The sequence below is a fragment of the Anabrus simplex genome, chromosome 5, assembly GCF_040414725.1.
Source record: "Anabrus simplex isolate iqAnaSimp1 chromosome 5, ASM4041472v1, whole genome shotgun sequence".
In the NCBI taxonomy this organism is placed as follows: domain Eukaryota; kingdom Metazoa; phylum Arthropoda; class Insecta; order Orthoptera; family Tettigoniidae; genus Anabrus; species Anabrus simplex.
Window position 1 is genome coordinate 248,407,161 of NC_090269.1, and position 144,179 is coordinate 248,551,339.

The following is a 144,179-nucleotide window of genomic DNA, read 5'->3' on the forward strand; positions in this document are numbered from 1 at the left end:
GGAGCGATGTATATATAAATATTTAAAAATGAAAAAAGTTGTGAATTAATGAGGCACTTCCAGAAATCTCAGAAATTTGAAACTTGGTACGAGGGAAACTGATGACCCCAGGAGCCCTAGAAAAATCGGAAATTCTCAAAATTCCCTGAAGGGGGCACGCTGGGGGGGCTCAAATTTTGGACTCAGCATAAGAACACAGTCGTATAGTATATCCAAAACGATAACCTATAGGTTTCGTGGGCTTAAAAATTTTCGGGAATTTCCTCATTATTATCCCCTATCCCCCCAAATCAAGATGGCGGCACAACCACCCAGACGAGGTAGACAATTGAAATTTGGTGAAATTATAGCTTTTGGTCCCTAACCGACGGGAAAATTCCAAGATGTTCAAATTTTTCACTTTTTACCCCCAAAGATATCGAAATATGGAGGCAATTTTAATGACTGTGCAGACATTCCTTTTGAGCTATTTTTTGGCTAAACGGTAAGTCGCATCACAAAACGGATGGCACAATGTCGCTTCAATTCGGAGTGATCTACAACTTTGGTCCTGTGACATTTTTTCGTATCTCTCTCCCTTATACGTTAAATTTGGCCGTATTTCTGGATTGTTGGTAAATTTGGTGATTTTTACAAGTATATTTCATTGTTTGACACACTTATAAGAATGATAGGATCATCGCGTTAGGTGCGTACATTGGCACGATTAAGGGACATATGTGTACCAAATTTCATGATTCTAGCTTATACATAAGTAGGCAAAATGTAAAATGTTAAAAATGCACCCAAATTTCAGCCTATTCAAAATTTGAACTCAATTTACCCCCTTAATATGGGAGATACGAGGATATGGTTTAGCAACAAACATTTAGAGCGATAAATGAGGCGTCTGATGGCGCAAACCGTTTCTTAATATCATAAACCGTTTAGGAGATATGAATCTCGAAGTGGAAGTCTGCACTTTTCAACGTGCTCATGCTTATCCGTCATCTATATATATAAAAGCAAGTCGGGCTGGAGCGATGTATATATAAATATTTAAAACGAAAAAAGATGTGAATTAATGAGGCACTTCCAGAAATCTCAGAAATTTGAAACTTGGTACGAGGGAAACTGATGACCCCAGGATCCCTAGAAAAATCGGAAATTCTCAAAATTCCCTGAAGGGGGCACGCTGGGGGGGCTCAAATTTTGGGCTCAGCATAAGAACACAGTCGTATAGTATATCCAAAACGATAACCTATAGGTTTCGTGGGCTTAAAAATTTTCGGGAATTTCCTCATTTTTATCCCCTATCCCCCAAATCAAGATGGCGGCACAACCTGCCAGACGAGGTAGACAATTGAAATTTGGTGAAATTATAGCTTTTGGTCCCTAACCGACGGGAAAATTCCAAGATGTTCAAATTTTTCACTTTTTACCCCCAAAGATATCGAAATATGGAGGCAATTTTAATGACTGTGCAGACATTCCTTTTGAGCTATTTTTTGGCTAAACGGTAAGTCGTATCACAAAACGGATGGCACAATGTCGCTTCAATTCGGAGTGATCTACAACTTTGGTCCTGTGACATGTTTTCGTATCTCTCTCCCTTATACGTTAAATTTGGCCGTATTTCTGGATTGTTGGTAAATTTGGTGATTTTTACAAGTATATTTCATTGTTTGACACACTTATAAGAATGATAGGATCATCGCGTTAGGTGCGCACATTGGCACGATTAAGGGACATATGTGTACCAAATTTCATGATTCTAGCTTATACATAAGTAGGCAAAACGTAATGTAAAATGTTAAAAATGCACCCAAATTTCAGCCTATTCAAACATTGAACTCAATTTACCCCCTTAATATGGGAGATACGAGGATATGGTTTAGCAACAAGCATTTAGAGCGATAAATGAGGCGTCTGATGGCGCAAACCGTTTCTTAATATCATAAACCGTTTAGGAGATATGAATCTCGAAGTGGAAGTCTGCACTTTTCAACGTGCTCATGCTTATCCGTCATCTATATATATAAAAGCAAGTCGGGCTGGAGCGATGTATATATAAATATTTAAAAATGAAAAAAGTTGTGAATTAATGAGGCACTTCCAGAAATCTCAGAAATTTGAAACTTGGTACGAGGGAAACTGATGACCCCAGGAGCCCTAGAAAAATCGGAAATTCTCAAAATTCCCTGAAGGGGGCACGCTGGGGGGGCTCAAATTTTGGACTCAGCATAAGAACACAGTCGTATAGTATATCCAAAACGATAACCTATAGGTTTCGTGGGCTTAAAAATTTTCGGGAATTTCCTCATTATTATCCCCTATCCCCCCAAATCAAGATGGCGGCACAACCACCCAGACGAGGTAGACAATTGAAATTTGGTGAAATTATAGCTTTTGGTCCCTAACCGACGGGAAAATTCCAAGATGTTCAAAATTTTCACTTTTTACCCCCAAAGATATCGAAATATGGAGGCAATTTTAATGACCGTGCAGACATTCCTTTTGAGCTATTTTTTGGCTAAACGGTAAGTTGTATCACAAAACGGATGTCACAATGTCGCTTCAATTCGGAGTGATCTACAACTTTGGTCCTGTGACATTTTTTCGTATCTCTCTCCCTTATACGTTAAATTTGGCCGTATTTCTGGATTGTTGGTAAATTTGGTGATTTTTACAAGTATATTTCATTGTTTGACACACTTATAAGAATGATAGGATCATCGCGTTAGGTGCGTACATTGGCACGATTAAGGGACATATGTGTACCAAATTTCATGATTCTAGCTTATACATAAGTAGGCAAAACTTAATGTAAAATTTTAAAAATGCACCCAAATTTCAGCCTATTCAAAATTTGAACTCAATTTACCCCCTTAATATGGGAGATACGAGGATATGGTTTAGCAACAAATATTTAGAGCGATAAATGAGGCGTCTGATGGCGCAAACCGTTTCTTAATATCATAAACCGTTTAGGAGATATGAATCTCGAAGTGGAAGTCTGCACTTTTCAACGTGCTCATGCTTATCCGTCATCTTCTATATATATAAAAGCAAGTCGGGCTGGAGCGATGTATATATAAATATTTAAAACGAAAAAAGATGTGAATTAATGAGGCACTTCCAGAAATCTCAGAAATTTGAAACTTGGTACGAGGGAAACTGATGACCCCAGGATCCCTAGAAAAATCGGAAATTCTCAAAATTCCCTGAAGGGGGCACGCTGGGGGGCTCAAATTTTGGGCTCAGCATAAGAACATAGTCGTATAGTATATCCAAAACGATAACCTATAGGTTTCGTGGGCTTAAAAATTTTCGGGAATTTCCTCATTTTTATCCCCTATCCCCCCAAATCAAGATGGCGGCACAACCTGCCAGACGAGGTAGACAATTGAAATTTGGTGAAATTATAGCTTTTGGTCCCTAACCGACGGGAAAATTCCAAGATGTTCAAATTTTTCACTTTTTACCCCCAAAGATATCGAAATATGGAGGCAATTTTAATGACTGTGCAGACATTCCTTTTGAGCTATTTTTTGGCTAAACTGTAAGTCGTATCACAAAACGGATGGCACAATGTCGCTTCAATTCGGAGTGATCTACAACTTTGGTCCTGTGACATGTTTTCGTATCTCTCTCCCTTATACGTTAAATTTGGCCGTATTTCTGGATTGTTGGTAAATTTGGTGATTTTTACAAGTATATTTCATTGTTTGACACACTTATAAGAATGATAGGATCATCGCGTTAGGTGCGTACATTGGCACGATTAAGGGACATATGTGTACCAAATTTCATGATTCTAGCTTATACATAAGTAGGCAAAACGTAATGTAAAATGTTAAAAATAAAATAAAATAGTAACGACCGTGTGTCTGTACATTGATTATTTTGGCGAAATTTCCGTACAGTTATCCGTTTCATGTGTAATAATGACCATCTGCATCCTTTTTAGCTTAGGTGTCTGTTTGTCTGTTTGTTTGTCTGTCTGTTTGTCTGTCCTTCCATAACTTGAAAACTACTAAATAAATATTTCCACCAAACTTCATATTTAGAATCCACCTCTCCTTGGGTAGGTTTTATCGCAAATGTCGTTTCTAAATCCCTGAACTGGGTGGGGATTTTTACGAAAGCGAAACCGTGATTTTGCACTCCCTCAAAGTGTACACAACCGAACTTAATGGAAATCAACCTGCCTTAATGAAAATTAATTTCTATACCTTTTTTTTTCTCATGTGCATCATTTCGATAACAGGATTTAGTAAGGGAGATATCTTTAACGGACCGTTTTTCGGTACAAATCCCAGCGGACTTAACGCAAGAGCGGGTGCGTGTAAAGCGTACTTCTTACAACTTGAAAACTAACAAGATATTTGAACCAAATTTTATATATAGCATCTATCTGTCCAAGGGTAGGTTTCCTTGGTGTCTGTTAGTTAGTTAGTTTGTTTGTTTCTTTATTTGTTTGTTTGTTTGTTTGTTTGTTTGTTTGTTTGTTGGTCTGTTTGTCTTTCTCTAACTTGAAAGCTACTGGATATATTTCCACCAAACTTCATATTTAGAAACCACCTGTCCTTTGGGGAGGTTTTAGGGCAAATATTGTTTCTAAATCCCTGAACTAATAGGGGGTTTATACGAAACCGAAACCGTGATTTTGCACTCCCTCAAAATACACACAACCAAACTTAATGGAAATCTACCTGCCTTAATGGAAATGAATTTCTAAACCTTTTCTTCTCATGTGCATCATTTCAATCACTTACAGGAAAGGTAGTATGATCAAACTCTACACGAACATTGGCCCACCCAGTACCCATATGTGAGCCAAATGCTATGTCACATAATTATCCAAAAAGTAATGCAATGTAAGATATCCTTACACAAATTTCAACCTATTCAACGTTTCTGATTCAATCTGACCCATGAATAGATTAGATGCGAGAAAATATCATAGGGCCAGCCATTTAAATCGCTAAATACTGCGCCTTACGGCACAATCCTTTGTCGATATGACGTACCGTTTAGCAGCAGTTAATCTGTAAATGAAGGTCGGCAATATTGTAAACATTCATATACTTTCGGATGTCCATCTGTATATATTCATTGTTGTCGATTTGTAGCGATCGAGAAAGGATGTGTCTGCTATTGTAATCAGTACTCCCTACACCGACTTTGACTGCTGGCAGTAGGAATGGGGTCCTTCTCCAACTCCTGTGTAACTGGCATTAGTAAGGAGGGCCTACCATTTTAATGAATAATTCACTTTTCGATATGTCTTTCAGAAGGCAAGGGATCATGCAGTTTTGTTCGAAAGTCCCCTACTCTATTGTGTTTGGCTCTAGGCCAGGGTGCCCGCCATTATAAACAAATGTTCCAATCTAAAATTTGACTAGTATTAGGCATAGTTGCCTGCTATTTTCATGGAAACTCACTAATTCTGTGTGACTGGCAGTAAGCTGGCTAGCAGCAGTAAAAAGGGACTGTCATTATAATGATAACTGCACAACTCAATTTTGACTGGTGGTAGGGAAGTTGCCTGGTATTATAATAAAACTCCTCAACTGTAACCTGTCTGAAAGTAGGAAATGGGTCTGCCATTGTAACTAAAACTCCCCATATCGACTGTGACCGCGCAGTAGGCATTGGGGCCTGCAATTATAATGTAAACTTGCCAACTCGATTGTGAATGGCAGTAGGCAAGTGAGCCTGGCGTTATCATCACAACTCCGCGACCCTCACTTTACATTGGAAACAACGTATGTGGACCTCCCCATGCTATTTCTCGGATAAGGCTAAGAGACATGCAATTTTAAAACAGTCTCATTTGCTGCACGCACAGTATTTACGTCGATATCCATATACAATGTAGAATACCGTAGCGAAGCACGGGTACATTTGCTAGTTAGTTATATAGGTGACGTCTGAAGGACTTGATGCATCCGGATTAAATTTCACACATAATTAGGGTATGATTTGGAATAACATATAAGGTACTGACTATCACGCTGTCTTCTATGGGGGCCAATCATAAGAAGAATTCGTGATGATGATGATGATGATGATGATGATGATGATGATGATGTTTGTTGTTTAAAGGGGCTTAACATCGAAGGTAATCGGTCCCGGAAGAATTCGTGAACCAAGCCAAAGCATAGTGTACGCCTGGGACTCTTAAAGGTGAATATGCTGCCTAACCGGTTGGCCCTACTCAAACATGGAGCCCACATATGTAGAATTCAATTTCCTGCAGAGGAGTTCATGTGTATTTTTCGCCTAAGCTGGACAGTTTTCCAGGAAGTTATGATATTATGTGTTTTGGTTCATGTTTTATTTGAATAAACCAAAATAATGGGAATCTTGGTATTCCAATCAGAATAACGTGATGTTCCTAGACCGCAACCAAATCAACTTCATTATCTTCCAAGAACTTATGTAGAATTGGATCTTTGATGTCCAGTTGACACATTCGAACGCTGGGACCCAAATTTCTGTACAGATGGTTCTGAAAAGTCAACATTTCTTTGATTAACCTTAATGTTGATGTGATCAATGTCATGATATCACACGGATAGTGTGCAGACCAGGAACATCATTCACAAAACTGAAGCGCTACTTATTTTAAGAGCTTAATCACCTGGATATGATTTATTGGATGCTACATACGGCTGTGTTTATGGTGTTGCAATATGTACGGGGTAATATAGTAAATGTGAACCTTGTTTATATCAGTGCCACCATTATACTGCTAACAACTGCATTCCGAGAAGTGTTAGTATGGGATATATACCTCGTATATCTTGATGGACGGAACAATGTGAAAATCTGTTTCTTAACTCTTTGAAAATAACGATAGAAATATATCATTGATGCTACTAGATGCCTCAAGTGAACTGAAACAGTTGAATCTTTACACTTTCGGCTAGTGTTTGCTGAAGAAAATCGGAGGAAGTAACTCACTTAATCCCATAAACGAAGCTGTTACTGACGATCAAGTTGCGGCTTATATTGTCTCTACATCAACAGCCCCGCAAATACACGCTCACAAAGTAAGAAATGAATTGGAAATCCACAGCCTGTTTCCAGCCGTTCGACCGGGTCAGGAACGGAATGAATGAAGCCCCCATTTAGCGGCGAGGATAGGAATTGTGCTGCTGCCGAAGGCTGTCGCACTCCTCTGGGGTAATGATTAATCAATGACAGATGAAATGAAATGATATTGGAGAGTGTTGCTGAAATGAAATATGAGAGGGAAAACCGGAGTACCCGGAAAAACCTTTTCCTCCTCCGTTTTTGTCAAGCACAAATTTCACATGGAGTGATCGAGATTTGAACTACGGAACCCACCGGTGAGAGTTCGGCACGCTGCCGCCTGAGCCAAGGAAAGAGCACTAAATTGACCAGTATATCTGAGACGGAATATTCTCAGTCGTATAGCATTGTGGAAATTACTCCAGTCATAAAAGAAAAAATTGAAAATCATTCAGGAACCTGGATTTGATGGTATCCATTTACATTTATTATGCACACTGGGAAGTTTGTGAGAATTTGGTTAGCATATTTCTTCGTTGACTTCCTACAAATTGGCAACATTCCTCATGAAATGAAAGTGACTAAAATTATAGCTTTCTTTAAAGACATCCAAACCAAATTATAAGTAACAAAGCTTTACTTAGAATGCACTATAAGCTTTTGGAAAATGTACTATATAACAGAATCACTGACAAGATCTTCCAAAACATATTTGTTGAATACAGAGGTTTCCATCCGAATTGCAAATGGAAATAACAGGTCCTTTCATTGACAACCTTTATTGAAGCCAGTTTCCAGAAACAACAGACCGGGTGAGTTGGCCGTGCGCGTAGAGGCATGCGGCTATGAGCTTGCATCCGGGAGAGTGTGGATGCGAATCCCACTGTCGGCACCCTGAAGATGGTTTTCCGTGGTTTTTCATTTTCACACCAGGAAAATGCTGGGGCTGTAGCTTAATTAAGGCCACTGCCGCTTTCTTCCAACTCCTAGGCCTTCCTATCCCATCGTCGCCATAAGGCATACCTGTGTCAGTGCGATGTAAAGCCCCTATCATACATACAGAAACAACAGAAGATTTAAGCTGTATATCCCATCTGAGAGCCGTGTATTATTTTAATGTTATAGGTTTACATCCCACTAAATCCTTATTGACGGTTTTGGGAGACCCCGAAGTGCCGGAATTTTGTCCCGCAGGAGTTCATTTGCGTGCCAGTAAATATACCTACAGGAGGCTGACATACCTTCAAATATCACCGGACCGAGCCAGGAATGAACCTGTCAAATTGGGCTCAGAAGGCCTTCCGTCTGAACCACTCAGCTCGGCATCCTACTACAATAATTTGTAAATGTCTAGCAATATTTCTAGCGTGAGTGATTTGAAAATGGATCGAGTTTAGTAGAAACAGAGAGAAAGAAATGGGCACAGTGAGTTTAAAATATCCGTAGTTGACAGTTTTGAACCCTGGTTCTTCGAGTTAGAAGACTGAAATGAAATGTCGTATTGCTTTTAGTGCCGGGATATCCCAGGATGGGTTCGGCTCGCCAAGTGCAGGTCTTTTTTATTTGTTTCCCGTAGGCGACCTGCACGTCATGATGAGGATGAAATGATGATGAAGACAACACATACACCCAGACCCCGTGCCAGGGAAATCAACCAATGATGCTGAAAATTCCAGACCCTTCCGGAAATCGAACCCGGGACCCTCTGAACTGAAGGCCAGTACGCTGACCATTCAGCCAACCAGTCGGACAATTAAAGACTCATTTAATTTGAAGAGCAGACGACACGGTCGGTGATGGGAAGAGAATCAAGTTGTATCCAGTATTTTGACAGCATGAGATGCGCGGCGAAGCACGACTCATGTTTTAATTAACTCTATAAATAGAGTCCATGAATAACAAACTCAATTTGACCACAATATTGATGCGCTGCCAGTTTTTATTTGACTTGGCTTTCTCATAGCGAGGCAGCACGCACAGCGCGGGGGCTTCGCTTGGCTGACGCAAATTAATGGCTCTTATTAAGTTAGAGGAAACTTTCCACACAATGAGAGAATGATTGCTCTCGCATTGACCAGGAGATTTCTTTATTGATAACAAAACCGAAATCCCGGAGAGGTAATTCAACCGGAAAGTTGCTTTTGAAGTATGAACCGGCGAGGACTGAATGCGTCAGTATTGTAAGGGTTGTACACCTAGTCGAAGTTCTAACAGTTGTCTGACCTCAGAAGAATAAGGCGCACCAACCAGTTTAGTTTTGTTGTCTGTTTCCGAACAAATATTTATCAACTCCTGTAGGAAGGCGCGATATTTTTCGATATCCCCGAACTCTCGTAAGAGATGACTCAAAAGAGAATCCCCACGGGATCCAATGACTGAGTCTGGAATTGCTTCCACTTGTGCATCGAGCCATAAGACATACCTGTGTCGGTGGGACGTAAAACCCCTAGCATATTTTTTTTTTTTTTTTTGTTATTTGCTTTACGTCGCACCGACACAGATACGTCTTATGGCGATGAATGGATAGGAAAGGCCTAGGAAGTGGAAGGAAGCGGCCGTGGCCTTAATTAAGGTACAGCCCCGGCATTTGCCGGCATTACGTTTAAGTTCGGCCAGTATCCAGTAATCGGGAGATAGTGGGTTCGAGCCCCACTGTTGGCAGCCCTGAAGATGGTTTTCCGTGGTTTCCCATTTTCACACCAGGCAAATGCCGGCGCTGTACCGCTTTCCTATCCATTCGTCGCCATAAGACGTATCTGTGTCGGTGCGACGTAAAGCAAATAGCAAAATAATAATAATAATAATAATAATAATAATAATAATAATAATAATAATAATAATAATAATAATAATAATAATAAAAATTTACTTGTGCCAGGCCCATAGCTTCCACCCTTCCTGTCCGACCTCCCTAGGAAAAATTTTATTCTCCTCCTAAGCTCTTCGTGACCGTTCTCACTCTCTTTTCAGTCGACATCCTCATTCTTTGGAAGTTCGGACCTCCACCGTTTTTTCCTCTCTAACCGTACCCAACTAAAGCAGTCCTTAACATCTATCTTCCTGCAGGAATACGCACGGGGCTGAGATCAGGCATTCATGTGTCTAACAAACAGAAATATATCTATGTATATGTACTTTTCTAAGAGAACTGTTTCTTTGTTTTAGCTTTATATTCTTTAGATTCTTGTAGTCTAAAATATTAAATTGGCATAATGATATACTTTCTTACTTCTTATATAATTTATGTTTTGAATTTTATTGGATTTGGTATCTGTATTTTAATATTTTAAGTTTAATGTTTAATTTACTATTTTAATATTTTAAAAATGTATTTAGGGTGTTCATAAACCTGTAGTGTATTATATGAAGACGCTACACAAAGGGGCTTTTCAGCCTCAGTGGCATGTAACTCATCAATGAATTCAAATTCAAATTCAATTAATGCTAAGAAGGATGGTTGCCCAATTGTATTTGCTGTAAAATCAATAATCAATAGCTGCCGTTACCTCTCATAACTATCAAATTAAAGCTTACCCGTTATGTCGCTTGATATTAGTAACTTACTACACGAATTTAACATAAAGCAGTCTTTTTAGAATTACATTTCTACGCCGAATACATTTTATAAAAAGAAGAAGCCAAGAAGAATCAGAAAGAATTGTAAATTATGTATGAGCAATTCGTAAGATTTAAGAAAAACTGTATACATAAATCTACTGGTCATGTCATATTGTATTATATTTTCCAAAAAATTGCGGAATGCAGTTTTTGAATACAGTAACATACATGTAAAAATATAATAAAGTCGAATTAACGCTGATGTAATCAATGAATAGGGTTTATCCTGTACTGATATTTAGTGTTATGAATACCTCAAGAACAAAAGGAATTTGAAAAGGATCCTGAAAAGGAATACCAGACCAACTGAAGACCCAATATTACGCTGTGGATGAAACACTACACTACACACACACACTACACTACACACACACACACATGGCATAATAACTCAAAAGATTTCTTTATCTCAGCCTTGAAAGTTTTAGTTGGCATTATAACTTCATAGGGCGTGCAATATTTTGATGATGGAGAATCAAAAATTAAGCGAGGTTGTGTAGAGTATCTGAAAAACTCTCTCATCTACGTCTTCATGTTAAATCATTCCGCATTTTCTGGATATAGAGAGGGCACTACCCTCTAAGTGGTCCGCCCCACCGTTCTAGGGTAGGGAATGAAATATTTTAATAATAAACGGTGTGCCACTGCAGGGCATTATCTTGGAATGGCCAATGGACCGCTGCGGGCGAAACACAGCACATACACACAGCCTACTAACCTGAAAAATTCTATTGTTGTGATTTTTTTCTGTGGCCGTGAAAGATTTGATTGGATTATAATGTTACTATACCATAGTAATGTACACTGAGTGGCTAAAAGTCACAGCAAGGGGTGTCCAATTACAAAATGTGCCGTGTATGATCCCTGAGCGTTGCGGCTAGCTGCGGCGTGGCTGAGCAATCTGTCACAGACACCAGTGTAGTGAAGATGGCTACACGTCGCGAGTTGACCGACTTGGAACGCGGGATGATCATCGGCGCACGGCGCATGGGTCATATCATTGCGGCGGTTACACAGAATTCGGGTTCGGAGGTCAATAATGTCGAGAGTGAATCTTCAATATCGCAGAGAGAATGTTATCACCTGCGTAAATCGCTGCACGGGAAGGCCACAGGAACGGACATCACGTTGCCTCCATAGAACCATACTGGGTGCTCGACGGGCCATTGTGAGTCAGATCATCGCCCAGTTGAATGTTGCGAGTCAGGAACCCATTTCTACCAGGACTGTAAGGAGGCCACTGCACCGCATAGGCTTCACCAGCCGACGACCAACTCGTGTCCCTTTGCTGACACCTCAACACAGAGCTCAACGACGTGCGTGGGCCCGCGAACATCGGCAATGGACCATTGAACAGTGGGAGCGTGTGGTATGGTCCGATGAATATGGGCGCGTGAGAGTGTGGCGTATAGCCCCTGAAGCTATGGATCCTGCGTGTCAACAAGGTTGTGTCCAGGCGGGAGGTGGCTCAGTTCTGGTCTGGGCGGCGTTCTCCTGGTCGCAATTCGTCTCCATTGTTCGGCTCCAAGAAGCGCTGACAAGTGAACGTTATGTGGACATTGTTTCAGACCATCTACATCCCTTTCTGGCCCTAGAGTACCCTGCTGGAGATACCAAGTTTCAACAGGACAACGCACCATGTCATCAATCTGTGGTGGCACACAGGTGGTTAGAAGAGCACTTAAATAAAAGTAAGACCTTGGACTGGCCCTCCAGATCCTCCGATCTTAATCCAATAGAGCATTTACTGGATGCTTTCAATGCTGGTGTACGCTCCATGAACCCCACACCACATAATACCAATTTTATTGTGGATAGCAGTGCAAGATTTGTGGGACCAGATCCCTCCAGAACGATTTCAACTACTAGTAGAGTCGATGCCTCACCGTATTGCTGCCGTTTTGAGGGATCACGGAGGAGCACCTCGTTATTGACATCACATTCAGTGTCCTCCCAAATCTTTTGGCCACTCAGTGTATATTGAAATTAACTGCAATATCTGAATACACCATATATTGAGAATAATTAACTAACATTAATTCTGTAATGACCTGCTATTCCATATCTCTTATTAACATGTATGATAAGAGGCTATTTAATACACAGGCATTTATTATTTTATAGCAATCACTACCACATATAATTTACTTATAAAGGCCATATGCAGTTCAAAAGAAATTGATGTTATGGACTGAAATGAAGAAAACGGCTAGCACAGGACATAAAGCGTTGAGAAAGTTTAATTATTTTGTTAATACCACACTAGTGTTAAAAATAACTAGTGAAAGTAGCTGGAATGTGTAAGTATCCTGTCCTCTGAGGAGTAGACTGTATCGGAATTTAATGAAGCAGCGTGTTAGGAACTCGTATGGCGTTACCTCAGAAATGATGACATAGTAGGGGCATTAACTGATTTATGGTTTATAAAGAGCTGTTTCTATATTTATTTACCATTTTACACCAAATCATAATTACATTTTTAAATCCCTCATGCCTGCCTTATCAACCAAATGATACTGCCTAATATTCTTACTTTTACAATCTATTTATCAGATTTGTTCTTAACTACTACGAAAACAGCCTCATTATCACTTATGCCATCTATCTTTTCGGAATCTGTATAGAGCTCATCTAGTAATATCGGCACCACATCTAGTGTATTCTTTTCCCTAGTTGGTTCCACCACTTTCTGATTTAGCTATCCTTCCATATTAATTTGCTTACCATTAATTGGTCATGCTTTCCATCATGTAAATTACCGTACCAAATTTAGACCACCCGCTACACATCACGTTCCTTTTCGTGTTGTTTCTCCACGTAGCTCATTATCTCTTCATTGTACGTCAGCGTCTCCCTTTTCATGTCTATACTCCCCAAAAACATTAGGTTGCCTGTTATGTTTAGAGATGAATTCTATTTTTCTAATCCTTTTCGCAGTTTAAAATGTTTTTCTTTCACTGTTACTTTGGAATCTCTCCTGCCCCTACGATAAGCACTCCAATTCCGGGAAAAAATTTCTACATCCGTAATATCACTTCCTAGCCATGATTAAACTCCTATTGCAATATTCAGGAAACATATATTGAATTAATGTTATTCCTTTCCATACAATACTTCTACAGCTTACCACTAATAATTTTATGTCATTCTCATTTAACCTCCAGCTCCCAGTATTCTTTTCACTGCTCCTCAACCCGCCCTGCTTTCCTGAATAGGTATATACCTTTAGCACATCTGAACAAATCAGTATGATTCAAGTTAAGGCCATCTTTCAGGTCCCTATCTCCTACCTAGCCATTAGGATCTATCTACAAATCTCGATCCAAGATTCCAACCTACCGACTCCATAGTCTCATTTAAATTCCCGATCACATTCCAGTCAGTATCCGTTCAACGCAGTATCCCACTAATAACCATCTCCGCTTCCTTAAACTCCTCCCATGCTGCATTAAGCAGATTTGTTGACTGGTTTCCAAGATTAGTCTCCACATACAAGCAAACTCACAAACTTCATTCCGTTATATCTATATAGATGAATAAACACAGAGCCGACTCGTTGGCTGAATGATCAGCGTTGAGGCCTTAGGTTCAGAGGATCCTGAATTCGATTCCCGACAGGTTCGGAGGTTTTAATCGTGTTTGATTAATCCTTCTGGCTCGGAGACTGGGTGTTTGTGTTTGTTACAACACTTTCCTCTTCATATTCAGACAACACACTATACTACCAACCACCACAGAAACGAGACAATAGTGATTACATCCTTCCATATCAGGTTGGCGTCAGGAAGGGCATCCGACCGTAAAGCAGGGCCAGATCCACGTGTGCGACACAGTTCGCACCCGTGACCCCACAGGTATGGGAAAAAGCGGTAGAAGAAGAATAAGAAGAAGGATAAAATAGAGCTGGCTATTGATCACGTCTGTGGGTAGCAAGGGATACGAGAGTCTGGCCATTCTCGTCTCGACGAATTCTTTTCATGTTGTTGATATCATCAGTTTCTTTTTACTTTTAACCTACAAGGAAAATGTTTGTTAGTTGTAAAGACAGCATGTGCGTTTGCTGCGCATATTTCTTGGTTGGTGTATTAGTATGTTTGTTTACGCACAAACGGACGCCAGAATTACTCCAACAAAGAAAAAAAAATATTTCGTGGTTATTACTAGCCCTGTAAGGCGGACCATCCGACGAGGGTGGATGGCACCTGCAGTGTATGGGATGTTTAGTGTTAATGTGGTGGAAGATATTCATCCACTCTGAAGGGAATAATCTCTCCGTAGCTGCTGGCTGTCTGTAGCTACAGGCTGAGTGCATTTAATCCATCTATTCATGCATTCATCCATAAATCCATCCATACATTTATCCACAATTCAGTTATGGAATCATTAATTAATTAACTCATTCATTCATTCATTCATTCATTCATTCATTCATGAAATCGTAAGGACATAACCGAAGGAGGACGGGGTAGGACGGGCCTATCCCAAACTAATAGGGTAGAGTGTCAGAAAATGCACCAGGAAAAATGTCGAGATAGAAGAAATGGAGGGGGCACATGAGAAGCAGAATTTTCGTTTACATGTGCTATGCTGAAATATGGAATGGTGAGAAATTAGTGTCTGACAGCTGCTAGAGTAGGTGGGATCTTCCTTTTGGGCCTCAGGAGAAAGTTTTGAGCGTGTTATCCCTGGAAATGTGGATCTTTTTCTCACCAGGGGTGGATAACATGACCGGGATTGTAGTCGATTATTTCACACCATAAGGTGTTTTCTGGAATTTGCTGTAATTTGTACCGTATTTCTCTTCTACTTTCGTTTTCTGCTTTAATTTCTCGCCTCTGCCCTGCCTCTTTAGGCTTCAGTAATAACACCATATGTCCTATTATCCTTATGTGTTTATCTAGAAGTTCACCTAAGAATTCCTGCGCCTAATTTCTCCTCTGTTGCCGCTTTCTTAAATCCGTAGCTTATATCATCACAATTTAGTGAGGGACATTGCATTTTCCAATACATCCACTGGGTATTTATATATTTGTCCTATCCGGCTGTCCTCGCTATTTATCCTGTCTTTATTTACCGTATTACTTTCTTCGTTAATTTCTTCGCATGTATGCGAGTGCTAATCCCGAAAGCTGGACACTTTCCTTTGAGGAAACATTCCAAGATGTTCAAATGTGTAACTTTTTGGCCTAGAAATATATTGCAATATGCAGGAACTTTTAATGAGGGTGCATACCTTCGTTTCGGGTTAATTGTTGGCTAAACGGTAAGTCGTATCGCAAATCAGCACAAGTTTTATTTTGAGAGATCTCTACTTTGGTCCTACGCTATTTTTCTGTATCTCGATCCCTTATAAGTTAGATAGAGCTGCATTTCTCGATTATAATCAAATCACACCATCTCATTTTTCACTGGCATTAGGAAATGGGGCCTGCCTTTGTAATGAAAACTTCCATCTCGATAGTGAATGGCACTGAGCAAGTAAGCCTACCGTTTTAGTAGAAACTCCCGAACTCGTCTGTGAATGGCAATAGAAAACGTGGCCTGCCATTATCATCAAACAGCCCCAGCGTGCACCTTAGATCGGAAACAACGTATGTTGACCTCACCGTGGTGTTTCTCGGATAACACTGAAATACATGCAATTTACTCAGTGCATGTACAGTAATCCATATCCATATACAATTTGGTAGTTATTCAATACTTATAGACCGAGCTCGATAGTTGCAGTCGATTAAGTGCGGCCAGTATCCAGTAATCGGGAGATAGTGGGTTCGAACCCCGCTATCGGCAGCGGTTTTCCGTGGTTTCCCATTTTCACACCTTAATGAAGGCCACGGCCACTTCCTTCCCATTCCTAGGCCTTTCCTCTCTCATCGTCGCCAAAAGACTTATCTGTGTCGGTGCGACGTAAAGCAAATAGCAAAGAAAAATATTTATAGAGACGACCTCCGAATGAAATGAAAACCAGAAGCGTGCCCTGGTTTACGATAATTCGTACGTAACCACTTGCTATGATCCACACGACGATTATTATTATTATTATTATTATTATTATTATTATTATTATTATTATTATTATTATTATTATTATTATTATTATGTCCGGATCCATGGCTAATTGGTAATCGTGCTGGCTTTTTGTCCAAGGGATCTTGGGTTCAATTCCCGGTCCGGTCGGGCATTAGCATTAGCATTAGCAATACTTGGTTAATTCCTCTGGCTCGGCTATGCCGTCTTTAGGATTAGAATTCATCATAGGTTGGACCTCATCCTTACAGGCATGCAGGTCGTCTACAGGCGCCAATTCGAAAGACCTGCACCACTCCGCTCTGGATGCCATGGGCCATTATTTCTTTGTTATTATTATTATTGTACCGGGAGGTACACCTCAATGCCACGCATTTAAAACTAGGGCCTAAAAGAACTCCTCTATTCGCTAAACAGGGAAACTGAAACTACACCAACTTAGAAATTTACTCAGCAGATGTCACCACCTAAATATTGAGTAATTTTGTTACTGTTTAGTTTCCTGAACTGACTGAATTTCTACTGGTGTTGTTTGCTACCCATCAAGTAGTTTGGACATTCTGCAACAGATGACTCTACTAAAAACTATGATCATGCACCCTGGTGCGAGGTGTAAGAACTTATAATTCAAATAAGTTTTGTATTCATACGTTGTTTTTTTTTTTCTGATTGATGTTCATTTAATTTTGGGTTGGCAATATTTCCTTTTTATTTCCGCCAGTTTTGAATGTAGCCGACCCCTAATTTCTGTAATTAATTTTCCACCTATCACCGGCTTCTTCTTCGATTCTGTGTGTAACTTTGAGATTAACCAATAAACTCGAGAGGGTGTGGCTGGTTTATTCCTGAATGATCTCGAACTTTCCCTGAAGGTTTATGAACTGCGGCTTTCCACGTCTCTTGGCCAATTGATTGTCATCTTACTGAGTGCGTGTGTCAAAGCAGGAGGCGGGCGGCCTCTTTCATCGGTCAGCAGTTCATCTTCAAGGTAATGGCCACATATTCCATCTTTCTTGTTGTAGCTATCTCCGCAGTTTAACCCGAGGGAAAGGTCCGAATCTTTAACTAAATAACCAACTTTTCTAAAATGTAACTTTCTGCCGGCTAATGTAAAAACTTCATAAAATCTTTAAGTGTAAATCGGGCATAGAGAGTGATGTACCCTCTCGAGCTCCCCTTCATCGTGGTTTGAGGTGACTACGTTTTGTAACTGTTTTTCTTCCTTTCCGTAATGCAGTAATTTACCCTTATACTAGTCACCTCAGTAGTTTGAGAATAGCCCCTGTTTCATCGCCCTAGTGCCCTTTTGGTTTTAAGTGTTCATATCTAGGAGTGCAAGTTTTCGCTTCATTCATTCTTTTAATGTTCGGGCCATTTATTTAACCGTTGTTCTCTTTCCATGAAGGCCCAGTAGGTTGGGTATTAAGTACCCCTGTATAATCATTTTCCAATTGTAAGTTTTGCCTTGAGAGGCCAGAAATTGTAAGTTAATGTTGCCTTGAATAGGCTTGGAAAACTGAGAGTTTTTGTAACATTAATGAATGCCTCTTGAAGGCTAGATATTGTAATTTTGGGAGCAAGTGCTCTTTGATTTAGGGGATTTCTGCCCTTGTATAAATTTGTGCTCGTTTGTAAATTTGAGCTAGGAGCTCAGGAAAAGTGAAGCGAGGGCTTGAAGCCCAGGATATGTTATAACCACTAATCTGGTCTTTCCTAGACTTGTTTTATGATTGCTACATGTACCTGTAATATTGTCATGAAAAAACTGTTACGTTTGAAGTTCCGAACATACAACCTTCAGTTTAAGTTTTAAATTGAATTATTAACATTGTAGTTCACCCCAGCACCTTCTTTAACCTGTTTCTGCTCCACGTATAACCCCGGAACAATTATTATTATTATTATTATTATTATTATTATTATTATTATTATTATTATTATTATTATTATTATTATTATTATTATTATTATTATTACGGGGATACCTGTGGAGCAGAAAGAAGGTACCGGGGTAAATGGGTCTATCTACAATACCAAAGTTAATTTAAAACTTTAACAAAGGTTATATTTCTTTAGAACTTCAAACTTAACAATTATTTAAAAAAACAATATTACAGGTACAAGTAGCAATCATTAAACAAGATTGAGAAAAATCCAAGATACAGAACCTTAACACTTTGGTCTCCAAGCCCCTGGTTTTACAATTTTACGGAAGGAAGAGGAATTATTTAATGAGGGGCAGAAATCCCCTAATTCAAGAGCACTTGCTCCCTAACTCACTATATGTAACCTCCCCAGAGGCACACTTTACAGTTACAAAACTTGGAAAAGAGCTAGCAGGCTCTCAGTTTCTTCTAGCCTATTCAAGGCAATATCCGAAAATTAAAATCACTCGCCCATCAAGGCACAACTTACAAACTGAAAGGTAATGTTATACAGGGGTATCAAGTACCCAACCTACAGGGCCTTTGCGGGAAAGAACAGGTTAAGTAAATGGCCTGAAACACAAACTGAATGGATTCGTATACTTGCACTCCTAGATATGAACACTAAAACAACCTAAGGGGCTCTAGGCCGATGAAACGGGGGCTATTCCCAAATTATTGAGGTGACTCGTATATAATTTACATTACCACAATACAGAATGAAAAACTGTTATCAAACGTAGTCACCTCAAACCATGATGAAGGGGAGCTCGAGAGGGTACATCACTCTCTATTTACAGTTAAAGATTTATGAAAGTTTTACATTTGCCAGCAGAAAGTTAAATTTTTAGAAAAGATGGTTACATAGTTAACGATTCGGACCTTTCCCTTGGGTTAAACTGCGGAGTTAGCAAGAAAGAAAGATGTTATGAGACCATTACCTTGTAGATGTACTGCTGACCGATGAAAGAGGCCGCCCGCCGTCTGCTTTGACACACACACTTAGTAAGATGACGATCAATTGGCAAAGAAACGTGAAAGGCCGCAGTTTATAAACCCTCAGGGAAAGTTCGAGATCATTCGGGAATAAACCAGCCACACCCTCTCAATTTAATTGGTCAAATTCACTCTTCAGGATCGAACAAAAAGCCTGTGATAGGTAGAAAATTGATTACAGAAATTAGGGATCGGCTAGATTCAAAACTGGCGGAAATCGAAGGGAAATATTGCCAAACCAAAAATAAATGAACAACAATCAGTAAAAAAGAAAGTTAGAAATACAAAACTTTTTAAAATGATAAGTTCTTCACCCTTGCACCAGGGTGCATGATCATAGTTTTTAGTAGTGTCATCTGTAGAAGACTGTCCGAACTTCTTGATGAATGTCAAACAAAACAAGTAGAAATTCTTTCAGGTTAGGAAACTGCACAATAACAAAATTACTCGATATTTAGGTGGTGACATCTTCTGATTAAAGTTCTAAGTTGGTGTAGTTTCAGTTTCACTGATTTACCAATATAGGAGTTCGTTTAGGCGCTAGTTTTGAATGCGCGTCGTTGAGGTGTACCTCCCGGTATATTATTATTATTATTATTATTATTATTATTATTATTATTATTATTATTATTATTATTATTATTATTATTATTATTATTATTATTATTATTATTGGGGTATAATGTCGGCCTCCGGATCCCAATATCATGGTCTTCATCTGATAATTGGTGTCCATTTGATAATTATTCAGCCATACATCACCTAACCAAGTTTCTCTTGCATCTACTAGAGTAAAAATTAACGTCGAATTTAACAAAGAGGCATCCTACAAATCGTCATATCAAAATGCCTGCACACAATAGTCAGGAGCATAGAATTATTGCCCATCTTCTTATTACTGACGCAACAATAACGAGAAATCAGCAATGGCCCATTCGCGACCTTGGCTTACCAAAGCGACTGCTGCCCAGCGACATGGGTTGTAGATACTACAGCACCACACTGTCAGTATGACGACATCCTCAGCCGTATTGCTTGGCTTTCGTGACTGTGTCCACCACCTCTCGTATCCACAGTTCCTCAGTTGTTCCCATGAGGCTGAGTGAACCCATCCCAGAATTTGAATCCTTGCATTGGTCGGGAATCGAACCGGGGGCTCAAGAAAACGGGCAGACATGTCGTCCTCCCCCACCATACACTACAGGGCTGGCGATATCTATATTTGCGAAGAACATATCGTCGCTGCTCTATCAAAATCGCCAATGTAACAATGCTTTTCTTATCCATTATTTCCCTTAAGACGGCTCACGCCTCGCAGCCACATATTTATATGCAGTCCATTGCAGTAATTTTCGTTGAGTTCATTTACCAATGAGCTCGTGTAAAGGAAAATGAACCTTACTCTACCGTACGGTTGGAATGTAAGTTTGCTTGACATATTTATCCATTCCTATCTATTTATGCTTCATTTTTCTTTACACACGCCCACAGGAAAATGAACTCAACGGAAATAGTTCTGATGGACTGCATCTCAATATGTGGCTGGGAGGCGTGACCAGTCTTAAGATAAATAATGTTTAGGAAGAGCATTGTCACATTTGCGGTTTTGACACAGCAGCGACGTAATTTCTTTTCTTAACATTTTCCGTGGTATCCCATTTTCACACCAGGCAAATGCTGAGGCTGCACCTTAATTAAGGCCACGGCCGCTTCCTCTCCATTCCTAGACTTTTCCTGTCCCATCGTCGCCATAAGACCTACCATCGTTAAGCAAACAATAAATAAATAAATAAATAAATAAATAAATAAATAAATAAATAAATAAATAAATAAATAAATAAATAAATAAATAAATAAATAAATAAATAAATTCTTAACAAATATTTTCCTTACTTAAACTAGTCTGCATTTTACGTCCTCCTTCCTTTTGCTATCATTAGTTATTCTGGAAGCCAAGTATCAATATTCATATCCTATTAAGATTTCGTTTGATAATTTTATATTTCTTGCTACACCTGACTTTATTTGACTACATTCCATTATTTATTGCTAACGTTGATTTGTTTTATTTCAGTTAATATTACTTTCCCAAGGCTGTCTCCTTATCATTCCGCATTCTCTCTAGTTACTCAGCAGACTGAGACAAAGAAACAATGTTATCAAGTATATTTGATCTACTCTGTGTCAGTTGTTATTCTAATTCCAGATTTCCTTTTCCACCTGCTCGAAGGCAGGTAGAATCCTCAGCAGATTCGCAATCACTTGTCATAGGAAGCTTAGATATCACTGAAGAGGAAAATCAGCAGTTCTGTAGTTTCGCGTTCCTTTCCTCACCAAGCCAGAAGATGCTGTTACGTATCAGTCAACAAAGGTCAATGAAATGCATACACAATGAGCACTATAAGCAACAATTTTACACCATTTATCACATGGTTGGCTGCATAACGAATATAGTTGCTAGTAATATTCATACCTCAGTCACATTCACGTACTTTTAAAGTACAGGATGAGACCGAAACAGAAAAACGAACGTAACAGACTTAATCTAGCTCATACTGGGATATATTATGAAGGAAATTGCTCACAAATTACAACTCTGCTCTGTTCCTTTCCAGGTAGGCGCGGTTTCTTTTCTATATGCATGATTGTAAGGTCATGTCTACAAAATATTTTGGACACACCTTTCAAAAATACAGCAAAGTCTTACAGTTTATTAATAACGTCTTACATCACTTACTCGGCCACATTTTACTGATTGCGGTCATATCGGAGCTAGTGTCCCTGGTAACTCTCACTTCAGGTTGTTACCTCGCCACTGAAGAATATTTTCTAATTAGAAACTATGGAGCTAAATAATATCCCATCTAAATGTTAATGATTCCACTGTCTGGTGCAGAAATATGTTCTTAATTATTTTTACAACTTAATATCTCAGTGAGCTACATACATTTTAAGGGTATCACAATAGTAGTAACCTGTGATAATCACCAAGGGCCGTTAGCAATTCCGCAAGCTGTTTATGGAGTATGTTATTTTTTCTAGGTAAAACAGAAGAGTTATAACGTTAGGGAAACTCATTTAAGATTTTTCTTCCAAGGTACATATTTGTGTACATGCTAATAAACGCTCGGCTTGTAGCTTCAGGGTTGTCTAGAACATAGTTATGCTAAGCAGCTGACTTTATACTTCATAATGGACGAGGTAATACGGAATCCCTACAGAGTTATCGCCTAAGTAAACGGTAGAAGAAAGAGTCGTAATTCTTCCAATCTCACTTATGGTATCTCCGTCCACCTGCTTCGTTCTGGAGCTGCATCTGTGTAGCCTAGTGCATAAGATATTGCTCGTCACTTCTCCAGATGATGTGGATTAGGTGAAGATTTACAGCCAGAACTATTCCGTATTTCTGTGGTCGTTATTAGTGCGGTACGTTCTATTTAAATGAAATGTTTTAACCCATTAACTCTATGATACCTACTTGGGGATTACTTTTTACTACAGAAATGTTGAAGCAATCCCTAAGGCTACTTTCACTGTTTTCCAGAACTTTGTTAAGGCTCTACGTGAAGTAACTGTTCAACTGTTTGAAACATAGGCACTATTAGTTCTGCAATGCTCTATGTAGGAATAATAGAGATTTTTAAGGTTTTTTCATATCAATGTTTTTAAAAAGCTCCGAATTATATTATATAAACAATCTGTAATTTCAGGATGTTATTTGTTTTTATAGTTACAGGTTATAGGTCTATCTAATAATATTTTGATTTTTATTACCGAGTTCTTATTACTATTTAGAATGTATCCTCGTTTAGGGCTCATGGTACATTTGTAATTTGTGTTACTCTTCCCTGTTAGTAAATGCTTTAAGAAAACTGAGAATTCTTTTCAAATGCAAGGCAGATATTTGACGATAAATGGGTGAGGACGAACAGAAATACCCAACCCGAACCAGGGTAATCAGCCGTACGTAGTTAAAATATCCATCCCGGGCGAGAATCGAATCCGGGGCTCTCTGAACCGAATGCCAGTGCGCTGACCATTTAACCAAGGAGCCGAATTTCTAATATTCACTATTATATTCATATTCTCCAACTCTATAATCAACACATTTAGTTTTTGCTGTAAAAAATTATAAAATGGCAGGGAGGAATTGAGCTCGATCTAAATGCAGCAAATACTTGGGTTTTTCTGACGACTTAGTGCTAATTGCAGAATGTGCTGAAAACCTGCAATGAAATATCCTGGAGCTTGAAGAGAGATACGCTATAGCGAATATTATTTAAAATTTAGCATTTGGCAAGAAACCCAGAAGGACTGAATGTCAGATAAGGGACACAAAACTGAAATTTTTTAGTGGGTCATTTCAGAATTAAAATTTAGTAAGTTTTATCGAATTAAGGTGTAAGGTGAGCTCCTAGTTTTATTCAGTAGGGCAGAAGTTAGTTCTGGGAAGAAATTGTCTTTATACGAGTCTCTTTTCCAACCGACTTTGCTGTATGTGGGGAGATAGCTATCTGGACTCAGGATATACATATCGTTCATAATTTAGAAGTAATTGACAGGAAAGTACCGAGGTAGTTAGTCGTACTGTTAGGGTCGCGCAGCTGTGAGCTTGCATTGAGAGATACTGGGTTCAAACCCCAGTGTCGACAGTCCTGAAGATTGTTTTCCATGGTTTCCCATTTTCACATCAGGCTGTACCTTAATAAAGGCCATGGCCGCTTCCTTCCCACTCCCAGCTCTTTCCTCCCTGTGGGTGGGGGCGGTAGAATAACACCCACCATATCCCCTTCCTGTCGTAATAGGCAACTAATAGGCGCCCGAGAGGCTCTTAACTTGGGAACGTGAGTTGGCGACCACGGGGCCCTTAGCTGAGTCCTGGCAATGATTCCACTTACTTGTGCGAGGCTCCCTACTTTCATCTATGCTAACTGACCTCCCTTAGTCAACTCCTGTTCTTTTTCCGACCCAGACGGTATTATTATTATTATTATTATTATTATTATTATTATTATTATTATTATTATTATTATTATTATTATTATTATTATTATTATATGTACATGGCGTGACTCAGGCTATAAAACCTGCTATTCTGCCTAACCACGTCTTTTAATGTACACATAATTTAACATATATTACACGTAACTTATTACACACATTATAATACTAAACTTTACACATAATTATAAAAACGCATTAAAGGAAAGAGGAAAGAAACATATAAATATAACACTGAATAAAGAAAATTGTCCTAATGCGTCAACAAAACCAAATTTAGTAAAACTTAGTGACACACGGAATTAAATAACAAAACAGGAAAAGAGAATCCATGCATGAACACTCAGCTTGATCCGTCCAAGTACCGCTGTCAACACGTCTTTTTAAACATCAGTTCAGATAGGGTGTGCCTTAGGTCATTGGGCAACGAATTCCATGTTCGAATTGTACTGACTACAAACGAATTATTGTAGAGGGTGGATCTGTGATTTCGTATTTTGAGGGTTAGGTTAGCTGTAGTTCTGGTTATGAATGGTTGAGAACAACTGGAAGGAATCACTTAGATAAAAAGCTGCCTGCCTGTATATTATTTTGTGGAGTAGAAGCAACGAATGATAGGTAAGACACTGGTTTAGTTTAAGGCAATTTAGATTTGTGAATGCAAGAGTTATATGATGAAAGTTTGGGATTTTCAGTATACAGCGGTCCTAATTAGAGTATTCGAGGTCTAGGGAGTCTTTCATTTCCACACCCTTAGTGGCCCTCTTGTCTTCCTTTGGCCGATATCTTTATTTTTCGAAGTGTCGGATCCCTTTCATTTGTTTCTCTCTGGTTAGTTTTACACAGAGGATGGTTGCCTAGATGTACTTCCTCTTAAAACAATAATAACCACCAATTCCTAGCCCTTTCATATCCGATCATCACCATAATGCCTACCTGTTGAAGCGACGTAAAGAAAATAACAAAAACAAGACATGAAATAATCGAGAATGATAGCCGATAAAGAAACAAGTGGAAAAATTGGCAGGAAGGTGTTATAAATAAAATAATAAAGACAGTTTAGGAGGAGCTCGGTGGATGGAGCTCTGCACAGGGTGTTGGAGTCATGTGAGGCGAGTAGAGGAGGTTATGTTATTGGACAACGATGGACTCAGCTGTGGAAGGTAAGGAAAGAATAGGGAGACCGAGGCGACGGTTTTCAGACTTTTTAATGATTTAATGATAAGAGTTGAACTTTAGAACTAAACTAGCTATTTGCTAACAGAGGATTGTGAAGGCGCAGAGTTAATATACAAATGATTACAGACTGAACTCTGAATGACATAACAGTCTATAATGAAAAATTATTAATTTATTTATTTGACGCATGATGTGATAAATGTATATACAAATTAAGCAAATAGGCTTAACAGAATAGATACAGTAATATTACAAAATCGAAATATTAGTCAAAAACCTAAATGCAGATTAGAAATACACTGCTCTACTTTATTAGATGTGAGATGGAGATCTGCCCATGTGCGCTGGAAAGCTCAAAGTAGGAAATATTATGTTCAGCTGTAAATGCTAGCTACAGTCGCAGTTCAGTGACGTCCACCATCCCCGTGTAGCACCACAGCATCACATCTGCCTTGACAAATCTTGATTCGATTAAGTATTTTCATTTGATATCTGGGCAGGAGGAACTCAGTTAGATGACCACATGGATTTTGAACAGTTTCGTGATACAATGAGGAAGATTTTATCCAGTGGCTTTTCGATTCATCTTAGATGTTGAAATAGCTCCGATGAAGTTATACTGTTTAAGGTTGACAGAGCCAGAACTGGTCTGAAGTCTGTCGAACACTAGAAATTCTGAAAATAGGTAATGCTAGAGTTGGTGGCCTCCGTGAGAAATCCACTATCTGACAGAGAAAGGGGAAGACCACCATCATTGTATGAAGCAGGGAGCTTAGTGAAGTGGATAAATCACAGTGACCGAGAAAATAAACGACTAAGACAAAGAACAAGTTATTTTTGAAAAACGTGCTGCAGACATTGGGAGTTTAATCCCACTGATTTGTTTTTAAGAATACCATACCTTGGTGAAATTTCGTTCACAAACATAATATCATGTGTATGTACTAACTCTGTCCATGTATCTGTGTTTACATTTTACTTAAATCATTTCGATTCATAAAGGTGTGATGCTTGTAAAATATGTTTTCCTCCATATCTTTAGTAACAATTGTGATCTCCTTAGTGCTGGTGGTGGTATATTGCTTCGGACAGGTGTGTGTTAGTACGTCGAATACATACGTATCAGTGGTATGATCTAAACTTTTGAATGTCATTAACGGTTAACAGACTGAATTCTGAATGACATAACGTTTATAAAATCCTGCATTAAGCTAAAATGTTTTATATTCGTAAAAACAAAATGGTGCTTACAGAGTTTATGCCTACATGTAGCCTACCTCAGTAGAATTTGGCGATATAATTCCCGAAACACATCTGTAATGGAATCATAAAAGTGTTTTCTTTCCTCAGCAGCCATCAAGGACATTATACATTCTATGTGTTTATCCACCACATAGCCGAAAATGAAAATGATACTGTCTGGTCACTTGAAGAGAAACACCGTTAGACAATTTCGGAATCACCCACTGATTTAGTTTTACTTTCCACATTGATCTGATGCTCTTCGGTTAAGTTTTGGTTTAATTAGTATCCATAATTACAAATATAAGCCTTCGTGGCTCAGGTGGCAGCGCGCCGACTTCTCACCGCTGGGTTCCGTGGTTCAAATCCCGGTTATTCCATGTGAGATTTGTGCTGGACTAAGTGCAGGCGGTACAAATTTTTCTCCGGGTACTCCGGTCTTCCCTGTCATCTTTCATTCCAGCAACACTCTCCAAATCATTTCACTTCATCTGTCAGTCTTTAATCATTGCCGCGAAGGAGTGCGACAAGTTTCGGCAGCCGGCAAAATTCCTATTCTTGCCGCTAGATGGGGGATTCATTAATTCCATTCCTGACCGGGTCAAATGACTGGAAGCAGGCTGTGGATTTATATACATTATAATTACTAATATGTATAACCTACAGTCACACTGAGCTCGACAGCTGTAGTCGCCTGGGTGCGGCCAGTATCCAGTATTCGGGAGATAGTGAGTTCGAACCCAAGTTTCGGCAGCCCTGAAGATGGTTTTCCGTAGTTTCCCATTTAGACACCAGTCAAATGCTGGGGATGTACCTTAATGAAGGCCACGGCCGTTTTTTTCCCTTTCGTAGCCCTTTCCTTTCATTTGATATCTGGTTAGGAGGAACTCAGTTGGATAATCACATGGGTTTTGAACAGTTTCGTGTTACAATGAAGAAGATCTTATCCAGTGGCGTTTCGATTCATCTTAGATGTTGAAATAGCTCCAGTTTAACGTCTGGAGAACTGGTCTGAGGCGAGTCGCCATTAGACCTATCTGTGTCGGTGCGACGCGAACAATCTTGAAAAAAGGAATTCGTTGAAGAGAAATAAAGCTAGGTCTTCGTAGTTTTATTCTAAATTAGGAATATAAGTACATGTCTGTCTACTTTTTTTGCTAGGGGATTTACGTCGCACCGACACTGGTAGGTCTTGTGGCGACGATGGGATAGGATAGGCCTAAGAGTTGGAAGGAAGCGGCCGTGGCCAAGGTACAGCCCCAGCATTTGCCTGGTGTGAAAATGGGAAACCGCGGAAAAGCATCTTCAGGGCTGCCGAAAGTGGAATTCGAACCTACTATCTCCCGGATGGAAGCTCACAGCCGCGCGCCTCTACGAGCACGGCCAACTCGCCCGGTCATGTCTGTCTACTTGAGCGAATTAAATATTTTCAGTTTTGAATATAGGTGTTTATGAACATGTACTACATAGTACAATCTATATAGATATTTATATACATATGCACATGTTTACATAAGGGAATTAAACAAGGAATTGTCAATACAATTAAACCGTAATATAGGCCTACTTATTTACAGTGTTACAATTCTATGTTCTGGAAAGAGGAGGCATTCAGTCCTTAAGGTGCTATGTAGGCAGTCCGCTGGGTAAATTTGAACTGGTGCTGAATACCGGCAACAGCCCTTAACGTAAAATATTACTGAAACACAATTAAAGCTTCTGGAGACATAATATTTTCCTGGGGCAAAATCGGAGACATTTACTCTTCGGGGAGAGCAACAAAAATTTAGTGACCGTCCCCGGCAATCCAGGACTTCTGTTCAGCGTAGGTATTATGGAAGCTCGTGTAATGGCAGCGTCAGGCTCACCGGAAGCAAACTAGAGTTCGCCTCTTATAAAAAACAAACGGCAAAACAAGTTTTTGTAATTACAATACAAATATGGCGTTCCACGTAAATAATTCTAGTTGCTGTATCTATTACAGCCTATCATGTCTTAAAATATAGACAAACACAAACAAATATTCAGTGATTAACATGAGCCAGTTGAAATATTACGTACAACCTGGTGTGAAAATGAGGAAACCACGGAAAACCAAAGTTCATGCCATGCAGCCCCGCTCAGTCGATGAGTATATTCTTCTTCTGTATTTTTTTATTTTTCTTATTACGAAATAATAAGAAATGTGATAGGGTAACTCATACTTTTCTTTCCACTCAGAATCCATGAAGGTTCTGATTCGGCCCGTTTCAGAGTGCACACTCTTGAAACAAAAGTCTTGTGAATTACGTTATAAACTTACCGCGGCATCTTAAGAAACCTTTATGCTCTATTAGTTGTATGGAGAAAGTTTTTCGTTGTCGTTGTTATTGTTGCTTTTGTTGCTGTTTGTCGATAAATCATTGCTAATTCTGATAGTTGTGATTAGAACAGTATTTTGGAGTGTAGTGCGAGATAGAATCTGAACGTCAGAGTGAGACGGAGCCAAGGAGACTTGTGTGGCCGCAGTAAATGCGATGACAGATACCTTGCTCTATTAAAGTCCATGCATAAAACATTTTACTGCATGTAAATACAGCACAGCATATCTTACAATACTCATTAGCCCGTAATAGAGACCTAAGGGTCCGACCCAGTTGCTGAATTAACGTGATCTTCTGTTGAGTCGTGTAGGTGGGAGAAGCGACCAGAATTATTGTGTCAGCTGGTTTGCTTACTCCCTGCTGGGGAGTTACACCCTGTTGTGTATTGTGTTCATACGCAAATAGAATAAAAGTGTTGGCACTCATAGTGGGATGCATAGTCTCTGTGTATCCTCCCAAAAGTCGTGGGAAGGGGGGGAACTGACTGCCAGTCATCAAGTAAAGTCGAATACTATACATTCGCCACAAATCATCAGGTCTGTCAATATTAGTATTTTTGTAATATTGTGCCATCCTTTCGTGCTCTGAAGGTTGAACATAGTAACTGTAACCACAGAGTTCAGTCTTGAGCTATTTATTCAAGCACGGGTTAAAAATAGTATATTGTCGGTCGACCTCATTCCGTTTTTCAACAACTTTTCCCTCAAAAGTGTTATTGTCCGGGCTAAAGCTACTTGGAAAAGATACTAACAAGTTATCCCTTGTTGAACTTACCAAAGTATGGCATTTAATTTGGCCTGAATAATAGCAAAAATTGGAATGACCGGGCGAGCTGGCCGTGCGCGTAGAGGCGCGCGGCTGTGAGCTTGCATCCGGGAGATAGTAGGTTCGAATCCCACTATCGGCAGCCCTGAAGATGGTTTTCCGTGGTTTCCCATTTTCACACCAGGCAAATGCTGGGGCTGTACCTTAATTAAGGCCACGGCCGCTTCCTTCCAACTCCTAGGCCTTTCCTATCCCGTCGTCGCCATAAGACCTATCTGTGTCGGTGCGACGTAAAGCCCCTAGCAAAAAAAAAAAAAAAAAAAAAAATTGGAATGGTGGTGGTTATTATCGTCTTAAGGGGAACTAGAATTATACAGCAGTACCCTCTTAACTCCAATCGGAAAAGAAAAAAGAGCGGAGAGCTTCGATTCTTTGAAAAATGAAGAAATTGGGAAAATAAAGGCAAGAGCCCAGAAGGACGTGAAAAGAAAGGCGTCCTAGGCTTTCCACGCCCAGTAATGTCGATGTTGAAAGAGATAGTGGTAATTACTATTTTAAGAGGAAGTGAGCCAGCACAACTCCTCCCTCTCAGCACTAATGGAAGGTGGAAGAGTTCTTACCGTTTGAAGAATGAGGGTATCAGAGAAAGAAGAGGAAACGGTACAGAGGGAGTGTAGATAAAAGGCACCCTAGGTCCCACTAACATTGAAGTTAATCGTCCGGCTCCATCGCTAAATGGTTAGCCTACTGGTGTTTCGTCACAGGGGTTCCGGGTTCCATTCCCGGCAGGGTCGGGAATTTTAACCATAATTGCTTAATTCCTCTGGCACGGGGACTGGGTGTATGCGTCGTCTTCATCATCATTTCATCCTGACCACGACGCGCCGGTCACCTAAAGGAGTCAAATCTAAAGACCTGCACTTGGCGATCCGAAGACCTCCCAGACTACGTGACACTAAAAGCCATACACTATTTTATTTTTCAAGTTAATCGCTTCATAATGACATTACAAGACATTTCATCTGGAAAAGATACAAATACAAAAAAAGTGAATATATATACTTTGTGACCACGTGCATTATATACCGGGGTCAATAGCTACAGTCGCATAAGTGCGATCAGAGATAGTGGGTTCCACCCTAATGATATTCCGTGGTTTCCCATTTTCACACCAGGCAAATCCTGGGGCAGTACTTTAATTAAGGCCACGGCTGCTTCCTTCCCACTCCAAGCAACAATTTTCGTGCTGACGCTGAATTACTACCCTGGAATATGTCTTTTCAGTCTAATGACGTAGATCAAAAAGTATCTCTCTTGAATAGCTTTGTACTTTCACTCTATGACAAGCATGCGCCCCAAAAAATAATTCTCGTAAAACACCGGTCGTCAGCATGGTTCAGTAAGCATATTAGGAATTGATAAGTAAACGGGACAGATCTAGGAATAAATTTATTAAAACTAAACTTCCAGATGATTACGAGCAATTCAGGATCTTACGTAACGAGACAAAACAAGTAATTAGTAACACTAAAGTGAAGTATACGTACAACATCTTCCGTAATTGTAAGAACACCTCAGCTTCTTGGCGTGCTGCAAAATCTCTTGGTATTGGAGTCAGTCACTCTCGAAATAGCCAGATGCCTGTTACTCCATCTGAATTAAGTGAATATTACATGACATCAGTCCCTTACTCCAACTCTCCGAAAGTATCAGAGACTGCCAAACATTATAGACATCTCACTCCAAGTAACAGAGATAAATTTTATTTCATGTACGTACACCCTTCACAGGTAGAAAAAGCAGTGAGATCAATACGAACTAAAGCTAAAGGTCCAGATAATATTCAAATATCCATGATTTCTACCTGCATGGACATATTTCTTCCTGCCCTTGTGCACTTATTTAACTTCTCTCTACAGAATGGAGTTTATCCCTCAGAGTGGAACCGTGCCAATGTACGTCCTGTGCCCAAAAAGAAAATACCAACCGTCTGTAGTGATTTTAGGCCTATCAACATCCTCTGTGCACTTAGTAAGACACTAGAAAAAATTGTTCATGAGCAGATATGTGAATATTTGTCTAAATACAACATTCTAAATCCCTACCAATCTGGATTCAAGAAGGGCCATAGTACTACTGCTCTTCTCAAGGTTACAGATGATATTCGCGCGGCCACCGATAAGAGGCAGCTTACTATCTTATGTCTCTTTTGATTTCTCTAAAGCATTTGACTCTGTTAATCATGAGTTGTTTCTTGCTAAGCTGAAGTCAATTGGCTTCTCCCAGAGTGCTCTGTCGTGGTTTGAATCATATCTTTCTAATAGATTACTAAGAGTCACGTTCGTTGACGGTCGATTCTCTAACTGGGAATCAGTAAACTGTGGCGTACCACAAGGATCAGTCCTCGGTCCTTTATGTTTTTCTATTTATATTACTGACATATCTGAAGTCTTTAAAAGCAGTACCTTTCACATGTATGCGGATGACTTACAAGCTTACTTCCACTTTTGTTCCACCAACGCATCTTCTTGTATAACGCATTTTAACCATGACATCTCTCGATTGATTGAATGGAGCGCAAATCATAACCACGAATTGAATGTGGCTAAGACCCAGCTTATTTTCATAGGTTACACAAAACTCCTGAAAACTGTTGACCTCAAATTCCTCCCAGCAATAAAAATAAAAATTCTAGAGACAGATATTCATTATAGTGACACCGTTAACAATCTAGATCTAATTTTCGACAGAACCTTTTCCTGGTCTGATCATACGTCAAATGTAATCCGAAAAGTTGTGTCATCCATGCATATTTTTAAACGTAGCGTGTCATGTACACCACCTTTCATGCGAAAACTACTTGTTCAAAGTCTTATATTTCCAATAATTGACTATGGTTCAGTCGTATACAACGACTTATCTGAAACTTTGAACATAAAACTACGGAAGGTACAAAACGCATGTGTTCGTTACGTTACAAATGCCAGGCGTGATGAACACATAACACCCTGTTACATACAGCTACAATGGTTGAAACTCCATGAACGTCGGGAAATCTCAGTAGCTGCTGCTACGCAGAAAATGCTCAAACTGAAGACACCATCCTACCTTTATAATGCATTTAAACCTATGTAGTCGGTACATAACAGAGATAATAGGTTTACGAAAACCACCCTTCAAATTCCCCTTCATCGTACCACAAAATTTAACAAATCCTTTGTTTGCACTGCATCACGTATCTTTAACGTCTTTAATCTTCACCGTTTCGCAAATAACACTAACTGTACACAACTAAAGCAGTTATTAACATCTATCTTTCTGGAGGAGTACGCAAGAGGCTGAGATCAGGCATTCTTGTGTCGAACAATTCAGAAATATGTATATTTCGAAGAAAATTGTTTCTCTGCTTTAGCTTTATATTCTTTAAATCCATGTAGTCCAAAATAACAGAAGGGCTTAATGATTTAATTTCTTACTTATTATATAATGTATGTCTTAACCTTTCTGGATTTGGTATCTGTATTTTCATTTTTTTAAGTTTCATGTTTACTTTAATACTTTAATATTATAAATATGTAGTTACTATGATCATAAATCTGTATTGTATTATAAGAAGACGCTACATAAAGGGGATTTTCAGCCTCAGTGGCATGTAAATCATGATCAATAAATTCAAAATTCAAATTCAAGCCCTTTCCTGTCCCATCGTCGCCATAAGACATCTATGTGTTGGTGTGACGTAAAGCAACTTGTAAAAAAAAGTACTGAATTATAACTGACGGTGGCAACGGAATTATGGGGACCAGCTCATTTTCGAGAAAACCCGAATTTTGCAGTGGTTTGTGCTGGATAAATCAATTCTACTAATTCCTCTTCCGATATAATATTTTAATGCTGAGAGTAACAAAGTATACACCACACTCACTCAAGGAACTATGCAATACTATGTTGTATCCTTTACCTAAAGGAACCTCAAAGCAGACTTTCAGTTCACATAGAAAATATACGTTGTATTCAGAAGACAACCGGATAAAACGATGGGATTCATTAATTACATTATAATGGAAGGATATATTTGGGTTTGGTTTTCCTTGTTGATAATTGAAGCCATGTACTTTTTAGTTAAGTAAGTACGTGTCCACAACCTTGGCTGCAAATCCTATTCGTTTTTATCTCGTGAAGTCCTACATAAGGCGAACAAAGAGGTTCAAACCGGTTACATTTTTGATAATATTGGACCAGCAAATAGGAATTCACCTACAATCTCTATTCCGTAGAACATTTCAAAGAATGATCAGTTTGTCTAAGCTGTCTTTCCCTCGTCTCACAGCTGAGTAGTATATTATAAAACTCCTTCTTCAATCTGTGGTTAAACTGTCGAAAAATAGCGTCATTGTTTTGAAATGCTATCCAAGATAGTCATACAGTAATCAAGTATTCCTCTATAGCACTATTCGAGAGAATTAATTTTATTTAGGTTTGTAGCGCGAGGAGCCCACGTCTCGGCTCCATAGAGGAAAACTGCAAGTAGTGGAATGTAACAAAGTTCTGACAGGGGCTTCGAATTTTTGATCTGTACGCACTCAAGCAAGCTGTAATGAATTCTTATAATGTGACAAAACTAGTTTCAAAAGAACTTCATTAAATAAAACCTCTTCAAATACTGTACTTATGATGCCTTATATTTATCCCAATCGTCTGGGGATAGGTCTCAATTTTAAAGGGTTCAAAGGATTGTACTTGAGTGGTTACATACAGGACAAGGAGAAATGAGTGAAATTCATTAGCGAAATGATTCTGTAGCGCGTAATCAAGTTGTAGGAGTCCCGCTGCTAGAGTCTCGTTAGGGCTGAGTGTCTCCGGTTACATATGGAGTGGGTGGGGCACAAAAATTATTTTATGCTCCGAGCGAAACTACGTCATGTTTTAATTTAATTTACCTTTTTTATATATTGCACCCTGGGGGAACGCGTGTATCATCGTGGGTGAGCTGTGACGTCCCGTGGGACAGTGGACTGTAAGACTGTTCACAACGCGAACTACAGTTTCCTTTAATCCGTATTACTGTAGTAATACACATCATCGCCTCCTTTATCTTCATCTTTTGGCAGACAGATATCATTGTGGGATCTGAAACGCTGGTTTAGTTGAATGCCGTGGACGCTGTATAGGTGCGTATCAGGATTAGCATGCATAAATAAATTGAAATCGTTATGGCTTTCACCTTTCAGTTTGTAAGCCTCTGTAACCAAAGTGAATATCTCATGGATTCCCTGTCAGTGTAGCACTCATGGTTTATCAAACTAAACGTACAATAATGAATTAGAATTTCAACCTAATAATAGGTATCCTGAATTTTACCCAATATGATAATTAATAATATTATGTATTTTGCATTCAATGAACTATGTTTGAAGTTTTCGGATGGGGGCTGGAATTTTGTCCCACAGATGCTCGTTTACGTTCTGATAAGCTACAGAAATGATTCTGGGTATTTTAGCATCTTCAAATACCGCCGGACCGGATTGATTCGGGATCGAGCCCTTCCAATCTGGGCAGTGATTTTGCTGAGGTGTGTGTTTTTAAGTTTCACTACCCAGACATTTACGTAGGTGGAAAGTGGAACATACGAGGATTACTGAAACCAATCTATTACTAGGGTTGGTGGATGAATGGTAAAATATACAACTAGACATGGAATCTGTTCATTGAAGCACCGTACACTTTTAGAAATTGTGAAATATCACAGGACAGAAGTCAAATTCCATACATATGCAGTAAAATTAAATGGACTGATAAGCATAAGTTGTTGCAATCCTTGAAATGCATTACCAAAAGTATAAGGATGATACCTACTGTACCGGACGAGTTGGTCGTGCGGTTAGAGTCGCTCATCTGTGAGCTTGCATCCGGAAGATAGTGGGTTCGAACCCCACCGTCGGCAGCCCTGAAGATGGGTTTCCGTGGTTTCCCATTTTCATACCAGGCAAATTCTGGAGTTGTACCTTAATTAAGGCCATGACCACTTACTTCCCACTACTTGGCCTTTCCTGTCCCATCATCGCCAAACGACCTATCTGTGTCGGTGCGAGGTAAACCAAATAAAGGTCTGTACTTCTGGACGCGTTCATGCTTATCTGTATAAATAAAATTGTAGGGTTCCGCTGTCTGTAATTTTTTTTTTTCAATTTCTCAGATATTAATCCGTTTTAGTTCAACTCAAGACCGAATCTGTGTTTTGATTTTTCGTGTCTGTTTGTCTTTTTTTCTACCATCACGGCGAAACTCCTGGATATATCTCGACCAAAAGTCATATTTAGAGTAGGAGAAGCTCTTGAAAGGAATATGATTTAAAAATCTCTAAAGATACGGGGGTTTATAGGAAAACCAAAACAGTTTTCCTCAATTTTCTCTTATACTATTGATTTTCTGTAAAATCCGTGGACTGTATGTGAAACGTCTCTTCATTATAAATAACTTTTGTAATATTCATAATTTAGCTTACTCTTCAAATGACGGAGAAAATATCGGAAAATGGATGCAGTATAGCGTTGCATTTCTCAGTTATAATCAAATCTTTCGAACTCTACTGTGACTTGCATTACGAAAAGGGCCTGTCCTTGTAACGAAAACTTTCCATCTCCATTGTTAATGGCAGTTGCCAAGTGAGCCTGCCGTTATAGTAGAAATTCCCGAGCTCGATTGTGTTTGGCAGTAGGAAATGTGGCCTGACATTATCCTCAAAAATTCCCAATGCCTACCTTACATTGGAAACAACGTATTCCGTCCTCATAGTTTTTTTGTTTCTAGGATAGCGCTAAGAGTCATGCAATTTAATATAATCTTACTCACTGCCTTTACAGTAATTTACGGAGGATGTAGCGAAGCATGGGTACATTTGCTAGTTACATATAATTTAGTGCCTCTCTTGGCTTTAAATAGTTTTAACTTCAGTGTCCCCAACAGTAGTGTGTCTAGCTCTTGCCCGGAGAACCCGAGTACAACGCAGGGCTTGGCCAATAATTTTTATTCTATTGAAAACTGGAATGAAGTTCACGAAGCTTTGAAAGACCAACTTTGGAGCGTTCTATTATGAGAAGTAGGGGGTCCCGTCAAGAGAGCTACGTACTACGGTTGACATAGTCATCACGCTGACACGTTGATCGCATTATTTTCAGGCATTCGTTATAGCCTTTAAGAGGTTGTATGTTTCACTGGTTTACCTTCTAGTATGTACAATACTGGTAACTATTTCGACCACGATTCGTAAAATGGTGAACCAATGCTTGAAATAAGGTTGATTTCCTTCATTTTCGCGTCGAATTAGGAGTTATCATTATTTCACACAAAAGCTTAAAAAAACTTTATATCATATCTGTCATTAACATGTATCTAATACCTAAGTTTGTATTATTTGCCAATTGCCACTAATAATATGTAAAATTTATGTGTAGCATTTATATTGGAATGTTGTAACTTAAGAGAAAGTGACGGTCAGCAGACTGGCAGGTTACAAAGATCAAGACGATGGTGATGAAGATTATTACTATCATTATGATTATGTTGGCTTAATGGGCTTAACAGAAAGTTTTGAAAAAGGGCAATCCTTTTTGTTAATAACTTGTTAGTGTTGGAAATAATGACTGAACGTTAGCCGAGGGTTATAAACATTCGAGTTTTTTTTAGGAAATGGAAAATATCGGAATGCCATGGAATTGTGTATTAGGAAATGTCTTGGTATGGTTTTTGTTCGAATACGATATAGGAGATAATGGTGAGTCTGCAAGCTATATATGGATGTGTCATGAGTAGCTCGTCCTCAATCACACCAGCATATTGCCCACATGAGGTCATATTTAGGAACTTCGTCATAGTTACCTGCCAGGAATACAGTCCTGTAATCTAATCTGGCTTATCTGGAAGACCCCAAGCATATGTGTCATCCAGATTTGCTGTAGTGGGAATGAAGAATTTTATGCCTAAATATCACGTTTTAAGGTATATCATCGGAATTGGATTACCGAATCCATCACAAACGACTGAGATATATTAACATGAATTGGACTTTTCCAGCAAATGTATTTATCCGAAAGTTAATTGCCCTGGTGTACAACAGTTAATGTTATATTTTGTATGGTCACAAAGCATAGCTCTATGATTTGGTTCTATTATCTAAAGCTCGGGTAATCTTGGGTCAACGGCTTGTGTTTTGATGACTAATTTCACAAACTTACCTTTTATCTCTAAAGCTGTAAAGGCTAAATCTCCCAAAAATATGCTGTTGACATTTAAAATTAAAATAAGTAAATCCACGAAAACACCCCCGTTAGCCTCTTACTGATGACCGGCATATACTTCAGAAACCACCTTAATTAGAACAGATAGTTAAATGTCTTTATTGGCGTAGTTAATGCAATTGGGCCTCCTCGTACACTGATGATCCCTGAGTATACTCCCCTTTGTGACTCCTTGTTCACCAGTTCATTTAGCTGAACAAGTTATGCCCGAAATTTTCATGAAACTATAACAAATACCTACGTAGCAGCAGGTTTTGACCACCTGCTCCCAACGTTGTTTAGTTATGTGCCGTGTAAGACCTGTGTGACACAGTGCGTGTTTAGTGCGTTGGTTCTGAACTGCGGACTGGAACATGAACGACCAAAAGATCAATGTACAGTTTTGTTTTAAGCTTGGAAAGACACCGAAAGGAACACATGCGGTGCTAGTACGTGTTTATGAAGATCAAGCATTGTCCTTGAAGTGTGTGTACGAGTGGTTCGTCCGTTTTCGAGGAGGCCAGGAAAGTGTTTCGGACAACCCCCATAGCGGAAGACCGGCGACCGCCGTCAGTGAAGAATACATTGAGAAGGTAAGGACATTAATCACAAATGAGCGGCGAATAACTCTGTGCATGATAGCGGATTAACTTCAGATTAACCGTAAATCCGTGCGACAAATCGTTACCCAGAAGTTAGAGAAGACGAAAACGTGTTCTTGTCTAGTGCCACATCACTCGACGGACGATCAGAAGATGGCACGTTTAGAGGCTTCACAGGATTTTGTCGAAACGGCGGATGAGACACCAAATTTCTTGAACTGTATTGTCACTGAGGATGAAACCTGAAACGAAACGGCAAAGCATGGAATGGCGTTCTCCGGGATCCCCTCGTCGGAAAAAGGTCAGAGCCTATTCCCACGACTTAAACTCTCTTTGAAAGGAAAGAGATTTGACGATATTCCTGACATCCAACGAAACGTGATGAGGTTTTTGAACATCATCCCAAAGGAAGCCTTCTTGCAAAGTTTCCAGGATATGTATCGCCGAATTCAGCAGTGCATAGTTATGGGAGGGGACTATTTCGAAGGACAGTAAGGTCACTGTCGTGCATTGTTCATCTATGTTGATAGTACGGGAGTATTCACCGAACTTTATTGTCACAGGTTGTACATCCCCCAGGACAACTCCAATGTTACACTTTACTTAATTACTCATGCCTTAAGGGGACAGTCTGGAGACAATTATAATATATTTTTACCTAATGCATGGATTTTCACGAATGTGGGAATGTCACCTTAATAAAAGGAAGGATATCACGAAAATTTATTTCATGTACAATTAATAGCTTTTCCAAAAATATTTTTTGAAAATAATTTCGAAGTTTTTAATTACAGTTTTTATGAAAGTTAATTGAAATGTTAATGAAAACTTGGAATCTGGTAGATAATACTTCCTTAAAAAGCACTCTGTATTGATTGTTAATTTATATATGGAGATACAATGTACTAAAGTTTGTGGAATATTTAAGTTCTAAAATTTTGGATTTAAAGATCCCTACCACTTGAAAATTCACTGCAATAAAATTTCCATAATAATAATAATAATAATAATAATAATAATAATAATAATAATAATAATAATAATAATAATAATGTTATTCCCCACTGTCGGCAGCCTCGAAGATGTTTTTCCGTGGTTTCCCATTTTCACACCAGCCAAATGCTGGGGCTGTACCTTAATTAAGGCCACGGCCGCTTCCTTCCCACTCCCAGCTCTTCCCTGTCCCATCGTCGCCATAAGACCTATCTGTGTCAGTGCGAAGTAAAACAACTAGCAAAAAAAAAAATAGGTTATTGGCTTTACGTCCCACTAACTACTTTTTTGTTTTCGGAGGTGCCGAAGTGCCGGAATTTATTCCCGCAGGAGTTCTTTTACGAGCAAGTAAATCTACCGACATGAGGATGACGTATTTGAGCACCCTCAAATACTACCGGACTGAGCCAGGATCGAACCTGCCAAGTTGGGGTCAGAAGACCAGCGCCTCAACCGTCTGAGTCACTCAGTCCGGAATAAAAAATTCCATACACAGATTTCCTAACATAGCTGTGATAGACGTACAGTACAAATTTTGTTACATTTGGCAGACTATTACGAGAGAAAAAGGGAAATAATATGTGAAATTATAACTTTTGGTGATAAAATTAAATGAAAGTAAACGCCATGTCCATTTCTGTTTTGTGCAGGCTGGCAAACAAAGCATTATTAAGGTGAAAAATAGTTTGAATTTAACGTAATAGCTTCGTGATAGGGAGTCCTTTCAATTTCAGCCATAAACTGTTTTTCGCCAAAATGATCAAAATATCGATTTTTATCTCGAGACCGCCCCCTTAAGTTTTCCTACATCTAGGACTCGCTACATCCGTCCATTGTTGTACTTTCCTCAGTAACTCGTATTATAAACGGTTAGTCCCTTTCCTAGTCAACAGGTGTTCCAAGAGTCACCGTGCAGACACAGCAGGGCGTAGTTTATGTCACATTAATTAAATCTAAAAATGACTTGCTATACCATAAAAGAAAGCATATGGTTGTATGGGCGTACCTTTCAGTCATTAAACAGTTAGAGTGGGACGTACCCTGTAGGTATTTAGTGTGTTGTCTGAGATTTCAAGCGTCTCTCTTCACACCGGGCACTGAAATGAATCTGTATTAGAGTGGGGGCACATATAATCCATTATCACAACTGATGGTTTGAATACTATCGTAAATGTGGTCTGGGTCTTCATAACAATCAGTAAATTCTCATTTGTACTTGGTAACTGCAAGATTAAGTTCTCTATTCATCATCATTTCATCATTCTATTTAAATGAGCGAAGTTGTTAGAGGGAATAAATGTGGTTGAATTCAGGATATATTATCTTTAAGCTGGCATTCCAGTCTTCTTCTTCTTATTCTTCTTAATCTAGCTATCCTCCAGGGTTGGCTTTCCCCTCGGACTCAGCGAGGGATCCTACCTTTACCGCCTCAAGGGCAGTGTCCTGGAGCTTCAGTCTCTGGGTCGGGGGATACAACTGGTGAGGATGACCAGTACCTCGCCCAGGCGGCCTCATCTCCTACGTTGTACAGGGGCCTTGCGGGGGATGAGAAGATTGTAAGGGGCAGACAAGGAAGAGGGAAGGAAGCGGCCGTGGCCTTGAATTAGGTACCATCCCGGCATTTTCCTGGAGGAGAAGTGGGAAACCACGGAAAACCACTTCTAGGGTGGCTGAGGTGAGAAACAAACCCACCTCTACTCAGTTGACCTCCCGAGGCTGAGTGAACCCCGTTCCAGCCCTCGTACCACTTTTCAGATTTCGTGGCAGAGCCGGGAATCGAATCCGGTCCTCCGGGGGTGTCAGCTAATCACACTAAGCACTACATCACAGAGGCGGTATTCCAGTCTTCGTTGCTGTATATTGTTGATATCTGATCTCTTAATAGCTGACTCATTACTGGTAGTTAATGTAAAAAGAGGAGCACTTTAATTATCTCCTTTGTTATGTTATCAGTACAAAAGTAAAGGAGTGATGTTCAGAAAAGACTCTGGACAAGCCACCTACATAGTTATTTACCGCATATTCCCAACCGCGTCCTCCTCTGCAGTGTAGTGGCTAGTGTGATTAGCTGCCACCCCCGGAGGCCCGGGTTCGATTCCCAGCTATGCCACGAAATGTTTTGAAAAGCGGTACGAGGATTGGAACGGGGTCCACTGAGCCTCGGGAGGTCAAATTAGTAGAGGTGGGTTCGATTCCCACCTCAGCCATCCTCGAAGTGGTTTTCCGTGGTTTTCCACTTCTCCTCCAAGCGAATGCCGGGATAGTACCTAACATAAGGCCACGGCCGCTTCCTTCGCTCTTCCTTGTCTATCCCTTCCAATCTTCCCATCACCCCCGCAAGGCCCCTGTTCAGCATAGCAGGTGAGGTCGCCTGGGTGAGATACTGGTCATCCTCGCCAGTTGTATCTCCCGACCCAGAGTCTGAAGCTCCAGGACACTGCCGTAGAGGGTGGGAACCCTCACTGAGTCCGAGGGAAAAACCGACCCTGGAGGGTAAACAGATTAAGAAAAAGATATTCCCAACCTTCTTTATATGGCGGAAGAAGAACATTTTGGAGCCTTTTGTATTGGATTTAAAGAGTGAGTTGGCAGCACGGTTTGAGTCAGGTAGCTGTTAGCTTTTATTCAGAAGATGGTGGGTCCGAGCTCCACAGTCGGCAGTCCTAAAGATGGTTTTCCGTGGTTTCCTATTTTCACCAGAAGCAAATGATGGGAATGTTCCTCAGATAAAGCCACGGCGGCTTCCGTCCTAGCTATGTCCTATTATATCCCATCGTCACCAGTAGATCAGTCTGTGTCGGTGCGACGTAAAAACAATTAGCAAAAAGGAGAACTACCGGCAACATCTGAAGTGTATGTGGTACTCGTTCGTGAACATATTTTACAACGTCGGGTCCCAGTGTCTATTTAACAACTGATCCTTGGACATCTTGGTACACACAGAGCTACCAAACAGTCACGACGCTTTTTATAAATGAATGTTTCGAAGTATTAGTTCTCAGAATGCAACTGTGTCATTTAAAACATTTTCGAGGGTCAGTGTGAGAGAAGACAGCGAGATAAAGATATACTCTATTGCCATTCAGAAATATTTTACTAAAGTGCCGTTAGGGACTACAAGAGGCAACCGGTGTAGTAAATATTCCTCCCAACCTAATACTACAGTTAACGGATGCACAGAAATATGATACTAGAAAGAAACCATTTATCCCTATTTCTAGTCACCAGAGACCATTACCATGCTCATATCGTACGAATATACTTTCTTTTATCCTTCAAATAACCGACTACCTCGGCCGGGTTTGAACTCATATTCTTGAGGTCCTCAGGCTGAAACCCTATCACTTTCCTTTGGAGAGTTACTCGTAAATGTAGAGTAATATTTTATTACAAAAATTCGGGAGGGAGAGTACGGGCGCGGTTTAAAGGCTAACTTTCACCTCAAATACATGAGCCTCGAATTCCAGCGGGTCCCAGGATGAATTTTCATAATGATACTTACGTGGTATCAGGAAGAAGCTCATGCCCCTGACGTAAACCGAACGCAAAGCCAGAGTTGTACCAACTATCCGAGAATACAAACGGGAAACCGAAGAAGGAAATCTTATCACAAATACCACTCTCGTAGAAATACGAATTTTTTGGTAACAGTGGTTGCTGCTATTTCACTGAAAGCTGAAAAAAACATTCATTTATTTCTTATATTCCATTCTTTATGTAATATTATATCGAATATAAACGGTGTCTATTCTAGTCTTGGGTTGTCCTTGGAATCACAGTGCAGGTGTTAACTCACGAAAAATAGGCATCATATTTCAACAGCTGTAATACTTTTATAAATCGAAAGGCACATTAAGTTATAGCACGTAATTGGCTCATTTATATCGGTAAGAATAATTACATCTGCAGTTATATTTTTCAAACACTATTAATATTCGTAATTATAGTATAAATCAACAACAAAGTCCCACCCAGTCTTCAAGAAAAGAATTTATTTCATTTCATAATGTAGTGTTTATTTTGTCACGTCACCAATGTAATATTCTCAACTGTCCCAACTGTAATCCATTATATCACCTTTATTCAATATGCAGTTATAATATTTTACAATAAAGTATTGAGGAGGTGGGACATTTTCGTGGATAGTATCGTCTTAAAAATCTCGGTTTAATATGAGATGAAAAAATGTGTTTTCTTCAAGGGTGAAGAATGGCCACATTAGCACAACACATTGTAGGTTTAAGATCGCAAGTCATTATAGTAACTATCTAAGTGCGTCCAGTATACAGTATTGGGTTCAAACACCACTGTCGGCAGCCCTGAAGATAGTTTTCTGTAGTTTCAAAATTTCACACCAGGTAAATGCTGTGGCTGTAGCTTAATAAAGGCCGCGGCCGCTTCCTTGCCATTTTTAGCCCTTTCCTGTCTCATCATCGCCGTAAGATCTATCTGTGTCGTTGCGACGTAAAGCAACTTGTAAAAAAATTGTGATTAATATCTTGTAATTTATTGTCATTGTGTTTGTTAGCTGGTAGGTATCGCCCCTTCAGATCAGGTTGGATTGCACAGTACACACTAGCACTTTGATTTGCTATAACAAAAGTAACGAACATCTGTGCTACATCAAGTGTCCGCATGAAGAAGTCTCTACAAACCCTAAATCGCTCACCATCAACTATGAAATGCAACAGATGAGTCACTTTCCTAGTGGTTGTCTATCTGGATCATTTGTGCGTTTCCGCGATGTACCTGGCTGTTTCGTTTCTACGAGCCGACCGATGTAATTAGCTCTTTTGTTTCTGTCACCCAAAGACCAAAATTCATCAAACAGCTCTTTCCTGATCGGTTTATCCCTGCGGATTGTCTCAAAAATCCTCATCCGACAGTAAGCTCTAACCTCGTATTGTGGTTAGCACGAGAGGACGAAGTGTGACAAACAGGTTTTGTGTACACACATCAAACATAAATATCAACAAATCCGGGAAACATAAACAACGACAAACATGTAGCTAATAACCTGACGCTAGGCCAACAGTCGCTTTCATGAGTACCAGATAAGTTATCAAATTGTTCACAATTCACAGATGTCGAACGTATCTCGCCACAACTTCATCCTACATTTTGCTATGATGTTTCTAATAACAAATCGCAGCAGATTTCGCTGAGATAAGACATAAGGCTCCAGTAAAAGAAGAAGAAGAAGAAGAAGAAGAAGAATAAGAAGGTAATGGGATCCACATGGTCAAGCAGGACATAGCCGTACAAGGCTCACAATAGTGACACATAAATAAGAGCGGCATGTTCGTAGGAACTACAGTCGTAATAGTAACACTCTGTTGTAGAAAAGGAACTAACATACAGTAGGGTCACGGTAATTCCAGGTGAATAGTAACAAGACTATCTCGAATAAAGTAACACGTCTTTAATAAAGTACACGAAAAAGCCTGTGTACAAGAAATACAGCACGGTAGTTTAGAAAAAAAACATACAAATTGCCTTTAAATTGTCTTTTTTAACTTAAAAAGCGCACTAAGCTACCTACTTAAGTTAAACGTTATAGTTGCTATTTCAGTAGTGATGAATATAAAAACACGTGTTTTATTGAATTTTTAAAATGTGATAATGATGATGATGGTGATGATAATGATTGATGTTTTAAGGTCATCGGTCCTTTAAAACGTAAAGTGTCTTCTGTTTTAACTGATAGTGAATTAAAAAAACAATATAACCTGCTCGATCAAACATTGATGAACACAAACCACGTGCAGGATAGGACTGAAGAACTGCCAAACTGCGTTCAATGTCACTGTATAGCGTTTTAACAAGCACGTCTTCCGTGTGTTTGTTCAGCTTTCGCCACGTACAAGGCACTCTCGAATTTTTTTTTAATTTTTGTTGCCAACACTTTAGTTTTTCTGCTGAGATTTAGGGAATATCGAACTATCGAGACTTAAAATATTACGAGTACATCCATTCTGTACTATACTCCTAAGTCAATGCGCTGCATAAATGGCGTAACATCTGACATACCGAAGTGAAACTCGTAGCAACTGTTCAAAGTGGCCTCCCTGGGCTTCTATGTAGGCTTCACTTCTCCGAATCCATTTGCGACGTATTCGAGCCAAGACACCAGAGTTGTTCCGAATATCCCCTTCTGCTTGAAAAACGCGTTCTCGGAGGTCATTCGAAGTGGTTACTTCAGTTCGATATACGGTACTTTGTTTTTCATGTCACCCCAGACATAAATATCCACCGGATTAAGGTCTGGAGGTCTGGTGGCTCAATTGATGGGTCCACGTCGTTCTATCCACCATTGACGAAATGTCTGATCAAAATGATCATGTAGTAAGCGGCTTAGATCAGGTGAAGCACCATCGTGTAAAAACCACGTGGTTCTGCGTAGACAAATAGACGCGTCCTCTGAAAGCTCCAGTAACGTACCTTTGAGGAACTCCAGGTAAGCTACACCGATCAACCGTGTAGGTAAGGTGATTGGTGCCGCTCAGGGTAAGGTGTTGGCCTTCTGACCCCAACTTGGCAGGTTCGATCTTGGCTCAGACTGGCGCTATTTGAAGTGGCTCAAGTACGTCAGCCTCGTGCCAGTAGGTTTATTCCAGCGGGACTAAATTCTGGCACCTAGTCGGCTCCAAAATCCATAAGAAGCTGTCAGTGGAACGTAAAAGCCATTATTATTTTTAACATATTATGATTATTATCCTTATTATAACGGAAGCTCTAATTAAACGAGTCAATTAGTCACCATTTTACCTATCGGCACCTCCTGTCCCATAATAAGCCTTCTATTACAAATACCCTGCGGTACTTTTAATAATAATGTTATTCGCTTTACGTCCCACTAACTACTTTTGCGGTTTTCGGAGACGCTGAGGTGTCGGAATTTAGTCCCGCAAGAGTTCTTTTACGTGCCAGTAAATTTACTAATGCCCCATGTGGATGGGGGACGTAGACGAAGAATACATCCACGGTATTTCCTGCCTGTCGTAAGAGGCGACTAAAAGGGGCGACCAAGCGATGAAGGAACTGGAACCACATGTGATTAGTGCCGTTAAATGAGGAACACCATGGATGGGCGTTACTTGCGATTAGAACCGTTATATAAGGAACACCTTTGGTCTTGGCGTTGCCTGCGGTTAGTACCATCGTGTGCATGCCACCGAGGAGGGGGAGCGAACGCGCGGCATCATGGACTGGCGTCCGTGCGGGAGGAGCTGCCTTGTGCCACACTGAATTGCGTTGGTTCTCCTGTATTCAGAACGGATCTGCGTTACCTATGAGTAGTATCACTATATGAGGAGCACCTTGGGTCTTCATTGCGTGTGAGTAGTGCCTTTATATGATCAACACCACGGATCTGTGTTACCTGTGGGTGTTACCATAATGTGCCATACATCATGGGTCTACATTGCCTATGATTAGTAGCCCCATGTGAGCAACACCATGAGTATACGTGGCCTGTGATTATTCCACTATGTGAGGAAGACCACGGGAATTACGGCGCCCGTGATTAGTCCCACTAAGTGAAGAACACCATGAGTCCGCGTTGCTTGTGAGTAGTGCCCTTATGTGAGGAACACCATGGGTCTGTGTTACCTGTGACTTGTGCCATTGTGTGTGACATACCATTGGTCTGCATTACCAGTGATTTGTACTACCATGCGAGGAACGCAATGAGTCTACGCTACCTGTGACTATTAATACCATACGAGGAATACCAAAAGACGGCGTTACCCGTGATTAGTACCACCATGCGAGGAACACCATGAAACTAAACCCCATGGTGCAACAGCCCCAAAGGGCCATAGCCTACCACACGACCGCTGTCCAGACCGAAGTCTTTCCTACAGACTGCGACAATTACAAAAAAAAAAAAAAGAAAAAAACAGTATGTGACACGAAAGATTTTCTACCGAAAAATTAATTAACCTTAAGTATTGTTTATGAATTACGTTATAAGCTTACTTACATTTCATCCAACGAATATGTTCATACAAATCCGAATAACACGATAATTACATTTATAGAAAAAGTTGTATACGAGTACAATATAGCACTCGGCGGCAACAAGAGGATGTAAAAGAGTGGATACATAAAAAAGTACTATGTGTACTTCTATCAGAGTACCCTAGACCGGTTTTCGAGTAGAGGAAGTGGTCTGGGATATGCTTCTACCACCCATACTTGCCCAGTAGCTAGGGAAAGACACAGCAAAATGTGTTGGTCTTCGATAATAAACAGGTTCAACAAGCCCTAAACTCTGCTACTGTATTGTACTACACGAGGGCAGTATGATATAACCGGCGTTTTCTACTACGGCCGTTCAAAACAAAATAGGTCCTGAGATATTTGGCTCATATGCGGAAACTAATAAGACAAGGTAGAAAGTACATAACATATGTTCTGAGATGTATTTTTCTTTACCGACTAGCAAAATATCTGCACATATACCCCTAACACCCTGTATACCTGTATGTAAAACCCTCAATAACCGTTTTTATGGCGAAGCTTAAAAAATAACTAGCGAGCTTAAAATTTGAAACCATACTTTGTGATAAAAGGGGCTGCCTGGCCGAGGCGGTAAAGGCGTGTTTGGTTCACCCGGATGGACGTGGCTTCGAATCCCCGTCAGGAAGTCGTAAAATCTAAGAAACGAGATTTCCACTTCCGAGGTGCATATGGCCCTGAGGTTCACTCGGCCTACACCTAAAAAGTACCAGGTTAACTCCTGGGGGCAAAGGCGGCCGGGCGTAGAGCTAACCACTCTACCCCATCAAGTACCGAGATTACGGATAGTGGGAGCCTTTATCTTCCACCCCTCCAAGGGCCTTCATGGCAAAATTGTTATTCACCTCAATAATTCTGGGGCAAAAAATGATCGTTGCAGTATGCAATTTGTGTAAATAGTTTATGAGTTATCGTTGTTTAGTGAAAGCTAAGGAATTGTTTAAATATTTAAACAATGTTAAAAACTGGGAAGAACGCAGTGAGCTAACAGGCAGGGGGTTGGAAGGACCTAGGTGTAATGTCTCACACAGATAAGTACATACATCAGGAGGAAAAAAATAATATCTTATTTTATAAGGCCTGTCACCAAATATAAGAGAAGAAGTCAGGTTGGGTCGAAGGTTTAACTTGTAGTACTACATTGTTACAAAAGAACAATGACAGCTTTCATTCAATCTCATACTCTAATATGAAAGTGCCATGAAACTTTGCTTTTTTTAATGGCGTGTGGTCTCCGGAGAGGCCTGGTGCAGGTCTTTCGAGTTCATGCCTGACAGGCGACTTGCACGTCTGTGAGAAAGGGTTCCTACCTATGATGAAGTCTAATGCTGAAGATGCCAACCCCCTCCCCTCCGAATCACCAGAATTAACCATTGAGGGTTGAAATCGCCGACAAGGTCGGGATCGAACACGTGGCCTCTTGGACCGAAAACCAGCACATTAACGATTTAGCCATGGAGCTGGACGCAATGACAGTAAGATGATGTTAATATACCCTATGTCATATTTAGAGGGATTAGTCTCGGTTTCTCAATCGTTTTAGGCCCAAAAAGCCTAAAAAGTTATATTATTATTATTATTATTATTATTATTATTATTACTATTTCTAGCTCGGAAAGATCAGATGTGAGTGGGTTGATGTAAATATTTGTTAGTAAGTTCGAATACGTTGTTAACAATCACCAGTACAATTTATGAAATAATAATAATAATAATAATAATAATAATAATAATAATAATAATAATAATAATAATAATAATAATAATAATAATAATAATAATAATAATCCACTGTACCACACCATATTGGAAGTACAACCCCCAATAAGTCTTGGAAAGTGAAAATTACAAAATTTCCTGGGATAGAAGTATCATTACTGATAAAACTATTACCTGCAATAGACCGGATATAACTTTTGTAGCTAAAAACAAGAAAATCTGCATCATAATTGACATAGCATGCCTTAATACTCACAACCTATAATCAACACATACAGAGAAGATTTCCAAATACACAGATCTGGCCACAGAGATAAAAACCATGTGGAAACTCATCAATGTTATCATAATTCCAGTAGTGATTGGATGTAATGGTATTATACCAAAGACACTACACAGGTGCATTGAAGCTCTTAATCTCCACCCTCCCACTTACAGAGAATTACAAAAAGCAGCAATCCTGGCCACTTGCCATACAGTAAGAAAGTTTATTGGCATGAACCATCCACCATACACAGAGGACTAATGAAAATCGTCCACTAATAATTTTGACCATTTATGTATACTAAATATCTCATAAATATCTATCAAATTTATTTGTCAACAATGTAAGTATATACCGATATGTATGAAGCATATATACGTATGTACTAAATAGTACTTCTTCGATGTACATTGTACCGAAGAAGGTTATAAACCCAATTATAAAATTGTGTATTATATAAAATAAAATATATTAATAATAATAATAATAATAATAATAATAATAATAATAATAATAATGTCGACGGCTGCTGCTACAAAATTACAACACTACCTTGCCCTGCGCCAAAAGTTAAATGAGGTTGAATAAAGTACCGTAATCGCTATATTTTGTTGCGGGACAGCTCTTTAACCTATAGATTCTTTCTGTCTAACAAATTACTATATGCTAAGTCGACGTGTGTGACTAGAGAGGAATCATTTAAATAAGGAGAGGTGGAGGTTTGCGAAAGGATCCCACCTGTAGCTGAAAAATAAATTAGAGCATCGTGAAGCTCCCACGAACATGGAGAGATAACTACGCTACTGTGTGGGCTTGACAGTAGTCTGAAACACCCAGTGACACTTCCCAATAGTATCTGCCTAATTCAATAAGTGATCAGCTTCGATTTGACAGCGACAAATTGGAGTAATGGAAGGAGATCAGTAATCCGGTAGTGTACAGAAGCTATTGTTTCTGGGGCTACTTTGTCATGCCCAGCTGACCCTGGTGATTCAAATCACAATTCGACCCTGCAGTACCTGTCAGCTACTGATCTGATAGTTGTGTATGTGTGTGGGCGACACAAATCTATCAGCGTGTTTGGTTCACCTCTCAAGGCTGTCTTTATGGACCAGTTACCTTGTTGATCTTATTAACGTCCGACAGCCGCATAGTTGTTAAACCTTCAACTGGCGCTCTATACCTCCTTTAATATTACGGAAATGAATTTGGAACTCATTTACACTGTGAGTTATGTGGTGTTTCCTTCGTTGCAAACTATGGTAGGTTTGTGGTTATGGATTTACTTGAACTCTATTAGTGATTTGAAACAAGGAAGGTTGGGGTATTTTATATTTGAGCGGTATCCATGGATAGTGTATCTCACCGAAGGTTTTAATTTAAATGTAACTGGCAAATGTACCCTGCTTCGCTGCGGTATTCTACATTGTATACGGATATCGAACTAAATTACTGTACATGCAGAGAATACGCTTTTTAATGCAACTATAGATAAGGAATCTGCTCCACGTACAACGCATTTTGAGTTATGTCTGCTGGACTTAGCCTGCAAAACGTTCATGATAACTCCCTTATTAATCCTCGTGTCGAATAAATGCACACGAGAAAAAAAGTTTTAGAAATGGATTTCCATCAAGGTTGGTCAATTTCTATTCAGGTTGGTCTTGTAAATATTGTGGAAGAGTAAAATCACTGTTTCGGTTCCCTACAAACCCCCACTCCAGTCTAGGAATTTGAAATGGTATGGACCTTAAAACCTACCTGTGGACAGGTGGATGCTAAGTATGAAATATCTTCAGTAGTTTCCAAGTTATAAGAAATACGCTTTACACGCACCCGCTCTTGAGGTAAGTCCGGTCCGAGTCCCTCAACAGCAGGGATAACAATTCTAGGACTACCAGAACTAGGCATATTTATAAGTGTTCCACGGTGATTGAAGACTCTGTTCCAAACATTTACAATTAGTCTACCAAGGCGAAAGTCGTTTAAAACGTGTGCTTGGCTATTGCCTCTCTTCAAAACCGCAATCAGTGCTTGCCTAGGATCTAATGAATACTCTTTCATTTTCCCCATTGCAATATCTGTTTGGTTGAAAGAAAGAACTGGAAATCAGATGTAAATCATTGTTATAAGTAAACTTTCAAGTGTCAATATACTTACGGTTTCCAAGTATTTTTCCCACTTTACTGCTAGGTTAAAAACATAAACAACACTACTCTACTCAGATACAAGCAGTTCAAGTAATGAACCGGTCTCCTGTTTATTTTGCATCATAGGTATCATTCACGCAATCGATGGTCGAAAATATGAATGCCAAAATACTTATTGCCGGCACTGTAATGCAGGATTATGCAATTGATGCCGAATTGCAACTGAGGCGAGGCTGATGGCACGGCCGCCAAGCTATCACTCCCCGCCGGCCAGGCAATACTAGAGGAAGCTGGAGTGGTTTTTTTTGTTTGTTTTTTTTTTGCTAGGGGCTTTACGTCGCACCGATACAGATAGGTCTTATGGCGACGATGGGATAGGAAAAGCCTAGGAGTTGGAAGGAAGCGACCGTGGCCTTAATTAAGGTACAGCCCCAGCATTTGCCTGGTGTGAAAATGGTAAACCACAGAAAACCCTCTTCAGGGCTGCCGATAGTGGGATTCGAACCTACTATCTCCCGGATGCAAGCTCACAGCTGCGCGCCTCTTCGCGCACGGCCAACTCGCCCGGTGAAGCTGGAGTGACTGCCTAAAAAAATGTTAATGCACTTGAAAAATACTCAGTCATCTCACTAAAGGAGTTGCTGGAACTGCTTCCTTCTTTTTCGATACATTCTTGAATATTTATGTTCCACGTGAGTGAAACCACCCTTTCTCTCAGAAGAGAATAGATAGGGATCAATGTATTGTCAATTTATCAATTTCTGCGCTTCTCATCATTCATGTGTTCCCCTTTCACGAATTTTTTAACTAATCGATGAATCGTCCCACAACATAGATCTCGAACACATAAAATAATCCCCTAAAATCATGAGTGGAATCTTTACGAATCGTAAATAATCACTCGATGAGGAACAGAACGATTCAGATGATATTATTTTTATTAATTCACTTTGCAAGAGTTGTTGCTCTCACTGAAGCGCGAAACAAACTGCGGCGCGGAACAAAGGCAGAACCCGGTAGTTCCCGCTATATCACCTCTCTACCGCGCAGCTCTCCCATCCGCCGCACCGGTTCAAAGATAATTGGATGACCCTTTGTACGTATGCAGCTGTTGCTGTTTCTTGATGGATGCAGTATTTTGCATCGATCTCTTGAAAGAAGCCACAAGATAATAAATATATGTATGAATGTGTTGAGGTATGAGTGGTGCAATGTGGCCATGTTTGTTTACAATAGAATAGCAAATCACTTCTAAGTAGATGTTGTCTGGAAAGATACCCAACAGCTAACGCAGGTAATAACTTTTAAATATTCGTCGTAATGATATGCCTTCAATGGCCTCATGATGAAGTTAGTCTTTAAGAACTGTAGCACACCCTGTAGGTCCCCATCATTGTATTTCTGTCCCGGTGTTGGTGTACTGAGTCAGTGTGTAGGAGGTTATACTTTGAGACGGCGCGTCTAGAATATTTGTCGCTAAATTTAGTCGGTGAATGCACTTAACGACACCCATTATCTCGAAGCACTTTCCTAGTCTCAAGGAATAGCCGTGCGACCTACGCGTACACAATTAATAAAGCACGAGATACGTTGCCAGACATTCCTGCGTCTCTATCATAGACTCGTTGATTGTCCTGCACCTTGCCAACACATTGTTCTCCTCTCCAAATCTCTTGCGCACTCCCTTCTCCTTGCGGCTCTGCCGGCTTCTCGCTTACAGACCAATGACCAACTCATCTGATTACAACTGCTGCGGGGAGAATTTCTCCGTATCTTGATTTGATCCAGGAAGGAAACTTGTGTTCTGAGAGAAACAATTCCGAGCGCAGTTGGAAAGCTGTTTTACTTTACCTTCATATAATTTGTTATAAATTACACTACAGTTGAAATAAAACCCGGTGGCAATGTTTGCTTACAATAGAAGAGCAAATCACTTCTAAGTAGATGCTGTTTGGAAAGATGCCCTAAAGCTAACGCATATAATAGCTTTAAAATATTCACCAAGCGTAAGTAAAAATAACAGAGAATCATTGTGTGAAACTGAAAAATATGAAATTGTATTTATTTATTAATTTATTCATTTTATTTGCCTTATTTTGCTTGGTGTGCTTAAGGCTGTGAAGCCTTCTCTTACACTAAACCAATATTAACAATTACATGAAACTAATACAACTTATAGTTTTTAATACTCGTCATCACAACATCCGCTCGTTAATTGGGACACGCTGAAAGACCATGGTTTACAGGTATTTCAAGAGATTCATGACTTAGTGGACAACGGAAGCCACAGGAGGGTCGACATAATTTCCTTCAAATATAAGAAGACAGTTTACATCATCGAGCCCACTATCTGCTTTGAAAGCCATAATTCACAGCCCTCAGATGTCAACCTCGAGAAGAGGATTATTTACCTACCAACAATTCTTTACTACAGGGAGAAATACCAGCTAGTGTAAATCGACATATTGGGTTTAATGATTGAAGCGAGAGTAACAATTCCCTTTTTTGCCGCCAATTTTTAGGAGTTCATTAATAATTCTAAGAAATCATTGTTAGAATTTGTTCACCATTTACATTTCTCCAAGTATGTCTATTTCTACTTTGGCGCAAGGCAGCCTCTGCTTGAGAGGGAGTATTTCATAAGAAGGTAACAATAACCTATAAAATAATTAGCACTGTATGAGAACTTTGGAAAATAAAAATAATAACAAAACAATCTCAATCATAAATTTAACACTAATAATAGTCACGTAAGTAAGGTAAGGGTTATTCTGCCAGAAGGCAGGTCGGAACCTCCGCAGAGGTGTTCCTGAACCGGAGTTTACGTGCGGTAGGGTGGCCAGTTCCTTTTCCCTCCTCCATTCCCTTACCCCCCACCAACAGTGCGTGGCAACCCATCCAACTCCTGACCACGCCTAATGTTGCTTAACTTCGGAGATCTCACGGGATTCGGTGTTTCAACACGTCTACGGCCTTTGGCATAGACTAGTTACAACTAACCGAAAGTAAGCATTTCAACTGATTTTTGAAGTCCAAGCCCGAAGTCAGACTCCGTAACTCATCTGGTATGGATTTTTGGAGCCTTGCTACCCCCACAATGAATGAGTGGTTGTATAGTTTGGTGATATATGCAGAGATGGTCAGGATGCACTTGTTGTGAGAGCGAGTATTCAGATGACGGTTTTCTGAGAGCTTGCTAAGCGTGGGTTCTCGGTACTAAAGTGTTAAACTGTACATGAGACACTGAGCGTTAAATTACCTCCACGTTTGCAGTTTTAGCGTTGACGGTTGGTGAATTCACTAATTATGAGATAAAGTCACTTGAAATAACAAGTACTATTTATGTCACTAAACATGTGCTCAGTTCGCATTGCATCAAGTAACACAGTGACTTGTTTAACATTATTACACCAGAAACAAATACACAATTTCCACACATTTTTGCGTTCTCGTTCTGAAGTAACCAACATATTTCAGAAAGGCTCTAAGACTGATACAAATTCTACGGACATCCTTTTTCCTTCCAGCATCCTAAAGAATTTGTGGTTATTTACACGAAGAAAATAATTGAGTACCCTGTGTTAAGATAAAATGTGCACTCTAACGAACAGGATTTTTGATATCAATACATAAATGTTTTTGAGATTTCCAATATATTTTTTTCATTTTACTGATTCTAGCATTTTTATAAAAAGGCTTACATAGCAGAGAAATGGACATATAAAGACTTTCTCTGTATGTTTGAGAAAATAAGTGACGTCCATTTTTTCAAGCTTCATTTAAGTATTTCCTATGTCTGTGGTATTTTATTTTAGGTTTAGCTGCGATGTGATTTAAAACAATAAACAACGAAAAGTTACGGAAATATTGTTTTATTTAATGTTAGCTACTAGGGGTCTGATAGACATAATCAATCCAGTTCTGTTACAAAAAATATATAAGCATCGAGTTCAGGAATTACATAACTATTGTAATTGCCGTAACTAAGGTTTAGCTTGCTGAGCTACGTTCCAGGTTTTCTGTACGTGTCACTGATATACTATAGGGGACAACTCTTTTCACACCTTCAGAGTACTCTTTCGCAGGCCCGGCGTACACACACTTTACAAGGCAGTGCGTTTCAAGCACACAGATGAACTTTTTCTTCAGTTCCTCATTTCACTTCTCATTTAGTGCTGCCCTTTATTCGTAGAGTAGTATTCGTGTGCCAACATGTACTTTAAATCAATAAGACACTGGCTCATCAAGGGAATGGCGTTGCCAAAAAATATTAAGGCGATTGTGCCAACATTAGATAACACAGAACTCTATTGGACTAGATGCATCGGCACGATTCTGTGCTCACAACTCTATGTGTTTTCACCAGCACCTTAGAAATATTTTTCCAACTGTCTTAAATGAGATTGCTGACATCATTGAGCTAGAAATAACCTCATTCGTCACTGATGTGGTTATGTTGGAAAGACATAATATTGCTATGAATGAGACTGAAATAGTATCTGTAATATTATATACCCGGTCAGCAAAAGATTTCCTGATGTTAGCGTTACCAACTGTTGAAAATTCTCATACGCCTGAAAATAATTTAACTATGGTGCAGATGGAGACGACAAAACTGAAAACAAACAAAATATAATTTTTATTTTTATGAAATTTTAGTAATTTCTTGAATTATTTCACGTATGAAATAAAATTAAATATTAGTTTCCTATTTTGCTTGAATTGAAATTAATTCTTTAGAACCTAGTATGTGTTTCAGTCATTGAAGACGTAGTAAAATTTGGCTATTTCTAGTGAAATGTAGAAATTTGACACAGAAGTGATTTATAAACGAGAGAAGAAATTTACTCAAGAACATTCGCTTGGTTACTTGCTCCTGGCGAAGATACGTTACAAACTGAAAGCTATAGAATTAACGATGATCGTGCCAGGCAGCTTGGTGAATACGTTTTCCATGTTAAGAAATGGATGGGGTCTTTGTCGGAGATTTGGTAGCATTTTTCCATAGGTTCGACGGCAGCAATAGACGTAACAGAGTTGTAGCTTGTGACGCTCAGCCACCTCGCTTTTCTAAATTTTGTATAAACAGTCGGCTATTTTACGCTCACTCTCTATTCGCCTTTACTAATTATTTATCCTTGTCTCCACAGAAGGCTTGAACGTTCTTTAAGTCGTAATATTTTGATATTCCGGAGGTTATCACGAAATTAGCAAATTTTTCACAATATTCACGTATTTAATCGAAGTTTCTCACAAATATTACTGTAGATATTGGTAAGCCTCGTGTAGGTGAATTGTTCGACACCTGTGGTACGAGCCATCATGTTGCCGTTCCGGGTTATACTCATTTTACCGCACGCTACGAGCTCCAATTTACCATAAAATGGTGGGTGCAAAATTCGCTTACTATTTTATCCTCTGACCGTGAACGCTATATTATCTGACCCTTTTTAAGTTCCCCTTTTCAAATCAGTAATAGTTTTGCTACCTATAGCTTTGACATTATTGAAGTAAGTCTGGTGTATACATTTTCAGTACGCATGGACTTTTACCGAGGGACTCAGTACCAGAACGAATTGACAGACCATATTCTTCGTCAGATGTATGGAAACGAAAATGTTTAATTTTCAGTTTTGCATTTGCATGATTCAAAGGAAGTAACGTACCCAGAATCACACAATTTCTGATTCATTTCTAGTTTAACAGAAACTGTAACAACTGCATGAATGATGTCCGTGTTGTTTGTTTGTGTTTCAACCCTCAAAATTGGTATATGATTGTATGCGATTATAAGGGAATTTTGTGTGTATTGTAGGAACATTTTAAGTGTTTTTGTTGGTATCACTGGTTATTACAACGGAAAGATTTGGTTTATATTTTCATTATTCGTAGTAGTCCGCCTCTGTGGTGTAGTGGTTAGTGTGATTATCTGCCAACCCCGGAGGAGCGGGTTCGATTCCCAGCTCTGCCACAAAATTTGAAAAGGGGTACGAGGGCTGGGACGGGGTCCAGTCAACCTCGGGAGGTCAAATTAGTAGAGGTGGTTTCGATTCCCACCTCAGCCATCCTGGAAGTTGTTTTCCGTGGTTTCCCACTTCTCCTCCAGGCAAATGCCGGGATGGTACCTAACTTCAGGCCACGACCACTTCCTTTCCTCTCCCTTGCATACCGCTTCCAACCTTGCCATCCCCCGAGAGGCCCCTGTTCAGCATAGCAGGTGAGGCCGCCTGGGCGAGTTACTGGTCATTCTCCCCAGTTGTATCTCCGACCCAGAGTCTGAAGCTCCAGGACACTGCCCTTGAGGCGGTAGAGGTGGGATCTCTCGCTGAGTCCGAGGGAAAAACCAAACCTGGAGGGTAAACAGATTAAGAAGAAGAAGAAGAAGAAGAATATTATTCGTAGTATGTAACTTTTTAGAATTCAGTCGTGATGATGGAGTTCCAAGAACAAGTGATCCATGATTTGACAAACGCACTTTCCTTACATAACCTTTCAAAATGCTGTCATCATAATGTGAAAATGAAGGCTGAGAACGGGGCGATCGGCGGAAGGCAATAATGCCAAAAAGAGTGACAATGTTGGTGCAACAGCGACTATGTGGGCAGGTCTCGCAGCGAGCAAAGGAATCGCACCAGAGAAGTGTTGAGTTCCGCGATAAGGAAACTCGTAGAAGAAGCTGGAAGCTGATTAACACTGGAGAGGCGTAGAGAATGATCTGGAAGTGGAAACTTCTTCGGGCCTACGGGAAGAGCTAAGTTGGCGCTCCTAAGTCACTTTTGAGTGAGCGAGTGGCGAGTGAACACAACACGGCCACGTGTCTGTGGAAAGTGACACAGTGAAGTGAGTAGGCCTACGTCAGATGGCTGTGCGGAGACTTAGATTTCAGTACGGCTGGTTAGTAGTGATGTGAACAGTTCTGGAATGACACAGCGCTCTGGAGGCCGTGTTGGAGAACAGGGATTCGATGTGCCACCAATAGTGTGTGTGAGTGAAGAAAAAATGTATCGATTGGAGTATTCGAACGCAAATTAACTAGTAAATAACACCAGATAGGAGCCCGGTTCCATACCTATATGGTTAGCGTGCTGGACTTTGGCCGCGTGCACACCGAGCGCGCTTCGCATAGTGTGTCGCGTGTAGCGTGAAATGCTATGCATAGCGCAAGGCGTGCTTGCTGTTCACACCGAAAACTCTACGCCGTGCTCTCAGCTTAGTTTGGCGCGAGGCGTTTATGGTGGTCACAAACTAATACCGTTATCCAAGTACACTAGAAACAGTTTACTGATGGATAACAGTTACCTAAAATTTAAAATTAAAAAAATCGAAAGTGGGTTCATGAATTTAATGAAGAACGAATTACGGTACTTTCAGAGAATTCCATCGTTTGCACAGAGATGCAAGACTTTATCGCGATGACAAAAAATACCTTTGACCTTCCAAACCCTGCAACTGAAATGTGGCGTCAAGTAGCAGAGAAGTATTGGGAGAAATTCAATTTTCCGAATTATCTAGGAGCACCGTGCAGCAAACACGTGGAAATTAAATTTCCGGCTAAATCACGTTCTTTATATAATAATTATAAATAGTATTTTGCAATATTGTTACAATTAGCATACACAATTAATCATCGTAACAAAAGTGGAGTAAATGTGTGCCAAATATAATTAATAAACAGAAATATTTACTTCCAAGCCCACTACTAGCCTGCAGAGTGATATTCTTCATGTTACCACGCTCCATTGGCAAAATTATAAACCGATATGACAGAGTCTGGGAGATTCTATGCACTTTTTCACAAAGTGTCCGGCTACATGGCTAAATGGTTACCGTACTGGCCTTTGGTCACAGAGTCCCGGGTTGGATTCCCGGCAGAGTCGGGAATTGTAATCATAATTAGTAAATTTCATTGGCACGGGGCTGGGTGTGTGTGTGTATTTATAATCATTTCATCCTCATCATGATGCAGGTCATCTACGGGCGTCAGTTCAAAAGGCCTGCACCTGGCAAGCCGAACTTCTCCTCGGACACTTCCGACACTAAAATCCATACCCAATTTCATCCTGTCACAATGTTAAGCCTAGTAAAGTGTGACAGTAGAAGTAATATTACTGTATATGTTTATTGTAGGAATGCGATACAACTGTTGTAGATACTTAAGTCCACTTATTTTGCAAAACAGTTACATTTTTATAGTTTTTGTGTCTTGGGTTCCATATTTCTTCTCTTTGAAACACTGCATGAATAATTTCTTCTTCCATAGATTCAGAACCAGCTAGGTAACGCTAAGCAATTAACCAACACTGCGCGTTGTCTGGCGCTTCGCTTAGCTGTAAGGTAGGCGTTCAGCGCAGCAGAGCGCGGACGGTGTAAACACCCGGATTACGAAAAAAGCACTGGTTATGCTTAGCGTGACGCTTAGCGTTGAGCAACACGCGACACACTATGCGAAGCGCGCCCGGTGTGCACGCGGCCTTTGACTTAGGTGTTCGCAGGTTCAATCCCCGACCTGGTCGGAAATTTAAGCCTTCATTGGTTAATTCTAATGACTCGGGGGCTGGATGTGTGTATCGTATTGATCATTAGAATTAATCACAAGAAGGGCCTCATCTTAAAAGACGCGCAGATCGCCCATACGGCGAAAGACCTGCACCAGGCCTCCTCGGAGGCTACACGCCTTTATTACTGTAAATAGTAGATCAAAACTTTCAGTAGATAGTACAACACGTTACCACCCTGTGTAGTAACTGTAGGTTTAATGACCCTCATAACCCACTGCCATAGTGCAGTCTTTGGAGTGTATACACATTTCTGCATAATTATAACTTGTAGTTATGCAGGTAGAGGTAGAGAACATTTGATGGTGTGTACATGCGACAACGCAGAGTTATTAGCTTCCAGCACGTTAAAAAAATTCCGATGTACAGAATTCCGACATACCGGCGCCTCTTTCAAATCTAATGTAGTGGTGGTGATGGTGATTATTATTTTTTGTTATTTGCTTTACGTCGCGCCAACACAGATAGGTCTTATGGCGACGATGGGGCAGGAAGGGGCTAGGAGTGGGAAGGAAGCGGTTGTGGCCTTAATTAAGGTACAGCCCCAGCATTTGCCTGGTGTGAAAATGGGAAACCACGGAAAACCATCTTCAGGGCTGCCGACAGTGGGGTTCGAACCCACGATCTACCGAATACTGGCTACTGGCCGCACTTAAGCGACTGCATCTATCGAGCTCGGTGATTATTGTTTTAAGAGGAAGTACAACTAGGCAACCATCCCCTATACAACATTCATCAGAGAGAAAAAATGGAAGGGATCCGACACTTCGATATATGGAGGCATCATCCAAAAAATATAAGGGCCACGAAGGGCGTGAAAATGAAAGACTCCCTAGGATTCGGGGTAAAAAGGAACAGGAGTTGACCAAGGGATGTCGGATAGCGTAGATGAAAGTGAGGAGCCTGGCACAAGTAACTGGAAGCAAAGCTAAGACTCACCTAAAGGCCCCGTGATCGCTAATCCACGCTCCAAAATTCTGAGCCCCTGGGGCTCCTTTTACTCACCTCTTTCTAAAGGCGGGGGATACCGTGGGTGTTATTCAACCGCCTCCACTTTCAAATCTAAAGCAATTCACTCAAGCCTGTAGTATTGCATGACTTTTGAAATCGTGATTTTAGCCAAAGGACCTCCAATGTGTTCGTGGATTTCGAACAATGGGGAATGAAAACATTCATTTCGAAAGAATCACACGCTTTGGCCGAGATTCCGAACAAAGGACGCCCTAACGGGAAGCCAATAACCATGTTTCTCAGCTACCACGCCCCAAAAGCTATAGCAATTTCAGAGATATTAAACAATCTGACCGATAGCTGCAGTCGCTTAAGTGCGGCCAGTATCCAGTATTCAGGAGATAGTAGGTTCGAACCCCACTGTCGGCAGCCCTGAAAATGGTTTTCCGTGGTTTCCCATTCTCACACCAGGCAAATGCTGGGGCTGTACCTTAATTAATTAATTAAGGCCACGGCCGCTTGCTTCCAACTCCTAGCCATTTCCCGTCCCATCGTCGCCATAAGAACTATCTGTGTCGGTGCGACGTAAAGCAACTAGCAAAAAAAAAAAAAATCTGAACGAACAGTCTATCCTAAATCTGCAAATGAGAAGGCAGCTTTATGCCCTGTGTCTGTTGCACAACACTACGTATGTCTGCACCTCAGTGCCTAACATCTAGGTTTTAACAAACTTTCGGATACTCATAAATTACACATCTGCTCTCGAGCAGGAAGATTCTAATCATTTCCGCACACATCACTAAACAGTACTCCTACTTCTTCACGGTAAGCGCAACGCGGGTCTACAACTCCATACCGGATGAGTTCCGGATCCTGGAGTCGGTCTTCTCGTTCAAAATCCACTATAGAAAGATTTAGTACCTGTTTAATTGGGACTGTTACTACGGTTAAAATTATTATTACAATTATGGGTGCTTTCTTACATTACACAGTTCCCGTGAGGGTTTTACATATGTTGCTGACTGCCTAGGAAGCAGAAATTGTAAATTCTAACAGAAATAAGAAGACCTATATTAGCATTTAAGGAAAACGCCACGAACCTAACAGTTACACGCTAAGGGATACAATGGAATCTTCCCTTTGCCACACGTAGATAGAGTTCATATACAGTAGTAGGTGGTAGTTCTGCCTTGCCTTACACTGCCATAACTACGCCGTAGCAAGCCCCAGCCTTGTGCTCTGGCCTCCAGAAGTAGACCTCACTTAAAGTCCCGATCCGAAATGACAATTCAGGCTCAAACGCACGACTTGTAGGCTGGGTGGCAGATTACGGAAATGACGTAATTAAACTAATGATTGGAGGAACATGGCATCATATGGCATTAACTGTATAGGTTGATCATTACGTAATAGGCAGTAGTGGCAACTCAAAAACAGCTGAAGGTAAATCAGGTTAGAAACCTCAAAGCATGAGCATTTCCCGACTATGTTAATTACAGTTCAGTACACTAGGTGGCAGTTAGAATAAACCGTGGTGATATCTGATATCTTGTGAAGATACCAAAAGCTTAGTTCAAGCAGTCTCCGTTGATGAAGGGGGAATTCAAACTCAGGTAGAGGCCGTACAAATGTCAGAGATCTCTCCCTCCTAAGGTTTTCAATAATAAAATAAGCAGTAAACATGTGATAATTTTCTTGAGAATTCGAGAAAAATTTCAGTAATGCTTGCGCTAAAGTCCATATTCAGCCGTGGATGTGGTGTTTGGAGCCAGAGGAGATGAGTAGGCAGTAGTATCATAGTCCGGGCAGCAGTGCCCAAGGTTGACGGCAAGTGCGGCCGTCGCGGACTTTGCCCGGATTTGAAGAATCGGACCACGAACTACCGTGAGTTACCAGACTCTTGGTATAGTGGGAGAATCCTCGGACCCCCCCCCCAAGTACCCTGAGGTACCAGACTACCGATATAGTGAGAGTTGTTTTAGTTGATATGTAATAAAACAGGCCACCATACCACGTACGATTTGGCATACCGAGGCAGCGTCCCCATACACAGTTCATAGTAAGTTCCCTTGGCTCAGGAAATTGGCGGCCAGGAAGTTGGCATAGACGCAATTTCCGTGTAAGCCCAGGACGGAACTGCAAACCATAAATCGAGATGAGTCACACACGCTGTTCATGGGGAACTGAAACACAGCACCACACGACAGCAGAAATATGTTTGTCTTTCTATAAGTACGTAAATTGTTTTCTGTTATTTTACGTAAATTAACTTCCGTTTACCTAGGAAGACGAATCTTTACATCCACTGCTGAATGAATCCCACTACTTGTTCCATGTTGAATCTTTGTTAAATAAAACGTTCATATTCCATATACAGGTAATTCCCCTTTGTTAGTATTTTTAGATCTCTAGACATAGATTAACTGGACCAACATTGTCATGCACGTTGTAAATGAGGACACAGACGCTTGTAGACATTAAGACTGTGGGCAAAAGCAAGTGGTCCTAAAAGGAATGGAAATACATCATTCTACAAAACAAGGACATTTTTTCAAAATAATATCCTTGCACTTTCACAAGAGCAGATTGCTTTACTTGAGTATGTAAGAGAAGATTGTTTTAAGTTCCTGCCTGTTTAAGGAAGTCGGTATTTAATGAAAATTTCAAATTTCAACGTGATTTATTCTAAGACAAACTGACCGATTTTAACCACATTTAACCAAATTCCTAAGCAGACAAGGGTGTTGCTTACTCGACTGTTGCTGTGTTTTAGTGGAAACTGCGAGCTTTGGAGAAAGCTGACATCGAAACCGTCAACTAGTGCTCAGAAACACAGCGTATACTGCCTGAGCCACACAACCAGCTGTAAAACTGAATATTTCTCCCACGACCAGTTAAATGGCCTCACACTCAGGAATGACACTGGTTGCTCCTAAAACTCCCAGACCCATAAATATTGGCAGCAGTGCCGCCAAGAGTCAAGGGAGTGAGCACGTGCGTGAAGGAATAAGATCACAGTAATTGTTTTATTGGTCGCCTACTCCTGGGCCCACGCGCGGCGCCAATTTGCTGTCTGGCTGGCATGCAGCTGCGGCACTCTACCCACACCTGCCGCGTTCGAATCCCGACTCATCACACTCTGACCTAATGATAAATTCTACGCTATCGCTATTCAGAGACATCGCACAATGGTTGGATGGACGTATTTAGGTTCTCAAGCACCGTAATTCCCGTCACTTAACAAAATACTGATGGAATCTTTCATTCACTGAGTTAATGACAACATTCATTTCCAGATTTATTTTAAACACGGTGTACTGAGTAAATGTCTACACGGTATTCACCAAAAATAATCCTGAATGGAATAAGAAGCCGCCTCTGTGGTGTAGTGGTTAGCGTGATTAGCTGCCACCCCCGGAGGCCCGGGTTCGATTCCCGGCTCTGCCACGAAATTTGAAAAGTGGTACGAGGGCTGGAACGGGGTCCACTCAGCCTCGGGAGGTCAACTGAGTAGAGGTGGGTTCGATTCCCACCTCAGCCATCCTGGAAGTGGTTTTCCGTGGTTTCCCACTTCTCCTCCAGGCGAATGCCGGGATGGTCCCTAACTTAAGGCCACGGCCGCTTCCTTCCCTCTTCCTTGCCTATCCATTCCAATCTTCCCATCCCTCCACAAGGCCCCTGTTCAGCATAGCAGGTGAGGCCGCCTGGGCGAGGTACTGGTCATACTCCCCAGTTGTATCCCCGACCAAGAGTCTGAAGCTCCAGGACACTGCCCTTGAGGCGGTAGAGGTGGGATCCCTCGCTAAGTCCGAGGGAAAAACCGAACCTGGAGGGTAAACAGATGATGATGATGATGGAATAAGAAGGAACCGAATCTCAGTTGACCGTAAATGTTGGAGTTGGGACAACAGCACTTAAGAACAATTGTAGAGCGCAGGGAGGAGAACGTGTTTGTTTCGAAAACTATCATTTTAGCTATGGAAAATGTCCTTGGAAAGTCTCTACCCAGTACTACTCGAACTACTGCTTCTAATCTATCTTACAAAAGGGGAAGTTTCCATCACTGTTTGAAATCCCTTCACATTAAGAAGGAAAAACACAACATGACCAGAGTTACAACGTTTTGCTGCAGATGTTCCAAATATGTTTGCAAGACTCATTCCAGGAAAACTATTATCTTGAATGAACTGCTGTAATGTCCTACGACTTGTGACTTAACTGTTTCCAGTATGCAACATGCATTTCATTATTCTGTTTATTGTTCGTGAGTGCAGTCATTGTCAACCGATTACAATACTGTAAGATTACAGAAAATTTATACTAAAAGTCGATTAGAGTGTTGAAAATAATAGCGGATAAATTTTGCCCCACCTCTCTTAGATGTGCTAGTGACAGATCTTACCTCGGTAGTTCTATGGTTGACAGGTCTCGCCTCCCAGCCACACATGGATCAGAACCACTTTCGTTCTGTTCATTTTCCTAAAATGACGTGCAAAAGAAAATGATCCTTACCGTGCCGTACTGTTTGCATGTCGTATTTACGCACTCCAACAGTGTACTGTCCGACTCGTTGGCTGAATGGTCAGCGTACTGGCCTTCGGTTCAGAGGGTGCCGGGTTCGATTCCCGGCCTGGTCGGGGATTTTAACCTTAATTGGTTAATTCCAATGGCTCGGGGGTTGGGTGTGCTTGGCGTATTCAACATTAGAAATCATCCTAGGTAGGGCCCTCATCTTCACAGACGTGCAGGTCGCCTAATTGGCCATCTACTAGAAAAAGACCTGCACCAGGCCTCTCCGGAGGCCAAACGCCATTATTAACAGTGTACTGAATATAAGGTTCAGTTTTCCTTTATACCCAAGCGTACGAAAATGTTCACAACGAAAATTGTTCTGTTGGACTGCATATCCATATGGGGCCAGTCTCAAGGAAAATAGTGGATGGGAGGAGCGTTGTCATATATTGTATTGTTGTATTGTTGCTTAAGCGACATTATGTTCCATTTCAAGAAATGCAGGCTGATGTATGAAAATGAAGTGTGCAAATAGATCACCCGTGCAAGTACGGTCAACAATGGATAGTCAATATATCGTATTTGTTCATTAGACTCCAACCCCGCCTGGTGATCATGATAGCCAGTTTGAGCCCCTTAGGTGGGAAAATAATCTCCGTAAGAATGTTGGTCGGCAGGGTAGGAGAGATGTTGCGGGGTACAATTTATAATCACTTCACTCCGTGTCAAAAACCCGGGTTCAATTCCAAACCTGTCCGCAGTGTACATACGAAGTGAGGGCATATGATGCTGTTGATTGTGATTCTTCCGTCGGATTGTGATGTAAAGTCTTGAGCAGACCTTCGGTTTTCTGCTGGAGTAGACTATATGATGACACCCAGGTCATGCACGGGCTACAACCAGGAGTACCTCCACCAGGCCTCCCCGAAGGCCAAAGGACTTCATAATTATTACTAGACTATGAGTGATACAGCCAAACTTTCAATTAGTAGTAAAGGAGCGATGATACCGGCATTTCAAAGGTGATCAAACATGCAATAAGTGAAAGTTTCAAGTTCAGGACGTCATATCTCTCGCAACTCCAACTTACTGCATTCAAATGTACATTATGAAGTGTAAATTTCAGTAAGGACATGTTCCCGCCTGTCTTGAACCAATCCGGTGAAATGCAAAGAATGGTGACTTGGTAGCCTAATTAGGACGATCTGACTGCTGTAGGGCGGACCGAACTAGTTAGCTGCACGGCACGCGTCGTGTAGCTGTAAGATATTCGGGAGGTGGTTGGCTTCGATTCCTTCCCCGATTAATCCTCTTTCTAACTGGCTTACCATGATCACATCGGACAAATACAGGGCTTTAGCTTTAGGCCAAGGCCGTTACTTTCCCGATCATAGGACCTTTCCATCCCAGCATCGCCGTGTACCTATTGGTATTAGTGGGACGTGACTGTTGACTGGTATCGCCACTGGTTTCTCACGAAGACGGCTGCGGTTTGAATCCTCGCCAGCTCATGTGTGGATTTCGAAGTGTAAAGCCATGTCCCTCGTGGTTTGGTAGAACTGATGGCCATTATCACGATATGAACAGTTAAGTAAAACTACAAACTTACTTTACTTCTGAGCTCAAGTTTTTTTTGGATTCGATCTCGGCTCTGGTCACTTGTATTTGAAAGTTTGCAAGTACGCCAGTCTTACGTCGGTAGATTTATTGGTAAGTGAGAGAAATCCTGCGGGACAGAATCCTGCACCTTGATATCCCCAAAACTGAAAAAGTATTTGGTGAGACGCTAAATCTATAAGATAATTAAAAATGAAAGACGTCGAAGTGCAGATATTTTTATGTAAGCGTTGGGGAACTTGATGACATCTCTCAAACTCGGAGCACGAAATTTCATATCTACGACATAAGATGCGAACGCCTATCTAATTCTTGTATCTCTTCCTACATTTCATTAACTCGAAATCGTCCTTTTCCTTGGGTAAATAGTCAGCCTGTTGTGCAGAGATCTGGGCCGGGGAATTTAGCCACGTCTTGTTAATTCCTGTAGCTCGGAGACTGGCTATTCTTGATTGTATTTATACACGCCTTCATTTACACACACTATATCTAACACTACCACGCATCAAAGAAACATGCAGTAGTGAATTAATCCCTCCACATACATCCGGCCGTGAAAATGGACATAAATCCATTTGTAGTGTCGACCGATAATAAATGGGAAAACCTCTAACCGCTTGCGTTCTCACAAACCGTCAGTTATCATATTAAGACATATGATGGCTATTGTTTCTTCAACATTCACTCTTTTGTCAAACCGAACGAGTTGGCCTTGCGGTTAGGATCACGTAACTGTGGGGTTACATTCGGGAGGGGGTGGGTTCGAATCCCACCGCCGGCAGCTCTGAAGATGGTTTTACGTGTTTTCTTATTTTCACACCAGACTAATGCTGAGGCTGTACCTTAATTAAGGCTAAATACGCTGTCTTCCCGTTCCTAGCCCTTCACCATCCCTGCGTAGCCGAGAATCATCGATGAGTCTGACGTTAACCCACTAGCAAGAGAAAGTCTTTTATCGATCCAATGCTATTCTGTTAAGACGCTCTTCGATTTTAGATTTTGTCTCTCTTCCCTTCTCTGTCTTTATACCCATGACAGGGTGTACTAACATGCCAAGTATAGTTGGAAGGATCTTTCTATTCTCTGTGGTCTAGGGTTAACTAATTTAAAATTAATTTACGGATATTAAGTCATGATTTACTTTGTCCCTGTGTTGGTGTAAAAGAACCTTGTAGTCGTGGGACATCGAGTAGGAGTCAGTGGCATAGTCACAGCCTTCGTTGTCGACTTCTGCAACAGACTAAAGTCAGTCCATGCCGTTGTTCTCGCAACACTGACGAGATCCCACACTATAATGAGACACCATTTACTAGGTGTATGCATACGTTTTTGCCGGTTTCTGTGGTAAAGAAAACACGTAATTTTCAAAGAAAATTCATCTTTGTTTATTCATAATATTGGTTGTCGGCTTCTACACACTTCGCCCATCTTTAAGCTAAGTTGTGGATACCATGACAGAAAAACTGCTTGTATTTTGCGGCAAACCATTCACCGGGCCATTTTTCAACTTCCTCGAAATTGCTGAAGTGCTGCTCTGCTAGCGCGTTCCCCATTGTTGCGAAAAGGTGTTGGACAGATGGCACCAGGTCTGGGCAGTGCAGCGGGTACGTGCTGAATGATGTCATATTCAAGCGATTTCAAGGTGTCTTTAACTGGTTTATCTGTGCGAGACAGTGCATTGTCGGGTAAGAAAATCGCTTTGCCATGTCTTCTGGCTCGATCAATGCGTGATTTAAATTAATCATTAATCATCAAGCAAACAATGACTTTCCACAGCCTTTTCCTTTTGATTAAATAAGAAAAGCAATGCTTGCCGAAAATGTTCTCTTCAGTCACAAACGTCGACATAATCACTGAACGATACAACGCAGACGCTAGTGTTTGGTGGACTCAACTTGTGTGTGTTGGTAGGTTAATGTCAGGCGAACAAACTAACGTATGTGTCAAATTCATATGTTGCCTACTGTTCGCTGGTGCCATCTCTTAGTGAAACCGGAAAAGACTTATGCATACACCTGGTACATTCATCCTTATGTTAACATACTCAATGTTTCATAGATCACAAACTTCTTTCTTGGTGTATATACGATATTTCATTTCTTTTCTTCATAACTTGTATAGACGTGTCCGGCCGCACGGTGTAGGGGTAGCGTGCCTGCCTCTTACCCGGACGTCCAGGGATTGATTCCCGGCTAGGTCAGGCAGTTTTACCTGCATCTGAGGGCTGGTTCGAGGTCCACTCAGCCTACGTGATTACAGTTGAGGAGCTATCTGACGGTGAGATGGCGGCCCTGGTTTAGAAAGCCAAGAATAACGGTCGAGAGGATCCGCCGTGCTGACCATACGACACCTCCTAATCTGCAGGCCTACGGGAAGAGCAGCGGTCGCTTGGTAGGCCATGGCCCTTCGGGGCTGTTGCACCATGTGGTTGGAGAGGGGTGGGTAGACTGTCAATTTACACATTTCCTATGCTATTCTGGATCCTTTGGTTCGCTTGTAACATCAGTCAGACCATTGCCTTTAAGGAAATCATTAAAAACGAAGTCAACTCTATAAAACCTATGTAGGGAGCAGGAGAACTTTAATACAAAGATTTTGTTATTCGCAACTTAGCAGTGGCTGCAATAAGTTGATTAATCCTGTACCCAGCCACCTACATACCCACTTATAAACTTGGTACCGGTATTCAATTTTGTAGCAGGCTGAGTGAACTCCAGGACCATGTGCCTCTGGAAGAGGGAAAGGAGTTAAAATAGGAAGTCGAAACACTGTTGTATAAATTCTCTTGTAATTATCCTGCGAATTGCAAATGTATTTCGTACGTCACTTTGAAAACCAAACTGAATTCATAACCTATTGAGTCATTCGAAGTTACTGTGGTACATCGATGGACCTACTATTATACTAATGTTTATGTCGACAACTATTTTCTTTGGTATCGGGTTAACGGTGGTGAAGGCGATAAGAGGAGTTATAACCGGTCAACCATTCTCTGACAAACACTTTTTAATTTAATAAAATTAATATAGCATACTGCAGAGTACGAATGTCTCCGGTTATACTACACATACACTGATGAATGAGAAGAGGCAGAGGCAGAGACCTAATCCGTCGACAAACGAAATTATCACCATAAGAATAGAAAGGTCCTCGAAGGGCATGAAAATGAAATACATTTTAAGCGTCAAAAAATTAATACCGTGAGGCTGAGAAGAGAACAAATCTTAACCCAGGGAGGTAGGATACGAAAAATGACAGTGAAGAGACTGGAAGGAATGCCAGATTCGCTGTGGAGTCCGTCCTCACAGAACCACTGCATGTTACCTATTTTATCCATTTGTTACTACAAGCCTCATCCACAAGGGAATTTGCTAGGAAGCAATAGCGACAGCGTCAGAAGAGAACAAAACTTAACCCAGCGGTGTCGGGTAGGGAAACTGACAGTGAGGAGAAAGTAAGTGGAAGCAATGCCAGACTCACCGAGGTGACTTCTGCTATTGCTGACGCAAATCCAGTAGACCAGTCTCTCTACTGTTTCGTATAACCCAGGCCAGTCTCTCGTTTGTCCTCAAGAGGCAGGAAGTATCTCAGCAAGATTCAGAGGGCAATTACTTAAAAACTCACATACCACCGTAGATATAGTAGTCGAGAGACGTCACGGACTCGTCACCAGGCTGGCTATGATCCGAATCCCGACCAATGCAATTGAGATCTCTGAAATTAAAGATCCTAATTATGCATGTGGTTCGCGCTTCATGTAAAAATGGAAGTTCCGCGGCTATGATCAGTATATCACTAGCCACGTAAAATTACATACTTGTTCTACAAAAATGTTCTGTACTTCTAAATATCTAGGTCCAGCCGTTCTGTTGTTATACTGGTTACGTGTCGAGACAATAATTTCCTGCGTTCAAAGATGCGTCAACGAACTCCAGAAACCTCATTGGACACTCGAAGGTATTTAAATGCGAGAGACTCCGGTCATTCCAAGGAGGTGCAGCTCATTTCAGGTACACTTCCAATCGAGGTGCATGTACATTCCTAACCACATATTAGCCCTCCTGCCATTCTTGAATTTCTGGCAGTACCGCGAATCGCACTTGATATTCCGAGGATGACAGCTGATGGTGCTAAAGGTTACGCTACGGAGGCCGACTACCGTATGTTTTAAGAGCTATTTTGCAATTAATTTAATGTCACACCAGCTCAGAGAGATTTTTGACGCCCATGTGATAAGAAGGGGATAAGACTGGGAAGAAGTGGCTTTAATATACAGTCCCGCCATTTATCGAGTGTGAAAATGAAAACCTTTATAAATGGGGTATCTGACGACGACCATGTTCAACATTTCCGCTTAGAGAGGGATTCGATATTTGCCGAGTACTCGCGCAATCTCTGGCTATGTTTTCCCCTTTTCCTCCGTCCAAAAGGCACCTGTTTTCATAATGTACAAGGGGATCACTCTAGAAACCTCTTTTGCTTGATTGTTCTTCTGAGAGGTGCTCGGTTTCTGATGTCGTTTTTAGTTCATCCCAGTTCCTGTAAGTATTTCTTCACTTTTGTTAATAATAATAATAATAATAATAATAATAATAATAATAATAATAATAATAATAATAATAATAAATGAAATTATTATTACTGTACCAGGCGGTACACCTCCGCGCCGCTAATTCAAACTTTGCGCCAGTTGAAACTCCTCTACTGGAGGAAGCCTGAACTCTAACAACCATGTTAATTCTAAAGGTTATCAGAAGATGTCGCTATCTGTAAATTTTGAAGAGTTCTGAACTGTGTCTTTTTCGATTTATTTTTGTTTTCTCTGTAGTGAGAAGTGTGAACATTCTCTTCTAGATGGCACTACTGAAGAAATACAACGGTGCACCCTAGTGCGAAGTGAAAGAACTTTTTTTTGAAGAATTTTAGTATGCATAAGTTTGTTCTTTGTTAAATTTCTTTCAGTCATTGTTTAGGTTGGCTGTATAACCCTTCTCTTTCCGCCAGTTTTGAATTCGACCAATGAGTAATTTTTGTAATTAATTTTCCACCAACCCTAGATGTCTTCTTCAGTTTTGACTTGTAATGTTTTGGCCGTCCAATAAAATGCTTGTGGGCGGATGTTATCATTCATGAAAGGTCTCGAATGTTCCGCGAGGGTATATAAACTGCTGATTTTCGGGTCACTGCGCCACTTCAGTAACATCTATCATTGTGTAAATTATGTAGCAGGGGGCGGGAAGCGCCTCTTACGTCGGGCAGCGGTTCATCAATAAGGTAATGGCCTTTTAATAACTTCTTTTCTTGCTAGCTCAGCAGTTTAACTCTCGGGGCAGGTTCGATACCTTTTATCATGTAACTTTCCTCTAAAATGTAATAGACTCTTGGTATAAATTCTATCTCTTTAAACTACAAATTGGGATAGAGAGTGCCTAACCCTCTCGAGCTCCCTTTCATATTGGTTTTGAGGTGACTACGTTTTCTCAACCATTTTTCTTCGTTTCGTAATGTAATAAGTTTTCCTATCGTGTCACCTCTTTAGTATGGGATTAGCCCTTGCATGTGCGGCCTAGTGCCAAATAGGTTTTAAATAAAGTGTATTAGGAGTGCAAGGACGCCTCCTCTCAAGTTGGTATTTTGGAGGCCATGTAATTGTCCTGTTTCTTTATTGAGTAGGCCTCAGTAGGTTGGGTATTTTTACCCCTGTTTTCATGTGCTTGGAGGTCAGCTTGAAGGTGGAGTTTGGTGTGGCCTTTGATAGGCTTGAACTTTAAGAGCGAGTTGGTCTTTCTTAACATATTGATTTCTGTGTGCCTCGAGCAGGCTTTACTGAGTAATAGGGAGCAAGAGCTCCTGGGCATGATTGGGGTTTTCTGCCCCTTTGTCAAACCTGGTATCTGGCTAAAGTTGGGCTAATTGCACAAGAATTAGGTGTCTGGCTCTCGGAGCCCAAATCCTGTAACACTGTAATTGTACATTCTCGATTTGTTGCTAGGCTACTGAGTACCTGTTATATTTGTTATTTCTTGATCTTAAAAAGAAAATATAACCTTGTTAAATTTTAAATTAACTTTAATTTCGTATATTGAGACCTATTCATCCCAGCACCTTCTTTCACCTCTGCTAATCCACCAAACCACGGTAACAATTACTATATTATATAATATTTAATATTATATTATTATATTAGTCCGATTCGTTGTCTGATTGGTCAGCGTACTGGCCTTCGGTTCAGAGGGTCCCGAGTTCGATTCCCGGCCGGGTCGGGGATTTTAATCGCTTCTGATTATTTATTTTGGCTCGAGGACTGGGTGTTTGAGTCCGTTCCAACACTCTCCCCTTAATATTCAGACAACATGCCGCACTACCAACAACCACAAGAACAACCAATAGTGATTACATCCCTCCATATGGGGTTGGCGTCAGGAAGGGCATCGGGCCGCAAAACAGGGCCAAATCCACATGTGCGACGCACTTCGCACCCACGACCCCACAGGCGTGGGAAAAAGGGTAGGAAGAGAAGAAGAAGAAGAAGAAGAATATACCTTTTTTGCTAGTTGCTTTACGTAGCATCGACACAGATAGGTCTTATGGCAACGATCGGATAGGAAAGGGCTAGGAGTTGAAAGGAAGCGGCCGTGGATTTCATTAAGATACATCCCCAGCATTAGCCTGGTGTGAAAATGGGACACCACGGAAAATCATCTTCAGGGCTGCCGACAGTGGGATTCGAACCCACTATCTCCCGGATGCAAGCTTACAGCCGTGTGCCCCTGACCGCACGGCCAACTCGCCCGGTTGATTATATTATATTATATTATACACTGACTGACAGAGCAAATGCAACACCAAGAAGGAGTGGTTCGAAAGGGATGAAAGTTGGGGGAAAAACAGAGACGGCACGGACGAATAATTGATGTTTATTTCAAACCGATATGCAGGTCACACAATGCGCACGGCATCGACTCAGTAGGATGTAGGACCACCGCGAGCGGCGATGCACGCAGAAACACGTCGAGGTACAGAGTCAATAAGAGTGCGGATGGTGTCCTGAGGGATGGTTCTCCATTCTCTGTCAACCATTTGCCACTGTTGGTCGTCCGTACGAGGCTGGGGCAGAGTTTGCAAACGGCGTCCAATGAGATCCCACACGTGTTCGATTGGTGAGAGATCCGGAGAGTACGCTGGCCACGGAAGCATCTGTACACCTCGTAGAGCCTGTTGGGAGATGCGAGCAGTGTGTGGGCGGGCATTATCCTGCTGAAACAGAGCATTGGGCAGCCCCTGAAGGTACGGGAGTGCCACCGGCCGCAGCACATGCTGCACGTAGCGGTGGGCATTTAACGTGTCTTGAATACGCACTAGAGGTGACGTGGAATCATACGCAATAGCGCCCCAAACCATGCCGCCGCGTTGTCTAGCGGTAGGGCGCTCCACAGTTACTGCCGGATTTGACCTTTCTCCACGCCGACGCCACACTCGTCTGCGGTAACTATCACTGACAGAACAGAAGCGTGACTCATCGGAGAACACGACGTTCCGCCATTCCCACATCCAAGTCACTCTAGCCCGGCACCATGCCAGGCGTGCACGTCTATGCTGTGGAGCCAATGGTAGTCTTCTGAGCGGACGCCGGGAGTGCAGGCCTCCTTCAACCAATCGACGGGAAATTGTTCTGGTCGATATTGGAACAGCCAGGGTGTCTTGCACATGCTGAAGAATGGCGGTTGACGTGGCGTGCGGGGCTGCCACCGCTTGGCGGCGGATGCGCCGATCCTCGCGTGCTGACGTCACTCGGGCTGCGCCTGGACCCCTCGCACATGCCACATGTCCCTGCGCCAACCATCTTCGCCACAGGCGCTGCACCGTGGACACATCCCTATGGGTATCGGCTGCGATTTGACGAAGCGACCAACCTGCCCTTCTCAGCCCGATCTCCATACCCCTCGTAAAGTCGTCTGTCTGCTGGAAATGCCTCCGTTGACGGCGGCCTGGCATTCTTAGCTATACACGTGTCCTTTGGCACACGACAACACGTTCTACAATGACTGTCGGCTGAGAAATCACGGTACGAAGTGGGCCATTCGCCAACACCGTGTCCCATTTATCGTTCGCTACGTGCGCAGCACAGCGGCGCATTTCACATCATGAGCATACCTCAGTGACGTCAGTCTACCCTGCAATTGGCATAAAGTTCTGACCACTCCTTCTTGGTGTTGCATTTGCTCTGTCAGTCAGTGTATTTTTTTATTATTATTATTATTATTATTATTATTATTATTATTATTATTATTATTATTATTATTATTATTATTATTACATAATCACTACTACAAACAACACCGCCATCATCATCAGAATTTCGCTAGGAGTGGTATTATCACTGCAGGGCTTCTGAAAATCGCTCCTCTTATGTTGCATTTTCTAGATTAAACACAATGGAGTGAAAATAAAATACTAGTGTTTCAGCGATTAATATTCTTTTCTTGAACGAAGGTCAGCCCACCGTTGACCATCATCAGCAACACACTGCAGCCATGAGAGAATAGCGAGATCGTGACTGAAAACGGAAGCTCTTCTGACCACAATTTAGGAACCGACGAAAGGCCACACAAATCTCTGACATTAGCTAGTCAGGTGCTTGATGCATTCTCAAATGAACAAGATTGTGTTTTTCTTGTGGTTACAGAATTTTTATCTCTTTTAGTTCGGTTTTTTTTATCAAAGTATCAATATGGCAGTCGTAATTAATTCCATGTTATGATTCCCTTGTTGTGGTCAGCTGGATGATAAGAAGTTCCTCGCCTATCAATAGACTCTGGCATTGGGGCAGCTACAGCCCGCAGATGTCTGGTGGGTGGCCTGAATTACAAGCCCTTGTACTGTATAAATAGCGTCATTTAGAACGACAACGGAGCTCGTGTTAGGGATTTATTCTCTGATTAGCAGGATGTTAATGGACCAGGACATTTATCTTCGGTTACGGGTGACAAAGAGTTCGTGAAACTGTAATTGAAGTGATGTATTTTACCACCAGGTTGAGTTCATTCTCTGAATGAAATGACATTAAGAAACTCTCTCTCTCAAAAAAAAAAAGAGAAAGAAAAAAAGAACAATGCTATTTTCAAACTCCATTTCACAATGTTGTCAGTAAAAATACCCTTCCAAGAATAAGAGTATCCATTCGGGTTTATGCCGTACGCATTTATTTGAGTGTATTTCAGTTCTTAAAATAGACAGGGAGACCAAATATCTTGCATTCTTCATTGTGTACAGAATGAAATTTTCTCCTTAATCAGGTGACTTTTTAAAATTATTTCAATTAGTTCAAAATGGTGGTGGCGATTATTGTTCTAAGACGAAGTACAACTAGGCAACCATCCTCTATGTAAAACTGATCAGAGAGAAAGAATGGAACGGATCCGACACTTCGAAAAATGAAGGTTTTAGCCAAAGATAGACAAGGGCCACGCAGGGCGTGAAAACGAAAGACTCCCTTGGTCAAGTCTTGTTATTTTCCAACCCCGACGGTATTAGGACACTCGAGACCTAGGGATGATAGGGTAGGATAGATTAAAGTGAGGAGACTGGCACAGGTAATTGGAAGCAATGGTAGGACGCGTCTAAGGGCCCCTTGGTGTCCAAAATCATGCTCCCAAGTTTAGAGCCCCTGGGGGGCCTCTTTCAGTCGCTTCTTACGACTCTTACATGAAAGGATAATATGTTTGTAAATGTTCATGTTAGTCCCGTTGTCATAAAAGGGTTTAGAAGCATAATGAACCAGATGCACCTTATATTTTAAGAAAGGGGATGAAGAGAAGGAACTTCAACCAATCAATAGCTGTCGATTGCCACGATTTTATCGTTTTCATGTTAACACTTTCATTCAATTGCAGCAAAGTGCTGTAATGTTTTATTTTAAAATACGCCAGAACAGTGCACTGAAACATCTTCAATAATACAGTACATATGGCACAATGAACCGGACTTAACTGTGTTATCTTTCTGAAACAGACAACCGACAGTGGTTTCGTTTTTTATGCTTTTTTGGGGTATCGTGTTTGGTGCTGGGAGTATCCGAGGACAGCACGCCTGTTCTATGGCTGCTTTTACCGGTGCATCCCACGAGGGTGAGCTGTATATACGACTGTGTGAGCGTGTTGTATGTTGGTGTAGGTGTAATTCATTTCTTATCTTACATCATCTCTACAAAGTGGTTTCTTTAAGGATAGCAGGCAACTCCTCTTTTCGGTCCCCTGTAGAATCTGAAATAACTTGGTCCAATCAACATTATGTGTGGCAATTAAACGAGAGAGAATTTATTTTGACTATTTTGACTGTTTAAAAATTAAATAAGGAATTTAAATAAATGTACATACACATTTTGTTTAAGTAATGGTTTGCATGTAACCTCTTCAGAGCACAAAACTTGCAGAAGGTAAATATACTCTTTGAGCCTACAAACATGTCGCCTGTCTGCTTCATAAAATAAAGAAAGCAGTATTGCGTCCTCGTGATTCTATGCTGTGTGCTGAAATACATTATTGAAGATAACTCAAAGAAGCTAGAAGAGTGTTCTTCTACGTCGTACTGACGAATGTGCATGAAAACTAATACACGTAGGTGCAACAAAACGAAAGGGATGAAACGAAAAAGATAAAATAGTGGCAATAGATAGCTTTGTTTAATTGAAATTCTGCTATTCTTATGCCAAAATGGTCACAGATACATGAGCTAAATAGTCAAAACATTGTCTTCTCTAGATCTCTGAATTCTCGTTGCCCTTCTTAGATTCTCTCAGATTGGGGCCGATGACCTTCGATGTTAGGCCCCTTAAAACAACAAGCATCATCATCATCATCATCATTCTCTCAGGTAAAAGGTCGAGTCAGTATTGCTTCGCGTGTTATTTACATTCCAGGACGTGGATTTAATTCCAGTTCAGAAAGTCGAAAAATTTATAAAGGTGTTTTAAACTTCTGGAAAGACACATGACCCTAAGGTCCAGTTAATCTAGACCAATAATGAGTACCAGATTAATTTGTGAGGCAAAGGTCGTCGGGTAAAAAGCTAACCTCTTCACCCTACTTAGTGCTGAGGTTAGATTTATTCAGGACTATATTTCAGTTTGATACATCTGTTACCATTAGGAATCCATTCCCGGAATATCACTGTTTATATTTTTTTCTTTATACGTTTTGCTAGTGGCTTTACCTCGCACCGACACAGATAGGTCTTATGGCGACGATGGGGAAAGGCCTAGGAGTTGGAAGGAAGCGGCCGTGGCCTTAATTAAGGTACAGCCCCAGCATTTTCCTGGTGTGAAAATGGGAAACCATGGAAAACCATCTTCAGGGCTGCGGACAGTGGGATTCGAACCCACTATCTGCCGGATGCAAGCTCACAGCCGCGCGCCCCTAAACGCACGGCCAACTCACCCGGTTTATTTTCTTTTCCGCCGAGCTGATTGGCTCAGCCGGTTGAGGATCTGGCCTTCTGAACAGAATTTGGCAGGTTCGATCGTAACTCAGTCCGGTGGTATTTGAAGGTGCTCAAATACGTCAGTCCCGTCTCGGTAGATTAACTGGCACATAAAAGCTCCTGTGGAGCTAAAGTCCGACACCTCGGTGTCTCTGAAAACCGTAAAAGTATTCAGTGAAACTTAAAGCCAATAACATCATCTTTTAAGTCTGAGTAAACTTCACCTCTTCTGAGCGTCTAATATGCAATATCCGTTGGCCACTAGGGCTTCTAGAGATTGCCAATCTTAGATTATACGAACAGTCACAGCTGTCACAGATTGCTCCTGGTCACATGAACCGTGAATCACAGTTACAATTCGCCATTAGAACGCCCCACGCGCCAAACTTGCTTCTAATTTTCTTGTTCAGACAATAGAACTGATTCTGTCTCGCACGAACTACTGTGTAGCGATAGAATGAGAGACTTTGCACACTTACGACAAGATCTGTCAACAAATCCGGCCCAAAAGACCCCCGTCGGTTCAGCCACATCGTCTGTTATCACTCCAGACGTGATGGAAGGGTTGACTATCAGAGAGGGTGAGACGTATTCACGCTCCAGCAAGTCTAGATGTATGTTGAATGAGATCATGACCGGGTGTGTAGTGTAGATTGCTAGCGCTCACCATAACAGTGCTGAAGGAGACAATTCCAGCAGAGGCATTTACTTACAATTCAAAGATCATTTACTAAGGGCTAAATTCCTGTATTATGGCATATATTGCAAATGTATAGCATTTTCATTTTTTACTATTCGCTGTTTGTTTCACGTTTCACCGACACATACAAGTCTTAATGGCGACGATAAAATAGGACAGGGATGGGAATGGAAAGAAAGCGGCTGAGGTCTTAATTAAAGTACAGCCCGAGTATGTACCTTTCTGAAAATAGGAAACCACGGAAAACAATGTTCAGGGCTGTCGACAGTGGGTTTAGAACCCACTATTTCCCGAATGCAAACTCACAGCTATGAGAATCTGAACATTTATTATTATTATTATTATTATTATTATTATTATTATTATTATTATTATTAATATTTCCCAGCTAAGTTTTCTAGGAGAGGCATTGACGTGGCCGCAAAAACTAAGACTGTAGTAAATTCACAGGGGCTTTAGACTGAACGTTGAAAGATACCGTATATGACGATGCAAACGACATGAAATGTTATTTAACTTATTATTGTTAGTATGTGTTCCAAATGTGTACCACCACGTGTCACACATTGTTCATGACCCACTATCTTCCGAATGCAAGCTCACAGCTGCGCGACCCCAACCGCACGGCCACTTGCTCGGTCCACCACGACAAGATAAGTATATCATTGGTGGGGAGTTATAAATTAATGGTTCAAAATAATTCAGTTTGTAAACATTGGAATAAAAAATCAGCTATTAAAGGCTGAATGTGCCTTATGCCTGGAGAAAAATATCAAAACAATAATTTTAGTCATAATTAAACAGACTTACAATCGTGAACTTTTAAGGAAATTATTAATAGTGCTTGGAATCCTGCTACTGATCTAACGGTCAGCGTACTGTCCTCCGGCTTAGAGGACACCATGCGATTTCCGGTCGGGCCCAGGATTTCGACTGCGTATGTTTAATTTGTCTGGCTCAGGGATATATTTTTCTTTATTTACGCACAATAAACAAGACTACGTACGTTCACACAAACACGTATTATTGAATACATCCCTCCGTATAGTGTTCGCGACAGGGAGGACACCCTGCCGTAAAACTGGGCTAAATCCACACATTTGCCAATAAATTTCCAGTTCTTGGATGAATCTTGCAGTTGTTTACTTCTCATTGGCGCAACATACTCCTCCTCACGAGCCCTGCTTCCTCCGACGGCCACAAGGAAATTCCGTTTCCAGTATTGGAAGTAGATAAGCTAATTACCATTATTGATAAGATCACAACAAGAAATCTATGTTTGCAGTATGATGCGACCGTTTTTCTTGTGAACATTAGCCATTGGACGTATAGTTTCACGAGGACTCCGAACCGCCGAATCGTGACTCATCAGTTCAAAACTTCCACTCACTTAGCAGCTACTTTAGCACAAATTGAGTTGTCAATCAATCATGAAACTCGCTTGCTGATAAGAGCAACGATCACTCTAATGTAATATAGGAACATTCCATTAATGATTACAATACACATTACTGTGAAAGCGAATTGTGTTTTTTATAAATTTACTCACTGAAATGAGAATGTTTACACATTCTGATGACACATTTAATAGGGGTTTTGTTCAAAATTAGCTTTTTTACCTCTGCTTCGTAAGCGTAGAAATTAATGTCAAAATGCATACAATATATTATTAGCGATGCTCGAAGATGCTGGTTTCTAACGATTTATTGACTGAAGTTGGAATGTTATCAGAATGAAATGAGGAAGAGTTACTTCTTTTACAATTTGTTTTGCTTCGCACCGACACAGATAGGTCTTATGACGACGATGAGACAGGAAAGTACTAAGAGTGGGAAGGAAGCGGCCGTGGCCTTAATTAAGGTACAACCCCCCAGCATTTGCCTGCTGTGAAAATGGGAAACCACGGAAAACCGTCTTCAAGGCTCTCGACAGTGGGGTTCGAACCCACTACCTCCCGAATACTGGATACTGGCCGCACTTAAGCGACTGCAGCTATCGAGCTCGGTAAGAGGAAGAGTTTAAATAAAGCCATCAACCCATAGAAAATCGCTTAAAGTTGGCATATGCGATAAAGATCGGGAAGTAACTCTAGTAGTGACACCTCCATTTGGTACGTCTCTACTCAAAACAACATGCGTGGAGTTACAGTAAAATAAGGTACAGTACGTTGGATGTCTTTGGGGCTTCCGGCAGGAAGCAGAAGGCATAAATGTGGCCACACAACTGTTATGATTAGCAAGAAACTAACAGGGGCCCTGGATATGATATCAGTGTCTCGTGAGGGACGTCACTGAACTCATTGTTCAGTTCTCTCTTCCCGAGAGGCGGTATTCTTGAGGTTAAACATGTTATTCCTTAGTTTTTACTAAACCGATTGAGATAAAACCAATTTCAGAAAAAATCTGGATGTCTCTGCTTTAATATTTGTTAGTTTCATGAAGAATGGGTTGACAGCATTCGCCTTTATTCAATCCAAAGCGAATGGTAAACACATTTTTGTACATCAGCCGCATGACATACTACACGCTATACGCTTATGATGTGAAAACAGCTGATCTCAGGGCGCCTTACCAAGTGCATTCTCCTAATTCTTAAAGAAGACATGAAGGTCTTTGCCACATTCTACCATCCTCTCTTCTGAACAGCGCAATGCAACAATATTGCATATAGACATATTTCTGCAGGAACTGTACTGACGAGGGAACACGTACATACTGTATGTTACACTCGGATTCGGTTGAAATTTGGTAGGGATATTTGTGGGAGGCAGTAAAATGCTAAGGTGAAAAGTGCATGTGCCCAGCGCAAGTTTAAACGCCAAAATTGAACAAATAAATAGTCGTAAAATTAGAAGTAATGAGTAACAAGAACTCAGGCGTGAATTTTTCAAACCTTTTTGGCATCGTTGTTCAAACATCGTCCTTTGAACACTTGTTTCATGTGCTGTTTTAATATTTACGTTTTGAACATTTGATCGGGAAGGTAAGGGGAACGCGCTAACTATACACTGCCTGGCTGCTGGCGCAGCTCGTTACAGCCTGGTTGGTTCACGTCCGCTGCATCGCTTCGCTCCTCCCTACCACTCCGCCACACCCCAATACTCCCGCGGCACTTCTAATTTTACGACTATTTATTTGTTCAATTTGGGCGTTTAAACTTGCGCTGGGCACATGCAGTTTTCACTTTAGCATTCTACTGCCTCCCACGAATATTCCTACCAAATTTCAACCGAATCCGAGTGAAACACGTGTATGTGTTCCCTCGTAAGTCTCATCTAGGTATTCGCTCTTCTTAACCTGTCAATTTCTATGTGACTGCGTTGTAATTGCTATAATATGCTATACTAGTGTATTTCATGTTACTTCTTGGAATTTTTTGTAACCTGGGTAACTCATTAAAATTATTTTACGTTACCAGAGGTGGAATAAATTTTTGTTATTTCTTGTAAATGTTATTTGAATTTTTATACAGTTGCTTGTAATGATTCGCCTATTCCACACTGCTTATAAAAAAATTCTGATGTACGTGAAATTTTAAATTGTATTTATTCAACTTTAGTTACAATTTTCTTCCCGTCGCACGTACACACATAAGTCTTATGACGACGACGGGATAGGAATTGGATAGAAGCGGTATGGAAGGGACGGTGGCTTTAATGAAGATACAGCCCCAAGATCTGCCTAGTGTGAAAAAGAGAAACCACGAAAAAACCATCTTCAGTGCTGCCGCAGTGCGGTTCGCTAGCTGACAGGTACATGAGCCATACCACGCAGCCAACCATTCGTGTTTAAGTTTTCTTTCTTCGCTATCACATTTCTTGAAAATGAAAACCTCCATCCTGCTCTCCAGTCATTGACCGGTTCAGGGATGGAATGAATGAAGCAGATATAGGCTGTTAGTACGATGGGGTCGCCACTCCCAAAGTGATTTTATTAATGAATGTTAGATGCTATGAAATGAGAATGGAGAGTGTTGCTGGAATGAAAGATGACAGGGAAAACCGGAGTACCCGGAGGAAAACCTGTCCCGCCTCCGCTTTGTCCAGCACAAATCTCACATGGATTTGAACCACGGTATCCAGCGGTGAGAGGCCGAGGCGCTGCCGTCTCAGCCACGGAGGCCCTTATTACATTTCTTGTTTTGATATAATTTCCTATAATATTTTGTTTTAATGTTATTGTTTGTTTTAATTTCTTGATATGTACTTTATGTACCGAGATGGTTGGCCGTGTGCTTAGAATCGGGTACATTTGCGCTTGAATTCGGGAGATGATGGGTTCGAATCCCACCATCAGCATTTCTGAATATGTTTTTCCGTGGTTTACTATATATACACCAGACAAATACCGGGGCTGTACCTTAATAAAGTACACGGCTGCTGCTTTCCCGTTTCTACCCCTTTTTCATCCTTGCGTCACCGAAGACCTTCGATGTGTTGAAAAGTCGTATGGCTTTTAGTGCCGGGATATCCCAGGACGGGTTCGGCTCGCCAGGTGCAGGTCTTTCTATTTGACGCCTGTAGGCGACCTGCGCGTCGTTATGAGAATGAAATGATGATGAAGACAATACATACACCCAGACCCCGTGCCACTGGAGTTAACCAATTAAGGTTAAAATCCCCGAACCGGCCGGGAATCGAACCCGGGACCCTCTGAACCGAAGGCCAGTACGCTGACCGTTCAGCTAACGAGTCGGACTTCGATTTGTTAATGCGACGTTAAATTACTAGCAAAAATATAAATGAAATGTAGAAATACACAGTGGATGTGTCTGTTGAGATTCACGGAGACTTACAAAAAGTGGGTGCCGTAGAAGGTGAGATAAAACAAGAATCAGTCTTAAGGACGAAAATTCCCAAGCCACGAAATATACCGGTGAATGACCAATCGAAAATCTTAAGGCGTTCTGGTACAGTATAAAAATGCCTAAGTATAAGGGATAGAATGAAAGGTAAATTGAGTAAATGTGGAACATAGATGGCCGTAACGATGACTGAATGTTGTATTTAACAAACCTAATTATCAGTATATTGATAGAGTGCAAGAATGCATTGGTATTGACATTTGGATATTTCCAGTATTAGGCTAAGTACACTATAATTCGTTATTATAAATGTCGAAAATATTCACAAAGTTTGGCATTTACACATAATGTAATCAAATTTTAAAGATGCATCAAGTCTTAACTTCTTGTTTCAACCACATTCATTCAAGCATGTTGGTTGCTAAGCTACAACAACCTACTACATCAACGAGAATTTCCTAAAATCTCAGTTTCTTTATCATGTTCCCAAGAGGCAAAAGCCAGAAATTTAGTTACGGCCATTTCCTGTTTGGAAAGTTACTTGAAGATCCTCATTGCATTACAAACAAGTTCAAGGAAAACTACTTCAACCTTCTTAGAAGTGTTGGATCTCCTCAATTTTTTATCTCTGATTAGTGTTATATAGAGGATGGTTGCCTAGTTGTACTTCCTCATAAAACAATAATCACCACCACCAATACTATCATAGTCGGTACGGTAAAACTGAATAAGACATAAATGATCGGAAATTGTGTTCTCTATGACGTACGTTATATTTTAGATAGGACCATTAATATAGGTAATTAAAAATTAAATTTTAGGCGCCTTTCCCTAAACTATCATTTCAACCAGAGTGGATAAAATTATTTATAACCTATACTGTAGTTCCTTATTTCCTGATTTCACATACCGATTTTCATTACATTCTGTTTACACATTTTTTCGTGGCTCGGCGTTGATATGGACTTAGCAAAAAAAGTCCAAATTAATGAGTATCTGTTATCATAGTCGGTACGGCAAAAATGTATAACACATTAAATGATCGTAAATTTAATAGTAAATAACTTTAATTATGTAGTAATTATCGATAATACCACTAATAACATAAATATTTGAGAATTATATTCTAAGGCCTTCCCCTAAACTACTATTTCGCTCAGCGTGAATAAAATTATTTATGGCTTAGATTGTAGCGACTTATTCCCTCACTTACATACCGATTTTCATCAAATTTTCTCCAACCGTTATCTCGTGATGTGCCTACAGTACATACATACATACATACATACATACATACATACATACATACATACATACATACATACATACATACATATATTCATACATACGTACATGCATACATTATATATACATACAGACAGATAGACAGACAGAGAGGCAGAAATTACGGAAAAATAAAAAGTGCATTTCCTTGTTATTGTGGACACATCCAACACAGAAATGTCATTGTTTTTAAATTCTGAGCAATGTACAAACAAAACTATTATTTTATATACAGGCGTTGCCAGGATAGTTTTGGACTATTTACCTTTAATATTTGTATTACCAGTTAGTTATGTAAGGTGACGGTATATTCTGCTCGAAGGCAGGTCCGAACCTCCGCAGAGGCGTGCCTGAGCCGGAGTTTACGTACGGTAGGGTGGCCAGTTCCTTTCCGCTCCTCATTTCCCAACAGCGCGTGGCAAGTTGCTTAACTTCGGACATCTCACGGGATCCGGTGTTTCAACACGGCTACGGCCGTTGGCAGTTAGTTATGTGGGAAGTTAATTTTTATAGAATTCATTATGGAGATGTTTATTGACATTTTCTGACATTTTTTGTAGTTTTAGAGTTATTCAGATAAGTTTCATTTCATGTTTTATATTATTTAACATGCGAGTTAAACTTTATCATTAATAAGCCATGACTATATGTATTTACCTGTCGCGCCATAGATATGATGTACACTAATCCAACTGTCATCGAGAATGTCATCTATCAGCTTCGCGACCCCAAAAGCAGTGTATTCAGCACTAATCTCGGTTATTTTGGACTATTAAGCTCCTCTTAGAATCCCGTCCGAATACAGGCCGAATGTGGACTTAAACGGTATCCAGGGTGTCACAATTCGTCTCAGCGACACATAAACCATGGATTCGACATTGATATCGGTTATTTTCCATTATTTTTACATGGCATTTCCTCCCTTCCCATTCCCAACCCCCCAATGAGGAGACATTTTCTCTCCATACGTTTTTCTCCAGATGGTAAGTCATATATGTACCAAGTTTCATTGAGAGCTATTCTGGACCATACCCACATACATCCACAATCCGGTTATTTTTATATTCATTTTTACCCTTTCTCAACCTCCCTACTGAATGCGGCTGAAATATGACTTAACCATCCAAAGTGGCACACTTCAACTCAGGGACCTCGTAAAGAATGTATTCAACATTAATATCAGACATTTTCGTTTATTTTTCCACTCATGTTCATAAAAATCAGAACACCTTGGAAGAATAGAGGTATGAAGTTCATATTCACTGGACATGTTTATTAGTATGTTCTGCAGAAACGATTGGCATTTCAGTCACCTAGGTTCAGCATGCGACCTGTTGCCTAGTAGGCACTGAGTCCTCCATGGGCACTGATAACTTGTTCCATGTGTGAGGCATCGACGTGTATAAGGCACGAAAGGCGTCCTGGGGTATAGCCATTATGCTGCAATCACCTGGTTACACAGTTCATTGTTGGTGGTTGGCATTGGGTTACAGCGCCGCACCCGTCGTTTCACCATATCCCACACATTTCCGATAGGCGACAAGTCCGGTGATCGGGCGGGCCAGGACAACAGTCTGACATCCTGTGACAACAAGAAGGCACTTGTTCGTGCAGCAGCATGTGGTCGCGCATTGTCCTGCTGAAATATGACGTCTGGGGTGTCGTGCAGAAGTGGTATGGCTACGGGTCGCAGGATTTCATTCGCGTAGGTCAAACTGGTGACAGTGCCCTGGGTACGTACTAACTGTGATTTGTGGTTGAACCCAAGCACCCCATACCATAAAGCCTTGATTTGGCACTGTATGTCTTGTGCGAATGCAGTCGACGTGATGCTTCTCCCCCTGTATGCGGTGAACCAAACTGCGGCCATCATTTTCAAACAAAGAGGACCTGGAGCCGTCAGAAAATACTATCTGCTGCCATTCCTGTTCCCACTGACGTCGTTCCATACACCATTGCAGTCTAGCATGTTTATCAACATTAATCAAAGGTAGGCGGAGAAGTGAACGGCGCGCCGGTAACCCAGACCGTAATAAACGATGACGGACTGTCACTCCTGATAGCGTACGATGTGTTACACTGTGCTACTGCTACGACAGAGATGAGGATGACGCAGACCTCTCCTCCAATGCCATTCGTATGTGGTATCGATCTTCTCGGGGATGGTCTGGGTGGTGCGACGAGACAGACCCATCTCGTCGTGTTCTACGGCCTTCTGCGAACCATTCTGTCCACACCAGTTGCGCTGCCTACACACTTCGTCCCACACGAACATCAGTTTCCCGGATGTATGCATCACGTTCTCTCATGCCAATAATGCGCCCTCTTTCAAACTCACGTATTTGACGGTACGGTATTCGCATACGACTGCGAGGCATCCTGTACGTCTGCTCAAGTCACACTGATCCATTACCTTCGGTTTATAGCGACAACGAGAGCCGCAGACACATTTTACGAGTCGGTGGTGGTGCGCCGAGATATCCATGTGGACCTGGAACCTTAGGGCCGACATTGTTCAAATGCTAATAAATTCTTCAGAATATTCTAATGCACATGTTATGTGAATATGAATTTTCTATGTCTAGCCTTTCAAGGTGTTGAGGTTTTTATGAATATGAGTGTATGTTTCACCCCCTCCCCTAGGAGTCCTCGGGGTGTTTTCCCCCAACAGTACTTTTTTCAGATAGTATGTCATATGTGTACCAATTTTGTATTCGGGCTATGCCTGAAGAAACACACATAGGCTACATACATAATTTTGGTGATCTTATATTTTTTCTTTCCCACCCCTTCTCGTCTCAATGGCGAAGGGGCACTGTACATGGACTGCAACAACATCCGGAGTGTCATTATTCACCTCAGCGACCCCGAAAACTATGGACTGTACATTAACATTTGTCGTTGTTTTTACATTTTTATTTCACTCCACTTTCTGTCTTTTTTATAATTCACCCCCCGCCTTTAGGGATTATAGGGATATCTTACCCCATAGCAATTTGTTGCAGATAGTAAGTTATACGTATACCAAACTTGATTGCGAGGTATGCTAGAACATACACACATACGTCCTTAAACTCGGTCACATTGGACATTTCCTTTTCTTCACCCATTTTCATCCCCCTGCCGATCGGGACTAAACATTATCTTAAACGGCATCCAGAGTGTCATTGTTCATCTCAGCGGTTCCGAAAACTGTGGACTCGACACTAACAGCGATCGTTTTTGGCTATTATTACACTTCGCCCCTACCGCCAAGGGTGTTTTTTTCCAAATTTTAAGTCACACATGTATCCATTTTTGGTTGAAAGCTATGCTGGAATATATTCCGGTCACGCGATGCAGGAGGCAACGCGTCCGCCTGTCACCCGGCGGCCCCGCGTTCGATTCCCGGCTGGCTCAGGTTTTTTTATTGTAAATGATTAATATGCCTGGCCTGGGGACTGGGTGTTTGTGTCGTCCATAACTCTCCTTTCCTCACATTCAACACACTACACTTCCTCCATTCCAATTACCCGCAGGTTCATATCACATGGTGGAAGTAGGGGCAAATGATCTCTATACGTCGACACCCTGAAAAAATTAAAACAAATGCTGGAATATACAAACAAACATCCATAATCTCGGTCATTTGGACATTTTATTTTTCACCCTTTCACACCCGCTATGCCAAAGGGAGATAAACTTTGGCATTAAAATATCTGGATTAACACAGTTCATCACAGCGACCCCAAAAACTACGGATTCGACACTGTTTTCGATTTTATACCTCACGCCCCCGAAGAGTACTAGGGGTGTCTCATCTCCACGCGGTTAGTATCCCGATAGTAAGTCAAATGTGTACCAAGTTTGACAGAAATCGTTCCCGTAGTCCTGAAAACTAAAACATTACATTATGATCGTTAAACTATAATGTCTCCATGAATAAGAAACAAAAATTAGAAAAGAAACAGGAAAACAGCCAAAATCATAAGGGAAATTTTAGGGCCTAAAATCACAGGTGAACAAACAGGAAATCAAACAATATACAGAAATTCAAAGTAACATTAGAAAACAGATTAAAATTCTACTCATATATCACGACGTGAACCCTGGTGGACTCACAAAGTAGTGAATCGCTTAAAAACAGGACTAGAGTCAAAACTGACGCTTTTAAACTGATCAGTAAATAAAAAAACAACTTTTAGTTTAACAAGAATCACATCAGAAATCATCCAAAACATGTTCATTAGATTTAAAATTCACAAACGGTAAGTTGACCGTAACGACAAACCGAAGAAAACGACCGGAACAACTTGGTTCAAAGAGAGAAAAAAAGCCCACAGCTAGGATGGAATAATTAAGAGTGAAAAGGGTCTTCTAGTAGTTTAATAAACATACAAATGATCATTTCAATGCATTACCTCGAAAAGAATAGACAGAACGTAGAATATTCCAGAAATTCAGTTGAGGGACAGACAATATGTAATGAACTACGTACGCCTTGGTTAGTGATTCATTCTATTTTCCAGATGGTGTAAGAAACCGCATTTATGAAGCTTGAAGGCGGTAGTAGGCGTTGTAGGGGCGAGATTCCTTGGCCATTAAGACTCGACGGGGGACGGCAGGAGGTGGCATGACCCTTAGCGCAGGCCGTCACGCAAGTCATCGTGTGGGTGGGTGAGGTCTAGAGTGCGCCATTCATCGCTCAGCAAGTGGGTCACCGGTCCAATGACAGGTGGCTCGGAGCACTCTACAACTTTTGCATGACATCGAGATGTCTGGCTTTCTTTTCTAGACTAACGAACGGGCATATTTGTTAAGGCGATCTGATTACAGTTCAGGACCGGTTGAGAACAGATCGCAGTATGGGAAATCTTACAGAATTCGCTTTTACGATCAATGATATCTTGAGAAAGAGAAGGATCATAGGCTAGAAAACTGATTATTGTGGATCATCAAATATACAGGAAGGGAACACAACAAAACAGGAGACCTCCAGTAAAGGTCCAGTATGCTTCTATCAACACAAATTACAAATTTCAAAATGAGAATAATCTAAATCATTCCTCATATTACTTCCATAAGAATGGTGTATTCATTGGCAGAACTAGGACCCACCAACCCGTCCCCAGAAATATAATAACCAAACATCACAATTCGTGCGACATTTTCCATATCACTTGCATCAACTGTCACTGTGTTAAATATGACCTAACTGCCATAATTCATCATAAATACACTGGATGTTGGTACCTACTGATACAAAATAAACAGCAGCAAATGAAGAATTTAAGTAAATTGCCTTTAAAACATTAGTACACACACACAGTCTCAATAAAGTCTAATCCCTCCACCGTAACTAAATCGACTGTGTCTCTACCAAGAGAGTTGGCTACTCTGCTCGGACAATATATTTCTGAGCTTACATTCGACAGATGATGGGTTTGAATCTCATTCTCAGTAGCCCTGAAGATGCTTTTCTGAGGTTTCCCACTTTCACACACTGTGCCTTAATTAAGGCCAAGGTCGTTTCCTTTCCAGTCTTAGCCCTGTCCTACCCTATCGCTGCTGTAAGTGCTGTCTGTATCGATATGCCGTAGAAACGATAGCAAACTTCTAACCTTTTTCTTACAATTTGCTTTACGTCGCCACCGACATAGATAGGTTTTATTGCGACGATGGGATAGGAAAGGGTTAAGAGTGAAAAAAGTAGCCTTGGCCTTAATTAAGGTATAGCCCCAGCTTTTGACTGGTGTGAAAATGGGAAACCGCGGAAAATCTTCTTCAGGGCTGGCGACAGCGGGGTCCTAACTCACTTCCTCGGTCCATAACACACCGATGTTTATAAATTAATACACACTAGCGATGTGACGAGTCGAATACTTCGCCAACTCGCTTTTAATTCTTTCTTTTTTTGCAAGTGGCTTTACGTCGCACCGACACAGATAGATCTTATGGCGACGATGGGGTAGGAAAGGCCTAAGAGTTGGGAGGAAGCGGCTGTGGCCTTATTTAAGGTACAGCCCCAGCATTTACCTGGTGTGAAGATGGGAAACCACGGAAAACCATCTTCAGGGCTGCCGACAGTGGGATTCGAACCCACTATCTCCCAGATGCAAACTCACAGGCGTGCGACCCTAACCGCACGGCCAACTTGCCTGGTCAGCTCGTTTTAGGAAACTCTGCCAATTCGAGTTTTTAATCGAGTCGATGATTCAACTACGCAGGCGGGAGAGAACGAAAGTATCACAATGTCTTGTGAATGAGGCGAGTGAGGGCACTGAAATGCATTTTGTATTCACCGAACTTACTCGAATATATGTTGTGATTGTGAAATATACAGGTTGCTGATTTGAGGCATGAAAATGAGAACAACCGTATTTGTAGTTTTCAAATAGTAATAATGTATTTCCTATCAGGAATCATAAATCCATGTTACTCAAACATTGACTGGCAGTTGAAGAGAAAAACATTTAATAACACTGACATGCAACAATTCTGCTATAAAGAAACTGTTTACAGTATAATTTTCACTTTCCCCCAATGAGTAGTTACAATGCCAATATATAGTATCGTTCCATCACGTCCAATTAAAATAACTTATTTCTGAAATTCGGGAAAAATTCCAAATACCAGTACTGAAATTAATATATATCCTTACATCAATTATATTATTATTATTATTATTATTATTATTATTATTATTATTATTATTATTATTATTATTATTATTATTATTATTATTATTATTATTAATTATTTGCTAGCTGCTTTACGTCGCACCGGCACAGATAGGTCTTATGGCGACGATGGGACAGGGAAGGGCTAGGAGTGGGAAGGAAGCGGCCGTGGCCTTAATTAAGGTACAGCCCCAGCATTTGCCTGGTGTGAAAATGGGAAACCACGGAAAACCATTTTCAGGGCTGCCGACAGTGGGATTCGAACATACTATCTCCCGAATACTGGATACTGGCCGCACTTAAGCGACTGCAGCTATCGAGCTCGGTATTATTATTATTATTATTATTATTATTATTATTATTATTATTATTATTATTATTATTATTATTGTGTTCGTTCGTTCGTAATCTGTTTACCCTCCAGGGTCGGTTTTTCCCTCGGACCCGGGCCGCTGGGGGTGGCAACTAATCACACTAACCACTACACCACAGAGGCGGACATCATTGTGTTAAAGAGGGTATTTTAGACATAATGGAAACACTAACATCTTATAAAACAACTGAAATTTAAAATTATGAATGCAGTGTCTTATAATTATGTTTTTCTTATTTAATATTGCAAGAACACTTGAAAAAAAAAGCTAGATCAGTTCATTTCTACATTTGTATGATTGTCATTCCTTGAAACGGGTAGGTATAAGCATTAATTGTGTATTCATTTAGTGTGTCATGTATCCAGTGCAGTAAATAGATTGTGTTCATAAAATATGTTGGTTCTTTTGTAGTGGATCTGAGGAGGTTAGGTGGTGTTGAACTGCACCGCTAAAGCAGGTCATAACATGAGTGCGAAACTTAATTTACTTCACAATTACAGTATATAGATTATTTCCCCCCAAAAAATTGGTGTAATGAGTAAGGAGCGGGGAAAGATTTCATCAAGATTTCTTTTTTGTTTTTTGCTAGTGGCTTTTACGTCTTAGGGATGATTCACAGTATGGGTACGATCACGGTACGCTCACGCCACGGTCGTGGTCTAGTTAGATATTATTGAACTGATTTGATGGGAACTGTACGCACTAGCGATCCCAGTACGGCCACGGTACGAGCACGAGCAAGTAGCGCTCATGCGAGCGTACAGCAGTGCCTGCGCTTTTCATTCTCTACCCCAGCTTTCAGTCGACTTTGAAGGTGGGTACTTTTCTAGATTTTTAAAGAAGAAGTGACAGATCTGAATCCGCTTTATGCGCGACTTTTGATTTATATTAACATGAGCAGAAGTAAAAGTTGGGTGACGTGAACGCTACTGAACTACGAAATATCACTGTAATATTTGTCACAATGTGAAAGGTTATCATTGATTTACTCAAATAAAGTCTCAAATCCCAGGTAGATCAAGAAATACCGTCGTTACTAGCAAGAAATATGAATACGTACTTACGAGCTGTAAACAGGAGTCCATCATGTTGCATATCGCTGCTCGCGCCGTCTTTTGTTTGTTTCTTGAGGTCCAGGGCTGGCACCGATGAATGGAAGTGCCATGTCTGTGGATTCTCATTATCTTTGTACATTTGTCTAGCGCGGACAGTTCAAAAAGCAAAACGGAGGTGAACAACATTAAGGATGTTATCGCTTTTTTTGAGGACGAAAATCACAATTTAATAAGGAAATTACAAGACCTAAATCTCGTGCCGAAGCAACCGGAAAATAGCATGATCCCTGGACCAATAGATATATTACTTTATTAAAGGAACAGCACTATTAGACAATTGACAGTTGAAGTGACACGACACCAAAGCATTACCGTGAGCAAAGACATGACACACGAAAGTGTTGTGTTACACACAAACAAAACACGGAAGCCCTGCGACGCAGAAAAAATTGTATATAGCTGTAAGGCAGTAAAGTATGTATTCTGTAAAATTAAATATTTCCATTATTTCTTAATCTACCTGGGATTTTAGACTTTATTTGAGTAAATCAATGATTACCTTTCATATGTGACAAATGTATGTATGTATGTTGGGTAATCAGCCCGAAGGCTGGTTTGATCCTCTGCAGCTTCGCCAGCAGCTGTCATAAATAGCCTAGGCGTCACTGAAGAGGCGTACTAGGGAAACGAGGAGTGAGGTAGTTTCCCGTTGCTTTCCTCACATGTGACAAATATTACAGTGATATTTCGTGGATCAGTAGCGTTCACGTAACCTAAAAGTTGTTCTACTTGGGATTTTGTGAAAGGCAAGTAGTACAACATATCTCACGTATTTAATGTGTCTAGTGTATTTACAAATTACTGTATGGCGATAATGACATGTCATGACTGCATTTAAAAAGGTTGTGACGAAACATTAATATACAAATTTTGTAAACAAATGAACTGAGACTACCTACAAATTGAGAATACATAACTTCTATACACTTGAAATTCAGTGTTTCTATGAAGTTAGAATGCAAGTATGAAGTTACATCAATAGAGAGTAACACATGAATTTTTTTTTTATCCTTTTCAGATGAGGCATTGATTGAACTGGTAAGGAGTAAGCCCATGTTGTATGACATTAGTTCATCACGTTACAACGACAATGTTGCAAAAAGGAATGCCTGGCAGGACATTGCGGTTTATTTGATGCTTGAAGGTGAGTAAGCTTATCCATCTGAAAGTGTCAGATCTTATCATATTGCCAAAATAAAACTCCACCTGGTGAATTCAGATAGCTTTTGAACTTTTCTCTTACAGCGAACGCGTCAGATGGAGCGTTTCCCCCTTGTCTTATCAAGGTATGTATCCTGTCCCTGTTAGGAAGCATACTCGTACATTCCAGCGATGTTCCTGCATTATTTCGAATGATAATATGAAGAATGCGTGCTGACAGAACAATACTAGTAGCATTTTTAGGATCTGCTTTAAGTCTCCTTAAAAAGAACCTGAACGTCTGCGCTAGAATTCCAAACGTACACTCAATTACTTTTCGGGCACAAGATAATCTGCAACTGAAAATACTTTTTCTGTATCGTGCTCTGTCTGAAATCCTGGATAAGGCCTCATCAAATATCGCTTTAGTGGAAATGCCTCATCTGCAACTATTACGTACGGTAGAACCGCGTCACTCCCAGGCAGTGTAGTGTCCTCTGATATATCTAACGTTCCTTTCTCGAGGGCTTTCCCAATCTTGGAATTAGCAAGCACACCTCCATCGCTGTTTCTGCCGTAAGATCCAATGTCCACCCCAAAAAATGGTAGTTAGCATCACAGAGACCTAAGAGAACAATAGAAAATGTATCTTTATAGTTAAAATATTGGGACCCACTTTTTCCTGGTGCTTCGATCACAACGTGTTTTCCAACAAGGGCACACAAGCAATTAGGCAACTTCCACACATTCCAAAATTCTTCGGCTATTCGCTGCCAGTCTTGCTTGCTTGGTGTTGGAATAGCTTCCCGCAGTAAATTGTTATTTATTGCCTTATACACCTGTATGACAATATTGTCTGAACAGTTGAATGCCCCAAACGATAACCGAATGCGATTGTCCTATAAGAATCCCTTGTTTCCAGAAATCTGAAACACACAATATTATTATTATTATTATTATTATTATTATTATTATTATTATTATTATTATTATTATTATATGAATGAATTTTTATCATATTGTCACTTACTTTTAAATTCTATGTTGTTTTAGGTGCCGAGTGCAAGGGGCGATGGGAATCCTTGAGAAGTCAACACCGAAGGTTCATTAACAAGCAGAAAACAAAAAACGGCCAGGCTGCTTCAAAAATTCTCAGATGGAAACATGGTGACCAAATGTCTTTCCTTAAGGAATGTATGAAAGATAACGAGGACATCTGTTGTAGGAGAAGATGATTCTAGGACTGAATCAGATGAGATTGTTAAAGAGGATGGAGAGGAAACTCAGGACGACACAGTCATAATTCAACATGGACCCGATGAAGTAACAGAGGCTGAAACTCAACCAACTCAACAGGTACGAAAGGTAGGCAAACGGAAATTACCAGCAAGACCTCAGGATGCGTCAAAAGGAAGTTCTTCAGAAAAATGAATGGAATATTTACTGAAAACAAAGAAAGATGAAAGTGTACCTCATCCCATGGACACGTTTTGTTTTTCTTTGATGGCCTCTACAGTAAAACCCTTCGACCCAATAGACCAACATTTCATAAAAAGCAAAGTTTTTTCATTAGTGAGTGAAGTGGAGATGAAGTAGATATATAATACAGAATCAGAACGTATCTATCCATCAGCGCCCACCACAGTACACTGCACCTAAACCATCACCTATTTTGTCTCAGTATTCTATGGCATCAACGTTAGAGCTTTCTCCACAGCAACCACAAGCAATTCCACCTCAAAATAACGCTCCTCCCACTCGTAGTGCATACGGCGAAATGTGGTATTGTGGTAATGAAATCTACTGAATATACTGAAGAAAGATTTTTTGTTTAAAAATAGTGACAATTTTTTCTTGCACTATTCACTTTGTGATAAAATTAAATATAGACAATGTAATAAAAATCATTCATTTAAGATTAATGCAAGTGTGAAATATGCTCTTACCTCAAACACACAGCCAGTTTCTGCCTTGGAATTATGGCTTTTCTAAATGTTCAGTTCGTTTTTTGAAGTTCGGAAGCAATTCTGGACAGGATCATTTCTAAGGTACCAATGTTCATTCTAAAGTACTGTAAAAATTTACTTTCATCGTCCATCAAATGAGGAAAGAGAGTTTAATATTTCCCTTTCATTTTTCCTATTAGTTAAACTTGGAAGTATCCAACATGTCCTCCTTTAAAATTTTTTGTTTACATTTCTTTCTTCTTCATCATCATCCAGCGTAATCGCAATAATTCCCAACTGTATCCTAGAGCACTCGCCTGGCATTGTACAGGAACAACGGGCTTATCTCAACTGACTGGTCGAGATCGGAGCTTGCCCTTAGGCTGCTCGTCCTAATGTGAATACCTACTGTTTGTGATCGGACTGTGACCGTGGCGTAAGCAGACCGTGATCGTACCCATAGTGTGAATCATCCCTTATGGCGACAATGGAATAGGAAAGGCCTAGGAGTTGAAACGAATAGTCCGTGGCCTTAATTAAGGTACAGCCCCAGCATTTGCCTGGTTCGAAAAAGGGAAACCACGGAAAACCATCTTCAGGTATGCCGAGAGTGGGATTCGACCCCACTATTTCCCGGATGCAAGCTCACAGCCGCGTGCCCCTAACCCCACAGCCAACTCATGAAGATATTAAAACGCTGGATTATTTCAGGTGCATAAAGAGGAGTACATCTCAAAGTCACAGCGGAGCATCAGAACGGCGCACATTTCGACCGACAAATTGAACATCTGAATGGCTGTAAGTATTTTTTGTTAATATAATTCATTGTTTGATGTTAATTTAACACACTAGAATTTTATACTTCGGTGGTTAAACATATTCAAAAAATAATATAGCTAATTTGACGTTATATAAAATATTTTTTCAAATTTTAAAATTTTTCATCATTATTTGCAAAAATTACATAAAACTGGGCACAATAGAGAAAATTGGAGTACAGACTTGGATTCTACATCCTTCAATAACTAAGCAATAATTCGAGGTATATTGGACTTCTTCCACTAGAGTCCAAGTCATCAGAGAAATATTCTTCCCTGAGGTTTCCAACTGCCTGCAAAGTAACGTGTTGGTGCCAAGCTATGAAATTACTCAATTTTTGACTGGTCATGGCAAATTTGGTTTGCGGATCCTCACAAACAGTGGACCACCTACTATTTGAATGTGCTGCATTTGAAAGAAGAAGGCATGACTTGAACTCTCAGCTGAATTATTGCAACATTGCATTATCAAAACCCCTGTATCATTCGTTTAAAAAGCCGTGCTGTTACAAATATTTTATTAACTACATCCACTTCATTTTCCGTCGATTAGATACATGAATTCATTTTCATTGTAAAAGTGAATATGTATTTTAACTACAGCCCTAGTATACTATGTAAAATAGGGTTCCAAACTGCTTTGGATATTCAATAATAATAATAATAATAATAATAATAATAATAATAATAATAATAATAATAATAATAATAATAATAATAATAATAATAATAATAATAATAATAATAATAATAATAATAATAATAATAATGTTTTATTAAAATATGTGTATTGTTTTCAATGATGATCTTTGCCACTTTTGGTGTTTTTCATTCTTTTCAAAATTACAAAAAAAAAATCTAACATGATACAGATAATCAGAACACATATATGGATTCAGAGCACTTAACAATAACCAGTAATATGTTCCCTTGTAGCAGAAAACAAATGTTCAAATGCACATCAGTGTAATAAGGAGAAGACAGGTCTGAATTCTTTTCAAATGTAATCCAAATAATAGTCTGAAACTTTTGTAAGTAAAACTAATTCTATGACAAATATATTAAAACTAAGGAAAGCAGTCTCAATCATTTTTAATAAAGAAAGTTAATTACTGTTTTTCTTTAGGTCAATCTTTCTACGGAAAATACCCAGTCCCACTCGGGGCTGTTCGGGCAATTTCGTATCAGTGACATGCTCCAGCGAGTAAGTGGTTTCTTTAGATTTCTTTACACAGGTTTAAGCAAAAAGTCACCGGAGTTGACTAGGATACGTGTTTGACTCGACTTAAATGAGTTGAAATATTCGACTCGTCACATTACTAATACATACACATACCTAAATGAAGTCAACCGTTATGCTTCATGTCAGTCGGCTTACAGTATATGTAGTAAGTAAACCCGTTATGATAAATTAAGGCACACAGACACACCTGAACGAAGTCTAACCCTTATGCATTGCTTCGCTTAGCATATGCAGTAAACAAACCAATGCTAATAAATTAATATACACTGCACACACACACCTAACCCATGACGACGCCGTAAAAGAAATTCTGAAGAACCATAATGAATAAGAAATGGCCAATAAATAGCAAGCTCTCTACACAACCTCTACACCGGTTGCTAGAAGATGACCGGATTAAGTATATACGTAAGCAAGAATGTAAATAAGACTCTGCAGACTTAGTCAGTTATTATTATTCATTTCTTTATTATTATTAATTATTAATACAACTTCCCCCATGAGGTGGTTGTCACAAGGACAAAGTACGTCGACTACATAGTATTTTGTCTTCTAGGTTACTGGTGAGTTTGCTAGTGTGCTAGATAGAAATAACCATCACAAGGCTCAGCAATAAATTTGAAATGAATTTGGAGTGTGTCATGATGCATGGTTCTTCAAATGTCATTTTGAATGGTTGCTGAGTATGGTTACTGAACCTCGTATTGCAGCGGTAGCAATGTCGTGAATTCGTGTCCGGTTGATACCGAGAGAATCCCATAGCTGTACAAGAAATTTAGGTATTGTTCCTCCAGCTCCGATCATGAGTCCATGGACGGAAATATTGTCTGGGTGAAATAAGTCTTTTAGTAGTCCACGGATAGCTGGTAAATCGACTTCTTCTCGGCGTCCACCCCTTCAGCCTGGCCAACGTGCGACTCGAAGCGTATTGTGGGATCTAAAATTAGTCTGCTTGCTAGCTGGTTAAAAGCCTATCATATCACACCTGTTGCTCCCGCCGATAGCTGGGCCAGAAACCTGTTCATGCACCGTCAAACCGTGATCCCTTAGCGAGGTCGCGATCATGTGTCGTACTGAATGATGGCGGGAATTTCTCAATACCTCCCCGTGAGGATAGGCACCCAGGACATGGGCAAGAGTTTCGTGCTCTCTGTGGCAACGCCAACAGAGGGTGTTGTCGTGGGACCTTTCCGGCACGGAGCGAACGGCGCACATATTCGCTGTCATTTTGATGGCCTCTCTCCACTCCGCAATGGATAAGCCTCGGTGATCTCTTATCCATTTGTTCCCTGGCGTGTATTCCTGGAAGAGTCCAACGCCCTTTCTTTTGTGCGGCAGCTTCGCCCATGACTGAACTTCTCTGTCTCGTAGTATCTGTCAGATCTTCCTTACATTAGGAAGATGGCTGCATTTGGACATAACTTGATCATTCATTTCTATGCCTAGATCTTGCAAACACAATGTACGTTCTTGCTCCAAGTTCCTAGTTGCATTAATGTAGCTGTTATTTGAAAGCGTTAATTTATTTATGCTATAGACTGGCTTCCCAAGGGGCGCGAAACAAACCGAGGCCCTTATAGTTCCTTTTGGTGTACACCATGTGTTCCGTAACGTCTGCTGGTAGTTTTAATAATTCTTTGGTTCCACTCTTTAATATTTTACCCTCATCCGATAGAAAAGTTCGAGGGATTTTGTTCAGGGGAGTAACTTGGAGTGGGTACATAAGAGTAGGTGATATTGAACTATTTAAAATTGAAAATTTCTGGTCGGATTGCAGCAATGGTGAGCTAACAAGGGTGTCCATTTTGTTTCGCGTCTTGTCAAGTACGGCTTGTGGATCTAGTTTGAGTACATTAATGTTTTAAGTAACGAATCACATTTCCGTTGCACTATGATTTAATTTCACAGTCGTTATTTATGATGATATTCTCCTCCGTTAACTGAACTTTCTTGATAGAAAGACAAGCTGATTTTGAAGCGCTGATGTCCGGGCCGAGTTCCTTACATTTTTCTATGGCAATCCTGGCTAGTTCGGCAGCATATTCGGTGTTTTTCCCAAATATTACTGTACCATCGGCGAAACACATTATAGTGAGGTTAGGCTGCTCGTTTGCAATCGAGTAACCGCAATTCCCTGCTAAAGAATCTTAGGATAGTTCTTCCACAATATGATTGGTAGCGATGTTAAATAATGTCGGTGACAATCCGACCTACTCCAATGTGCTCTGAAGGTGCGCATGTCCGACGTTATCAAAGGCTTTCCGAACGTCCAGAAATATACTGCATGCATCGTTTTTTCTTGCCTAGTGTGCTGTAAAACGGCTTCCAAAATTGACGTATTTATGCAAATACCCGGTGTACTGATGAAACCCCTTTGATTGTCATGAAACACAATGTAGTTCTGAAGCTGTTTATCAAGAACTTTCTCTATGACTCGTCTAATAACTGAGCATATAGTAATTGGACGCCAGTTACTGGGATCATTTACATCATCTCCTTTATGAACCAGAATTGTACGGGCTTTCTTGAAAAAGTTTGCCACTTGCCTAAAGAAATACGTAAACTATCATAGTGTTATAATTTTAAACCTGAAGGGTGTATTTTATCATGTATATGATTTTATTACGCTGTTCTGTCAGAATGTTTGTATCATATGGATTTGCATGTGTATGTGTCTTCAAAACCTATTGTCCCTTGAAATACTCTTTTCCATTTGATGCCACCGTATGCTGCTTACTTCCTCTTCTTTGTGCAATTTGGGCAAATACGTAGGTGCATCAAAAGGTTAGTTGCACTAACTCGCCGCAGCAGCGCGCTGTGTGTCGCAAACGTGGGCACGGCGGAGAAAGGGACAGACACTGCCCACACGTCTGTTAGGCAGGTCGCTGTGGTGTCTCGTCTAGTATTGTGTGAATAGCGGCCAAATGCAATGGCGCGTCAACTGAACGTTAACTCCAAATATGAGGTGCGTGCGACAATCCGATCCTATGGGCCAAAGGAAGAATTGCACGGACATTCATCGTAAAATTAGTGCTGTGTATGGGGAACGGGCCATTTTCCGGCAAAGTATCGTAAAGTGGTGTCAGCAATTCGAAGCCGGACGCACGGATATCACGGACAGCCATCGCGAAGGCAGGCCCGCAACGTTCGGGACCCGTGCAAAGGTCAACAGTGTGAATGCGATCATTAGACAGAACCGGCGCATTAAACTGAGAGAAATCGCGACGCGGATGAACATGTCGTATGGCTGTGTGTTCGCTGTTGTTCACGAGGACCTTGGATATCGTAAGCTGTATCAAAGATGGGTCGCACGTCTTCTCGCCGACGAGCACAAGGGGCAACGTTTCCAATCCTCCCTGGCATTTTTGCAACGCTATGCCGCAGACGGCAACGGGTTTCTGCGGCGATTAGTCACAGGCGACGAAACGTGGGTCGACCACTTCAGCCACGAAACGAAGCGAACATCAATGGAATGGTTGCACCCCTCATCACCACAACGAAAGAAGGCCAAGGTTCAACCTTCAGCCGGTAAGGTTATGGCGACGGTGTTGTTTGACATGGAGGGTTTGCTGCACGTGGAATTCATGCTGAAAGGAACGACGATCAACCCGGCGTCGTATTGTCAAACGTTGCACCGGTTGCGTAAAGCGATTAAAGTGAAGCGCCGGGGGAAATTGAGCGCCGGTATGATTTTGTTGCACGATAATGCAACACCTCATAAGGCCCGCCAAACGAGAGAACTGCTGCAGCGTTTCGAGTGGGAGGTCTGGCAAAATCCACCCTACAGTCCCGACCTAGCGCCATGTGACTTTCATCTTTTCGGTAAGCTGAAAACGGAGCTCGGTGGTCGACGTTTCCAGACCGATGAGGAGGTGAAGGCCGCTGTCTCCGAGTGGTTGCAGAACGCTGGAGGAAATACCTATGCATCCGGCATCGACAATTTGATTGTGCGTTCGCAGAAATTATTGGAGTCTGTTGGAAACTATGTGGAAAAGTGACGTTACAGTAGTGTTGCTGTTGTATAGGTGTTGTAATAAATGGCCATAACTGGGAAGTGCAACTTACTTTCTGATCTGCCCTCGTAAATGAGTTTCTATTGACAGTGACATGCTGAAAACTGTACAACTGTATGAATAGTGAAATGTCACCTCAGCGACAAACAGAAAGCGGCTATTTTTACGCCCCTTGAAGAAGGTTAAGATTTTATCACAGATTAATGAGTCGGGAAAACATAGTTCGCAGCTATTAAACTCAAGAGAAAGGAATGTAGATTTCATTGTGTTACAGGGTCGACAACAATACATTTAAAATGCTGTTTAGTAAAAAGTAATGGGCCCCTTGATCAGGACATAAAAGAATAACACAATGAGTGCAATCACTAGTTTTTAAAAGAGCTGTCGTTGATGACTGAGAAATATTAGAGAGCAGCATGGTGCAGGTATGCTTCTCTAAATGTGGAAAGAAAGATATAGATATTTGCTGTGTAGTGATGATTTTCTAAAATTATAAATCACACTCCAAGTACCAAAGTCATTTTAAGCAAGTTTTCCATAGAATTATTAGTTACAATAAGTCTTCAGTTGTGATAATAATAACAAAATAGTAGACGTGAAATATCTTGGGGTTTTCACGTGAAGAGACAACCTTAACGGAATCTTCATATTTCCCAAAACCTTGGCTGCGTGTCCTCAGAATGGAAACACGTCCGACCGCCATTGTGAGTGCTCCGTTGAAATCACAACTCATTGTTCCACTCTGATAAATCAAGAAGCTTGATAAGTGAATTTGACCGGCGAAGACAAGACGTGGTGCCCGAACTTCAATTTTGTTCTATTTTTTAAAAGAATAGTGATAAGTGATGAAAAATCTACATTATACCATAATCGTCCGATGACCAGAGCTGACGAGGCCTTAAAACTCACAACGAAAGCACATTTTCATCCTAGGAAAGTAATGGACACTGTTTTGTGGTGTGCAGAAGATATTACTGTGTAGGAATGCTGAGAAACGCTATGAACGCCGAGAAACTGTTCCCAGATGAATGATTACATCGGAAATCCAGAAGCTACTGAACTTTCACTGTGAAGATGTTCCTAATGCACCATGTACACTGACTGACAGAGCAAATGCAACACCAAGAAGGAGTGGTTCGAAAGGGATGAACGTTGGGGAAAAAACAGAGACGGCACGGACGAATAATTGATGTTTATTTCAAACCGATATGCAGGTTACACAATGCGCACGGCGTCGACTCATTAGGATGTAGGACCACCGCGAGCGGCGATGCACGCAGAAACACGTCGAGGTACAGAGTCAATAAGAGTGCGGATGGTGTCCTGAGGGATGGTTCTCCATTCTCTGTCAACCATTTGCCACAGTTGGTCTTCCGTACGAAGCTGGGGCAGAGTTTGCAAACGGCGTCCAATGAGATCCCACACGTGTTCGATTGGTGAGAGATCCGGAGAGTACGCTGGCCACGGAAGCATCTGTACATCTCGTAGAGCCTGTTGGGAGATGCGAGCAGTGTGTGGGCGGGCATTATCCTGCTGAAACAGAGCATTGGGCAGCCCCTGAAGGTACGGGAGTGCCACCGGCCGCAGCACATGCTGCACGTAGCGGTGGGCATTTAACGTGCCTTGAATACGCACTAGAGGTGACGTGGAATCATACGCAATAGCGCCCCAAACCATGATGCCGCGTTGTCTAGCGGTAGGGCGCTCCACAGTTACTGCCGGATTTGACCTTTCTCCACGCCGACGCCACACTCGTCTGCGGTGACTATCACTGACAGAACAGAAGAGTGACTCATCGGAGAACACGACGTTCCGCCATTCCCTCATCCAAGTCGCTCTAGCCCGGCACCATGCCAGGCGTGCACGTCTATGCTGTGGAGCCAATGGTAGTCTTCTGAGCGGATGCCGGGAGTGCAGGCCTCCTTCAACCAATCGACGGGAAATTGTTCTGGTCGATATTGGAACAGCCAGGGTGTCTTGCACATGCTGAAGAATGGCGGTTGACGTGGCGTGCGGGTCTGCCACCGCTTGGCGGCGGATGCGCCGATCCTCGCGTGCTGACGTCACTCGGGCTGCGCCTGGACCCCTCGCACGTGCCACATGTCCCTGCGCCAACCATCTTCGCCACAGGCGCTGCACCGTGGACACATCCCTATGGGTATCGGCTGCGATTTGACGAAGCGACCAACCTGCCCTTCTCTGCCCGATCACCATACCCCTCGTAAAGTCGTCTGTCTGCTGGAAATGCCTCCGTTGAGGGCGGCCTGGCATTCTTAGCTATACACGTGTCCTGTGGCACACGACAACACGTTCTACAATGACTGTCGGCTGAGAAATCACGGTACGAAGTGGGCCATTCGCCAACGCCGTGTCCCATTTATCGTTCGCTACGTGCGCAGCACAGCGGCGCATTTCACATCATGAGCATACCTCAGTGACGTCAGTCTACCCTGCAATTGGCATAAAGTTCTGACCACTCCTTCTTGGTGTTGCATTTGCTCTGTCAGTCAGTGTACTTACCAACCGACTACCACTCTTTTGAATGTTTCAGAGAATCTAGTGTTAAAATGAAACGACAGGCAGATGAAATAGACGAATGGAGAAGAAGGTACTTGAAGTGTTTTCCGGTAGTACACAACAAGTCTGAAAAAATGTTCCAAATCGAATAAAATTATTAAATAATAATCTAGGGGGTTCTTTTAAAATAAATAACTAGGCATTGAATGGTCTATAGTATCTAACAGCCATCTCTTCGTAAATCTGCCAATTACATTGGTACGTGAGTTTTGCTAGTAGCATTAACAGATCTAGAAAAGGATCAGATCATTGACTTTTCATATGATACAGGACTGAAAAATATATCTTCTAAGTATCCTCTTTCTGACTTTTCCACCATTAATTCATGATGTGGCCCCCGAACTCTCTGAGAAGGGAATCAAGTTCTCAGTACCCTAATCGACGACATATTTATGTAAGCAAGGATTTTGAATCGTGCGCTCATCGAAGACAAATATAATAAGAGACTGCTTGTTGAGGCTTCCAAAATATCTGTACATTCAACCTGATATAAATAAACTAATATCAGTGATGAAATCCCAAGTTCTTATTACTATTTGTTAAATCTATTCCACTCATTTATACAAATTACAGTATATTTAGGTAGCGATTAACAAAGAATACCACACAGTTTTCAAAAATATGTTTCTTTAGCATTTATGTATTGGTGTTACTTGAAAGTTAGTACGGGAGAATCGGTACTTCACAAGAAGGCTAAAAAGCACTACTCGAGATCATTTGTAATGGTAAGGTAAGGGTTATTCTGCCCGAAGGCAGGTCCGAACCTCCGCAGAGGTGTTCCTGAGCCGGAGTTTACGTGCGGTAGGGTGGCCAGTTCCTTTCCACTCCTCCTTTCCCTTACCCCCACCAACAGCGCGTGGCAACCCATCCAACTCCTGACCACGCCCAATGTTGCTTAACTTCGGAGATCTCACGGGATCCGGTGTTTCAACACGGCTACGGCCGTTGGCTCATTTGTAATAGTAAAGAATAATCATCAGTTTGGACATGCACTCTTTCTTAAATGACTGATTCATTTATAAGTACATTCCAAGTTGATATCGAACACAAGATAATCCAGAAGTAGACTTATGAAGAAAAAGTAAGGATTTTATAGTGTTAGACTCATTTTCCTTTTAGTTAGCTGTTCATGTACGACATATATGACTTTTAATCCTGTCATATAAGTTTGTACTTAGAAGGAGATGTTAAAAAAATTCAACTGATAAAGACTGCAGAATATGTACATTTGTATACATCTATCGTGATGGAAGTAGATGCACGTAGTTGCTTGGACAAATACCTCATTTATATTGAAGAAGGCTTGTCGGCAGAATCTCGCATTTACCTCATAATTAACATTCATTGGAAAACGTTGAACTGCATTCTTAAGAGGCTTGTTGATCTGATGCATGTCAGGTCGTAAAAAGTTCCACTTTTCTGTTATTTCTCCCATTGACCATATCAGTGTCTTCCTTTTTCTGCAAGACCAGTTTCTGCTGATTCTTAGAATCACCCACACAATGGAACAAGTCTGTCACTTCCCTCGCTCTGCAGTTAAATCCTGGATAACAGAGTACAGTTATGGAATGGTTCAGCAAATCATCTGTAAATTCATCACTTAAGACATTACTGGATTGATACCTCACTGACAACATTGAGGACAAGACAAGGCTTGCAGATTAACGAGTATGTCCGTGTGGTAACGGTGCACTTTTCATTGCTACTGCGCGACCAAAGTACAGCACAGTACAGTACGTAGTCCTGAATTCACCTTGTTGTAATAATATTTCCTTTTACAATGTATCTTTTTTTTTGTTAACCAGTGCAAGAAATCGAATTTTGTATTACTTACTGTACAAATATAAAGGCTGTTACGTCCCGTCGTTGACGAGTTACTTTCTTTAATTATAAGAGTAATGACATCTCGTGGTGATGAGTGGCAGCAGAAGAGACAAAGCACACCGTAACTAACAACAATAGCCAGTCAGTGTACTGTTGATGTTAATAAAGGGCTTAAGGGGAGACTCGTTTGGCTCAGTGGCTTAGCTGCTGGTTTCTCACTCGGAAGACTGAGGTTCGAATCTCAACCGATCCAGGGTTGATATCATGTGGCGGCATGAATGGCATCCTGATTTAAATCCCCGGCCGAAATCAAACTGAGTGGATGGTTCAAGTGGCCTTACCCAATAAATAGACGGGATAATCCGAAGAAAAGTTTGCCCAACTCAAGAAAAAATCAGGGAGACTAAGGGGCTTGGGTCGTAGGCGATCATATTTACTTTTCTTCCATTTAAACGATATTTTCGCATTCGAGGCCTAAATTTTCAGCCTCCATGCAATCTTCAAATCTTCCAGTGATTGCTCCTGCACATTTTTCTTCTTATGTCGATAGCCATGTCCATTATCTTTATGATAAGTTGGGGCTAATTACCCCTCGAATTTGCAGCTGACTAAAATAATTACAACAATGACTATCAGCACCGTCGTCAGTTATTTAATTACCATTAAGCTGGAACAATAATTTCACTTCAGAAGTACACGCCGTTGGTGAACTTGGCAATGAAAATTTAAATTCCAGATACCTCTATTAACAAAACTCACACATTAAAGGTGTAGCGGTAAAAGAGGTTGGAAATGGGATTTCAATCATTCTTGTTATGTACTCGTTTTAGATAGCATTAATATTTGTAGATATGTGGAAGTTTGTGAAACATGTAATAACCACACTATTCCTCAGGCAGCGTCCGGCTCTATGACTAAATGGTTAGCGCGCTGATCTTTGGTCACAGGGGTCCCAGGTTCGATTCACGGCTGGGTCGGGAATTTTAACCACCATTGGCTAATTTCGCTGGCACGGGGGCTGGGTGTATGTGTCCTCTTCATCATCCTTTCCTCCTCATTACGACGCGCAGGTCGCCTACGGGTGTCAAATCAAAAGACCTGCATCTGGCAAGCCGAACTTGTCCTCGGACACTCCCGGCACTAAAAGCCATACGCCATTTCATTTTCCTCAGGCAGCAAAAGGGCAATAAACGTAAAATATTAGAAATGATATTTCACGGAACTTGCATAAAATTTGAAATAAATAATATAATTTTTAAGTCCTAAAAAGTGCTGAAATGTATGGGATGATAAATATTTAACATCAGTCCGTAACCGTGGCATTAAGTGGCTCGCCCTATGCTCGGCCACCATTGAACACAGGAATTAACCTGGTACTCAAATTTAGTGTAAACCTCTGGGCTATGTCTCTCCAGAAGTAGACATTTTCCGACTTTCTGATAAGGAATCGAACCCAATTCTTTCCGGGTTAACGGAGCACTCCTTTATCACCCCTGTCAAGCACGGCTCTCATTTGGCCAATTGAAGAACACACTATGAATATTGATAGTCTTGACGTCTGAGCGCATTAGTTGCTGACATTCAGGCACGTGATTTGGCCCCGTGCTGTAAGGGTAGCGTGCCTGTCTCTTACCTGGAGGACCCGGGTTCGATTCTCGATCAGGTCACAAATTTTTACCTGGATCTGAGGGCAGGTTCGACGTCCACTCAGCCTACGTGATTAGAATTGAAGAGCTATCTCACGGTGAGATAGTCAAGAATAACGGCCAAGAGGATTCGTCGTGCTGACCACAGGACACCTTGTAATCTGCAGGTCTTCGGGCTGAGCAGCCGTCGCTTGGTAGGCCAAGACCCTTGAGGGTTGTAGTGCCATGGGGTTAGTTAGTTAACTACACTGTAATCACCCTGATAGACAACCCAATAAGGTGGTAGCCCTCAGTCATCCCCTTCTCGAAGTCCGACAGCTCTGTAGCTAATGCCATCTCCTTGTAAGATGGTTCTCGTACGTCCTGAAGAATATATCGATTACGCAAGTCAACTGACGTATTACATTAGTAACCGTCATATGTGCCCAATTACCTTTCTGTAGATGATAAGCCTGTACATACACGTACGATGTAATCTACGTATACACCGTAGATATAATACAAACAATTGAGCCCTTGACAAGGGAAAGGTAGTAAGTCAGAAAGTATTGAAATTCCGTTGTTTTTTTTCTGGACAAGGCAGAGAGGGGCTGGGCCACACATGCTAGTGACATAGAAAAGGTAGCAAGTCAACTGGTAGAGTAGATTTGTTTCTACTATTGACGCAAAATGGAACCTGTGTTAATTCCACGAGGTTTAGCACGGAGAACGTAGTAAGCCAGCCCATTCCCCTTTAGGAATTAGGTGTAACCTTAGCCATTTGTTGGCAGTCAACTACATGTAAACCTTGTTTATAGCTGTATAGTTCGTCAGTTGCCAGAATGCCTCCGAAACCTATTCCATTCAAAATGGTAAGTCATTATTGCCAGCATCTTGACATGATGTTCCTACCAGTTCTTTGGTTTATGAATGGATCTTAAGTGTATCCAACATTGGTCCCAGAAGAAGTTGCAGAAATGATCAGAGAGGCTAAACATTTTCAACCATTTCATGTCATCATTATGACGAAAGGGGATTTTTGTGTCTTCGCCATGGAAAGCAAGAGATATTTAAATACTCAACACCTTAAGATAATCACTGTGAGCTACATCAGGATATCCAGAGCTGAACTTCTAGCAGTCAAGATAAGGCAATCATTCAAAGAGTTAGAACCGTGAAAGGACCACAACATTCTCAAAAGAGGGCGGCCCCATCACGCGATCAACAACATAGTGCACTGTCCTTACAATCACTTGGAAGAAAACCAACCATCAGCGAATCGAAAGGAAAGGAGTTATTGGTCATGCTGGATTTCTTCTATGAAAAGTCTCTTGCGTTTTACCATGATATTTGTGCTTGAATCAGACACGTCAAATGATAAACTGATTAGAAAGTGATTTTTCACTATGTTTTTATCGCATACTAGCAAGATACCCGTGCTTCGCTACGGTATTATACTGAAATTTATAATTGAATGCTTATTGTTTTAGATATATAATCCGCCGAAATTCGCAATCTGACTCCTTCTCTGCGAGAATCCACCAAAATTCCCGATCTATTATTTTACGGCACGTTTCCTCCCATTTTTAAATCTTCCTTTCCAGCAATCGATTTTGTACTTCCCGGGTTAGGCTCAGGTATTCCTCCAGGTCAGTTGGGTCCGTAAATCTTTGCCATCTTTTCCTATAATATTTTTAATACGGATATAATCCTTCAGGAGATCCGATGTGCTGTCATACTGGGTGCCTTGGCGACACTGAACCCGCGACCGGACTGCATTCTTAGTCATTACCCGTCCAGGAGCCGTTTCCATCGCGGTCCGCAATTTGACGACGGTCCGGAATATTATTATTATTATTATTATTATTATTATTATTATTATTATTACTATTATGTGTTGCTGGAATGGCTGATGACAGGGAAAACCGGAGTATCCGGAGAAAAACCTGTCCCGCCTCCGTTTTGTCCAGCACGAATGCCACATGGAGTGACCGGGATTTGAACCACGGAACCCAGCTGTGAGAGGCCGGCGCGCTGCCGCCTGAGCAACGGAGGATCCTTATAAGTACATTAATAACAGTAAAATCAATTGGTCTCACCTCCTTCTACACCCCACGGCCGTTAAGTTTATTTACAGCCACCCCCCCTCCCCGAAGAAGAATTAAAAGGATGCTTGTTTCTTTATGTTTAAGGGAGATTCTAAACACCAATGTTCACGTCTATTACCTTCAGTTTTGAGATATAAGTATCCATAAAAATAATTTACTTTTTTTCACTTCATTTCACAATAATCTCTCCTCCCCCTAAATGAATTTTCCAGCAAAAAAATACTTGTTTCTTTAATAGTAAAGGATCTTCTAAATACCAATTATCACGACTCTAACTTCTTCAGTTTTTGATTTATGTGTCCTCATGAAAGGAATTCAACTCCTTTACACTCCCGCCCTCCAAGATGGTTTCCCCACCAAAACGCCTTTTTCTTTGTTTTTAAAGGAGATCCAAATACGAATTTTCACGTCTGTAACAACTTTAGTATTAGATGTATGTATTCTCATACAATTAAGTCAACTAATGTTTCAATTCTTTCACCCCCCCCCCCTTTATTTGATTTTCCGAGAATACGTGTTTCTTTACTTTTAAAGCAGATTGCAAATATCAAATTTCACGTCTGTAACATCTTCATTTTTGAGATATCAGTAGCCTAATTAAAAGAATTCATCACCATTTTCAGTCACTTTTACCCCCCCCCCCCGCCCTCCACCCAAGTGGTATTTCCGAAAACTAAAAATACACTTTTCTTTATGTTTAATAGAGATAAAAAAATACCATTTTTCACTTCTGTAACATATTAAGTTTTTTAGATATCCGTAAAAATTCTCATTTTAAAATTTCACCCCTTTTGGGTTCCCCTTAAGTAAAGTTTCCAAAAACAAATAACCTATATTTCTTTACATTTACAGGAGATTTACACCCACTGTTTACGTCTGTAATATTTTACGATTCCAAGATATTCTGTAGATATAGTCCTTCAAAAAATTCACCCCAATTTGTCACTCCTGTTTAATCGCCATTAATTGGCTTTTCCAAAAACTAAAAAATACGTGTTTCTTTATTTTTAAAGGAGATCCCATATGCGAATTATCAGTTCCGTAATATCTTTCGTTTCTGAGATATGTGTATCCTCATTAAAGGCATTCAACCCATTTTTCACCCTTTTACACCCCTCCTATTAGGACTTACTGGAAACAAAAAAATACGTGTTCCTTTATTTTTAGAGGAGATTCTAACCACCAATTTTTACATCTTAAATTTTAAAGTTTGAAGATGTAGACACACTCATTTTAAAAAATTCACCCCCGTTTTCACCCCCCAATATTTGGATTTTCCAAAAACGAAAAAATACCTGTTTCTTTACTTTTGAAGTAGATCCAAAATACCAATTTTCAGGTCTGTAATATCTTCAGGTTCTGAAATATAAGTATCCTCATGAAAGGCATTCATTCCATTATTCACCCTTTTACACCCTTCCTATTGGGATTTTCCGAAAACAAAAGAATACGTGTTTCTTTATTTTTAAAGGAGATTCTAAATACCAATTTTTACATCTATAAACTTAAAAAGTATTGAGATATAGATACACTCATTTTAAAAAATCACCCCCTTTTCACCCCCCCCATTAATTGTATTTCCCACAAACAAAAAATACGTGTTTATTTATTTTTAAAGGAGATCCCAAACACCAATTTTCAGGTCTGTAATATCTTCAGGTTCTGAAATATAAGTAGACTCATGAAATGCATTCGACCCCTTTTTCAACCTTTTCCACCCTTCCTATTAGGATTTTCCGAAAAGAAAATATACGTGTTTCTTTATCTTTAATGGAGATTCTAAATACCTATTTTTACACCTATAACCTTTAAAAGTTTTGAGATATAGATACACTAATTTTAAAATATTACCCCATTTTTACCCCCCTTAATTGGGTTTTCCAGAAACAAAAAATACGTGTTTCTTTATTTTTAAAGGAGATCCCGAACACCAATTTTCAGGTCTATAATATCTTCAGTTTCTGAGATATAAGTAGCCTCATTAAAGGCATTCAACCCCTTTTTCACCCCTTTTCACACCTCCTATTGCGATTTTCCGAAAACAAAAAAATACGTGTTTCTTTATTTTTAATGAAGATTCTAAATACCAATTTTTACATCTGCAAACTTTAAAAGTTTGGAGATATAGATTCACTAATTTTAAAAATTCACCCCCTTTTCACCCTCCCATTAATTAGATTTTCCAAAAACAAAAAAATACGTGTTTCTTTATTTTAAAAAGAGATCAAAAGTACCAATTTTCAGGTCTGTAATATCTTCAGTTTCTGAGATATAAGTACCGGTATCCTGATTAAAGGCATTCAACACATTTTCCCCCATTTTCACCCTTTTTCACCCCTCCTATTGGGATTTTCTGAAAACAAAAAAAATACGTGTTTCCTTATTTTCAAAGAAGATTCTAAATACCAATTTTTACATTTGTAAACTTTTAAAGTTTTGAGATATAGGTGCACTCATTTTAAAACTTCACCCCCCCTTTTCACCCCCTTAGCAACGGAATATCCAAAAATCCTCTCTTAGCGAGCACCTACATCTTAATATGAATGTATCCCCAAAGTTTCATTTCATTATGTCCAGTAGTTTTGGCTCGGCGATGATGAATCAGTCAGTCAGTCAGGACAAGCTATTTTATATATATATAGATTTTGTGCCTGAATTAGCACAACTTTGTGTGTTAAACTGATAAATGGATAACTCCTCGATTTTAAATGATATTTGTTCAAAATCATCTTCTTCACAATGCTGGCAAGACTACTTTTTCCTCCTGTAAAATTCACTTTTTATGACTCACTACTTTTCACATGTCATTGCCTCAATTCAAATACGGTAGGACCATTATCCTGTAGAGTAGGCTTCGACGTACAAGTGACCACGACTAGTCCGTGGTCCGATAGCTCTGGACTCCGACTGACCAACCGAGCAGAGGAGGGGTGGACATGGCTCTACGCATCTGTATTCGGAAGACAGAGAGAGGCTGGCCCACACAGTCGGCTCTCCTGGGAATGGCTTTCCGTGGTTTTCTATTATGCAGCACTAAGTTGGATGTCGGGACAGTACATTGTATAGGCCACGACCGCTAACCCACTGAACTTCTTCGAGCATCTCCTTCACCGTAACGCATCTCCTGGCCTGAGAGATGGCGTCACCATCTAAGAGGCTCGCCTCCCCCTTCAGGGGAGGAATGAAAACTATTAGTAGTATTAACTCGCCGGATTCATGCGATACATCCATTCGCATTCTCTAGGGAGCACGTAGTCAGGCAGGCACAGTTTTCAAACAGGGAGATTATCCAGGGTTTGTAATTCACCACGTTCGCACACAGTGGACTCACGTACTAAATTCCTAACCATCATATATGTCCAATTACCTTTATGTAGATAGTATACATACACTTACACATATACCCTATGTATACACCGTACATATAGAACAAACAATTCAAATACAGTAGGACCACTTATTCAAGTTGGTCTTTGACCTGCCAACTCCGAAGCGGAGCCTGTTGAATGTTTTCCATGTCGACTAGCGTTGCTCGTGACCAGGAAGGCGGCTTCCAGATGGTATCATCCATCCTGCAAGGTCGTTGGATGTAGAACGCGAGGAATTCAGCCTACATTTTTGAAGGTAGTTCGGTCAGGCTTTTCGTTGTGTGAAGGAAACTTCCTCTCGACTTAAGCCTTGGACCCATGTAAAGTATGGGTTTCCAAGATATCTCTAAACTTACTGCAGTTTCACGGCTGATATCTGCAGATGGGGTACCCGCCTGAAAATAAACCTTTTCCAGCGATTTAGATTACTGAAATAGATTATTCTCTTTATTGAGTCTTAATTAATGGTTGTATTTATTTCATTTAGATATATTCGAATGGGCTTGTCCCAATAAAAGAAGACAACGAAAAGAACCGTTACAAAGCCGACGAATTGTGGTAGTTGCAGAAAAAAGAGGTGTTAGAATCACCTGATCATATGCTTGAAATAATAATGGGTGTTTTTAATGCGCAAGTCGGGAAGGAAAGAAAATAGTAGGCAATTTCCGGGGACACAAGAGAATCAGCAAGAACGGGGAGTGGTTAAATGAAATATGTGAATCAAACTTAATATTACTCAATCCCAATGTGGAATAATTTCAAACAGATCATGTAGCCAGAGGCAGAGATTTTGAATGTAAGAGTACAGAGAGGAGCTAATATAGACACAGACCATTGCCTGACTATAGTCACAGTGAGGTTGATTCCTAATTCCAAGAAACAAACGCTGCTAGAATGTAGAGGTGCAGGACTGATGAGCTCAAACTATACAGAGAGATTGTTGGTAGGTGCCAACGCGAGCATGGGGCCTTAGAATCCTCTGAATGGGGAGAAATGGCCAGGATGACCAATGAAGCCGCTGAGGACACGATATTAAAGGCCAAAAATATGAAAAATCCATGGTGGAATAACGCATCTAAAGAGGCCTGACGGAAACGTTCCAAAGATGGAATGAATGGTGTTCGAATAAATCGCACTTTGAAGAAGATTCAGCAAAGGAGGAACTATTTAAGTACGCCGGTGGAAAAGCGTTTGAGAAACTAGAGGAACTGTTTGTCAATATTTAGGAGACAGTAAGAATTATTTGGGAATGTAATAATGCATTCATTCACCCATTACATAGGAAGGGGGACATAACTAAAGCCAACAACTATACAGGTATTTCCCTTCCAACTACCGCTTATAAAATTCTCTAGAAAGGAAAGCTTAAGAATATCTGGAAGGTTTGCAAAGGAAAGAGAATAAGATTGAGAGATAGAGTGAAGATCTGATGAATTGTGTAAACGTCGTAACGGCTAAAATAAAATAAAATATAAAAGAATAAAATAGAGTAAAAAATAAATAAATATGTATCTTTTATTTATTTAATTATTTATATTTTATTTATTTAATCATTTATCTTTTATTTATTCATTTAGTCATAAATTGCCTGTGGCGAGGGTTTAGAAATAAAATTAACTCACTGAGAAAACGAATATACACACTTGGAATGGAAAACAACGCAGAATGATAATGAAAATACGTGTCCCTCAAAGTATATTTAAATGATTAAGAAATATAGCTAACATTTTCCTGCTAGTGGAGTGATTTACTCGTTAAGCCCTATACCACTCCAAATCTAAGCGAGCTTATTATTTTTATTATTGGTTTAATCTCTTATGGCATAGAAGAATAGAGATATAATTTTGGTATGATGACTATGATTTGAAAATGTATTTGGATTCTCCAAGATTAAAGTGATGTCGTTTGGGAACAATAATAAGAGGATGGAATGTCAGATCGGGAACTGGAGCAGTTAGATCAATTCAAATACTTAGGTTATGTATTCTCGTGGGATAGCAGTATAGTAAGGGATACAAATATGGATCACTCTTCACTCCTAACTCATAATCCGGGGAGCTAACAGAGAAAACACACCAATTTAGACCTATCGTTATTGCGCACAGAAAATCCGCGATGTGATTATATTTCATCTTAGAACTCTGAGCAGAAATGTTCTGTCATCTATGGTACAGAATTGCATGGACTAAATCAACGAATTTTCATTGTGATACATGTGTTACGGGTTAGTATTTCTCCCTACAACATTGCTACAGACTCCTCTAGCAGCAGAAGTGACCAACGTTGTAAACTCCCTACAATTAAACCGAGTGTTTCCGAATAATAAACCGCAACCACCCGCACCAAATCTGTCTACAAGAGATCAACCATCAGGTTGCGTCAGAGCAATCTCTGTTATCCATCGAATGAGAGAGATTAGAAAAGAAAAACAGTCTTCTTCGGACGCCAATAACGATGACATCGTTCATTTATGCCGTTCGTCAAGACATCTGATTCACAGAAGAAAGTCATATATTCAGAATATGAGTACACAATCTGTATCGCTTGTCGTTCGGTCAAAATCGGGGCTCAAAAACATTAAACATTTTGCAAATTTGCTTCACAGTTCTCACAAAATATGTTGAATCTATACGCTGTACAAAACATTTTCTTCCTCATTCAAACCATCTCACAACAACTACCGATATCACAGCATAGGCAACAATCCTATAGTCCTGATATTCCCGCATATCCTCGTCCAGAACCTCTCCATGCTCCCCTAAACCAAAACACACTCCCCAACATTCTTCGCCATTTTCTACAGCTTCCAACTTAAGTCATTATCCAGTTGTGAAATTTCAAATCGAACATTCTTTTTTTTTTCCTTGTTTCTTCATGTCTTAATCCATTTACCCTCCAGGGTCGGTTTTTCCCTCGGACTACCGCTTCAAGGGCAGTGTCCTGGAACGTGAGACTTTTGGGTTGGGTGGATACAACTGTTAAGAACAGGTACTTCACCCAGGTGGTATCACCTGCAATGCTGATCGGGGGTCTTGCCGGGGGATGGAACGATTGGAAAGAATAGACAAGTAGGAGGTAAGTGGCTAAGCTTTAAGTTAGATACCATCTCGCCATTTGCCTGGAGAAGAAGTGGGAAACTACGAAACAACTTCGAGGATGACTGAAGTGTGAATCGAACCCCTCTACTCAGTTGGCCATCCGAGGCTGAATGGACCCCGTTCCAACACTCTTACCACTTTTCAAATTTCTTGGCAGAGCCGGGAATCGAACCCGTGCCTCCGCTGGTGGTAGCTAACCTCACTAACCACTACACCGCAGAGGCGGACTCAAATTAAACATTTCATCATTATTTTAATTTTTTATGGCAGGGATGTAGATATTTCTACTTTTAATTTTATTTAAATTATTATTTATCTTCCTCTTAAGCCTGCCAAGCGGTGTAGGGGTAGCGTGCCTGCCTCTTATACGGAGGCCCTGGGTTCGATTCCCGTGCAGGTCAAGGTTTTTAACCTTTGTCCACTCAGCCTACGTGATTACAACTGACGAACTATCTGACGATGAAACAGCGGCTCTGGGCTAGAAAGCCAAGAATGACGGCCAAGGGGATTGATCATACCAAACACACGAATGCCCGTAATCTGTAGACCTCCGGGCTGAGCAGCGTTCTCTTGGTAGGCTGTGGCCCCTCGGAGTTGTTGTGCCATAGGGTTTGGCTTTTTCTATGGTTTTTAAACGTTTGCTTTACCAATTACCGCTCAAACCTTATTTTAATGTCATGGTATTGTTAATATTTATTTAAAAGACAAAGACACCTCCGTACAGGCCATGAAGGCCCTTGGAGGAGTGGAAGGTAAAGGCTTCCACCATTGTCAACCGCGGTACGTGATGGGGTAGAGTGGTTAGCTATACGCCCGGACGCTTTTTCCCCCAGGAATTAACCTGGTACTCATTTTTGGTGTAGGCTGAGTGAACCTCAGGGCCATATGCACCTCCGGAAGTGGAAATCTCGTTTCTTAAATGTTACGACTTCCTGACGGGGATACGAACCCACGTCCTTCCAGGCGAACCGAGCATGCCTTTACCGCCTCGGCCAGGCAGCCCCTTAATATTTATTTGAATTGTTTTAAAGTTACACTTGTTCATTTAAAACAATGTACAAAAATATTAAATACAATTATTAACGCATTGGCCGATATAATGTTTCAGATAATTTTAAAAAAGAAACAATAACTGTTACCGTCTTTGCCTCTGTGGATCCGTGGTAGAGTGTCGGCCTCCGAATCCCAAGATAGCGGGTTCAAACCCGGCAGAGGTAGTCGGATTTTTGAAGGGCGGAAAAAAGTCCATTCGACATTCCATGTCGTACGATGTCGGCATGTAAAAGATCTCTGGTGATACATTTGGTAATTACCCGACAAAATTAATTAAATCTCAGCCATAGATGCCCATGAGAGATCCGGTTTACTCTGTCTGCCATCTAGTGGGCCTAGAGTCAAACGGAACGTCGAAATTGACGAGCAGACAGCCAGATGGCGTCAAATCGAAATGTCTGCACACGGTAGCTAAGGCCATACGATTATTATTATTATTATTATTATTATTATTATTATTATTATTATTATTATTATTATTACCGTCTTTTATAGCAATGGCTGATGATGCACGTTGAAGGAAGTATCTTTAATAAGAAATATGTTAAATAAGTACAGTACATAAGGCGCCTACGAACACTAAATGTAAAATACTAAGAGTAAATAATCACGGAGCGAGCTGGCCATGCAGTTATGGTTTCGTAGTTCTTAACTTTAATTCGGGAGATGGTGAGATCGAATCCCGCTGTCGGCAGCCATGAAGATGGTTTTCCGTTGTTTCCCATGTTCAGTCCCAGGTAAATACTCGGGCTGGACCGTAATTAAAGCCACGGCTGCTTCCTTCCCACTCCTACTCTTTTCCTATCCCATCGTCGCCATAAGTCATACCTGTGTGGTGTGACGTAAAGCAAAATTGTAAATACACTCATGTTCATAAAAAAACAGAACAGCTTGAAAGACTTGAGATAGGGAGTTCATGTTCATAGGACATGTGCATTAGTATGTTCTGAAGAAGTGATTAGCATTTAAACCATTTCGGCCCCCGTGTTCAAGGTCCACATCGATAATTCGGCGCACCCCCACCGACTCTTAAAATGTGCCTGCGGCTCTCATTGTCGCTATAAACTGAAGGTAATGGATCATTGTGACTTGAGCAGACGTGCAGGATGCCTCGCAGACGTATGCAAGAACCGTACCGTCAAATGAGTGAGTTTGAAAGAGGGCGCATTATTAGCATGAGAGAACGTGACGCATCCATCCGGGAAATTGTTGCTCGTGTGGGACGAAGGGTGTCGACAGCGCAACTGGTGTGTACAGAATGGTTCACAGAAGGCCATAGAATACGACGGGATGGGTCTGGTCGCACCACCCAGATCCCAGAGAAGATATACACCTCATCCGAATGGCATTGCAGGAGAGATCTGCGCCTCCTCGGCTCTGGCGCAACAGTGGAACAGTGTAAAATATCGTACATTATCAGTAGTGAGAGTCTGTCACCGTTTATTATGGTCTGGGTTACCGGCGCATCCCACGTCTCCGTCTACATTTGACTAATGTGCATAAACATTCTAGACTGCAATGGTGTATGGAACGTCAGTGGGGACAGGAATGGCAGTCGGTAGTTTTTCCGGACGAATCCAGGTTCTGTTTGTTTGAAAATGATGGCAAGCATTTTGGTTTACCGTTGACAGGGGGAGCGGCATCACATTTACTGCATTCGCACAAGATATATAGCTCTAACTCAAGTCCTTGTATGTGGGAGTTGGTGCGTGTCCAGGGAACTGTGACCAGTTTGACCTACGTGAATGACATCCTGCGACCTGTAGCCATACGCTTTCTGCACGACACCCCAGACGCCATATTTCAGCAGGACATTGCACGACCACATATTTCTGCACGAACACGTGCATTCTTGTTGTCACATGATGTTAAACTGTTGCCCTGGCCCGCCGGATCACCGGACTTGACGCCAATCGAAAATATGTGAGATACGGTGAAGCGACGGAAGCGGCGCTGTCACCCTATGCCAACCACCAAAGGTGAACTGTGAAACCAGGTGAATGCTACGTAGATGGCTATACCCCAGGATGCCATTCGCGCCTTATACTCGTCGTTGCCAAAACGCATGGAACAAGTTATCCGTGCCCATGGAGAACACCAGTGCCTACTAGGCAACAGAACACTTGCTGAACCTAGGTGACTGAAATACTAATCGTTTCTGCAGAACATACTAATGAATATATCTTGTGAAAATGAATTTCCTATCTCTAGTGTTTCAAGGTGTTGTGTTTTTATGAACGTGAGTGCATTATTACTTGCTTAATATTACATTTACACGCTACACATTGAATCTATTTTATTTACATGAAGAATAGTCTTAGATTACTACTGCTTAACTTGTTGCGATGATCAGTTTGTATTTAAGGGAAACTGGCTGTTATATACATCCGTGGTTTCATATTGCTTTCAGTTTCGATTAGGAAGAAGTGAAATGATTCCATTTACTTTCTTAAATAGTCGTGGACCATCAGTGGGTCTTTCTACATTTCGTGGTATAAAAGATGGAATTCAGAGTATTCTCAATAATGTGATGAGCGAGATCTTGAATTTAAGTTCTTTTGGCTTGCTACCGTGAGCTCATCATCACTACTGCTACTATATTTAATCATTATATTCACTGCCGTCTTCAAACACTAAGAAAAATAATTAAAGAACACAACACTATCCTCTCGTTAATACTGCACAATCATAATTGGATTGAAGAATTTCCTCGTTAATGAAGGTAGAGCGAAGGTCCCTCACTCCGTATATGCACTCTTGAATGAGGTGGATTGAAGATCACTTCTATGAACGCTGAATGAGGAGTGATCAACCTGGCATGTTCGTACCCTAAGCGAAATAGAAGCAAGGTGTAATGCGGTGAAAAAGGAGTTGGCGTTAACAGTGCCGGTATTTCGTAAAAATGAAATGAGTTCTCGGACGAAAGTGTATTTATCTGGCCTGTCTTCCATGGGAGTTGGCTGGACTTATGAGTTCTTATTTATTATATGGAAGTAATAGTCATGATAATAGAGAGAATGTTAGTTTGTGGAAATAATGCCACGAGGACATTCGGAATGTAGAGATAGATACTATGTTAGGAGCAATATCGATGCGTATGAACTGGCTTTCGTGGTGAGGTCACGTGAGGCGAGAAGGATAGGTTGCCTAGGAGCATAGCAGACTCGGTCACGGAGGGTAAGAGAAGGAGATTTCAACGTAATGGATGAGTAACTAGAGGTGTTTGAAATAGTTGAACACAGATAATCGTGGAGATTTTTAGTTAAGTCGCAGAGGCTTGCAGCTGAACGCTGGAATTTATACCAGTCCCAAATAAAGACGTATGTATGTATTTAGATTGTTTTTTTTTTTTGCTAGGGGCTTTACGTCGCACCGACACAGATAGGTCTTATGGCGACGATGGGATAGGAAAGGCCTAGGAGTTGGAAGGAAGCGGCCGTGGCCTTAATTAAGGTACAGCCCCAGCATTTGCCTGGTATGGAAATGGGAAACCACTTTCATATTTAGATTGGTAATGAAGTGTCTGTTCAGCTTCCTCTCTTGCACACTTCTAGCAATATTATTGACAAGTTCTTACCTCCCCACAGTGAGTGAGCATTTCATTTACAACATTTTAAGAAGATTCTTCAAATTTTATCATGCATTTCAAATTGTCGTATTCGGTACCGGAATCGTATTTTACTGTGTATTTGTGACCTTGACTATTTCACTAATTTTACAAGTATTTTCAGCTGATAATATCCAAAAAGAAGGACGAAACAGACGAAACATGCCCCGACACTTGTTAATCGCTAATTTAAAAAATGAGTTTCGTAAAAGTGGAACATTTGACTGTAGCTCAAACAGTATACTATTGACAATACGGGCTTTGCAATGAAATTCATTTTATGTAATTTCATTTCGCTCATTCCACAAGGTTGAGTCTCAAATCACGTTACACTGAGATAGCTGTCCGGCTCCATGGCTAAATGGTTAGCGTGCTGGCCTTTGGCCACAGGGGTCCGGGGTTCGATTCCCGGCAGGGTCGGGAATTTTAACCTTAATTGGTTAATTTCGCCGGGAAGGGGGCTGGTTGTATGTGTCGTCTTCATCAACATTTCATCCTCATAATGACGCGCAGGTTGCCTACGGGAGCCAAATCAAAAAAGACGTGCATCTGGCGAGCCGAACTTGTCCTCGGACACTCCCGGCACTGAAATCCATACGCCATTTCATTTTTACTGAGATAGCTAATCCCCCTGTATTTGCTTAATTCACAGCAAATTTCAATAAATGAGGCTATTTCTGTTCCGGTCTTCATTTGACACCAGGGCATAGCATATTTCATTGATTGATTTTTGATTCTGCGGATTTACTTCCATCCAGTCAAGGAGGGAAGCAGTAAGGGCATGGTGGAGTCAAGCATTATTTAGGTAAATATGGAAAACCTCTTATTATTACTCGTTCCTTAGAATGCATTGGAAAAATGTAGATTTTGCGCAACTTTTATCATGTGCAGGTTTTCGATACAGCTAATACAAATGTAAATGGGAATGACATTTCCCAGTCTGGACCCGTTAATATTGATTCTTCACTGCTTACTAATCAAATAATATATAGCCTAACCCGGTTTTCTCTGAACTTAAATTCCGAGTTAAAGAAATTTCCAACTGTTTTCCCGACATAGAGAGACAATAATCAAGCTGAATCTACTTTTGATATGGTGTACCTACCTAATCCGAGATAAAAACAAAGTAATCGGCAAGAATTGAAGTTTACAGAGTTGAATCTACTTTTGATATTGCGTTCATACCTAATCCGAGAAAAAACAAGGTATCCAGCAAGAATTGAAGTTTACAGATAAATAATTATTTATCTACATATATCTCTTTGGTGTTCGCAGTGTGAAAATCGTGGTATACTTCTCTGGGACAGAAGTAAATTCCGGGTAGTCGTGGTGGTGATTATTATTTAATGGGGAAGTATAACTATGTAACTATCCCTTCCTATTAAGTAGATGAAAACGGAAGAGATCCATCCCTGCGAAGAATAAAGATATTGAAGAAAACAGAAAGGCTACGAAGTGCAAGAAAATTAGTCCTCCTCTTCGAAACCTAATACCGTCGGAGTGGGAGGAGAATAAGCGTTGACCAAGGAATGTCAGACTGGAAGTCTGAAAGTGAAGAGCATGTCATAAGTGGAAACACTGCAGGGATCATCTACAGAACCTGTGGTAATCAAACCATGGTTAGCTATTCTAGTTACATTTAGGATACTGGGTCTAACATGGATATGTACAGCTCCATCAAAGGAGGGGGAGGGGGAGGTTCCTGGCAGAAGGTGGAGATCTCCTGTAGTTTTCTCTTTTACACGAAAGAAACCTAAAAGTTACTTTGACGTCTACTTTTTTCATTAAATAACTTTCTCGGTGTTCCATATGTGATAAATAGGAATATTCACGTCACACTAAGTATGTTTACGCTTTTCGGAGTCGCAGAAGTGCCGAAATTTCATCCCGCGGAAGTTCTTTTATGTGTCATTAAATCCACCGACACGAGGCTGGTATATTTGAACACTTTCAAGTATCCCCGCAGTGAGCTGGCATCGAACCCAACCCCTTGGTCTCAAAAGGCTCATACTTCCACTGCCTGAGCCACTAAAGCCATTATTATTATTATTATTATTATTATTATTATTATTATTATTATTATTATTATTATTATTATTATTAGCTTATGCAGCCTGCGGACTATGGTGCTTGTGCTTTAGTTGTGTTTTTGTTATTGTCTTCGCCGTCGTTGTTTGCCGATTCTGATGTTCATGGTGGAGGACTTGGCTACTGCTTTCTTGCTGGTACCTCGAACTTTTTTGTGGGCCCAGTAATTCTTTATTTTCTTGCTGAACGCTATATTGCGTTCCTCGGATCATTTGCCGTCTGATTGTGGTTATCATCCATAAGGTATGTTAGGAAGAGTCTGGTTTCTATATATGAATGGTTGTTACTTCTTTAGTTATTTTGGCCACATTAATATTAAGTCCTGTAAGATTCTTCTCTACCTTCTTGATCCAAATGGAGTCAGTGACTTTCCCCTTCTTGGCTACTTTGAAAGGTTTTATTGGTGTTGGTAGAGTTCACGGATTGGTTTGCACCATCACCTTCCATTTTTGGTAGGATCGTTGGTCCTACTATCTTTCTCAGAAACTTCTTACTTCGGTGGCTACTAGTGGGGTCTTCTCGGTTAGAGATAGGCAGTCTTGTGCTATGAGAACTGACGGTCTGACAACTGCCTTATCCTATCTTAAATTGACTTCATCTATATATGTTTTGAGGCGTACAGTTTTCTGTAGGCATGGCATGCTTTGTCTGTTTCGATTCTCCTCTGTTCTAGAGGTACCGTTTCATTGATGCCTTCTGAAATCCATTCTTCAAGGTTCTTCGCAGATTTCGCTCCCTTGATATGCTTGCTATCATTGACTCGCATCGTTCTAGGGGCGTCTTAGATATCGGTAAAGAACTTGATCTTTCCGAAGTTGATCAGGAGACCTGCTTTAGCCGCTGCTGAGTGTAGTGTTTTGAGTTGCATAGTAGCCTCTTGCATGTCGTTTGCTTGGGCCAGGTTATCGGCAATGGCCAGGCAGTGGATCCTTAGGTTTTCTGCTTTGATCCCCATCCTGAACTCGATGTTCACTGGTAGGAATTTGGTCCATCCCCAGAGAGTCTTTGCCAGGACAAGGTTACACAATATACATGAGAACCCGTTTCCTTGCCTTAACCACTGACTGGATTGGGAAGCTGTTAGCGAGCTGTCCTCTGAACATGACTTTGGAAGAAGGGTTGTGTAATTTTGTCGTTGTCCAGATGCCACATTAATATGCTATTGCAGGATCTCGGAAAAAATCCTATAGGCGATTGCAAGGAGTGCTACTCCTCTATAGTTGCTGGGGTCTGTTTTGTTTCCTTTCATGTGGATCGGGTGGATAACGTCTGAGGTCAGTCATATGGCAGCCTCTCACTAAACCATATATCCAGGATCAATTTGTGTATGTGCCTGAAGTGTTTTCACTGTATTGTTTCAGCATGTCTGCTACTATCACATCTTCCGCAAAGGATTTATTGTCCTTGACGAGTTTTATGATCTCCTTGACTTCTTCCTGTGTGAGAGAGGCGATGTGATTCGTGTCAAGAGAAGCTAGTTCCCTAAATTGTCGTTGAGTGTTTAGGAGTGTTTGGAAGTAGGCAGCTGGGTTCTGAGTGCACTCACTATCGTTGAGGTACAGCGATCCGTGTGCTCTCTGGATTATTATTATTATTATTATTATTATTATTATTATTATTATTATTATTATTATTATTGCCGTCCCCAAGGGCTAAGGATAGTGAGTCTGCCTCTTACTTGAAGGACTCGGGCTCTATTCCTGACCAGGTCAGGGATTCTTACCTGGATCTGATGCCTGGTTCAAGACAACTCAGTCTACGTGTGAACAACTTGGTAACTGTCTGAGTTTTAAAATGCGTCTCCGGTCTAGAAAGCTAAGAATGTCAGCCGAGAGGATTCATCGCGCTGATTACGTGTTAGATCGTAATCGCCCACAGTGATCGCTTGATAGTATAAGGTTCACCAGCGCTTTGGCTTTATTATTATTACTACTATTATTATTATTATTTAATTATTATAAGTTAATATCCATAATTGTTATAATTGCGTACGTGTTCACTATAAATGCACATGTTTCTTTCATCGCCTGTTTATCTCCAGCACGATATGCATTTCACATCACGGTTTATGCGACTATCTTCCTCACGTAAATAATTCCATAGCTCTTCCTCCCACACTCTCTCTCAGGAATTAGTTAAAAGAATCCAAATGAACAGCATACGTCGAGCATTTTGAAGATTATATAAAAGATCGTGGATGTCATGTGAAACTGCAGCCTCTTTTTAATGATTATTCCTTATTGAGAACGACAAATTAATTGGTTGTAACGAAAATGTAGATTGGCAACAATTAATTTTTATGGCATGTTGATCTAGACACCAATTGATTTGAATCATTTCGGCTGATAGACTGACATCAACGTGACTAAGTGGGTTCATTAAATGAAGAAAGTGTTGTTCCGTCTTTTAATGCTCAACGTGGGCAGTAACAGTGTCTTCAGCCTGATGGTGTTTGATTTTACAATGTGAAGAACGATGTGATTATATTGAGCCCTTGGGCATTAGCCTCTGGAAACTTACGAGACCACCCATTAGCCTACTAAGAATATGGAAATAAATATTCAAATTTCTACTACTACCACCACCATCACCACCACCACCACTACAACTACTACTACTACTACTAATAATAATAATAATACATCATGCAACAGTCATCCCCCTTTAAGCCCCGTTTTGTATTTCCTGGAGAGAATGAGTGAGTCACTCTGGGGAGCTACCAGCCAACCGTAGGGCTTGTGATGGTCTCTGCTTCTTCTGTGCTTTTCGTCTGGTGTCTCAGAGGATTTTCTGGAAGCCAAACCTAGAATGATCCTATTCTCGCCTTATCCCGAAGCTGCTAGCACTTCTACACCAGGTATATAAAAGCAGGACTGCCGCAAACAGGCGGACGTAGAGTTGTGTCGTTGTGTTGAGTTGTGTTGTGTTGTTACAGTGAGTGTTGAGTAGTCAGTTACGAGTCGTGAGTCAAAAGTTCAATGTGTGGAATGGTCGCGTGAGTTGCTTGAGTAAGATCCCAGTCTTGTCTTGAGTTGAGCGAAGTGTGCAACAGTCGTGAGTTTTGATTGCTAAAGGACATGTATTCGAACCTGTCTTCTTGAAACTGATGTATGAAGTAGCTGTAGTGGGTACGAAGCGAAGTGAAAGTTGAAACCTGTCAATTAATATTGCAGATGGATCGTCCGTTCTACATGTAGAAAGACTGCCAGCCTGCTAGATGGAGACCTGCAGTGAGGACAAGAGACTTCGAAGGTATGTGTGTGGATGTGTCGTGTACTAACTAAATCATTCTTCATTTAATTAACTCAATACAACTGCCAGTGTTTTATTCGTAATAGTAATTGTACCGCGGGTACATCTTCGCCGGTCAGTTAAACTGCGCATCTTATATAAGGCTATCTACATAATCTAACTTGAACTGATGTATTACAAGATATTTTGGTTTTCAACTCTTAGATGTCTCTACCAAATTTTTTAATGCTCCATCTTGCGGGTTAAAGTACAATTATACCATTATTCCATAAAGAAATTTGATATTTTTAGGTTTTCAACCTGGTTCTTAGCATATTTTTCATGTATGAAAGTTGTCTACACTTCTGCTGGTTCCTTCGTCAATAGTAATCAACCTATCAGAAATTTGTAAATATTTTCTCTAGCCAATCAGGGATCCAGCCTATCAGTACAGAGTTCTGGTAGCTTCTCGTCAAAAATACTATAAAAGCTGGGCGCTTTAGGGCCGTATTGTCTTAATTGCTCCAGTTAATTGTGTGCTGTGTGTCCTAATGGAGGCCGCGGGTGACGTTCGTAAGGCCCAACAACGCAAGTCAATGGCAGAATTTGCATACACATGTGATAGCTCCCGCGGATAGCTTAAGGGGAAGGTTTCGTCCTCCTTTTTCATGTACATTTCTAAAGTTGGCGGTTTTAATGTATAACTTTCAGCAAGTATAAGGAATCTGTTCCATTCCCTACTGGGAAATACGTAATGTAAGGGAACAAAAAGTGATTACCCTCTCCCATTCAACCTGGCATGGGGTGACTGAAGTTTCTACACCTCTTTCTCAGTTAGTCACACCGGTGTAGAATAGGCTTAGCCTCTGTATCATTGGGCCATAAGCCTACTTAGAGTTTTACGTATTTCTCGAAGGAGTGCAGGTGTTTCGCCTCCTTGCATTTTGTTTATGGCCGGTTACAACCAACCTTTTCTTTTGTCATTAAGGCCAGTTAGTATGGGCAAAAATGCCCCTGTAATTCTATTGTGGTGTGTAGAACTGAGTCTGGTGTAAAGTTCCCTAGAGGGATAGAAAGTTATAAACTGTTGAGCAATAGATAAGCCCACCTGGAGGCTACCGACAACCGACATATGGTAAGTGGGCAATTAGAAACTGATGACTCTGCGAGGCTGGACTACAATATAGATGGAGCGCAGACTCCCCTGTAGGGTGAAGGATAAGTGCGAATTTGTGCTCTTGCGGATCTTGTAACTGCAAGAAGCAATCCAGCTCTTTTCTCTGTAAATTAGCATTAATTCCTTTTATTATTTTACAAGTTGCTTTACGTCGCACCGACTCAGGTAGGTCTTATGGTGATGATGGGATAGGAAAGGGCTGGGAGTGGGAAGAAAGAGACCGTGCTCTTAATTAGGGTATAGCACTAGCTTTTTTCTGGTGAGAAAATGGTAAACCATGGAAAAACATCTTCAGGCTTACCAACAGTGGGGTTCGAACCCGCATTGGCCGCACTTAAGCGACTGCACCTATCGAGCTCGGTAATTAGCATTTATAATTCTCTCAAGTTTTATACCTGATTTTTGAATTTTAAGACATTTTTATTATTGAAGCTGACGAGCTCATCATATGGTTGTTATTTATTCAGATTTTCTATTTACCAATTTGAAATTCAAAAAATAGGGAAGAATTAACATTTCAAAATTCGTTGTGTTAACTTAAACTGTAGTTAATTACTCGTCTACCCATTCACACCAGGCGCTTCTTATCCCTCTGTGAGCCACGGAAACCCGGAAACAGTAATAATAATAATAATAATAATAATAATAATAATAATAATAATAATCTCTATATAAAATGGTCTTTATTTCCGTTCATACTTTTACATATGAATTTGATACTTCGAACTTATAATGGACGGTGCAGGACATAGTCAATTGTGGGTTTCTTTAATTTCAGTCTGTCTGTTTGTAACAGAATAAGGAAAAATATCTGGGTGGAATTTCATGAAACTTTGTATTTAAATTCAGTTTAAGAAAACTGCGAAGTGTGGAAGGATCAGAAAACGTATATTTGTTTTTTATTGCGTTTAATTCTCCTAAGTTTTCTGAACAAAATTGCATGCATCTTTGTTCCCTTTTATGCATGTAAAGTTCTTAAAGGATATTCAAAAGGACTGCACGTCTCTGTAAGTTGGGTCATGCCACGCCTCATACCCACAACATATCTTGTGCCCGAAAGGTGAGGACTCAATATGTGGTTTTCAGAAATCATTAACAGGTGGTACGAGTTATCAGTAGAAACACTCACTTCCTGAGACTGTGACGGAAGCCATGAGACCTGTCTCCAGAGATCTCATTGAAGACAAACTCTTGAAAAATATCTGCACTGGCAGACTCAACATTTCAAAATTTCAATAATTGTATACGCTTACCAAAATCTATTTTCAAGGAATATAGTGAAATAGTTATTGGCGTGTGTGATGTTGCTCTCACATTCAGTGGGAGTGTAATGGTTAGAAGTAACGTTCTGAGGGCATTGGGCACAGAACTAGACCATAACACCAAAACAGCTTTGTGTCGAATCAAGCAAGAGCGTGTAAAATATGCAGAATTAGCTGCTGAGGCTTCATCAATGGAAGCCAGAATTAAGAAAGAAGGATAAGGAAGCTAGATGAATCAGCTGAAGCAGATAATGATGACTATTCTTCAGGAATGCATTGAAGTAATTCTCAATACCAAGTTTATCATTCTCGATACTACATTTTTGTAAACATCGGTTTGTGTTTCAGGAACTATTCGGCATAGAAAGCTGGAGTTTGGAGGTTTTTTTTACATGTAATAAAGTGTGCTGATAAATAAATTTAAGCAATTAGGTTTAATAGATTCTAGGATATTAATTTTAATTTTAGGAATTTTTCAGATATTAATGCAAGGTAATTATTTTCGTAGCTGAAATATGTTTAAGTTAGGAAGTTGAATTTACTTACCAAGATCAATTAACAGTGGTGCTAAAACATCTAAAGTTTTCAAGTCCATATTTCGTAACATATTTTCAGAATTTTGACCTAAAATGTCAAACATTTCTGAACTTTCAGTAGTTTTTATAATTTGTTTGCTGAAAAGTGTTTTCATTTAGAGCAGGGCCTCTCAGGGTGTAAGCGCCTGGTGCATGTATTGTGCACGTTGCAAAATACAACTTCGCTTGGTTGACCCGAGTGCAGACCACCACTCCTCGATTTGGAGCAATAGCGCTGTCTCTCTCTTTGCCCACGCCTGTCTCTCTCGCTCCCCCTGTCTCCCTCTTCCTCACTTCCTCCGTAGCGCTCCAAATCCGAGTCGAGTTGAGCCGAGCTTAGCCGATTAGCCCAGAGACGAAGCGTTGGTCCTAGCCGAGCCGAGCGGGACCGATGCACTGTGCACAGGAACCTAGTGCCGCTGTTTGCACGCGTGAGATTTTGGGCATTTGAGAGGCCCTGATTTAGAGTAATGAAATTGTGGAGAATTCCCACATACTTTCAGGTGCAATAATGACGATCTACATGTTTCTTAACTTTGGTGTCTATTTTTCTCTCTGAGTTCTTATATCTGCATACATTTCTACCAAATTTCATATTTAGAATCCACCCAGCCATGGGTAATTTTTACGGTGTATATCATTGCAAATTCCCTGAATGGCCTGGAAATTTATAGGAAGACCGAAACAGTGATTTTATTCTCCCACGAAATACTCATGATAAGCCTTATTTCTTAAACTTATTTCACACGTACGTTTTTTCGATAGGAGGATTAGTGCTAATGACGTGGATACTATTAACAGAATATTCAACAGTCAAGGTACTAGCAGAAATAGCACAAACGCAGGTGCGTGTGTAGACGATTTTTCATTATTGGATAATTACCCGACATATTTTAACCAAACTTCATATTTAGAATCTCTTATTCAAAGGTAGGTTTTAGGGCCCATGCCATTTCAAAATCCCTCAATGGACAGAGGGTTTATAGGTAGACTGCAACCGTGATTTTACTCTCCCAAGAAGGTGCACTATCAACATTAACGGAGATCTACCAACCACAATGGAAATATATTTCTGAAACGTTTTCCTGATGCAATTTTTTTCTATACGAGTATAATAAAGAAAATATTATCACCGCGATGTTTTACAGTCTAAGTCCTAGCGGACATAGCCCAGCAGTGGTTGCACGTAGAGATGATTTGTTATAACGGGAAAACTACTGAGCATGTCTCTTTCTTCTTTGATTAAGGCCTTTATTCATTGCACTGTTCCGATCTCTGAAGTTAGAATCTGGTCGCCTGCACCGGCCGTTGTCTATGTGGTATTTCCACGTCGCACCCCGCATACTCCAGGCTGATGCTTAGGTAGTACCTCAATTCGAGTACTAAAGCACATGTCATAGCCCTGCATTCAAGTCTTAGCAACACCACACACTTCCGCATATACGACGTAGATTGACTACCAGTGTCAGCTTGCAGTTCTAAGTCAGTCCGTGCTTCGCGATGATTATCATTATGTCACAGGGTGAGACTCTGAGAGTTGCAGGATATGACCTCGGGTCAAGCTTCTCGTCCAGCTAACTGCACGTCGTATACTCCCGTATTAGTAGCAGTAAATCTCTCTTTGTTCGTGCTCTCGGCAACAGAAAGATGAATGTGCTGTGCAAAGAAGCATCAGATTAACAGTCTTCCAGTATCTCTAATTCAGAATTGTCCTGACATGTAAACGACTAAGTTCAGTATGTCAGCAACGAAGAAGTTACGTACCCTTTGTGTGTATCAATATTGTATTATTTCGGGCTCTGAAAAGGTAATAATAATGTTGACTTTAGCCTCTACAGTAGGCAAGAGACAACTTTCCTTTTTAGAAAATTCCGCTTAAACTGTACCTTCATTCTGAATAACCCGTCAATACCGGTGTGTACTTCTAATCTATAATATTCATATTTTGCTCTTTCAGCCTCCGACCTTCGAAAACGTATACTGTCTATTGCGAATTTAACTTTCATGTAACTTCGTAACGATGCATCTCGGACCTAAAAGTGTTGCTAGGATTGTTCCACGTTGATACCATCCTTGCATATTAAAGACAATAATTCCAATAATTCCATTGTGGAGATTTATCTCCCGTATGCAGTTATCAGACTGTGTGCCTCTTATAAGGTCTTCTGATAAGTTCACCTGCATACACCCCAGCGTCAGTGGGTAGGGTCTGACACATCCCACTCTGATGAGTCTAGTGTCAGACCTAAGACGAAACGCTGGTTAATAGAGCAAACGCCTGAAAAGACTTACATCTGATAAGTTTTTGACTGTTCCAGTAACCATAAAGTTATTCTAGAAGAGATAAAATTTGCAGAAAAGTAGTCTTAACCACTGAAGAGGTGGAAACATCGTCTTCAGGAAAATGCGAATTTTCCTTTCCCGCAACTTCGTAAGGATGCATCTCGGACCTGAACATGGATGAGAGTAGTGTTGGGTGACACCTAGTAGAAAGCAACCAGCGATAACGGTGACCTGTTTCGGGACCAGTAGTGACCCGAAAACAACGTTCAAACGTCAGCGTGTTAATTTTCCTGCGGTATACAGTATATGTGACGTCTATTGCTTTATAATGAATCAAGAAATTCTACCTCAGGAAATAAGGAGAGACGGCCAGATGAGCGATATACCAAGTACCCGTTCTCCAAAAGAACTTAACTGGTAGTAATTAATGTTATTTAATGTTATTTGCTTTACGTCCCACTAACTACTCTTTTAAGGTTTTCGGAGACGCCGAGGTGCCGGAATTTAGTCCCGCAGGAGTTCTTTTACGTGCCAGTAAATCTACCGACACGAGGCTGATGTATTTGAGCACCTTCAAATACCATCGGACTGAGCCAGGATCGAACCTGCCAAGTTGGGGTCAGAAGGCCAGCGCCTTAATCGTCTGAGCCACTCAGCCCGGCTAACTGGTAGTAGCCTCATTTAGAACGTGAGTAGAAGAGTTTTGGCAAGGGTGTCGTGGCCATTTTTCTATTTATTCTAAATTAATTCATGCTCATATATAGCGACGTTCTCCCGTACACAGTGAGCCGTAAATTACCGAGAAAGAGTTTGACTGGCCAGCACACAGGCTCAGCCTAAATCCTATAGAGTAGGATAGCTTGGGAAGACACGGTCAAGGTCTTGATTCTGTCGCGAAAACTTGACACTGTGGCTGGCATCCAAGTGGAATGGGACAATATGGAATAGATGCTCAGGAGACCCACAATCGAAGCAATGACCGGGAGAATGGACCTGAAATTAGGTCCCGTTGGAAATGCACGATTTACTCTATGTTTTATATCATCGTTATTATCATTCTCAGCAGGAACTTCATCTGGATGTTACACGTGCAACTTCTATGTAACGTTGGGAAGCCTTCTGTCATTGCAGCAGTGTTTCAAAATTAGTGTGAGAGGCACGCATTCACACTTACAAGTTCCTAAGGTTTTAATGCAGTTTGTTGAACTAAGGTATTTTGTAAAATTTAACGCTGGAAAAGAACAGGGAATATATCTACCTTGTAAATATGAAGGAAGACACAAGACTGGAGAACTTTCAAAGGATCAAACTAGACTGGCAAGGGATTGAGACACACTCAGCAAGTTTTAGATCTAACATCGCTGTAAATCTAATGAAAACACTATTTATCAGTGCATTTTCACCGTGGTGACTTACAGATATGAAATATGATCACTGGATAAGTTTACAAGAGCGAAACTCAGAATATTCCTGAACGGTGTGGAGGGCCCAATAAAACTATTTTCGCTGCAAGATGAGAAGTGGGCAGAAAACATCAGCTTTTAATGACAGCCTGAGTGAATACGCACCTTGAGATATCATATTACTCGTTAGAAAGACGACAGTTGGACAATACTAGTGTTGGAGCAGAGTCCAAGAGACCATCTGAGATTAAGAGGAAGACCACCAAGGTTCAAAGAAGGGAGGGGCGCAAAATACCAAGTATACAGCACTGTTACTTCAACAATGCATTGGACAATACGACTATGCTCGACTATTACCTAATCGTATCCCTGCAAAATTATCTTAACGTCTCATTTCCTTGAAATACTACACACACAAACACACAAACACACGCATACACACGAACATATATGTAAGGAATGTACAAGAAAATGCAAATAGGAGTAACTTCGCTAATATAAACGTTATTATGGTAATGTTCGTGAATTTTAAAAACTCTTTAATCATCTCTGTAAGACACGACTTGTAAATAGCCTAGTGAATAGCAATAGAAAAGCTTATATTCGACAGGGGATGAATCTTCATTCCGATAGTGAAAGTTACAATTATTTGTGACGTGCAGAGAACTCCCAAAGAAAAATTTGAGTAAATGACGTAATACTTATACTTTTTAAAATAGGTTAACAGAGCAGGACTGAAGGTTGCCATTTAATAGATGAGACTTGAATTAGAAAGCAATTAAGGAGCCGTCTTCCATAACGATCGCGCTAGTACACATACGTCGGTGGCGACACATCGGACGTTGTAGGATTTTCACTGAGATGTGTTACCTCATCTACTTTATTGTCTAGACATTTCCCCTTCCGAATATGGCTGACTATGACCTAATCATATCTCTGCAAAACTACCTTAATAGCAAACGCCTCATTTCCTTGAAGGACCACAGGTACAACGTGGAACAGTGTATCAACCGGAAAAAGCTTTAAGGTTTGGAGAAATGAAGTGTATGCACTCCCAGAAATATGACAACATGTTTTTTATGACAAGTGGGATACAAAGTGAAGTTAAGCGTCTTTACGACGACGTATCATTCTATTGCCTATAAACAGTGTGTTTCAGCAGCGCCTTCCAATATCGTTTGCTGCAGCCCAACTAACGTGCACATGGGTATAGGGGTGCTTTCCCCCCTGCAGGCGTACTGTATGGTACTGATGTTCAGTGAGCACATTTTGCACACGATTCTGAATCCTAGCGAAATGTTATATCATCCGTTCGCAAAACATGACGCCTTGAAATCATGTATCAACGTCCTTTTATCATGTAACTACGTTAATGTGTCGTGCCTCGTGACCGATACAACGTAGAGGCGAATTAATGCATAAAACTAGGGGTAACAGTACAGTATTTAATGTCTTAAACACCGAACCGGATGGCGTATGTACTTTGCTCTCGTCGTACTACCAGCAAGTTTCCAGCAGTGTAGCGTAGCGGATGTGGTTAGGCATTCACCTAGAAATCGACAGAATGTGGCAGCTGCGGTACGAATCCTGCATCGTTCAAATATTTTTGCATGATGAATGATGTTTGAATACGTAAAAACAAGCCCACGTTTGCCACATTCAAACAGTACAATGACGGTGTTATTCCACTTGTGCCCTGCTCGTACTACGCTGGTTAGGGCCTGAATGAACGGTAATCTCTGCTGTAAGTCGGCATGTTTTCTACAGTGGAATACCTTGACATGCTCCTCATTTATTGTGTAGATCCATGGGCGGGATTTCGAAGTTCGAATGGAGTTCTGTCGGTGGCTATTAGGCAGGCTGGATAATGATGCAGCATTCGTATCGCATATCTTGTTATCGAACGAATCGCGCTTCCACAATAATGGGAACGTCAATCGCCACAACATGCACTATGGAGTCCGGACAATCCTCACTGGGTGAGACAGGTGGCCTATCAAGTACGATGGGGAGTGAATGTTTGATGTGGAATCTTGGGGTATCGCTTGATAGGACCTTATTTATTTGCGGGCCATTGGACGGTCCCGCGCTACCTGCACTTTCTGAGTCACGAACTCCCACTGCTGCTGGAGTATGTGCCCTTGCACGATCGTTTGACGATGTGGCTGCAACAGGATAGAGCTCCACCGCATTCGACTTTGCCCGTTAGGAACCATCTGAACGAGGAACTGCCAGGGAAATGGATGGGCCGAGGAGGCCCTGTTCCTTGGCCCGCCAGATCATGGGATTTAACGCCGTTAGACTTCTTCTTGTGGGGACATTTGAACGTCGTTTACATGCATCCAACAGAAAACCCCGACCAGCTCCGGCAACTCATCACGGACGCCTGCCGAGCAATTACAGCTGGAACGCTTCAGCGCGCAAAACGATTTATTGGACACCGAGCCCGAATGTGCATAAACCAAAACTGTCATCACATCGAGCATTTGCTGCGATAAAACATTGTCAAGGCAGTTGTGTTTCTATTATTTTCGGTCTGTATGTGTCCGGCCTGCTAACTAGGGCCACACACACACACATTCACTCAAAATTTGCATGAAAGCGGATATTGACCTTACACTGCGTGTGGTACGTTTTAAACAAATATTTCGAAAGTTTGTAATCTTCACCCCGGACTAGAACCTCGCACCTGACATGAAAGCCCGCCCCGCCACGCCTTTACCAATTACACCACGGTTACGTACGGCACACTGGGCAGCTTATAGCAAGTACTAGATTTACTTCAGTCACAATATCAATTTAGTGTTTCGTCGGCGTGTCAGGTTCGTATGATCTAGAAGGTACACGCATGTCTTCTAGTGTATAACATTACGGCGTCCTATCATGGTGAGGCGGTAAGTATCAAGATATCCTGTTGTGTTTTCTGAGCATACTGGCACGGCAGATGTTTTCAGGATGGAATGAATATTGTGGGTTGCATTAAAATACATTGGAAGGGGCGGCTGAATCACGCTGTATGTCCTTCTTCTGATGTGGATGACCTTGTATTGCATGTTTTACTACGTTCATATCCCATACCCGGGGATGTTAGGCAACTACTCTATCATTCCTGTGTGGCGGCGGCAGTGCTCGCATGTGTTATTAGTTGTTGAAGGGTTGCAATGGAGTGAATGAAGTCATGAGAGTCATGAGTCTGGTTGAACTAATTTTCGGGTATGGAGTTGACTGTAACCAGGTATTCCTGACGCTTTTAATGTCGTAGAATCGTCTTCCACGTATCAACTTCCCCTAAATAATTCCATGTTCGGTTGATGCCACATGGTCATCCCTTCAGATTACGTTATCAAGGCTGCCAATACAAACCTGGGTATTACGACGATAGGCCAACCTAGAGTAGACAAGCAGGCATGGCTATGGGCTGAACAAGTCAGGAGAAAGTGAAGGAAAAAATGCTAACAAATAGTGTCACGTTAACAAACCAAAAGGGAGCAGCCAGACGAGCAGCTAGGAAAGCTGTTGCTGAGATCAAAGCTGAGCACTACGATGACCTGTAAGCAGATATGTATACTAAGAGAGCTGAGAAGTGTACCGACTGGAAAACGCAAGAGATTATGTTTATAGGAGACAATGAACACATCATGTGACTAAAAGATAAGAAAGTGTGCAAACTGCTGGAAAAACGGGAGCACTAATTCGAAGAAATTTTAAACGTGGAATTTCCGCATCGAGCAATTCCACATAGTGTACCCTGCTCGGGGCCAGTAAGCCAGGTCAGCTCCGATGAAGTTACCCATGCTATACAGTATATGAAGAACCCAAAAGTACCAGACGCAGATGATCTAACAGCAGATATTTGGAATGTGAAAGAACTCCTCAATGATACCGCTAAATGGCTGGCTAGCGTCTTCAATGCCGTGGTGGATGAGGTTCATGCTCCCGCTAACTGGGTAAGAGAATAACAGTGACTATAGTTAAGAACAAAGTTGAACCCACAGACTCTTCAAACTATCGACCGATCCGTTACTTGTCACGCGATGAAAACCTTTGAGTGAATTCTTGACCAGCGCCTGAGAAACATTGTTATCATAGGCATCAACCAGTGTGGCTTTGTAAAGGAAGTCAGTAATTCTAATGCAAGATTTACTGCCCGCATACGTGTGGAGAAACATCGAGAAAAGTATAAGCCATTACGCCTGCCATGTGTAGAGCTAAAGAAGCGTTTGATCGTGTTCCGCATCAGCTCATCCAGTACGCATTGCGCGACCATGGCGCACCAGAGCTGCTTATCGACCGGGTTCGGATGCTTTGTGAGAATAGACTACTTGTAGCAGAGTGAGGTGTGCTGCTGGCCTCTCTGCGAGCTTCCCTACGAGAGTAGGAGTACACCCGAAATCAGCCCTGACATCGCTGCTCTTAATATTTGCTATGGGTAACATCTCACGTGATATGCAGAACAGTGCCTCTTGGAGCATACTGTATGGCGACGACATTCTACTGGCAGCCACAACCAAAGAAGAACTTCAGGGCTGTGTGGAAACGTGGAGTTAGCTCTCAACCCAATACAGCGTGTGTCTAAATGTTAGGAAGACTCGAGCACGTCCATCGTCACAACCAACGGTCAAGACCTAGGGAAACCTAACTGCTCCCTATTCTTAGGATCCCGCCTGTAAATTGACGGTAGCATTCATCAGCAATTGCGGACTAGTATGAATGCAGTATGCTTTAGGTCAGGGCCTCTCAAACGCCCAAAATCTCCGCGTGCAAATTGGGGCGCAAGAGCTCCGTGCACTGTGCATCGGTTCCACTCGGCTCGGACCAACGCTTCGTCTCTGGGCTACTCGGCTAAGCTTGGCTCAACTCGGCTCAACTCGGCTCGGATTTGGAGTGCTATGGAGCAAGTGAGGAAGAAAGAGACAGGGGGAGCGAGCGAGCCAGGTGTGGGGAAAGAGAGAGACAGCGCTATTGCTCCAAATCGAGGAGTGGGGATCTGCACTCTGGGCAACCAAGCGAAGTCGTCTTTTGCACCGTGCACAGTGCATGCACCTGAGAGGCCCTGCTTTAGATGGAGGACTGTCACAGGAGTACTGTCCAATAGACGTGTGCGGTCCTCCTCAAATCAAAGGTGTACCGCACTATAGTTCATCCAGCGGTGTTGTATAGGATAATATATGGCTAGTTATCAAAAGCGCCGAGTGCCCTATGAACACCATGGAGATGCTCATGTTACATTGGTCTCTTGGAGTTTCGCTCCTTGATCACATAACAAGCGGCATGACCCGACAGAGTACAGGAGTTGTTTCCATTCAATAAAAAAAGGCGAGAAAGGCGTCTGAGGTGGCACGGTAATATCCTGAGAGCGGCAAATGGTACCGTCGCTCGTGATGCATACAACTTTGCCGTCAATAATAAGCTCGCACATAAAATGCTGAAACGAGGAAAGCAAAACATTTTAGCTGCAGACATGAAGATTGCTCAGATGACACTGAACGTCACGTCTGGTCTCCTAAAATGGCTTTCGTCGATCGTAAGAGCTGACCCTGCAGCTGAGAGAAAACACTAAGTTAAAGGAGAAAAGGCATATCCATGATATCTGGAGCTTACGGTGGTTACACCGTAGCTGGAGGGCATTTATTCTCTTCGGCTAAAGTTCATGCTTCTTCTCCATAATAATAAAGGATGGTAAACACATAACTTCTCATCATTCTAGTTCTGAGGTGTACTTTTAGATGTCAGGGTCACTAGACGTTTAACAATTATATCAATTCCTGCCTACTTTCTAGATACAAAACTTGATTTCTTATAACATTATTGGAGTGTTACCTGATTGACCTTTATTCTAGCTGTTAAACTAACATCTTTTTGTCACTACCATAAGTTTTCTTTTATTCGTATTGATCATTATGTCGTACACTTCACAAACTATGGTGTCTTGGTACATTACTCTCTAAAGGCTATTAGCGTGTTTCTGAAATTGTTAATAATTACACCATCTTCTACAGCTCTTAAGGTTATTTTAAAGTAGTTTCTGAGTATTTAGTATATCATAAAACAGCGATGAAAGCCAACATCCTTCCCGTATGCCCTTCGAGGCATTGAATTCCTCAGATGATATATTTTCGAATCGATCTGTTCTTGGTAAATTTTCGTGACTATTCTGACTTCGGTCATAACTGCCATTGAAACTTAAGGTTCGTGTGAGTTTCAGTGAATTATTTCTTGTTGATATGAAACCTTTCTACTACTGAACTCTTTTCTTACATGAATACTTCTAACCGAATAAATATGGAGTGTATTGCATTTAATTACAATTCTAGCGGTAATTATCTGAATATATTGCAGCAGAAACTGTCGGATGCTAGCAATTATATGACCGGCTATCCAAGAACTCAAAGAGATGTCTCTCTTCCTTTCAGGATGCAAGTTTTATTATCCCTCGTAAATAATTCACTTACACATCAACAGTTCTTTATCCTGACACCACAGTGATGAACAGTATTATTAATTATTTATCGCTGGTTAATATAACCACACCCTATCGTAAATTAAACGATCATATGTAGTAATGTGGAGATTATTACACGTTTTTTGTAATTTAGGAATTATTATGAGCTGCAGTAACAGCGTTTTATGAAGTCTTTCATTATGCTGAAGAACTTCTGTGAAAGATGCATAAGTTACTGCTAAAATTACCAGAGACGAGGTGGATGTTGAATGCATAATGCATAATAATTATTTTATCCCAGTTCAATAAGTCTATCATACGTACAAATTCATTATATGAACTGTTACACACAAGGTTTTCAATATTGACACGGACCTGTATTTCAGGTAATGGAATGAAATTGTGCATTTTGGAGAGTAATGAGGCAAGTAGGCTTTTTCGTGCTATCATGGAAATATTATAATATAATATAATATAATATAATATAATATAATATAATATAATATAATATAATATAATATAATATAATATAATATAATATAATATAATATAATATAATATAATATAATATAATATAATATAATATATATTTTAAAAATTTATGGAAACTAAAGTCAGTCAGTACGGCCATTCTATCCGGTCGATTTCCTTCATTCTTTTTTAAGGTATTCATGAATAGATTTGTTATCAGGTACTATAAATCACGTAACTTCCGCCTTCTTCAAATTATTTGATTTTTTTCAATTTGTTGTCTCTTTGAAGCACTCGTATCTTTGGTTCTAATTGAGGTATGGAGTTAATTTTGGCCTAAGAACACTCAGTGGATCAAGCTCTTTCATTTCAGCTCTTAACTATTCAAATTGGTTGATTATAAGGAAAGGTATGAGTGCACATTCAATTCGACGTCTCATTTCTTCAACATTCTTTCACATTGAAGCAATCATATCTTTCGTTCTAATTGAGCTACACAGTTTGTTTTGGTCTAAAAACATTCATTGAATTGACCGCTTTCTTTTGAGCTAATAACTACTTAAATTGGTAGATTCTGAGAAAAGTTATGAGTACATTTGTCTCCATGACGAAGATCGTTGAAGGACTTTTTAACAGTTCGGCGCGTAGTGTTGTTCCAAAGAATGTTTAATTGTGTGATGTATATTCAAGTGTTTTGGTGACATAATATTACATTCTATTACCACAGCAGATCATGTGCTTTATTTCATTAACTCGAAACTTTGCAAATACATCCGTGTACATTGCGGGCGGAGCCAGCGGGAAACTGCTAGTATAATATAATATAATATAATATAATATAATATAATATAATATAATATAATATAATATAATATAATATAATATAATACAATATAATATAATATAATATAATATAATATAATATAATATAATATAATATAAAGAAAGGAAAAATATGATAGTTACTGCCTATGAATACACAATCACGTGATCAACAATGCCGTGTCGTAAAATTGTCGGGCAGTGTCAGCACCGTGATGGAAATTGCTAATCATAAGATAACGTGTGCTTTGTGATTGCTGTGGTCATGGACATCTGGATAAGTGATTCGTTAGAAGCAAACCAAGCGAGAGGAAATAATGTATCTGAGAGAAATTCTTATTCCAGTGAAAATATTGAACCCGATAATCCTGATGAACATGATATTCCGCTCAGCCGGGAATATGTAAATGTGGAAGAAAAGGTCGTGCAAGTTTTCCAGACGGCATAGTGATTCGATCATGTAAAACTGTTTGAAAATCAAGTTTGTCCTATTTTGAGTGGTGGGCACAGTGGCTGGGTTACTGATGCTTGATGCCACGTAACTATAGTAATTCTAGTCTCTTGGTTAAAATAATGTTTTTTGGATGAGAAATCGGGTAATCTTTGCGACACTGGATAGCAATTTCACTGCTAGGCATTGACAACCCTGGTTTTACTTTGTAGTGTTCAGTCTGCAAGTCTCAGCGGAAGAGCTGAACGGTTACGTCTCAAAACTCACGAGTTTCAAAACTCACGGGCTAAAATTAGTTACAAATAGTATCAAAACTCACGACTACAAACTTATAGCTAAGGTAAACATTCTAATGAGTCTCAAAATTCACGACTCCGGACAGCAGGTGCCTGGGATGAGCACAGGAAGGATGAGGTGCGCGGTGACTCACGCTTCCCTTACGACAGGCAGGGGTACTGTGGATATTATTCTGCTACCTCAACCCACAAGGGAGAAATAGTGGCTGGTGAGTGAAAGAGACCGAAGTGTATTATTATTATTATTATTATTATTATTATTATTATTATTATTATTATTATTATTATTATTATTATTATTATTATTATTATTATTATTATTATTATTATTATTATTATTATTGTTACCGAGTTTTTGTGGTAGTTAAGCATGAAAGAAGGTGCTGGGTGGTGAATAGGTCTCAAGCTACTAAAGAGAAATTAAATTTTAAAAATTTAACAAGGTTATATTTTCTTTTCAAAATTAGGTAACAACAAATAGAACAGGTACTTAGTAGCCGAAATACAACTTGAAATGTACAATTACAGGGATTAAAGAATTTGGGCTTCGAGCCCTGAAAACACAATTCTTGAGCAACTAGCTCAACTTTACGATATACCAATTTCAACAAAAGGGGCAGAAGACCCCACTCAAACCCTGGGGCCCTTGCTCCAAATTACACAGCAAAGCCTCCTCGAGGCATACAACTCTCAGTTTTAGAAAAGAGCCACTCGCTCTTAAAGTTAAGCCTCTCCCAGGCCACACCAAACTCAACTTTCAAGTTGTCCTCAAAGGACATATACACAGGGGTAAAATACCCAACCTACTGAGGTCTATTAGGTGAGAAAAGATTAATACATGACCTCTAAAATACAACTTGAGAGGAGGCGAACTTGCACTCCTAATACACTTTGCTTAAGACCTACTTGGCACTAGGCCGTTAATACAAGGGCTAATCCCATACTACAGAGGTGACTTAAAGGCAATTTACATTACATTACGGGAGAATTGGTTGAGAAAAGTAAGTTCACCTCAAGACGATGTGAGTGGGAACTCGAGAGGGT